This window comes from Macaca nemestrina, chromosome 1 (assembly GCF_043159975.1).
Source record: "Macaca nemestrina isolate mMacNem1 chromosome 1, mMacNem.hap1, whole genome shotgun sequence".
NCBI lineage: Eukaryota > Metazoa > Chordata > Mammalia > Primates > Cercopithecidae > Macaca > Macaca nemestrina.
Window position 1 is genome coordinate 15,610,106 of NC_092125.1, and position 144,179 is coordinate 15,754,284.

Sequence of the window (144,179 nt, forward strand, 5' to 3'; positions counted from 1 at the left end):
TGAAAAGTCTGAGTGTCAGAGGAGATGTGGGTTCATATTTCTTCACTTTGAAGGACCTGAGCTCAAGATCATCCTGTTGTTTCATCTGAAGTCAGATAAACCTAGGTTTCAATTCTATTCCTTTCACTAATAGACTTTGAAGAGTCACTTGAATAGTCACTGAGCCCAGGGACGAGTAATGCCCACCCTGCAGATATACTATGATGACTGACACATTCAGAGAGATGTGACAGCAACCAATAAATGTCCAATCTGAATGTCTGATTCATTATCGGGCAAGTAAGGGATACTAATAACAAAGGCAAAATAGTAGCCAATGATGATGGCCAACAACTCCAACACAGGAGCTGGCTTAAGGCCTCATGATCTGCTCAATAATTTGCAACTAAAAGTCTCAGCTGGCCACAGAGCAGGGCTTTGCTACATGGTTGGACTTCTACGTTTTCCCTGCCTCCCTACTTGGCCAATGCTTGGTAAGAAACAAATGAATCAATAAAATAATGTCATAAACTACGGCAAGAAAACTGTGCTGTGCTTCTTTTAGTTGGGTAGATACAGGGTTTGGTTTCTTTCAAGGGTGATGGAATGGAAGCAAATGTCAAGAACCTGAAAGGAAATAGCAGAGTTAGAAAGTGAGTCTATCCACAGAAGCTAGAATAAGGACTTTCAACAGCAATTTGCAAAGACATTTTCCCCTGTTTAGATTTGCCAGGAAGCAGATTAATAGAAAAAGCTCTCAAGTAATGGATCAACAGTTAATTCATTATTTGAATGTTATCCACACAGGCAAAAAGCTATAATATAACTTTAATCACTAACTACCCTGTGGTTTCTTTAAAGAAAGTTCTTGTTTTGCTGGTTCCACAGCCGCCTGGGAAAAAGGACTGTGAGTGTAGGAGGTGACTATTTCACCATACACTTAATTCTGTGCGGATACAGAAAGTGGGTAGGCTGGAAATGAAAATTCTGTCATTGTCATCTTCTTAAAGACTAAGCTAAGTGGAGGGGGTAGAAGTCATTTGGATGGCTGCTGATACAGAAAATGCAATCTCTAAAATAATATAACATTAAACACGTTAAATAAACAATGCACTTTCTTCAACACATTTTATTTCATCTTTGATTATTTGCATTCCAGTTTATTCTGCATGATATACCTTTATTTCTCAGTTTTTTTTTTCTTGTAGGCAATTTATACTTGACTCTGCTAGTTATTGCACTGGCAGTTATTCATCCTGGAAACCAGCACCCTGGAGGTGCTATTAACATTTTTGTCTTAAATATATCCATTTCAAAAACATGGGATGAGTTTGTATCGTGTTCAGAAGACTATGCCATAATGAAAGCAGTAGAGATGGCTGAGACACAGTTTATATCCACTAGGATATCAAGCATCATTCCAGGGGAAGATAAGATTACTCACAATGGTGCAGGGAGAGGGTGTCTGGAATGGTTCTTGAAGAAATGGTGCTTGCATTGAAGTTTGGAGGATGGATAAAGCTGAGTGAGTCGTTCTAGACAGAAGAAGCAGATTGAACAAAAACTAAGAAGTGAGAAGGGCTGATAGATGAAACAATTTAAGCCATCTTGCTAATGAATCAGCATCACCTTTTGAGATCTTCGGTGAAACTGCTGTAATAAGACAATCAACAAGAAAAAAACAAACAAGTTATTAACATGTATATCTCATATGTATATAGGAGACAGGGAATGAGTGGTTCTCAAACAGGTGGCTTAGAACCCTGGCTTATATAACATCTTCACAAAGAACAATACATTTTTGAAGAAATTAGAGGACAAAAGAAAAGGATCTTGAAACTTTTAAGGCAGCAAATTGTGCAAAGGCAAATATGGTGGATAAAGGTTAGTTAGTAAAGTTTGTTTTGTAAATTCCTCTGGTACTGGTTTTCAGGCTAAGAACCTAAGTCATCTCCATTGAGAAACCTTTGTCCTTCTTGGTAAAGGGAAAGGAGGATACCTTTACAAATTTAAGTCCTGTTTTTTTAGGCAAATAAGAGCAGAGCAGAGAGCTTTTCTTGTATCTACTTCTCAATTGCCTTCAGCTCAAAATAATCCTCACACCAAAGTGGCATATTCTGCTTTCAAGTGCTATCATATTATTTTGATTAAAACACACACACACACACACACACACACACACACACACCTTAAACAACCATATACAAAATATAACAAAAACTTCAGCTGGGGTGAGTGACTGCCCATACTGGTCAAATAACTACATGCAGTCAACATGATATATACAATTACAAGGTCATATGCAAATGTAAAGCATTTTCATTATCTTTAATCTGTTCTCACATAGGGCTACTCCTGACATCCTTTTTTTTTTCTTGAGATGGAGTCTCGCTCTGTCGCCCAGGCTAGAGTGTAGTGGCGTGATCTTGGCTCACTGCAACCTCCACCTCCCGGGTTCAAGCAATTCTCTGTCTCAGCCTCCCAAGTAGCTGGGATTACAGGTGCCCACCATCACACCTGGCTAATTTTTTGTATTTTTTATAGAGACAGGGTTTCATGATCTTGGCTAGGCTGGTCTTGAACTCCCAAACTCGTGATCCACCCGCCTGACATCTTTTAGAGAGATTTCTACACTGGGCTGGCTCTGAAACAAACTACATACAAAAAATGTTGACACTGCCTACTTCCGGTTTTAGGTTTCTGGAATTCCTCCTCACTTACAAAGTTTTACCCTTTTAGACCTCTGGGATTTCTCCCCACTTTTACAAGGATGGTGTATGTAAGAGTTAGCAAAATGTTCCCTATTCAAGTTCCAAAGGTAAAGGCTCTTTTGCCCCAGGACAGAAGCGAGAGAATTCGAAGAGTATCCTGGGGGTACTGGCTGGAAAACAGCTAGTTTAGCCAGTGGAATGGGATAGGGAAGAAGAGGAAAGACATACTATTAGACTTGTTCTTGTAGAACCAAAATCTTCACCATTCTACATAACATAGGAATTATGTATTTTTCTAGCCTATAATTCTCAAACATAAATTTGATATGTTACTTTCACTAAGAACCAGCTTATTTCCTGGTGATTGTCAGCTATATTTACATACATATGAGAAGAATTAGAAAAATATAAAATAATCTGAGACTCAACTAAGAATAAGATAGCCCATTTTCTCTTATTTGGTCTATAGACAATATACACTATTACCATTTTCTTTTTATTGCCTTAAATTCAGCTGTAACAGGCCAATAGATCAATAAATGTCATTTTCTTATTTGGCTAAAATCACAAAGTGAATACAAATTTCAGCCTTCCAGGCACAGAAGTGTACTAAATATCAAAGCATTAGGCATCCCATAGTATTAACAGCCAGATAAGATAGTATTACATTCCATTACAAGAAATGATGCTCATTTTTCTTTTCTTATGAACAATTTTCTTTAGAATTTTTTTTACTTTAAAATTTTAATGTAAGTGAAAATTACTATAAATGAAGCAATGAGATTAACAGCAGAAACAACTCTTACCATGTTCATCTGTCTTAGACACAACTGAAAGGGGCATTAAAGATTGTCGGTCCAGGGCAGGGCGTGGTGGCTCACACCCATAATCCCAGCACTTTGGGAGGCAGAGGCTGGCAGATTATCTGAGGTCAGGAGTTCGAGACAAGCCTGGTCAACATGGTGAAACCCGTCTCTACTAAAAATACAAAAATTATCCAGGTGTGGCCATCCATGCCTGTAATTCCAGCGACTTGGGAGGCTGAGGCTAGAGAATCACTTGAATCCAGGAGGCAGAGGTTGCAGTGAGCTGAGATTATGCCACTGCACTCCAGCCTGGGTGACAGAGCAAAAGCTTGTCTCAAAAAAAATAAATAAATAAAAGAATTTTGGTCCAATCCCTTCCCCATCATCTGTCAGAGTATCTGATATCCAAAGACAGGGGTATGTCACAAGGTTACACAGGATATTTTTTAGTGGAGCCCAACTAGAGGTGGGCAAGTGTGAGCTGAGTGTGAAAGGAAAGGCAACCAGAGAGACACAGGTTCAGACAAGTATTTTCAGTGTGTTGCCAATGAAGGGGATGAGTGGTAAGGGAGAGTCAGAGAAGATGTGTTATTATTTTTCATCTATGGGAGACATTGGTCTACTTAATCGCTGAGAAAAGATGACACAGGGAGGAACTGAAGATTCCAAGCAGTGGCACAGGGAGAAGGAACCAGGAAAACTTGGAGGATGTGAATCAGGAGCAGAGGGAAGGAGTTTGCACCAAAAGTCAGACAGAAGTACCTCTTCCCTAGAACAAAGAGACAAGTACCTTGCTGAGCAGACTAGAACAAAAGTGAAACCTGAGGGCGCACGAAGTCAATACTAAAAATAAAAAATCAGCAGCCAGGTCTACGGCTGTGGTCCAAAATCAGAGTCACAAGGTATCAGGAGGAGGGTGGGAGCTGCTAGGTGATGCCAAGAGCCCAAAGTACTCGAAGTCACAGTTTGCATAAGGACATAAATGAGAGAAAGTCAAAGGTATTGAGGAGTTAGGGACTGGGAAGATAGAAACTTGAACACGGCAAAAGATGAAAGAATGGTCTAACCAACACTGCCAAATAGTGTGTTCCTTGCATGGGACTAGAGTTTGTTGGGGGAGGACCACATTTATGGAGCACTTGTCATATGCCAGAGCAAACCTGTGAAGTAAGGACTATGATTATCCCATTTGTACAAATGAGGAAAGTTAAGCACAGGGGGTGTTAAGGCGCTTGTCCCAGCTGATGTTGATAGGCAATGCTGGAAATGAGATCCAAACCTGGTCTGACTCCAGAGTCTCAACTGTGCCAGGATACTGCCTCCCTGGTTCCACTAAGGTCAACTAAGGGGCAGAAGATACCACCTGGCACATGAGAAAAAAAAGTCTCTGTGGTATACATATAGTGCCAAGCAGATAGGTGATCAAATCAGGGTTATTTAATGGAAAGGATTTGCAACAGGAAGACAGTACTAGGGATGACTAGAGCAACATATGAGTCATCCTTGCTTCCAGAGGCTGAACAAGCCAGGGTGTGGAGAGTCAAGGACTGTCAAGCCTGATCGCAGAGAATGTTAATGGGAGGGATGTGTCATCCCTACTCCCACGTGGATGGAGCTCCATCAGCAAAACACTCCCAGCCTCACCCAGGGAAAGTGAGAGTCTTCCCTGATTGAGAGTTTGGAAGAAAAGTAAGGCATTATTTCCATCCTTGTATTCTTTCCTTTTTGAAAAGGAACCTGACTGCAGAGAGAACGTATTGTTGATTACTGTCAGCCCTGCAGAAGTTTACACACAGAAGCCTTGCCTGGTGGTGGAGGGCAGAGTGACCCAGCACTGCCTTGCAGGGGCCCAGGCCCTTGGCCTCCTGAAGGTTCACTGAAAAATCAACTCACAAAAGGCTGATTAAGAAGATAAAAGGTATACACATTTATCTAATGTATATACACGGGAAGCTTCAGAATGAAGATCCAGCCCCGCAGTGGGTACAGAAGCTTATATAGCATCTTGAGGTGACAAAAGAATGGGGGCTTGGATCCTGACAAAATAAGGACGGGAAAGGGGGAGGAGAGGAACCCTGTTGAGGGGCAATATGTGATTACTAGGGAGAATGAAGGGAGGGGGAACTGAGATTAGCTGGTAAATAGTTCTCTTTGGAATTTGAGTCAGAGAGACAGACATTGTCTTATAAAGAATCTGTTCAGGTGTGGTCACATCTGGGTCTGCTTTCCTGCAGTAGATAATGAGATAACAGGAAAGAGGAGAAAAATCAGTTGTTCTCCTTGGTGGTTCTGGAGTTTGGGCAGATAAAGGAACTTCAGAGAACAGCTTTATCCTATGTTTTGGGAGAAACTGTGGAGGCTGGGGGAGGTCTGAGGGACCTTGAGGCTGCTTTAGTTCAGCTTGTCAAAATGCCGTATCTTGGAGTATTGGTTTCTGAGCCCCAACAGCCTCTAACTGGATCAGGAAATACATCCAATTTTGCAGCTAAGTATTTGGAAGCCTACTTGCCTGCAGATCTAAGCTGCATTCACTAATGCCACTTACTCAATAAAAATTCACCTGATATTTTATGCCATTTCTCTGTTGGCTCATAATACTGGTGAAGAATAGAAGTATGATATTATTGTGCCTTCCTCAAGACCTTAAAAGGATAACAAGAGAAAACAGTAGGGAAATAGTGTTTGACCCCGAATACCCTGTAAAATGGCTGAGACCCTAAGGATCCTTCTCACCAGGCAAAGAAAACTGAATGGCTCAGAGAATCTTGGCTGTCATTTAGCTTTGTCTACTGAAGTTTTCTTGTAGTGCTTTTTCTTTATGAACACATGATGTGTCTCCCTGGGGATACAGAGCATCACATTCCAAAACTGCTCTTTTTGTCACTTGTCAGTTAATTTTGACAGAATTCCATTTTCTTGTGCATTAAGGTAAACACACAATAGATTGAGTTTCTTAGTCATCCAAGACAGCAATTACCTGGATCTTCTAACATTCAAGAATCTCAATCCAGTGACCAATGTGTATCCTGGGGTCTTGTATATTCCCTCCAGGAAGGCTATTGTGTCTTCTGAAGTTGAACTGAAGTTGGCGTTCCCCGATATGCCAGAGCTGCCAAGATGGTAGATTTCTTAACTCAGGTGAAAAAGATAAAAGGTAGAAGAGAGGGGAATGGCAGTTAGCCGGTGTGTTCATGACATTTTGTTTGCCATAAGGCAACAAATTAACCCAGCGTTTGAATCATGATTTACATACAATAAAATACAAATCTAAGGCTGGGTGCAGTGGCTCACGTTTGTAACCCCAGCACTTTGGGAGGCCGAGTTGGATGGATCACTTGAGGTCAGGAGTTCGAGACAAGCCTGGACAACATGGTGAAACCCTGCCTCAACTAAAAACACAAAAGGTAGTGGGCATGGTGGCAGGCACCTGTAATCCCAACTACTTGGGAGGCTGACTCAGGAGAATCACTTGAACTCAGGAGGCGGAGGTTGCAGTGAGCTGAGATTGCACCATTCCACTCCAGTCTGGGCAACAAGAGAAAAACTCCGTCTCAAAAACAAAACAAAACAAAAACCAAACAAATCTAAGTGTACATTTTGATGAACACAAATTTAACCACATACAAAACAAGATATAGAATATGTCATCATCCTTTACAGTCAATTTCCACTCCTATTCCCACACACAGAGACCACTACTATACTGATTTCTGTGTTTTAATTTTTCTATCACGTCAAGCATTTATCATTTCTTCACTAGAAACATTCCAGTTCTACTCTTTTTGTTATTTGAAAATATACAATAAATTATTGTTGACTATAGTCACCCTTTTGTGCTATCAGCTACTAGGTCATATTTACTCTAGCTAACTATATTTTTGCACTCACTAACCATCCTTACTTTTTCCTCTCTCCCCAATACCCTTCCCAGCCTCTGGTAATCATCATTCTACTGTCCATTTCTATGAGTTCAATTGTTTCAGTTTTTACGTCCCACACATGAATGAGAACATGTGAAATTTGTCTTTCTGCCACCATAGTTTAGTTTTGCTTGTTCTAGAACTTCAGAGAAATAAAACAAAATAGTACGTACTCCTGTAAAGGAAAATAGAATCTTGGGACTCCAAACTTACTACGCCAACTGGAAAGTTAAGCTTGGAAACAGACTGAAGCAAAAATTGCCTTCCTTTTGTTCCCAAATAGATAGCTGTAATTTCACAACCGTATGTCACAGTCTCGCATATATAAACCAGGTTCTCACAACAGTATAAGGTTGCATATCTCCCTAGATGTTCTCCCTTACAAATTGCTCACGAGGGAATTTCTTGTGGGGCCCCAAATCTTTCAAAATACATAATCCCCCTATAAACTAGCCCGGAAACAGAGTTCTGTTAAATCTCACCCTGACAATTTCAATTACCAGCTTATCTTCACAGTCATGGAACAAGGACCAGGGTAAAAATCATCCCTCTGCCCACCCCCAGATGAATACACGTCTCAGCTTATCATGTGTTTACTTTATCTCATGTAAAATGTAGATTTACAGAGCAGGAGATGAATGCACAATTGACTTTTTACTCCCACTTTTCACAAGTAAAATGTAGATTTACTGATTGTTAATCAAAGCCTCTCAAGACTGTAACCACTTGCCTCATTGCCTACTGATTTCGTTTGGATGTTTGTCCCCTCCAAGTCTCGTGTTGAAATGTGATCCTCAGTGTTGGAGGTGGGGCCAGATGGGAGGGTTTTGGGTCATGGGGATAGATCCCTCATGAATGGCTTGGTGCCCTCCCCAGGGTAATGAGGGAGTGCTCGCTGTATTAGTTACCATGAGATCTGATTGATAAAATATCTAGTGTCTTTCTCACTCCCTTTCTCACCATGTGACATACCTGCTCTCTCTTCACCTTCAGCCATGAGTAAAAGCTTCCTGAGGTCTTACTGGAAGCAGCTGCAAGTGCCATGCTTGTATGGCCTGCAGAACCTTGAGCCAAATAAACCGCTTTTCCTTATAAATTAACCAGGTATTCCTCATAGCAATGCAAGACAGACTAATACATCTAACCCTCCTTCCTTTTGTTTTTTTCTCCCTCCCCTCCTGCTTGCCCTTTTCCCTTTATGTACTGAAGTTCTCAAAACCCTCTGAAAAAAGCATGGATCACAGATGCTCTTGTGATTTGTGGTTTTTCCAGGCATGTCTTCAACTTTGGCAAATTAACATCTCTAATGGATTAAGACTCACCTCAGACATTTGTTGGTTTACACTTTTTTGTGTGACACATCTTCGTACATTGTTTAGATTGATTTATGTTGTGTATATCAGTAATGCATTCTTTTTTATTGCTAATTTTCATTTCATTGTATGGCTATGTCATAATTGTTTATCCATCTTCCTGTTGAGGAACATGTGAGTGCTGTCCCCTTTTGACTATTATGAATAAAATTACTATGACTATTCATGTACAATATTTTTGTGGGCATAATATTAATTTCTCTTGGGAAAGGAGTCAAATTGATGTGTCATAGGGCAGATGTATGTTAACTTTATAAGTCTTTGTCAAAGTATTTTAAAAAGTGGTTGTAATATTTTATACACCTGTTAGTAACCTAGGATCCTTCCAGTTACTCCGTATTTTAGCCAAAATTTGGTTTTGTCAGTCTTTTAAATTTTGGTCATTTTAATTGTACAAAGTGACATGTACTGATATTAATTTGCATTTTCCAGAAAAGTAATGATGTTAGTTTAGAACATCATATTAGAACATAGTTAGAACATATTTTCCTATGCTTATTAGATATTTTTATATCATCCTTTTAAAGTTGCCTGATCAAGTTTTCTGCTTATTTTTAAAACATTTGTTTCTTGCCTTTTTTATTATTGAAGTATATGAGTCATTTATATGTTCTCCATATGAGTCCTTTGTTAGACATATGTATTAATAATATTTTATTCTAGTCCCTAATTTGCCTTTCTACTTTCTTAACAGTGTTTTAAAAAGAGTTTAAGTCCTTGTTTTATCATGAGGTAGAAATAAAGTAGAATTTTTTGTGTGATTAGTGTTATTTGTGTACTGAGAGTTTGTCTACTTTAAGCTCACAATATTTTTCTATGTTTCCTTCTAGGAGCTTTATAATTCTAGCTTTTATATTTAGAGCTGTGATTTCTCTTTCTGTGTGTAGAATGAGCTAGGACTCATTCTTTTGCCCTCTGAATATCCAACTAATATAGCACAATTGACATGATTGGGAACCTTGGTTGAAAACAATCTCTCTATATATATGTATGTATTTCTGGGTTCTATAGGTGTTTTCAAACAATCAGTTTGTCTATTTTTACCAATATTATAAAATCTTGATATCTGTGACCTTATAGTAATAAAATAATAGCTTTTAATGATACCTTTTGTTTTTAAGATTTTTTTGCCTAGTCTCAATATTTTTTGTGATTCCATATAAATTTTAGAATCAGCTTGTCAATTTCTACCAAAAAGCCTGCTGAGTTTTTGATTGAGTAGTGTCAAATTTATAAATTAATTCATGAAATATTTATATCTTAATATTAGAGTCTTCTAATTTGTGAAATATAACACATTTTCTTCTATGTGTGTTGTAAACCCTTAATATATTTGTATTACTTTTACTTTAAATAGCCAATTAACTTTTAATTTAAAAGAAAACTATAAATAACATACTATATTTACCCACACGTTCACAGTTTGCAATAAATTCAATTTTTCATCGGTATCATTTCCCTTCAGCTTTAAGAACTTGGCTTTAACATTTCTTTGAGTGCATGTCTGTTTGTGACACATTATCTCAGCTTTTGTTTATCTGAAAATATGTCATTTTGCCAGACATGTATAAATCTAGGTTAAACTTTTTTCCTATCACTTCAATATACCATTCCAACAACATCCAGTTTCCACTATTTCCCATGAGAAGTTAACCACATTCTTACTGTTGTTCCTCTTTAGGTAATGTGTCTTTTTTACTCTGATGCTTTTAAGGTTTGCTTTTGTATCTTTGGCTTTCAGGAGTATGATTATGATGAATCTAGCTGTGGTGCTCTTTGTCCTTATTCTGCCTAGGATTCCTTAATCTATGGGTCAGCATTTCTGCCAAATTTGGAAAAAAGAAAAGCATTTAGCCAATAACTCTTGAAATATTTTTTCTGTCTTATTCTCTCTCTCATTGTCTTAGTTTGTTTGGGATATTATTACAAAAATACCATGGACTGGACAACTTATAAATAACAGAAACTTACTTCTCACTGTTCTAGAGACCAAAAGTCAAACACAAAAGTGCCAGGAGATTTGGTGGCTGGTGAGGATCCAATTTCTGATTTATACACAACCATCCTCTTGCTGTGACCTCACATGGCAGAGGAGACAAGAGAACTTTCTGGGTCTCCTTTATGAAGGCACTGATCCCGTTGCTAGTCACCGAATCACCTCCAAATGGCCCCAGTTCTAAATACCATCACAGTATGCATTAGGATTCAACATATGACCTTGGGGGGTATATAAACATTCTGTTTAGCCCTTGTTTCCTTTTGGGACTACCCATACTCATAAATTAGACTTCTTAATATTGTTCCACTAGTCGCTAACGCTCTATTCAACTTTCCCCGATCTTTCTCTCTCTGTGCTTCACTTTAAATTATTCTATTGACCTGTCTTCAAGTTCACTAGTCCTTTCCTCTGTTTTGTTTAATCTGCCAATGAATTACTGATTTCAGATGTGTTTTCCAATTATAATTTTTGTTATCTTTGTCACTGTTCAAACATCTCCTGCCGTTCTCAGCTTTTCACTCACTCTGTCAATATTTTCCTATAGACTTTTACATATATTTAGCATAAAGTCCTTAGCTGCTGATTGCAAAATCTGAGGCATTTATGGGTCTGTTTATTTTGTCTTTTTTTTTTTTCTTTTGCCCATTGGACACATTTTCCTGTTCCTTTATGTTGGTAGTATTTTTTTTATTGTGTGATAGAATTTCTGAATCATGTGTTGTAGAGACTCTGGATTCTTTTACTTTCTTATGAAAAGCGTTGAATTTTGTTTTAGCAGGCATTTAAATTACTCATGGATCATCCTAAACTTGCAGAGGTTTTGTTGGGGCAAATTAACTTCGGTTCTGCCCCTAGTCCTAGGACATATTCCCTAGCCCTTGGATGCTGTCTTCACTATTAAGGCATGGTTTAATGGTAAATTAAAAGTGATACCAAGTCCCTTTACCCTAGCCCTCCCAAACTGTATCTCCCCTATGATAGGCATCAGCTGAAATCTCTTAGATACTTTCAGACTTCTGGCTCTTGATTCTCCCATGGCTCCTTGGGTTATTGCATATGGACTCAGCCAAGTGGGCTGTCTTTGGCCCCTTGTCTTGAGCCCTCTGTCTTGAGCCCGCTGTCCTGAGCCCCCTTTCCTGAAACCCCTGTCTTGAGCTCCCTGTCTTTAGACCCCTTGTCTTAAGCCTTCTGTCTTGAGCCCGCTGTCCTGAGCCCCCTTTCCTGAATCTCCTGTCTTGAGCCCCCTTTCCTGAACCCCCTGTCTTGAGCCCCCTTTCCTGAACCTCTTGTCTTGAGCTCCCTGTCTTGAGTCCTGTGCTTCAAGTGACCATGCACCTCAGAGTGCTTTCCTTGAAATGTTCGAAATCTCCCTTCAGTGCCTGGGACTGGCTGGGACCAGCAGTGCTGTCTTGGAGAACTATCACAAGCTTGGACTGAGACCTGCATGGAACCAGGTTTTAATTTCTCTTTTGGAGGAATTCTGTAACTCCCTGTCATACAATGGGATTGACCAGATGGCAGAAGAAAGTTTGGGGCTTGTACCTATGGGGACATGCTGGTCCCTGTGGCCAGCCTTAGTTCTCTGACAACATCCTAGAGAGTAGATCACGTCCACTAACTGGTGCAGTATTTCTTTTATGAGACTGCATGAGATCGAGCTGTCAGAATGGTGCTGACACACCTGGAGTCACGTGCACCATGGGGAAGCCCTTAAATTCTTGCCCATGTAATTTCATTGTACATCCTTGAGAAAATAAGTGGCCTTGCTCTGCATCAGTGTCATCAGCATCATCAGTGAAGAGAACACTACTTCTGCTCCCTCCATCTTTCAGGGTGCGTCTGTAAGCTCCTGTACTTTCGTCTTTCTCTACACTCTTTTTTTGGCTGACCCCACCCCCACCCCACTTCAAACACATTCACCACAAGAGAAGGAATTTCTATTCTGATTGTCTAGTGTCTAAGGCATTCCGTGAGCAGCACTTTACTATGCACAAAGTTATAGGACCTTAGAAAGACTAATGAGAGGTACAGTCCCTCTGGTGCTTCTAAAGTAAGCAGAGCCTCAGCAGACCTGGCCAAAGCCCCTTTCCCTACCCTAACTCTGATACAAGTCCTCTAAATCTACAATTAAGAGGGTAAGGCAATGGTCATCTTAGATTATGGAGTGGGCGAGGAAGAAAGTGACTTCACCTTGGTTTCAAACGTAAGCCAGAACTTTCAACTTAGAAGATAAAAAAACTTGATTGATAAACTTACTGATATTGATCAAGTGACACTTCATTTCTCATTTGGCAGTTATTTCCTGTTCATGTGTTCTCTCTGGCAAAAAGTGCAGAAGAAAAAGGGATAAATATACATAGGATTCTGGTCCCCATAATCTCTGTATCCCTAACAATAATACAGGAGTTAATAAGAAATCATTTAGGCAGACAGTAACGTAGGTATGGGAGTCCTCAGTAAGGCTTTTCTCTTGAATAAAAAGCAGCCTCAATATTTTTATTTATTTATTTTTTTTTTTTGAGATGGCGTCTCGTTCTGTCACCCAGGCTGGAGTGCAAGTGGCATGATCTCAGCTCACTGCAAACTCCACCTCCTGGATTCAAGCAATTCTCTGCCTCAACCTCCCAAGTAGCTGGGACTACAGGTGGCCACCACCATGCCCAGCTAATTTTTGTATTTTTAGTAGAGACGGGGTTTCACCATCTTGGCCAGGCTGGTCTTGAACTTGTGACCTTGTGATCCACCTTCAGCCTCCCAAAGTGCTGGGATTATAGGTGTGAGCCACCGCACCTGGCCCCCAAATCATTTTCTAACAAAAAGTATCCTGTAAAGTTGAGCTGCAGTCAAAGACAAGCAAACTGAGAGCTTGCACGGGGGAATGCTGGCAGGAACTAGGGCCTAGGCATGTTCAGGAAGGCCGCTCTATCTTCCCTTCTCTTTGTGAGCCATGTGTACGGTAAAGAAGAGCAGACAAGATGGCAGGGATCAACCGGAAAGCCTATTTGCATAATAAGATTAGTGTGGGGCCACCAGCCTTCCCAATCCCATGTAAATATCATACCTGATCAAACCAATCTATGAGCCCTATGTAAATCAGACATTGCCTCCTCAAACCTGACTATAAAGCTGAGCCCATCCACCACCCACCGGTCCTTTACGCTCAGAGACCCCTTTCTCTATAGAGAAAGCTGTTTCTCTTTCTCTTCTGTTCTGCCTATTAAACGTCTGCTCCTAAATTCCTCACGTGTGTCTGCGTCCTCAATTTTCCTGGTGTGTGATGAAGAACCCCAGGGTATATACCCCAGACAACATAGGCACTTCAACAATTGTTATCATTCAATATTCAGTAATATCCATTTATTTTAGTTATTTGAAAAAGTTAAATAAACAGTTCTTAACTGTGGCTGATTTTGTTCCTCAAGGGACATTTGGTAATATCTGGAGACATGTTCAATTGTCATGCCTGGAGGCTGCTACTAGTAAGCATCTAGTGAATAGGAGCCAGGGATGCTGCTAAACATCCTATAATCAATGGGACAGTCCCCCACAGCAAGTACTAGGCTCAAAATGTCAGTAATGCTGACACTGAGAAACTCAAGAGTTAAATGAATCAAAACAAGGCTGTCATTTTGAATGTGTTTTCCCTTCTGTATTTTACAAAAGAAAAATTTTAAATTATTTTATTCTAAAACATTTGCAAAGAGAATTTCAGTGGCAATGAAATAAAGTTTTAAAAAGATGGAAAAAAATAAGATAAAATCTACAATGTGTTTAGTACATAAAATATATGCTGGACCCTTTGGTATACTTTCTATGATTAGGTTACCTAATCGTCTTTTATTTTTGTAGCATTATTTATGACAGTAACATCATTCTCACAGCCCAATCTCAAATCAGGTAACTTAAATCAGGGAATATTATGACATTTTATGACATCATATAAACAACAGTGAACACTACTTTTGGAGGTTCTAATTTGTAAAACAAATTAATTTAGGTATGCAAAACAAAATTATTGAAATTATTGAAATTCAGCACAGATCGTTAATTTATCAAAAGATCATTTATTCCATTTGAAATTTCAAAATATCAACTGGAGAGTAAGTAATAAAATAGTGGAGTTTCTTCACTCTTTTATTACTGTTCTCACCACTGTTATATTAAATAATGAATTTTACCTTTGATTGTTTAACTAGTACTCTAAAGCATCATACTTTGTATGTACTATTTGGTTAAATTGTCTTCAGCATAAGAAGAAACCATGAAAGGTTCCTTTTACCATTCTGTGTTTAAAGTGAACTTAAATTGGCAACCCCCTTAACACATTCAATAGCTTTCTTTAAATTGTATTTCTTAGGTTTGAGAGAAAGATGTGGAGGAGGGAATCAATAGAAACTACACTGGAAACATTAGTAATTCCACAATAAATCTCCAGTTGTTCAGCAGCCTACTAATTACAGGGCCAGAAATAAACCAACCTCTGAAAATATTCATGAACATCTAAAAGTCCAAGGTTCTGTGTCTTTCCATTGTACCCCATGTATTGCTTTGTCAGTAAAGCTCTGCATAAACTATGCAGTGAGTTACTCCCTGAGGCTCTGCTGTGGGGTCAGGGCTGGGCCTGAGAAGAGTGTGGTGGCTGGCTGGCTGTCTTGGGGGCTCCCATCATCTTCAGCTGCTTCCCCTGACCATGCAGTTCATACTCCATGGGATTCCAACTGAGTTCTTTGGACAGAATTTTAAATCCTTATTCCCCTTCCCCCATAGGAAAAGCATTAAAAAACAACAAAAATAGTGCATCTGACTTTTTTACCTAGGGAATGCCTAGAGGAGAGAATGATTTAATGAATCAAAACTCTGGTTACCAGTGGGGCAGGATCCAGAACAATGAGGTCATCCATGTTTGCCTTTGGGGCTCCCACTTTCTCCTCCTCCTCCTGTGTTTGTGCACCCCTGTGCTCTCTAGAATCGTACCCCACTGCTCTCAGAGCACCCCACCTCACAGTCTAAACATCCTCTTCCTCTTCCCTCCTGACTACAGGTGATGGTTATGAGGGCCACGTTCATTGTGCTGCATATAAAATAATCAGGTAACCAGTTTTAGAAGACTGAATTTTAACAGGTGTTCTCCTCTGGAATGACAGACACCTAACTCATAGAAATGACTTGTAATCATGGCCGGGGTTAGGAACAAGGATTTGGAGAAAGAAAGTGCCTTCAAGTCACCCTACAAATAGTGTTGTCTACCCAACCACAGGAAGAGAAGCCCTGGGGATACATTCAGCAGGCAGCAGGTCCTGCGGGTTCTACAGCTTCAAATTACTCGAAGCAAATGAGGTTTTTTAGGTAACACTATACTGAGTTCTAAAACATAATTAAAATGGATTTTGTACCAAATTCTATAAAATGTCAAAATATCTTGCCTAAGTAGCTTTACCAAATCACTCATAATAAGTGTCCCCAGGAATGGGACCCAAATTTGCAGAGAACAAGTTCTAAGAAGGTGTGGTAGATACAGTCATGGCCTTGAAAACTGTACACGTCCTAATTCCCAGAACCTGGGAATTTATCACATTACATGGCAAAGAGGAGTTAAGGTTGCTGATGCAATTAACGTTGCTAATTGGCTGGTCTTAACATAGATTTATTATAGGTTATCCAGGTGAGGCGAACATAATGATAAGGATCCCTATAACTGGAAAAAGGAGGCAGAAGAGGTTGGAGTGATGTACTATGAGAAAGACTCAGTTTACCATTGCTGGCTGTGAAGACGGCAAAAGGGGATCATGGCTCAAGAAATATGAGAAGACCTGAGAGAAGAGGCTCATGTCTCTCATCCCAACATTTTTGGAGGCCGAGACAGGTGGATCACTTAACTTCAGGAGTTGGGGACCAGCCTGGGTAACATGGAGAAACCTGTCCACCAAAAAATACAAAACTTAGCCAGGCATCATTGCTCATACATGTAATCCCAACTACTTGGGTGGCTGAGGCAGGAGGATTGCTTGAGCCCAGGAGCTTGCGACCAGTCTGGGCAACATGGCAAGACCTCATCTCTACAAAAATAAATGAAAAGTTAACTGGGCATGGTGCACACCTGAAGCCCCACTTACTCAGGAGGTTGAGGCAGAAGGATCACTTGAGACCAAAGAGGTCAAAGCTGTAATGCACCATGATAGCACCACCACACATCAGCCTGGGTGACAGAGTGAGACCATTTCTGAAACAAAACAAAACAAAAGAAATATGAGAAGCTTCTAGGAACTGGAAAAGGCAAAAAAAAAAAAAAAAAAAAAGGATTTTCCCATAGAACCTAGAAAGGAATGTAGCTTTGCCAACACCTTAATGTTAGCTCAGCAAGACCTATGTGAGACTTCTGGCCTCCAGAACTACAAGATAATAAGTTTATGTTGTTTTAAGTAATTAAAATCACAAGAATTTAGTGAGAATCACTAAATTCCTACAGCAGCCCTGGGAAACTGAAACAGATAGATATTGGAGCAAACAGTTCTGCATAGGAACCATTGTGTCTGAAACACAGGCCTTGAGAAAGACACCCACCAGCAACTTGTTGCTATGGTCTGCAAGCTTAGCCCTTGGTGCCTACCTATGGGATAGAGGAAACACCTTTTCTACCACTCCTAAAGAGTCCTGCAGATTCTGCCTCTCCATTTCCACTGTCACCATCTCAGTTTAAGTCTTCATCATCTTTGGTGTAAATTTGTGGGGGTTCAGTCAGGCTGGTGGGAAAAATTTTAGTTATAGAGAATATACACAAATCCTATTGGAAAGCCTAGAGGTTTTTACATATAGTACTTGCCTGAAGGCAGCCTTGTCCCCTTAGTTAAATAAATTAGAGTAGAAACAAAGGAATGTGGGGAGTTTATCAACTAGCTTGTTTATTCATATTGGCCTAAGACTAACCTTTGATTTACCACAGGTGATTAATTACTTTTTACGCAGGAAGTCCGCAATGTCAATTACACTCTAGTGGTGTTGACTCAAGCCTTTGTCAATTAATCTTTACTGAATAAATGCGAGTCTCGCTGGCTAGCTGAGGCCTTGGTCACAACTCTTTACAGCACTCCCCTGGGAGTCTGTAAGTGGCCTAGACACTCAGTCGAACTGGCAAAGCAGAATATCTGTGTCAGTGTACTTTATTCATCCATCATTGGGTCAGGGTCTGTGGGACAGACCCCTGCATAAATTATTTCAACAGCTCCTTGATTGGCTTCCCTTTTTCCAGCTTTGCCTGCTCAATGCCAAGCTCCATACTTTAGAAGGGGTTCCTTGTGTACCTGACTTACCACCTGAAGGAAATGTCTTCAGAGATGTTCACTGCCCCAGGTAGGGCCCATGCTCCATGTAAGGCCATTATCTCCAGGTGTAATCATGCCAGGCTCCATTGCCCAATATGTGGCAAGTCAATACATGGAGACATTGAGAATTGCAGCAGAGAAAGAAGTTCAATCATCAGGGATTCAAACAAGGAGATAGAGGAAACCTCACATCTGTCTTCCCAAGGAGTTTGGGGATAGGGATCTTAAGGGGTTTAGGATGGGTTGTGGACCTGGGATCATGGATTAATCGAAGAGTAAAAGGTGAAGTCAAGGGACAGGGAGATGAAGAAACTGTATTTTTGTGTTGACTTAGTTTTGGGTTCTTCAGACTATTTGGCGTCAGCCATTTTGCTGGTACTCAGGATCTGAAAAACATCTTAAGTAATTTTTAAGCAAAAAGGTCCTAAGATTTTAATGTTAGAGATTCTATCTATAGAAACAATGGGGAAGCAAATGGTCAGTATCTAATGCTAGAATGGCTATAGGGAGATAGGCCAGAAGGCTACCTGATTAATGCTTAACTGTACTTTTGCCTGAAGTCTGGCATATAATTTTCCTTACCCTATGGGGACTGTTTCATGGGCTCACCTTAAAGAATAGTAGGGCCAAGAATGAAATTAAGGCCCACATAAAATGTGTTATAAATCACATTAACAAACTGAGAAATAAAATATGTTATATTCTCCTACCTTAGAAATCCACATCCAAATTTAGAATTCACAGACTTGTCAGAGTTTCAGGCCAGAACATTCCTACATGAGGAAAGCTGGTACCCAGGCCCTCCATGTTCATGTACCAAGTCCTAAGTCCCTGATCTGCATCTGATCCCCTTCTCTCTTTATCCCTGACCTGTTTCATATCATAAGGGATCATGCCTACCCCAACTTCAAACTCCATTCCAACCCATCACCAATAGCCACCCCTTGGCTACTCACCATGTCTACAAATACATGTTGGTAGAATGTCCTGACCTTGGAGGATGAACCCAGGGAATAGGCTGCCCAAGACACAGGTGCAGATGCAGGGCCATTGTGGAAGGAATTCTGAGGACACAGGGACCCAGAGCATGACCTAGAAGGTAGGATAATGGGTTCCAGGTGGACACGTGTTCTTGGTCCTGCAGAGCATACTCCCCATGGGGAAGAACAACAAGAAGAGCACATCCTAATACATGAGCACCAGGGCACGAGCTCTTTGTCAATGGTACTGCTTCTCCACCTATCCGGCCTTACCACTGATCACCTCATAGCTGTGCTTAGTAAGAACAAAGAGCATCTCACATCCTGGATGCCTTTCACCTCTGTGCTCTTGCTGGGGCAACACCCAGGTATGTGCTGTAAAGCAATTGATTGTTCATCTTTTTAAACTGTATATTCTATTTTCTTCTGCCCCTAAACTTTTGAGCACAGCAAGCTGTTAATTAATTACTGGTAATTGATTAACTGACCTGATTTTGTGACATGAACATGGAGAGCATTAATTAAATTAAAGAATTGAAAGACATCATGTTGTATTCATTAACAATAGGTAGAAAATATCAGACAGTCATGAGGAATATAATTCACTCAAGGATCAGCTGTTTTCCCATCAGGTATGAGGGCATTACAAAGTGACAATAATAAAGACGTGTCATTCTGGAACTAGAAGAGATATTCAGATCAGTGAAGTAAAATTACATGGAACAAAAAGGTGTTATGGGAAGTCAGGGACCCCAAACGGAGGGACCAGCTGAAGCCATGGCAGAAGAACATACATTGTGAAGATTTCATGGACATTTATTAGTTCCCCAAAGTAATACATTTATGATTTCTTACGCCTGTCTTTACTGCAATCTCTGAACATAAATTGTGAAGATTTCATGGACATTTATCACTTCCCCAATCAATATTCTTGTGATTTCATATGCCTGTCTTTAATCTTTTAATCCCATCATCTTCATAAGCTGAGGATGTATGTTGCCTCAGGACCCTGTGATGATTGCGTTAACTGCACAAATTGTTCAAACAATATGAAATCTGGATACCTTGAAAAAAGAACAGGAAAACAGAGATCTTCAGGGAACAAGGGAGATAACCTTTAGGTCTGGCTGCCTGAGAGACGGGTGGAACAGAGTCATATTTCTCTTCTTTCAAAAGCAAATAGGAGAAATATCACTGAATTCTTTTTCTCAGCAAGGAGCAGCCCTGAGAAAGAGAATGCATTCCTAGGGGGAGGTCTCTGAAATGGCCGCTCTGGGAACGTCTGTCTTTTACGGTTGCAGATAAGGGATGAAATAAGCCTTGGTCTCCCATAGGGCTCCCAGGCCTATTAGGACAAGGAAATTCCTGCCTAATAAATTTTGGTCAGACGGGTTGTCTGCTCTCAAACCCTGTCTCCTAATAAGATGTTATCAATGACAATGCATGCCTGAAACTTCATTAGCAATTTTAATTTCACCCCGTCCTGTGATCTAGCCCTGCCTCCATTTGCCTTGTAATATTTTATTACCTTGTGAAGCATGTGATCTCTGTGACCCACACCCTGTTTGTACACTCCCTCCCCTTTTGAAAACCACTAATAAAAACTTGCTGGTTTTGCAGCTTGGGGGGCATCACGGAACCTGCCAACATGTGATGTCTCCCCCTGACACCCAGCTTTAAAATTTCTCTCTTTTGTACTCTTTCCCTTTATTTCTCAGACCAGCCGACACTTAGGGAAAATAGAAAAGGACTCATGTTGAATTATCGGGGGTGGGTTCCCCAGATACAAAGGTCTCTGCTAGCCTCATGATCTCATCACAGTGAGCAGGACAGTGTTAAAGGTGCTCTCACTCTCTGCCTGAGCGCGTCCTGAAAGTGTTAACGATATAATTACTAGACACTGAATCTTGAGGAAGTAGTTGGAGTCTAGATGCCCATTCTGACCAAGGAATCTGTTAACAGTGCTCACCTTGGTTTACCTTCACAAAGGCATCATTTCCTTACTTTCAAGAAGCTTGATGTCTAACCTGGCCTCTTCACCACAGCTAAAACACACACAAAAAGAGAACTCAGTAGAACAGTGGCAACCCTACTGATTTTTAAAGGATGTGGATTTCAACAAAGGATCTACCCCGTTCTTCTGTAGAAGAGCCCAGTGTGTGGAATGATGCCCCTCACTCAAGGTGAGGGCAGAGCTTGTAAGAGAACTGATTATTAAGTCCTGAAAAAGGCAGTGGGAACTTACAAGTGCATAGTATGTTTTGTAAGATCTCACAGAAGACCGGGGTCACTGAAAACTGGAAGATATATTTGCAGTGTAGAAAGCATTTAAGCTGGGTGAAACTGCACTAATTAAGATGCGTCATGGTTAGAGGGGAAATCAAAGAAGCAGAAAAGAAATAACTACTGTTTGAGAGACATGAGTGTCTGGGTTCAAATACCAACTCTACCATGTATCATTTATATTAACTTTGGATGACTTTGAGAATTTTTTTGGTCTCAGGATTCCTATTTTTTAAAATGTAGAGGCTATTTGGTATCAGCATCATAATGGGATGCAAAATGAAACAGAATAATAATTTTTAAAAAGTTTAGGACAATTTATGAAGAATTTGCATGTACTTCTTCTCATGTGAGATGCTGTTGCAGTGTCCATTTTGTTTAAGGTAGATTGATCAATTCAAAGCATAAAATAAACTGATAAAAGTGGATGGTACTGGTGCAACTGTAGATAATCACTAACTTGCAAAAAATAACCAGGAAAGAAGAGGTATTTTGTCCAACTTACACATGTTATAAGTTTCCTCTAATCTGGCAACTTTCTTTTCCCCAACATCTATGGAATAAGTCAAATTCACATATTAAGCAGACTCAGAGAATCTCAAAGGTGAAAGAAAAAAATTTTGGCAAAATTGGCTCATTACTTTTTTGAATTTTCTACTCTCCTCTCTCTCTGCTTTATATTTTTCTTCCTTTGGCAGTAGAATATGGCTTATATAAATGTAAATAATTCCTCATTATACCCCGAGGGCATAGAATGCATCCAAGGCTGCCAATCTAACTCATGCAACCATATGTTGATGATCTGAGAGAGGAAAGCTTATAAGCATTGCAAATTGCTACCAGGCTATTGCAGTTTCAATGACAACGCTGAGAATTATTCTTCCCACATTTGTTCCCTAAAGCAGAGTATATTTCAAACTTTTGAATCTTTCATTTCCATTTCTCTACCACAAGAAGATATAAAGCTGCTGAGACACTGGCTGGCTGAAGTACTTGAGCTCCAGGATAAATACTTAGGAATAGAGTCAGTCAGATTTCTCTCCCAGCTTTCATCTCTTTTCCTCTTCTAGTGAGGAAATTGCACCTCATTAGCTTTGTGACTTTAGAAAGTCACTTCACCTTTCTAAATCTCAGTTTCTTCACTTGTAAAGTAGTAATGATATTTAAAACACATCACTGCTATCAGGGTTGCACGGAAAAACCCTTAGCTTTTAAATAACTTCCATAGTGCCTGGCACATAAATAGAAGCCATAACTATTACTATGCCCTTTGCTCTTCACACTGTATTGTTTAACTTCCTTGTTTTATACATTGTGGCATTGTTTATATAAAAATAAAATGCATAGCTGTTCAAGTTAATGAGTTCTGACAAATGTATAAACCTTTATAACCCCTTCATACAACAAGATACTGTTTGCATCATTCCTGAAAGTTTTCTTGTGTACCTTTCCAGTAAGTTTCCCCACCTCCCAGTGATAATCATTTCTAAACTCTAGCAGATTGGTAGCATAATCTAGCATTGATTACTTTTCCCTGTCATGGGCGTCTATGTAATATGTCAATGTTACTTACTCCACAGATGTTGGGAATAATAAAGTTGCCAGATTAGAGGAAACTTATAACATGTGCAAGGTGGAAAAAATAGTTCTTCTTTCCATTGATACTTACATCAATGAAATTATATGACATCTCATCCTTTGCATCTGCCCTGTTCACTCAATCTCATGTTTTTGAGATTCATCATCCATATTGTTGCATATATTAATGCTAGTAGATTTCTGATTGCTAAGCATGAATATATTACAATGCGTTTAACTATTTTCTTGTTGATTGACCTGTGGGTTATTGCTAATTTCAGGCTATTATTAATAAAACTGCTAACATTCATTTCTTGCACAAGTTGTTTCGTTAACATACATTTCCTATTTTTATTTTTCTTTCTTTCTTTTTTTTTTTTTTTCAGAGAAAGGGTCTCTGTTACCAAGACTGGAGTGCAGTGGTGCAGTCATAGCTCACTGCAACCTCAACGTCCTGGCCTCAAGTGATCCTCCAGCCTTAGGCTTCTGAGTAGCTTGGATTATAGGTACTCACCACCCCACCTGGCTAATTTTAAAAAATTTTTTGCACAGACAGAATCTCACTGTCTTGCCCAAGCTGGTCTCAAACATCCGGCCTCAAGTGATCATCTGTCTTGGCCTCCAAACTGCTGGGATTATAGGTATGAGCCACTGTGTCCAGCCTGAATATATGTTTTTATTATTATTCAGGGTAAATATTATTATTAAATTAAATTAAATATTATTCAGGGTAAATGCCTAAGTATTGAATTTCTGTATCATAGAGTAGATACGTATTTAACATTATATATGCTAAACCGTTCTCTGAGGTATTATTTTTCACTTTTGACAACAACGTACAGGAAGCTCAGTTGCTGCACATCTTTGCCAGCCTGTGCTATTCCCAGTCTTTCTGTTATAGCTGTCCTAGTGTATGGAGAGTGGTATTTCATTATTGCTTATTTTGGATTTCCCTGACAACCAATGATTTTGAGCGCCTTTTCTTGTGCTTACTGGTCATTGAGCTAGCGCCTTCTCACTAGGGTCTTTTTGAACCTTGTCAATTTTTTTTTCCCCCAAAACTGAGCCGTTCTTTTAATTATTGATTTACAGGAAATTTTTAAAATATGTTATTAAAAGAGTATTGTGTTAGGTATATACATTATGAATATTTTCAGAGTATGATTTACCTTCTTATTATCTTAAAGATATGTTTTTAAGAGAAAAAAATTTTAATTTTGACAAAATTCAATTTATATATATTTTTTCTTTCATAATTAAGGCTTCTTTTGTTCTAAGAAATCTGGCTAAACTAAGTGTATAAAGATATTCCTTTATGTTTCCTTATGGAAGTTTTTTTTTTAATTCTAGCTTTTACATAAATGGCTCTGATCCATCCTGAATTAATTGTTATATATGGAATGAGTAGGGTACATTGTTCGGCTTCTTCCCAACAGAATATTCAGTTGGTCCAATACATTTTGTCTATAAAGCCCCTTTTTGTTTTTGTTCCTTCCTAAAAATTTAAGGGGTATAAATGTAGTTTTGCTGCATGGATATATTGTGTAGTGGTGAAGTCTGGGCTTTGGTGTAACCACCACCTGGATGATGTACATTGTACCCATTAAGTAATTTCTATCCCTTGCCCCTCCTACCTTCCTATCCTTCTGAATCTCCAGTGTCTGTTATTCTACATTCTGTGTCCCCATGCAGGTGTTATTTAGCTTCCACTTGTAAGTGAGAACAGGAGGTATTTGGCTTTCTGTTTCTGAGTTGTTTCATTTAAAACAATGGCCTCTAGTTCTACCCATGTTGCTGCAAAAGACATGATTTAATTTTTTAATAGCTGAATAGTATTCCATTGTATACATTTATCACATTTTCTTTATCTAATCACTTAGATTGATTCCATGATTTTGCTGTTGTGAATAGAGCTGTGATAAGCATATGAGTGCAGGTATCTTTTTTACATGATTTCTTTTCCTTTGGGTAGATATTCAGAAGTGGAATTGCTGGATCAAATGGCAGTTGCAGTTTTAGTTCTCTGAGAAAACTCTATACCATTTTCCAGAGAGGTTGTACTAATTTACATTCCTACCAACAGTGTATAAGCATTCCCTCTTCTCTGCATCCTCACCAGTATCCATTGTGTTTTGACTTTTTAGTAGTAACCATTCTAACTGGTGTAAGATGATATCTCATTATGATTTTGATTCACATTTCCCTGATGATTAGTGATGTTGAATTTTTTTTTCATATGCCTGTTAACTGTTTGTATGGAAAAGACTCCTTGGCAACCTGGACATGAAATAATTATTGGTTAATTTGCAGGTCTATTTCTGGACCCTATTCTTTTTCATTGATTTATTTGGTTTGTCCTTATACAAATACTACATTTCCCTGATTGCAGTAGTTTTGTAGTAAATCTTGTCTAAGATCACTAAAACAGGCCTAGCTCTTCTTTCCAATCGATATGGCTTTCTTTTCTTGCCTTATTGTACTACCCATGACTATCAACATGATGTTGAACAAAAGCAGTGGGAGTTGGTGTCATCGCTGTTTTCTGGTTTCATGTAAAATATATCCAAAGTTTTACCATAAGTTATGATGTTAACTTTTTTCATAGATATTATGATAGATTAAAGAAGTTGCTTTTATTCCTAGTTTTCTGACAGTTTTAAAAAACTATAACTAGGTATCAAGTTTTGTCATATGACTTTTCTGTATCAAGTTACTCATAAGTTTTTTTATTCAGTTAATGTAGTAAAATATGTTGATTTGGATTGTAAGTAAGCCTTACATTCTTGAAATAAGTCTCATGCAAATGATATGTTATCCTTTTTATGTAAGGCTGGATTTGATTTACTAATATTTTGTTAAAGACTTATACATCTATGTTCATGACCGATATGGTCTATAATTTACCTCTTTGATGTCTCAAGTTTGGAGTCAGGGTGTTGCTAGGCTCATAAAATAAATTGGTACATGTTCCCTTTTTTATTAACAATTTGTGTAAGATTGCTATAATTTCTTCTTTAAATGTTTGATACAATTTACTGGTGAAGCCATTTGAGGATGAAGCTTTCATTGCAGGGAGAATTTGATTATGCATTACATTTCTTTAATCAATATCTGGCCATTTAGACTTTCTATTTCTCATTGTATGAATTTGTCATGTTAAGTGCTTTGAAAAATATGTCAATCTCATTTAAGTTTCAAAATTCATTGACATTAAATCTTTCATTAAAAAACCCTTATTCTCCTTTTAACATCTGTAGTGTTTCCTCTCTCGTTTTTGATATTAATATTTTGTGTTTTTTCTTTTTCTTTTTATCTACTTTGCAAGAGGTTTATTAATTTTATTTGTTGCTTTAAAGAATGAACTTTGACTTTGTTAGTTTTCTCTATTATTTAACTCTTCTTATTGATTCTGCTCTTGCTTTTATTATTTCATATTCTTCTCCTTTCTTTTTTTTGGTTTAATTTTCTCTTTCTAGTTTCTTAGGGTGAAAGTTTAGATCACTGATTTTACATTTTACATCTTTTCTGATATGTACATTTAAAGCTAAAAATATTCCTTAAAAGACTGTTTAAGCTGCGTGTCACGCTTCAGTTTGAAAGATTTTGTAATTTCCCTTATGATTTCTTCTTTAACAAATGAGCTTTTAAAAATAATTTGTTAGAAATGTGAAAATACAGTCATTAAATTTTATTTAAAGTACGACTGACTTCAGTTATGGTTGACTTTACCACCAATTTAGCCAAGTTTCTCTTTTTTCAGCCAATGTTCCAGGGATATGAGGAATGAAGGATTTCTTCTCTCCTAATAAGAACCTGACACAAAGAATTAGGTTTCTTTGTGTTCTCAACTTTCTGATGTGTTTTAAAAACTATAATGCTGTAGTTTATTCAGCCTTTTCTTCTTTTTAGGGTATGAACAAATAACATTTGTAACTTTCTGTGTATAACCAGAAGAGGAGGCCCTTGATATTTACATTTTTTAAGCCTATTTAATTAACAGGAATTGGAGATAATTTAGAAACTATAGACAGAAGGTAGGGATGGCATAGTGGAGAGAGTAGCAAATGGCTATGAGCCATGATCTGGAAGCAGATTACCTGGGTTTGAACTCTAGCATCACCATTTAGTACCTGTGAAACCTATGACAATTTACTTAATCCATTTATGCTACAATGTTCACCTGTGTAAAATATAGATAATAGTGATACCTCTTTATTAGCCTGTAGCAAAAATTAACTTTGTTGATATGTGTAAAGCACTGACACAGAGTAAGTGCTCTATGCTAAATAATTTAGTAAGGCATTTTAATAAGCCCCTGACCATATACAAGTATGTTACTTGGAAGAACAGAGATCAAAGTAGGGCCTAGGTGTCTCCGAAAATAAAACCAAATTGTATGGGCTAAGGGACATAATAAGAGAGTTTATGCTCTACTGGAAATGGAAGCTATTCATGTGACAATGTCCTTCAGAAATTTGATCAAGCAGTTTAGGGAATCTAACACAAAAAATGAAGACTTCACTTGCTTTGGAAAAGTGATGGAAATTCAGAATAGCAAGGCCTAAGGTAAAAAACAAAAACAAATAAACAAGCAAGCAAAAGCTTACGTTTATAGTGCTGCTTATTTCACAAATGAGTACAACCATTGTATCTGCAAGTAAAAAAAAAAAAGTTTGAAAAAATATATGGTGAATAAAATATTTCTAGAAATAAAACTTCTTTATTTTAAAAATAGTTTTTTCAACATAAAAGTAGTAAATGTGTCATTTTAACACATTTAACCAGCCATTCTGTAATGACATATCACCTTTGTTGTATTTTAGATAGTCTTATCTTAGAAATTGATGAGTAAGATAAAGATAAGAAAAATTTAGGAGACATGAAACTATCTCAACATTCTACTCTTACGACAAGAATATAAAGTTTGCTTGATTCAAATAATTTCTTTTGAGAAACAATAACCAAAAAAATGAGAAAAAAGAAAGAAGAAAGAAAGAAAAAAGGAAGAAGAAGGAAAGAAAGGAAGGAAAGAAGGAGGAGAAATGGAAGGGAGATTCAAAGAAGTAAGTAATTTATTTTGAGAAATAAATTACTAAATCTCTATACTATGAAAATATAATTTTATTGTAGTGAAATTTTTGGATTCATTATTTGAAAGAATGTAAAAAGGTAGAAACAATCTTCCTCTGATTTCTTGAAAAAGTACAATTAAATAAAAATAAATTTTATTACTTGTATCTTGAGTTCCATTTCCTTCATTCTAAAGTCATTGATGATTTTAAAGTTGGTGTGAGGAGTTTGGAAACATTCTCTACACTTCTTCACTTCTGCTGCTTATCCTCTCTTACCAAGTTTTTATGAGAAAAGTAAAATAGGAGATTGAGAAAAAGGTCTAGATAATCCAGAGAAGAATAATGATATAACACTGATAGGTGGATTGATGAAGAAGCAATAAGCTTTGTTTTCATTTCATTTGAGCTCATATGGGGGAAAATGATTAGTTTGGTTTTAAGCAGACAGAAAGTAGACAGTGTTTTAAACTGTAGTTTTTTAGAAGACTAGAATTAGGAAAATATAAAATGCCGTAAGTAAAGATGCTTTGAAATGTGTAAAGGGGAACTCTTAGCTAGAGCAATCAGGCAAGAGGAAAAAAAATAAAGGGCACCCAAGTCAGAAAGAAATAAGTCAAATTATCTTTGTTTTGCAGATGATGTAACCTTATATCTGGAAAAAACTAAAGACTCCACCAAAAAACTATTAGAATTGATGAATTCAGTAAAGTTGCAGGATACAAAGTCAACATACAAAAATCAGTGTCATTTGTATATGCCAAAAGAGAACAATCTGAAAAAGAAGTCAAGAAAGCAATTCCATTTGTAATAGCTACAAATAAAACAGCTAGGAATGAACCAAAGAAGTGGAAAATTTATACAATAAAAACTATAAAACATTGATGAAAGAAGTTGAAGACGAAAAGGGCACCAAAAAAAATGGAAAGATAATTCTACATTCATCGATTGGAAGAATCAATATTGTTAAAATGTCCATCAATCCAGTCTAGAGAATCAATGCAATTCCTATCAAAATACCAATGATATTCTTCACAGAAATAGACAAAACAATACTAAAATGTATATGGAACCACAAGAGACCTAGAATAGCCAAAGCTATTCTGAGCAAAAAAAAAAAACAAAACTGGAGAAATCACATAACCTGACTTCAAATTATACTACAGAGCTATAGAAACCAAAATAGCATGGAACTGGCATAAAAACAGAGAACCCAGAAACAAATCCATACATCTACAGTGAATTCCTATTTGACAAAGGTGCCAAGAACATACATTGGGGAGGTGACAATCTCTTCAACAAATGGTACTAATAAGAGTGGGTGCTCATACGCAGAAGAATGAAACTAGACTCCCATCTCTCATTTTATACAAAAATCAAGTCAAAGTGGATTAAAGGCTAAAATCTAAAACCTCAAACTATGATGCTACTAAAAGAAAATATTGGGGAAACTCTCCAGAACATTTGACTGGACAAAGATTTCTTGAGTAATACTCTCACAAGCACAGGCAACCAAAGCAAAAATGCACAAATGGAATCACACCAGGTTAAAAAGCTTCTGCACAGCAAAGGAAACATTCAACAAAATGAATAGACAACTCACAGAACAGGAGACAATATCTGCAAACTACTCGTCTGACAAGGGATTAACCAGAACATATAACGAGCTCAAACAACTCTATAGGAAAGAAATCTAATAATCTGATATTAAAATGGGCAAAATATTTGAATGGATGTATCTCAAAAGAAGACATACAAATGGCAAACAGGTATATGAAAAGGTGCTCAACATCATGGATCATCAGAGAAATGCAAATCAAAACTACAATGAGATACAATCTCACCCTAGTCAAAATGGCTTTTATACAAAAGACAGGCAATAACAAATGCTGGCGAGAGATTGGAAAAAAGGAAATGCTTGTACACTGTTGGTGGGAATGTAAATTAGTACAATCACTATGGAGAACAGTTTGGAGGTTCTAAAAAAAGTAAAAATAGAGCTACCACATGATCCAGTGATCTCACTCCTAGGTATATACCCAAAATAAGGAAATCAGTATATTGAAGAGCTATCTCCACTTCCATGTTTACTGAAGCACTATTCACAATAGTCAAGATTTGGAAGCATACTAAATGTCATCAACAGATGATTAAATAAGTAAAATGTGGCCAGACTTGTTGATTCACACCTGTGATCCCAGCACTTTGGGAGGCTGAAGCAGGCAGATCACTTGAGCCCAGGAATTTGAAACCAACGTGGGTGACATCGTGAAACCCTGTCTATACCAAAAAATCTAAAAATTAGCTGGGCATGGTGGTGCATGGCTGTGATCCCAGCTACTCCGATAGCTGAGGTGGTAAGATCCCTTGAGCCTCAGGAGGCAGAAGTTGCAGTGAGCCGAGATTGCACTTCACTCCAGCCTATGTGACAGAGTGAGATGCTGTCTCAAAAAAAAAAAAAAAAAGTGGTATATACACACACATGGAGTATAATTCAACCATATAAAAGAATGAGATTGTGTCACTTGCAACAAAATGGATGGAACTGGCGGTCATTATATAAGGTGAAATAAGCCATGCACAGAAAGACACACTTTGCATGTTTTCACTTAATTGTGGGAGTTTAAAATTAACACAATTTAACTCAAGGAGATAGAGAGTAGAAAGATGATTACCGGAAACTGGGAAGAGTAGTAGGGGGATGAAGGAGATGTGGAGATGATTAATGGATACAAAAAATAGAAACAATGAATGAGATCTAGTATTTGCTGGTACAACAAAGTGATGATAATAAAAAATAAACATACTTTTAAAAATAACTAAAAGAGTATAATTGGATTGTTTATAACACAAAGGATAAATGCTCGAGGTGATTAATACCTCATTTATCCTTATGTGATTATTATGCATTGCATGCCTGTATCAAAATATCCCATGTAACACATAAATATATATGCTTACTACGTACCCACAAAAATAAAAAATAAATAAAAGAATAAGAACTCACCTCAGACTAGGTGACTTTTTGGTTTCCAGATAAATCATACTTCTTATACCAGCTAACCCAGCAGGAAATTATACAAAACTTGGCAACTGTTTTTCCTTGTGCAAAACTCTAAAGCTTCAGGGTAGAACAAATGGTTCTCATTAAAAGCCACAGTGGTGACTATGTCAACATACTGATCTGAGTTGTGCCCTGCCGTCCAGGAGGGATACACGCAGGAGGCCCAGGAGGCACAGTCTTTTCATTTTATTTTCTTCATTCTCAAAGGAGGTGAAGGAGGCACAGTTTTAACATGCACAGCTTACACCCAGTGAAGGGGATGCTGGCTGTCACTTTGACAGTTCTGGGTAACAAAACCAAGAGAGCGACATCACCAATCATTCAGCTTTCAGGCCTACTTGAAACCACCTTTGCAAGAATTGTGTCGCTGAGAAAGTTACGGCCATGGTACTTTCTGATCTGATCTAGCCAACTCCTCTCTTGCCTTTAGCCTTTGATATGGTTCGGATTTGTTTCCCCACTCAAATCACATGTTGAATTGTAATCCCAAATGTTGGAGATTTGATGGGAGGTGATTGGATCATGGAGGCAGACTTCCCCTGTGCTGTTCTCATGACAGTAAGTTCTCATAAGATCTGGTTGTTTAAAAGTGTGTGGCACCTCTCCACTCTCCCTTCCTTCTGCTCTGGCCATATAAGATGTTCCTGCTTCCTCTTCACATTCCACCATAATTATAACTTTCCTGAACCATGCTTCCTGTACAGCCTGTGGAATCATGAGCCAATTAAGCCTCTTTTCTTTTTCTGAGACAAGGTCTCACTTTGTCACCCAGGCTGGAGTGCAGTGGCTCAATCTCAGCTCAACTTCTGCCTCCTGGGTTCAAGCAATTCTCCTGCCTCAACCTCCCAAGTAGCTGGGATCACCGGCAATGTGTCATCATGCCCAGCTAATTTTTGTATTTTTAGTAGAGACAGGGTTTCGACATATTGGCCAGGTTGGTCTTGAACTCCTGACCTCAGGTGATCCACTAGCTTTGGCCTCCCAAAATGCTGGGATTACAGGCATGACCCACCATGCCCGGCCCAATTAAACCTCCTTTCTTTATAAATTACTCAGTTTCAGGTATTTCTTTATAGCTGTTTGAGAACGAACTAATACACCCTTCAAGCTATGTTTAATTATTCCTGGACTTAAGCCAAGACAATTTAGGAAAACACTTAGTTTATAGTTTAAATGATAATAGTCTTTCTCCAAAACTCAACCACCTTTGTAAAACTAATGAGGGACCACCAGGATGGGAGGATAGAGGAGCCTTAATTCTGCTAAGGTTTAGACATACACAATTCCCAGCCATGATTATGGAGGTTACTAGATATGCAACTTCCCCAATCACTCCTGCAGATAACATCACTATTGTAAACCTAAGATTGGCCTTCTGGAATATTTTTCAGGTTTTTTACATGTCTGACCACTGATGGCTTCACCTGGATTCACCAAGGCTCCTGTGGCCCTACCGGGAAGTGACTCAGTGAAAGAGGACAACTTCAACTTCCTATGATTGTATTTCCTACTCAACAAATCAGCACTTCCCATACCCTAGGCCCTTCTTGCCCACCAAGCTACCTTTGAAGAACCCCTAACCTATGGGACTTTGATAAGATTGATTTGAGTAGTAACTCTGTCTCCCACGTGGTGTGGCCTGCCTCATGTTGGTTAAACTCTTTCTTTGCTGCAATGCTATGCTCTCCATGCATTGATTTTGTTTGTGCAGTGGGCAGGAAGAACCTGTTGGGTGGTTATATACTTGTTTGACAGCTTCCACAGGAGCTAACTAGTTTTAACCACATTGGAGAAATTACATGATAGAACATGAAGAAGAGAATGATAATGGACTGTGGGTGGAAGATATTCAGCATTTGCCATGTGTCAGGCACTGCACTCAAGTTCTAACATGGGATTTAATACTCATAGCAATCTTACAAGGTGTTAGTATTGGTAATAGTCATATCCCCATTTTAAAGAGAAATAAACTAAGGTTCAGAGAGGTTTAGTGACTTTTTGAAAGTCACACAGTTAATGAGTAGAGGAAGTAGAATTAGGATCCAGGTTTATCTGAATCCAAAGCTCTTATGGTATTCATTGTTACCTCCACTGCCTCCCATATTTAGTTCAAGATCACCCCAACCTCATTCATTACTTTGTCAACTAATCTGAAACCCAATAGTCTCCAAAAAGGGACTATCCTCTTTAATATGCAAGGGATCGCATGAAAACTGAGTCCCTGGACACAGAAGTGGAATTCTAGAATTATACTGAATGAGGTGGTAATGGCACAATAGAATAAAATAATGTCTCTAAAGCACTTCTAATGCTCAGAGGCTGTGATATGCAACTATGCAAGTCCCTGGTAAAAAGAGTCCTTTCATCACCTTTATGGGCTTTCAGAAACTCAGGGTTTGATTTTTCTTCCTTTAAAGAACATATTATGAATTATGATAAGTTTGCTCAGATAGGTTTAACAAGTTGAGTGTTTTCCTAAGCAAATGTAATGTCTGGGAAAATGTTAAATGTAGAAACACTATTACTAAAGTTTCCAATGACAACACTCTTCATGATAGTAACCAGCTAGTACTGACCACATTTGCCATGAGTAAGTACTGAGGAGTCAGATGATTTCCCTCTTCCTGTCTTATATGGTTTGGCTCTGTGTCCCCACCCAAATCTCACCTTGTAGCTCCCATAATTCCCACGTGTTATGGGAGGGACCCAATGGGAGATGAATTATGGGGGCAGGTCTTTCCCATGCGGTTCTTGTGATAGTGAATGCGTCTCATGAGATCTGATAGTTTTTAAAACAGGAGTTTCGCTGCACAAGCTCTCTTTTTGCCTGCTGCCATTTATGTAAGATGTGGCTTGCTCCTCCTTGCCTTTGCCTTCCACCATGATCGTGAGGTCTCCCCAGCCACGTGGAACTGTAAGTCCAATTAAGCCTCTTTCTTTTGTAAATTTCCCAGTCTTGGGTATGTCTTTATCAGCAGTGTGAAAACAGACTAATACACTGTCCAACCTCAGTGAGGATGGATGATAAGTACTTGCATCTAAAGTTACCAAAGGAGATAGGACAGTTTAGTAGGGAACTTTAGGCTCACATGGAGGTGGATTTGAGCTCTGCCATTTACTAACTATATTAACTTTGAGCAAATTTTTTAACTTCTCCAAATCTCAGTTTCTTCATCTGTGAAATATAGATAATCATACTTCATGGGGTTGTTAGAATGAAATAATTGATTGTAGGTAAAGTGGATGGTGTATTTAAAAGTGTTCAATAAACATTAACAACAATACCAGAAAAAAAGAAGTTTGTAAAGGTAAAACCAAGTTTTAATATTATCAAAGAGTATTGATTGAGTTGAAGCCACATCGTTGTCTAGGGTAAATACCCGGGGTTTGTCATCTCCAGCCAAGAAAATTTAGGACAAGGACACACACAAGGAGTTTAGGAGCAGAGGTTTAATAGGCAGAAGAAAGAAAAAAGAGAACATCTCTCTCTTTAGTGAGAGAGAGGGGCTTCGGAGGCGAAAAGGCTGGCTGGCAGTGGAGTTTGCCGCGTTTTATAGTCCGGTTTGAGGAGGTGGTGTCTGATATATGTAGGGCCCACAGATGTGTTCTATCAGTTGTGACGTTTATATAGCGTGCGGGAAGGTTGGTCACTCCACCCTAATCTTATTATGCAAATGGGCTTTACCCTTAGTGGGCGCCATCTTGTCTGCTCCTTACTGTACATGTGGCTGACAAAGAGAAGGGGAGATGGAGCTGCCATTTTGAACATGATTGGCACAACTGCCGGCTATGCATGCAGCTCCATTTTACAGGCTGCTCTTTGTCAGAAAGGAAAATGATTTGGGGTTGCTTTCCATTAACAGGAAAGCCTTACCGAGGACTTCTGTACCTTCACTATCTGCTTAAGTAATTTATCTTTAACTCCTATATCTGAATGGCTATTATATTTGCAGCATTAGTACAGACTATAAAAGGTATTACATTTGCCCATAACTCAGGCTAAACCTTGACTAACATATTTAAGTTGAGACTAGTATAAGAAGGGAATATACAAGTAGATTCATATAACTTATGGCAAGGACTCTAAGAATTGAAAGAATGAAAATACATTGACATAATCAAGCAGAAACCTAAGTATCTGAATGTAGATAGTATAAACCAAAAAGTACCTGAGACAGGTCTCAATCAATTTAGAAGTTTATTTTGCCAAGGTTAAGGACATGCCTGTGACACAGGCTCAAGAGGGCTTGACAACATGTGCCCAAGGTGATCAGGCTATAGCTTGATTTTATATATTTTAGGGAAAAATAAGACATCAATACATGTAAGATGTACACTGGTTTAGTCCAGAAAGGTGGGACAACTTGAAATGGGAGGCTCATAGGTCAAAGGGGGATTCAACGACTTTCTAATTGGCAGTTAGTTGAAAGTGTTTAAAGACCTGGAATCAATAGAAAGAAATGTCTGAGTTAAGGCATTGTAGAAACCAAAAATCTTATTATACCAATGAAGCATCCAGGTTACAGGCTTCAGAAAGAATAGCTCATAAATATTTCTTATTAGACTTAAAAGAGTCTGTTCTGTCAGTCGTAGGTCTCTGTTTTAATGTTAATACTGGTCAGCTGTGCCTGAATTCCAAAGGGAGGAAGGTATAATGAGGCATGTCTGACCACCCATTCCCTTGATGACCTGAACTAGTGTTTCAGGGTTACTTTAGAATGCCCTTGACTGAGAAGAGGGGTACATTCAGTTGGTTACAGGACTTAAACATTTATCTTTGGTTGACAACAACAATAGCATTCACTGTTTGTAATTTTGTGAAATACATATTTGGTCCTTGCCCCTGGTTTTCCCGGAATACAACTACTAAAATCCTTGGAATCCCCAAAGTGCTGTCTTTTTGAATGCTAATGTTGACTTTTATCTTCAAGATGGAGATGGTCACAGAAAGACTAAGGCATGATTAGAGAGTTGAGACTTTCAGTCCTACCCACCAACCTCCAGGGAGGGGAGAGGGGTTAAAGGTTACATTAATCACCAATGGCCAGTGGTTTCATCAATCATGCCTATGTAATGAAGCCTCCATAAAAACCCAAGAAGACAGGGTTCAGACAGCTTCTGGATAGCTGAACACGTGGAGGTTCCTAGAAGGTGGCATACTCATGGGAGGGCACCGAAGCTCCACACGCCTTTCCTCATACCATTCCCTACACATTCTTCATCTGTATCCTTAGTAATACCCTTTATAATAAACTAGTAAATGTGTTTCTGTTAGTTCTGTGAGCCACTCTAGCAAATTAATGGAACCCAAGGCAGGGATCATGGGAATCCCAATTGAAGTCAGTAGGTGAGAAGTTCTGGAGGCCTAGATTTGTGACTAGTGTCTGTGAAGGTGGGGAATGCAGTCTTGGAGACTGAGCTCTTAACCTGTGAGATCTGAGACTAACTCCAGGTAGATAGTGTAGGAACAGAATTGCAGGGCACCCAACTGGTGTCTGCTGCAGACTTGATTGCTTGTTTGCAGAAAGGGAGAAATCACATATTTTGGGGTCACAGAAGTCTTCTGTGTCGATTGTTGTGTTGGCATGAAGGCAAAGGAAAAACATGGTTTGAGAGTATTTTTCAAACACTGATATCTTGAGAAGAATTGTTATTTCTCGTTTGTATTCTGTTTTGTGTGAGATTTTATTTTAAGGCATTGACTTGACAAGAGAAGAGCTTTAATTTTGGTTCTTCATTTTTTGTTGTTCTTGAGGAAAGTATATGAAATATTTACTATAACCTTTGGATTTCACGCATGATTTGTGTAATAAGACCTGCACACTGAGAACTGTGAACCACCTCCTATATATTTCTATTTGAATTTTATTAGGTATTAATCTAGTAATATGGGAAAAATATCAACAAGGGAATCTAACAGGCTAAGACTTGCTCTTTCTGTATGAGAATAAATTACTGTGTCTCCTGACTCCCCCCTTTCCCTCATCAGGCCAGGAATTATAATCCATGGACTTTCCCTTAAGTTATGATAAGGGTTTCAAAGTCCTTTATATGTGCAAAAATTAAACATCATGGCCCCAATATTTGATTGATGAGAGTCCTCCACATGTATGTGGGTCACAATTGCATAGCCAGCATAATTTTGCATGGTTGTGATAAAAATATTCTGTTGACTTATTGCTTCAAATCCCATTTTACAGATAATTTTTGTTTATCCTGAACCAAGAATTGCTTGTGAGACAGTCAAGTATAAAGGGCTCCCGGAGAACCTCTGACCGGCATGCACAACTGGGAGAACAGAGTGGAGCCACAGAAGTTCTCCCCATTTGCAGTGGGAGGAGCCCAGCTTCTTGAGTTCCTGTGTGGTGGGGTGGGAGCCGGTTAACAGGCTTCCCTCTCATTGTGCTGAAAGTTTTTCCCTTTTTCCTTTTTTGCCCAATAAATTTCATTTTTCTTCACTCTTCTATGGGTCCATGAGCCTCATCTTTCATGGTCGCGTGACAGGAACAGAGTTTTTTGCTGAACTGAAGAGAAAGTCCTACAACAATTGCGATTAAATATATTCAGCATACCTTCACTTAGGACTTCCTTTGGGTAAAGCTCTGTCCTAAGTGCTATGTTGACTGAAAGATCAATACATCATGTACACTGGCCTCTAAGAACTCTAGCTTGGCACAGGTAGAAACCCTATTATTTCTGCTTAGCCTGTGATTGAAGAATTATGTCAGGTTCATTTTTACAAATTAAACCTTTTATTTTAAAATAATTATAGGTTCATAGGCAATTGTAAAAAATAATCCAAGGAGATCTCATGTACTAACCTTTAACCAATTCCTCCTAAGGCAACATCTTGCAAAACTGTGGTACGATATCACAACCAGGATATTGACACGGATATAGCCAAAATAGAGAACAGTTCCGTGACTACAAGAATGCCTAACATTGCACTTTTATGGCCACACCTACTACAACCCCCTCCTCAGCCCCTGGCCATCACTGATGTGTTCTCTGATTCTATAACGTTGTCATTTCAGGAATGTAAAATATATATATATATATATATATATATATATATATATATTAAATCACATACAATATATAACCTTCTGAGGATTTTTTCCCCTCAGTATAATTCTCTGGATTCATCCAGGTTGTTTTATGCATAAATAAGTTTTTCCTTTTTATTACTGAGTAGTTTTCCATGTTACAGAAACTGTTTACGCATTCACCTATGGAGGGACTTTTTTTATTCCAGCTTTTGACTGTTGAACATAAAGTTACCATAAATATTTGCATTCCGATTTTTATGTGAACATAAGTTCTCTGAAATAAATATCCAGAAGTGCAACTGCTGGGATGTATGGTAGTTGCCTGTTTAGTATTGTAGGAGTGGAGAGGTTTGATACCTTGCCTTACCCATCAGAAGGTCATGGCTGACAGCCTTATAACAAAAGACAGGTTAGCAAGAGAAAAGCATAACAAATTTATTTAATTAGTGTTTTATATGACATGGAAGCTTCCAGAAATGAAAACTGAAAGACCCAGGAAAAACTGTCTATTTTTAAGCTCAGGTTGGATGAAGAATAGACAGTCATGTAGAAATGTGATTGGACAAAAGGAGTAGGATCTAATGGTAATGTGGGGTTGGGAGTGGTGCGGCAGGGACCCTGCAGGGTCTGTCTGTTCACATTCTTCTTTGCCTCTCGGTGTAGCATTCCTTCCAGGACAGGACTCCTCTGAAGTGAGGATCTTCCAGGTAGAAGTGGAAGAGATAGAGTGAACTTCCTAAGTTTTGTAATTTGCTTTGGGGCACAGGAGTCCTAATTTCTTTCTTTCTTTCTTTCTTTCTTTCTTTCTTTCTTTCTTTCTTTCTTTCTTTCTTTCCTTCCTTCCTTCCTTCCTTCCTTCCTTCCTTCCTTCCTTCCTTCCTTCCTTCCTTCCTTCTTTCTTTCTTTCTTTCTTTCTTTCTTTCTTTCTTTCTTTCTTTCTTTCTTTCTTTCTTTCTTTCTTTCTTTCTTTCTTTCTTTCTTTTGGGGGGGGGGTTGTCTTTGTTTTGTTTTGAGATAGAGTCTTACTCTGTCACCCAGTCTAGAGTGCAGTGGTGCAATCTCGGCTTACTGCAACCTCCACCTCCCAGGTTCAAGTGATTCACCTGCCTCAGCCTCCCAAGTACCTGGGATTACAGGCACCTGCCACCACACCAGATTAATTTTTGTATTTTTGTAGAGACAGGGTTTCACCATGTTAGCCAGGCTGGTCTTGAACTCCTGACCTCAGGTGATCTGCCCGCCTCGGCCTCCCAAAGTGCTGGGATTACAGGCATGAGCCACCATGCCTGGCTGAGTCCTAATTTCAATGACTTGCCTAATTTCAATGACTTGCCTTGGGGAAGAGGAATTCTGGTTTCTGTGACTTCCTTTGGGGGAGAAACAAGGGAAGGAGAGAGGAGGGCAAAAGAAGGTCAGAGAGACTTGTTTCTGAGGCCTTCCAATCCCTTTCAGTTCAAGGCACTCAGTACACCAAAGGACCATACTTTGAGGTATCGTGTTCTGAGACCCAATAGTACAGTGGTTTCCTGTTTGCAATTTAGAAACTGCACAACTATTTTCCAGATTGGCCATACACTGGAAAGATGTAAGTGATCTGTTTCTCCCCTTTCTCACCAGCATTTAGTGTTGTCCCTATTTTTTTTATTTTAGTCATTCTGATAGGTGTATAGTGCTATCCCATTTTGGGTTGAATTTGCATTTTCTTACTGGCTAATGATATTGAACATCTTTTTATTAGTTTATTTGCCATCTGTAAATTATCTTCAGTGAAATATTTGTTCATGTCTTTTCTCCATTTTCTTTCTTTTTTTTTAAACTATTGGGTTTTAAGAGACGTTCATACATTCTAGATAGTAGTCCTGTGGCTTGCAAACATTTTCTCCATGTCCATAGCACATTATTTCATCATTGTGTAAGGGTCATTTTTAGAGTAAAAGTTATTAGTTTTGGTGAAGTCAAATTTATCAGATTTTCCTTTCATGGATCACGTTTTTTGTGTCAAGTCTTAGAATTCTTTGTCTAGCTCTAGATCTTCAAAATATTCTTCTGGGTTTTTTTTTTTTTAAAGTAAAAGTTTTAGAGTTTTTTATTTTACATTTAAATCAATTATTCATTTCGAATTGGCTTTTGCAAAAGTTGTGAGACTCAAGTCAAGCTTTGTTGGTTCGTTTCTTGTGAATGTCCAATTACTCCACCATCATTTGTTGCAAAAGCAAACTTTCCTCCAACGAGTTTCTTTTGAGTTGCGTTCATCCACTGGGTTTTAATTTTAATTATTGCATTTTTTTCAGTTCTAAAATATTCATTTGGTTCTTCATATTTTCTGTTTCTTTGCAAAGACTTTTGCTTGTTTGTTTTTAAGCATGTTTTTAAATTGCTTCTTTTTAATTTGAAAAAAAATTGAGACAGAGTCTTCGCTCCGTCACCCAGGGTGGAGTGCAGTGGCACGATCTTGGCCTACTGTGATCTCCACCTCCTGGGTTGAAGCAATTCTCATGCCTCAGCCTCATGAGTAGCTGGGACTACAGGCATGCATCACCACACCCAGTTAAATTTTGTATTTTTAGCAGAGATGGGGTTTTGCCAGGTTGGCCAGTCTGGTCTCGAACTCCTGGCCTCAAGCAATCCACCCGCCTTGGCCTCCCAAAGTGCTGGGATTACAGATGTGAGCCACTGCTCTCGACCTGTAACTGCTTATTGAATTCTTTTTATGATGGATTCATTAAAATCTTTGTCAGGTAATTCTAACAACTCTTGTCATCTTGGTGTTGGTACAGACTCTATTGATTGTCTTTTTCAATCAATTTGAGATCTTTCTGGTTCTTGGTATGACAAATTATTTTCAATTGAAAATGTGACATTTTGGGCATTATAAGACTGGATTTTATGTATACCTTCTGTTTTAGCTCGCTTCCCCTATCACTGCTCTGGTAAGAGAAGAGGGTAGGGTGCTGCTCATTACTGTGAGATTGGGTAGAAGTCCAGGTTCCCACTCCTTCGTTCCATTGGCTCTTGGTAGGGGAATACTCCTTGATACTGTTGGGCGGGGGTGAAAGAGCAGGCTCCCAGGCTCCCCATGTGGTCTCTATCAATGCTGCGGGGGAGGGGCGCTTCCTTACCACCCAGACGGGATGAAAGTTCCAGCTCCCTACTTGGCCTTCCATGACACCAGTTCAGCATGGCTTTGCAGTGACTTGTTACAGCCTGGCAATGGGTGGAAGTCTACATACCCCACTCGACTTTTGCTGGCATGTGTGGGGATGGGGCCACAGATTTGTGTGTGTGTTATTGGGGGAGGGGAGATTGTTGCAGGAGTGTGGCTATTTCTAAAAGGTTTTTCTCTTCCAAGGCTGCTTCTTTCCTTGTCCTTTAGTTACAGGCATCAGTCATTTGGGGGGGCTTTGAAAAAAATCTGTACCTGTTGGTGTTTCTGTGTTGCTGGCTTCACCACTCTGAGATATGTGAGGCAAAACCCAGAAAACGCATCATCATCAGCTTGTTCTTCATGCCCCAAAGTCTCTAGACAGTCTGCCTCCTCTCCACCTTTCAGAGTCTACTTCTGTTTATTTATCTATAATATCCAAGTTTTAAAATAGTAATTATTGGAATAAATATGGGAAAGTATATCTATTCCATCTTCTTAGGAGCAGAAGCCAATTTTTTAAAATTATTTTTCTCTTTCCAGTACATTACCACAATGATGCCCTCTTTAAAATTTATTGATATACTGTCATGCTGAAATGTTCAACCCATCTAAGAGGTGTTAACGTAACCCCAGTCTGCTTTTACTTCACCTGGTGGAGCAGGGTAGGAAATGGTCGGGGGCAGGGTCATAAATTTGCATTAGAATCTCTAGAGCTCTTAAAAATCGATTTCAATTTTGAAGGAGAAAGGAAAAGAAAATAAATCACTTCCTCTCTGCAGTGGATTCATGCTGACATGCCGTGTGATACTGCAATAGTTCTGGGAAAGGAGGCCTCTGCCGGGCAGCCAGGGTCACAGTCAGCCATGTTGAAGCTCTCCTCCAAAGTCCTGCTTGCCTCAGGTGTGTCCCTTATGGGGTAGATTACACTGATGCAAGGCGTTCTTACATTTTCTCCATCTTTGTATTAGGCACATCACTCTAGGGATCTGGGAATCTCTCGCTGAAATCATCGCCTTCCTGTCTCCTCTCCTGTACCTATCCTGAAGGGACCAGCTCCATCCCAACCCTCAGTGCCCACTTGAAGATTGGCTATTTCAAAAATTTTTATTGGCTTTTTCTGTAAAAACCCATCCTGACTTTTTCTTCTCGAATTCCTTTTGCAATGTATTGTCCATCCTGCACTGTTAACTGCTGTCACATCCCCCCTTTTCCTTCTCGCTAAATGGCAGCATAGCAACAACAAAGTGTGGACTACCAGGGTTGCACTTCCAGCTGGGCCACTTTCTGGCTGTGTGACTGTGGCCCATTTATTCAACCCCTATGTGCCTCAGTTTTATCATCTGTGAAAATGAAGCTAATAATAGTACTTCTTCAAAAGGTCATTGTGATGATTGAATGAATTCATGTATTGTTCATGCCCACCAGACAAAAACCATGAGGATCACATCAGAGTGGGTTTATGACTTGCTGCAGAAGAGGAGACGAAACCTTAGAGAGCATGGGGACACAGGGAGGCATCTCAGGAGTATGTGACAAGAGGTTTGGTAACGGTAAGGCTACCATGAGTGGAGGAACACCAGAGTTCTTCATCTCACGCTGAATTGCCTAAAACGACATGGACACACGTGGAGTGGTTTTAAGGAGCAGAGAGTTTAATAGGCAAAAAAGAAGAAAGAAGCTCCCCCAGTACAGAGACAGAAGGAGGGGGGCTCCAAAGCCGAGAGAGGAAACCCCGCATGGGGCAAAAAAGTGGCTCTTATGTGAGGGGGCTGGAGGAGGTGATGTCTGATTTGCACAGGACTTAGGGGATTGGTTTGAACAGGCATGTCACTCACGCAGCTGTGAAAAAACTGGCCCTCCCAACCTAGTCTTTTAATATGCAAATGCAGGGCGCCATGATGTTCTACCCACCATGGGGATATGTGGGGACCGCCATGCTGCCACGCACATGTCCCGGGAAGGAAGAAGAGGGTAGGAATCGCCATGTTTGGGTGGACCTAGTTTCTAATGGCTGGCATTTGCCTATCAAAGCTTGTGCGCCCGGCTCTAAGAGCTAGGTCTTTCCTGCTAGACAAGAAGTTTCTGCAGCTGCTTTAAAAGAAATAAGACTTCCCAAGGACTCCTTTTCCTGTCTGTCTGCCTAAAATAATTTCTTAATAACTCCTATAACACTAAGGGATTCAGTTTAGTTGTGTTGGGTGATTTGGGGAGGGCTTAAGGGAGTGGGTGATTGCTCAGGACTGGATGCTGTCAGAAAGCAGGAACAATTTTGAGTGGGTAGCTTGCATGTTTTATCTAGAAGGTAGGTTGAACAAGACTCAACTGGAGACGAAAGAGGTTAAAAAGCAGGAGTCACTCCTCTCAGTTGGGAGGAAAGAATGTTCGGTCATTTTCACCGTTTGCATTGTGTTCTTGTTTCTGTCTTTGCGGGGGTATAATTATGCAGGACTCTTGTCTCACAGCATCATGGCCATGGAGTGACTTTGATGTTAGTTAGTGCTCTGTGAAATTGTTTATATTATTAACAGGAGAACACCAGGGTCTAGCTGTGATTACCAGGCCAGCTACCAGCTATCAGAACTGCTTTCTTTTTATTTCTTAAAATGTAAGTTTTTAGCATAGGATTTGGCTTGCTATGGCTAGTGCTCTAGCTCTCCACATAGTTTGGCATGTATATGCTTTATCTTCCCAGACGCATTATAGGTGCCTGGTAGACAGAGAAGCATCCATGTCCACCATTACACTTGGTCTTACACGCAGCTCATGGTAGAAGCAATCTTTCTTTCCAGAGGAGATAGCATGATTTAGCCTACATCTTAGCTATCCTCAAGCCACTACCTTCTTCATTATCATTTCTACGACAGGTCCTTTATTAAATATCAAATTACAGAGTATTAAGGTAGGCATTGACTAAATATTATTAGACATACCTCATCTTTGCACATCATGGCAAAAATGAGTCAGATATAATCTACTGTGATACAATTTTACCTTTCTCTGTATTTCCTACACTATTTACACAGCATCTGATACATAATTTATACAAGCCCAATAAAAATACTAAATAAAAATAAGATAAAATTATAATTTTAATTATATCCAATAGAATATGGATACCATATATCCAATGAATTCTAAATATCGGGGCAATTTGATATCCTTCAACATACAAAAAATATACATATGTGTGTGTATTTTTTAAAACACTGGTGACCATAGGCTCTAACTTAAAAAAAAAAAATTTCTTCTGGATTCATTTGTATTAATAGTACAATATCAGTCAAAATAATATAATGTACATTTTGATAATTACTAAATAGAAAATATAAATATTAGTGTCAAAAGACAAAATTATAACAAATTTAGTTACATATTGAATTGCTGTTTGTTCATGATTTACAAACGGGGCAGCATCCAGTCTATAAAATGGAATGAGAGCTCCCACTGGGCAAACATGGGGTTTTGTAAGGTGGGATTCCAGAACACTGGATCTTGTAGGGTTAGAACAAGGAAACAGAACAATAGGGAAAAAAAGCTGATGGGGGCTGGGTACGGTGGCTTACGCCTGTAATCCCAGCTCTTTGGCAGGCTGAGGCACACAGATTGCTTGAGCTCAGGAGTTCGAGACCAGCCTGGTCAACATGGTGAAACCCCGTCTCTACTAAAAATACAAAAATTAGCTGGGTGTGGTGGTGGTGACTCTGGAGGCTGAGGTGGGAAGATCGCTTGAACCTGGGAGGCACAGGTTACAGTGAGCCGAGATCATACCACTGTACTCCAACCTGAGCAACAGAGCCAGACCCTGCCTCAAAAAAAAAAAAAAAAAAAAATAGCTGATTGGTTAACATTAGGACACTTTTTTCGTACAGATTAGTCCAGAGAAGACTTCCTTATTATGGTGACTCAAGTAGACTTGAGTCTCCTGTTTTCAGGAAAAAAACAGTCTGTTTGGAGGTCTGCCTATTTCCTTAAAATTTCAGTTTGATTATGTGGCATTTAGCATGAGTGACTCCATTTTGGTTTGGTCTGGTCTGGCGAGAGCTCAGTATAAAACAATGGTCTTCCATAATTTTGGTTTAACATTAGAAATCCCTTTTTAAATGAAATGAGTGGTGCAACTGGGATGGAGATGGAGGCCATTATTCTAAGTGAAGTAACACAGGAGTAGAAAACCAGAAGCCATACGTTCTCACTTGTAAGTGGGAGCTAAGCTGTGAGTACGCAAAGGCATACGGAAGAATATAATGGACTTTAGAGACTCCAAAAGGGGGGAATGGGAGGGGAGCTTGGTATAGAATACTACACATTAGGTACGATGTACACTACTAAGGTGATAGGTGCACTAAAATCTCAGAATTCTCCACTATATAATTAATCCATGTAACAAAAAAAAAACACTTGTACCTCAAAAGCTATTGAAATAAAAATAAATAAATGAGATGAGTGGGGCTTTTTAAAGAGTAGTTTATATTTCCAGGGGAGAATATTATCTATTGTTAGTGTGAAACAGCATTCACCATCAGTTCTATTCCAATTTTTAATGCTTCTTATGCAAATACTAAGAAACACAGATATAAGTAGATGGGAATAGAAGGAGCTTTCTAAAATACAACAATATCAGTCTTTTTAAAAAATACATCCTTCTGATTTGAATACCAGAAGTAACAAAGTGATCAACCTTTTTATTTATTCTTTTAAGGATTAGCTGTCATGTTAATTCATTGCACCTATAATTTTCTTGTAAACCAAGTACTAGAAATCACCAGACTCATGAAAGCGTTTAACTGTAGTCTTTGGAGTCATTCACTTTCTTACTCTTTGGTACTACAGCAAATAGGACTTACCTTGCCTTATCAATTGATTACTAATTGATTAGAAATGTTATTCTTTTACTTAGAGACACTTACTGAACTTACTATATACAGAAAGTTTGGGAAAGTTGAAATTTTGTTCATCTCAAAACATCACTGTAAATATTTTCAAATAAAATATTTACAATGTATTTTTAAAATATTGTCTTTAAAACCCTGGAGCTTCAGACTGACCTAACTGGAAACGTGGAAAATGTTCACTATATAATCTAATTGCCAAATCCAATCCCCATTGTCAAATGAATGAGCAAAAGGCAGAACAACTTTTGTCAGAAAAATATTCCTTTATTTTCAATTCAAATAAACATTATTAATATGCACTCCTTTGATAACCATCTTACTTCTAAATTATATTTCTAAGATAGATAGGTAAATAAATAATTTAGATGAAGACACACACCTTTGTTGCTATAAAAGTCACATACTCTTGCCTTCAATATTCCTTATATTCTCTTTCCTTTACCCTCAAAGACTCATCCTCAATAGCAGTACATTCTTTGACAAAGACCAAAAGAGGGAAGACGTAAGGACACATGCAAATAAAAGTTGTTAAAATTCTGCTATTCCATGCAACAATATAGCTGTACTCCAAGCATTGACAATATTTTAAGCCTAAACCCCTCATTTCTAATACCACAACTTGCTCTTAACAGAAATATGCATAATATGTGGAAAGTCTAGAAGTCCAAACAGGATGATTCAACTTCAAATAAAGAAGGCTACTGAGGCTATTAATATCATTATTTTGTCCTACCTCTTGGACTTTATCCTGGAGGTTTTTATATCCCCTGGGAAATACACCCCAGTAAAATTCAGGGTGATGATAGGCATGCAGTTCCTTTGCAAGGTGGGAAGAGGGCTGCTTAAAAAGTGGGGACGGTAAAATAGGATTGGTATTACACCTTCACCTCAGATGCTTTGGTAGATAGATCACTTTTAGAACACACCATATCCATGGAAGTTGAAAAACTGGAAAATGATTTCCAAGATTTCCTTGGAAAATCTTCACGTGCCCCACAGCTATGCTTACAAGTGGGTGAAACCTTTTGGCTCCCCCCCCAATATCTTTTCTTTTCATTGTTATTAACAGAATACCAGTTTTCTTTGGGGAGTTGTACACAGCTAAAATATTCACCTTGCAAGACTAACTTGTATTATGACCGTTATTGCTGATGAAATCTAAACTGAGTTGCTGGGGAGGGCGTGGAGGGCCTGTCTTTTGAAGCAATTGTTTTTCTGATAAAATGGAACCAATTCAGCTGGCACATCCCCGGTCTTTCACTTTCCCTCCTTTGTCTCCCTGGAATGCAAACAATCTCTGGAGGTGTAACAGTCATCTTCGACTAGCAAAACAAAAACCACATGTTCATAATGGAAGAATAGATAAATCCAAGGAGACTGGGTCTTTGTTGATCACCTTAGGAGCCTGGACTAGCCTCAAGCTGGTACATCCAGATTTTTAATGCATGAGAAAAATAAGCCCCATTGTTTAAGGCTTTGTTGTCAGAGTTTTTATTTATTGGCTCCAAATCCTAACTGAAACAAAGGATGCTTTTCTTATCCATGCCTTGAGGAATACATGATTTATATTTCTGGCCTGAAAGATTTTGCTAAATGCTATAGGGAATGCTAATGAACTGCTATACAATTATATTTACATATTATTCTAGATGATAGTTTCTCTAATATAAATAAGACAAATTTATAAAATAAATGTTCTGAACATCAACTGAAATATTACAAGGTTTTTGTAGGCATCACACTCTTATCATTTTTGTTCTTGGAAATAGTAAGCAGTCAGTAAATATTTTCCCAGCAACTGACACTAAGGAGTAAAAAGGCCAATTTGAACATTATTTTTTTACTTAATAATAAGCACTATTATTAATGTTTGAGAGTAACTTGGGAAAAAAACTATAAATTCAATTCTACTGTTCATACAGTAGTTATAAATCACAATATCTGGGGGACTGGAAATAAGATACAATATAATTTAATACTTGAGTAATGAGGAAAACATCACCTGAAATGAGAATGATGATTTAAAAGTTGCAGCGTAATACATTTGTGAAAATTTATTAGTGAATTTCATCTAGTGCGATCCAAGATGTTAGATTGCCTGAAAATTTGAAATGAATCACAATTATTATTCATTGAGGAAACAGCTAAATGTATTAGGAGAAATCTCAAAAATGGCATAAAAATAACATTCTCAGATATTCAACAATAATTTTCCCAAGCATTTTATATGAATTATGCATATAATTCTTCCCATAACCCTAAATATGGATAATATTTTTTTCCATTTTATAAATAAGGAAACTAAGACATGGCCAAATTAAGTAAATTGGCTAAGTTCACACAGGTAATAAGTGATACAGCATAATTAAAACCAAAGCAGTCAGCTCCACTGATGGTCTGGAAGTTACTTCCTATGCTTAAAGATGGCAATTATCAACACCAGATGCAACATAAAAATAACAACTGGCCAGGCGCAGTGACTCAGGTCTGTAATCCCAGCACTTTGGGAAGCCAAGGAGGGTGGATCACGAGGTCAGGCATTCGAGACCAGCTTGGTCAATATGGTGAAACCCCATCTCTAATAAAAATACAAAAATTAGCTGGGCATGGTGGCAGGTGCCTGTAGTTCCAGCTACTCAGGAGGCTGAGGCAGGAGAATTGCTTGAACCTGGGAGGTGGAGGTTGCAGAGCTGAGATTGCACCACTGCACTCCAGCCTGGGTGACAGAGCGAGACTCCATCTCAAAAAAAAAAACAATAAAATAACGACCTGAGTACTTTGGAGAGTAAATAAAATCAGGCAGCTTCTGAAGAGAAGCCAATAGTTGAAAGAAGGAAATGGCATGGGGTCAGTTTCTCATTTTGAAATGGCTCTTAGCCTAATGTCAGGCTACAGCTGGTGCTGCATAGGGCAACTAACACCCAGAAAAAAGCCCACAGTCTTTGTGGCTTAAGAAACCAGGGACCACAGTTTAGGACACTCATATCCACTATAAAGTGAGGAGAAAACTCTGGAGAGCAAAGGGCAGAGAGGGAGACACCAAGTATATGAAATTTTTCTAAGTCTCTGGTTGACTCCTGAATACACATGACAGCAAGAGGCTTCCAGTTCCTTAGTTAAGGACTAAAGAGTTGAACTAAGAGTTGAGCTGCTACCTAATTTACAACTTGAGTCCAACACAGTTAGTTGTCTATTCAAACAACAACAATGACAACAACAACATTCTTTAAAGGAATGTAACAGAATACAGGCCTTCACAACACAGCATTCATTACATCTAGGATACAATTGAAAAGTACTCCAGGCTGGGTGCAGTGGCTCATGCCTATAACCTCAACACTTTGGGAGGTCAATGAAGGAGGATCACTTAAGGTCAGAAGTTAAAGACCAGCCTGGCCAACATAGGGAGAGCCTATCTCTACAAAAACTAAGGAAAAATTTAGTCAAGTATAGTGGTACACACTTGTAGTCACAGCTACGTGGGTAGCTGAGGTGGGAGGATCACTTACGCCCAGGAATTTGAGCCTGTGGTAAGCCATGACTGTGACACTGTACTCCAGCCTTGGCAACAGAGTGAGATTCCATCTCTTAATTTAAAAAAGAAGAAGAAGAAAAAAAGCACTCCATATAAAAGTCTCAATGAACTGGAAGCTGAGAATGCCATCTCAATAAAAGTTCTTAATATCTTAATATGACTAAGAGAATCAGAAAAAAAAATGTTACTGGTTTGATGGGATGTTGGCCTTTGACTATCAGTCATTAAAGTCAGCATTGGAGATGAAGCCACACTGGGAAGTATAGTTGAAACTTGAAGTGGGCTGGACTCAGTGGCTCATGCCTACAATCCCAGCACTTTGATTTGCCTAGGTGGGAGGATTGCTTGAGCCATGAGTTCAAGACCAGTCTGGGCAACATGGCAATTCCCTTTCACTACAAAATTTAAGAGGTGGGAGGATTGCTTGAGTCCAGGAGTTGAAGGATCATAACTGCAGTGAGCTATGATCAACCCACTGCACTCCACCCTGGGTGACAGAGTGAGATTCTGTCCCTAAAAACAAAAAATAAAGAAACTTGAAGTGATCCTTGTATTTCATGTCACGTTAGTAGAAAACCACTCTACACACACAGGCAGAATCATCAAATGCTCAGATATCTTGGGTGTAAAGTTTTGTGTTAATTCCATTGGCAGAAAAGGCTGACTAATTAGATACGAGTTAAGTTGAAGCCCACTAAGGTTAGAACTATCCATAGGAAGCTCTTTTATGAATATAAGTGGAAAACTCACAGGCCTCTGCTTTGGAGCAGATAAGGGGAGAATGTCCTAGTGTTATATATTTACATCATATGATATTTTATTTCACATTGAACTAAAAATCACTTTGGTTGCTGATATATGACCACGAGTATAAAGGCATTGAGCTTACCATCTAACATGGCTAACTTTCCTTCTATATTCACCATCTAGACCGCCAAATTTCAGTGAGACCTCCATGAGAGTAATAAAGAGGCAAAGGAGAGCCTTGATTTCCCACTTAATTCCTCATCTCATGCATATTCTTGCATTGCATTAGGAGTAAATCAAAGGAAAAGTAAATGTGAACCTAGTCCAAGTTGTTGTTCTGTCAATCCTTGATTCTGGATCAGAGGTATTGGCAACATGGACCAGAGAGTAGAGGAGGGAAATTGTAAACACCTGCTATGACCTCATGGCCCATTGAAGAAATGACTGCTTGGCCGGGCGCGGTGCCTCACACCTGTAATCCCAGCACTTTGGGAGGCTGAGGTGGGGGGACCACAAGGTCAGGAGATCAAGACCATCCTGGCTAACACGGTGAAACCCCGTCTCTACTAAAAATACAAAAAATTCGCCGGGGGTGGTGGCAGGCACCTGTAGTCCCAGCTACTCGGGAGGCTGAGGCAGGAGAATGGCATGAACCCGGGAGGCAGAGCTTGCAGTGAGTGGAGGTGGTGCCACAGCACGCCAACCTGGGCAACAGAGCAAGACTCTATCTCAAAAAAAAAAAAAAAAAAAAAGAAATGACTGCTTTCTGGCCTCCCCTACTATTCCTTTGCTTGTTCATGCAGTCTCTGAGGCATGCACAATTACTACCTCCATTGTATTTTATTTTTAAAATTAATTATTTATTTTTTGAGACAGGGTCTCCCTCTGTTGCCCAGGCTGGAGTGCAGTGGCATGATCTCTGCTCACTGCGACCTCCACCTCCCAGGGTCAAGCAATTCTCTTGCCTCAGCCTCCCAGGTTGGGATTACAGGCGCTCACCACCATGCCCAGCTAATTTTTGTAATTTTAGTTGAGATGGGGTTTTGCCATGTTGGTCAGGCTGGTCTTAAACTCCTGACCTCAAGTGATCCATCAGCCTTGACCTCCCAAAGTGCTGGGATTACAGGCGTGAGCCACCACGCCCAGCCACTACCTCCATTATATTAAGCAGAAATTATCATGATTTTTTTTCTTTCATCTTCATCTCTTTCTCTCGTTTACTGTTAAATGTACTCTTTATTCCAGAGTTATAGTGATTTTAAACAGAATCATAATGGAACTAGCAGAGTTCATATCCAATTGAGATCCTGGCCTAGGAGCACAGGAGTCTAGTGACATTGATGCACCTGGAGGCAACAGCTGGTTGTGACTTTGAGTTGTCTCAGGTTGAGGAAATGATGTGCAACTTGTGATTTTATGTGCAATAACTAGATTATGTTAGGCAAAGACATCTTTGGATATACGAGAAGAAAGGTTTATGTGGAGTCGGTGGCCCGACTGTTTGATTATGGTCTGAATCAAACCATAAGTTGGTATGATTTCAGAGAGGCATTTTGAAATAATTCTCCCTATTGGAAACTTCTCCTGGCATTCATGAGTGGCCCTGCATGAGCCATGGCTTCTGTATCAGTCAAAGTTCTCCAGAGAGGCAGAATATGTATATATATGAAAGGGAGTGTATTAGGGAGAATTGGCTCACATGATTACAAGGGCAAAGTCCCATGATAGGCCACCTGCAAGCTGGAGAATGAGAGAAGTTGGTAGTTTCACTCCCAGGTAAGGCAGTAGGTAGTTCAGCCCCAATTTGAAAGCCTCAAAACCAGGGAAGCCAGCAGTGCAGGCCCCAGTCTGAGGCCAAAAGCCTGAGCCCCCAGGAGGCTTCCAGAGGTTGTTAATGCAAGTCTCAGGTCCAAAGGCTGAAGAATGGAGAGTCTGATGTCCAAGGGCAGGAGGAGAAAAGTTGTCTTGCTCCAGAAGGGAGAGAGAGAGAGAGAGAGGAAGCTAAGCAAACTGCTTGTCCTCCTTCTGCTTGCTTTTTTTTAACCAAGCTCCCATTCAATTGAACAACATGGGCAGATCTTCTTCTCCCTTTCCACTGACTTGCATGCCAGTCTCCTCTGGAAACGCCCTCACAGACACATCCAGAAACAATGCTTCACCAGCCATCCAGGCATCCCTCAATCCAGTCAAGCTGACACTTAATATTAACCATCACAGCTTCCTATGTCACTTTGGATCTCTGGTCCTAGTGAAACAGGTTCTATCAGATTCTCTCTCCTAGAAAATTGGAAATTCATGAAAAAGCACATAAAGATTGGGGTCTCTGGGGTTGAATCATGCAAATAGCAATGCTACAGAGGAAAAGTCCACAAACTGGCTGACTTCCTGGGAAGAACCTGCTTTTACTCTTCCCAACACGGTTGAGTTGCTCACTTCTTTCCTGAATTCAGTGAATATGCCACTATTCTGTCAAAGAATATATGTATACATTTTGTCCCTTAGACTACTAGTAGTCAGCTTCTGTTACTTGTAATCAAATGAGCCACACTTTGATTATTTAGAGCCCAGAACTAATGAGGAATAGCCCTCAATGCTATGAATTTGAGAGTGTTCAAATGGTCACAACCATTGACATTCATCACCATGGTACTGCTGGAAGTCTTTTATTTCCACCATTAGAATAACTTTGGGGATTAAAAGTATTATCTCTAAAATGTCTTTTTTAAAGAATTAATATTAATAATAATGTTGCAAGCAGAACCCACTAATGTATACGTGATACAACTCAAACTCATTTATCAGGGCGAGTGTTCTGAGACAGGAAAGTTTTGCCCCTGAAGGGCAGGAAAAATGCAGCACAAGAAGCAGAGAGGCCAGCATACAGAGGGGGCAACCGAGGGAGGGGGGGCTTTGGAAGTCAACTCTCTCAGCCTTACCTAGGAGGCAGCATAATGACTCTGCTATAAAGCCATTATGTGATGTCCAGAAGATGAGGTCAGAGAGAGTGTCAGGGCCAGATCACTTAAGACCTTGCAGGCCTGGGCAGAGAGTTTGGATTTTTTTTTAAGTGTAATGGTAAGTCATTGAGAGCTGAGTTTAGAAGAGTAACATCATCAGATTTAAGTATTCAACAGATCACTCCCTCTGACACATACACAATCAGGGGTAAGGGCAGATTCAGAAAATCAGGTAGGGGCTACAACAATAATCCAGGTAAGGAATAATGGCATCTTAGATAAAGGTGGTAGAAAAGGAGGTGACAAGAAGTGCTCAAGTGCAAGATGTACTCCGGAGGTAGATCTTTAAGGATTTGCTAGTGGATTGACAGTGTGGTATAAGAGAAAGAGAAATCAAAGATGATTTCTAAATATTTGGCATGAGCAAATGGGTGGATGATGGTTTGTTTCACCAAGATGGGGACTGTATCAGTCAGGATTCAGTTAGGAGGAAGAAACCATACCTGTTACTTTAACAGAGATTATTTAATATAAAATTTAGTATTAAAAAATAACTTAGGCAAAGTGAACACCATGGTATCACTGAGGTAGCAACTGCAGGAAGCAACCACCACTCCCAGGGATGGGAAAACAAACAGAAGGGGTTGGAATTATGAATACTCAGAAGCGTGGAAGTGGGTCCAATGTAGCTGAAAGTAAGATGAGAAGGGGGCACTGCTCAGCTGGTGCTATTGTCTCTCAGCTTAGAAGAAAAGCCTTGCAGAGCCGGGACCAAGACCTCTGAGAAGGGGGTGCCAGGTGACTGGTGATGTTGGCTTCTCCAAGAAGGCATAATAAAAGCTGGGAAAAGCTGTGATCACTACTGGTATCAGGATGAACCACTACTGCCAGGTGGAAAAGCATTGCCAGGGTCAGATTGACAGGAACAGGAAGTTAAAACAAGAAGAGAAAGTAAACCAGGAAGAAACTCAAAAGGAAGGAGGAGCAAGTTCCTTCTGTCTTCTCCAGAGTTAAAGTTTTTTCTCTAGCGCCCCCTCCTGGCAAAGCCTAACAGGGACCCGCTGGCTAAACAAATGTGAGGAGATAGAGTTCAAACTGAGAGATAGCTTAACAGGTGATAGAATTTGGATTCTTGGGCATGTTTTGGTAGGAAGAATCAAGACTTCTATTTGTGGGATCTATTGTGATGCCGAATGGAGATGCTGGGGAGAGAACAGGTTATACAACCAAGAGATGAAGGAGAGGTTGAAAGTGGGGTAGAAATTTGAGATTCAATAATTGCCATGCTTGATTTGTTTCCATAAACAAAGGAAACCAAAATAAGAATTAAAAACTAAATTATCAACACTGAGTACTTTCCTTACTGAGCTGTGTAAAAGCATGCTATGATTGTGTTTTTACATAGGCTATGTACAGATAATTTTTCTTTTTGCTCAAAATTTTGATAATGAAAGATTTAGAAAGAAATGGGACGATCCAGATAAAATGTTTCAATGTGGCAAGATAAATTTAGGGTTTGGTATAATGAGGGGAAGAATCTCTAAATGTCCTCTGTCCCATGTGTTTTCTTTCAGTAAGCACTATATAGAAATAATCCCGGAAATATAATAGTTCTCTTTATTCCTCTTGATTTAAAAAGAGAATGTTTGTTTTCATGGCATTTTAATAAAATGTGACATTATACAAAATATTGAGACATTCACAAATTTCTTTAACGGGACAAAAATAATATGATATATAGTAATTAGATATTTCCTACTTACATCATCCCCATTTGAAATAACCTTGAAACACTTTACAAAAGCTCTGAGCAATTAATAGTAACAAGAACCCTAGACATTGATAGATATTATAATTCTTCCCATTATAATTATGGAAAAAGCAAGATATTACACATCTTCCACCGTCCTAAGAAGTACTCATTTTAGGATTTAGACACACTGAGCATGTTTGTTTATAGGGCTGGTGTTGGGATGGCTACCATGGGTTTACGGGGTGGAAGATGAAAGAATCTCCTGAGAAAGAATACATCCAGAAAAAGAGTTGGTACACAGCAATGTCTAATATTAGAGTCTTGGTCACAGTACGGGACTGGAGACTCAGTAGAGTCAGCTACCAAACTGTTCTTTTGACCTACCTCCATGGATTCATCTTTGAGTTTTAGAGAGAGATGAGCAGCAAATAAAAACTTACAATTTTTCTCACCAAAAGCTCTGTAAGACATTTATTTTTTTTTAACTGAGCATTTATTGCTTTTTTTCTGCCTGGCATCCCTTACTTTCATCTTCTGATAGCAGTACCTGTCCTTCTTTGTGGAATTTTTCTTACCCTCTCTTTTGTGAGGGTTTAATGGTGCTTTCCATTTCAATATCTTATCCTTGGGCCACTATGATTGATGCAAGCAAAAGCACCTGACCCAAACTGTATCAAACAGTATCTTTGATGAGATTTTACATATTGTTACAGGTTCTTTGGGGTGTGGCTTTTCTGGCCGCAAACCTCTGTGGCTGGTGGCACCTTTGCCTGAGTTTTGCTCGGGCCCACTGAGCTCATTTGACCCACTTGGCCTGGCAGGCCACACTCAGCTCAGGCCACCAGCCTGGACCCCACGACTCCAAGCGGGAGTCAGGCATGGAACAGCGAGGGGTGTGTGAGCGAGTGTGGGATCCAGCCACTGCACACAGTCAGACATGCCAGCTGCTGCCACGGGGCAGGCAGCTCCAGGTGCTGGGATGGGTGCCCACCCTCTGTGAGACTGCAGCTGGACCAGGCGCACCACAAGCAGCTTCCCTGGCTAGCACCAGGGAATGCAGTGGTGCCCGGAAACTTGGAGACAACAGGAACCACAGGGCCCCAAAGAGGGAGTTACAGACCTGGCTTTGGGAGCTCCCAGGGCTGGGATCCCTGAAGGGCTGCATCATTTCTCTCCTTCTCTTCACCTGCAACAGAGCAAGCAAGGGGCATGTTTCAGCCCTGTTTGTGTTACAGCTGTTTTAGCCTCACCATTTGGCAATTCCCAAGTTCTTGTCCCTTGACCAGAAAGAATAAGGTATGCAAACAAGTGGAGAGTGGGCAAAATGAAGAGGAGCTATATTGAGCAATAGAACAGCTCAGAGGAGACTGATAGTGGGCAGCTTCTCCCCCTAGCCAGGGTGTCCCAACAAGTGTTCAACTCTCAGGAGAAAGGGGAGCTCCTCTCTGCAGCTGGTCTGCCAGTCATCTCCCTGTTGTCTCTCCATCCTCTGCTTGAGTCTGGCTGAGTCTGGGGGATTTTATGGGCCTCAGAGGGGAGGAAGTGCATGCTGATTTGTCCATGGGCAGCCATGAGTGGGCACAGGGAAAAGCACCATAAGATCCCCCTCTGGTCCACCAGACTGGTGGCCTGGCTCCCAGGCTTCAGGTCCTCCCTGCTTGAAGGTGGGGCCTCTCTGGAGACCAGCCCATTCTGCCCAGGAGCCTGTCTGCCTCCTGCTGCGGTTCATGGCACCCAGGCTGTTGATGCCAACGGGTGCCTGAAGGCCAGTGTGGGGCTGTCCCCAGGGCCCCCTTGGCCTCCCTCCCATGCTTGTCAGTGCCTGAAGTCCATAGGGGCTGAGGTGGCAGGGGACTGGCATGGCAGCACTGCCCCGAGTGTGTGAACCCAGCTGGGCTGCAATAGTGCACAGGCTCAGCTCCCAACTTTGCTCGGAGATCACGGCAGGCACCAAGAACTGGGCCAGGCAGTGGGAGCAGCCACTTCTGAGCCCGTTGAAGGCAAGGGGGCCTTCCCAAGCCCCCAAGAGCACAGAGATGCCCGGGTCTGGAGCCATGGCAGGGTGGCTGTAGCAGCACCCAGGGAGTTCCCACCCCACCAACTGGAAAGGGACAGGGCTCCCACTTGTCCCCCGCTCTGCCAGCTCCCTGGAGCGTGCAGACCTGGCCACACCTTTATGCAGCCTGGGGTGGGAGCTCGAGGTCATCCCTGGGCCTGAGCTGGCATCTGGGGGAGGGGTGATGTCACTGTGAGTTCTTCCTGTGTCCTGGGCTTAGAGGAGGCCTGGGGATCCCCCTCACCCGGCTCGCAACTCTGCCTGGGGGGTGCCTCTGGGAGCCCATCGTGGGCACCAGTCCGGCCTTTGGAAGCTTCAGGCTTGGTAGTCACCCCAATGTGGGGCAGACCCTGAGGACTTGGCCCTGGGTTGCCCCGCCAGAGCTTTCTCCCAAGGCTCAGAACCGTTTGTGGGTGCGGTAGCTGGCGGCTCCCTGGTTCCCGAAGTGGGAGCCCCTCCCACTTCCAACTCCTAGCCCCTGAAACGCGGCCCCAGCTCCACCTCCTGCCGGCCCCCACGCTCCGTGTGCAAGGGTGGCACCACTCCGGGCCCAGCTCTGCCTCAGGGCCCCTCTCTGCCTGCCCCTTCCATACCCGACTGCTCTGCTCCCCCACCAGCAGGAGACTCAGCCCGGCCCCATCACAGTGGCCCGCAGGGTGCAGGGCTCCAGGGACTGTCCGCCTCCTCCCCATGCTCTCCCTGCAGAAGCAGCGGGTGACAGCAGTGACGAGGGGCCAGAGTCTGGAGCGGTGGAGGCTCCAGACCTGGAAGTGGTCCTGCCTGGTTGCGTGAGGGTGAGGGTGGCACAGTCGGCTGCCCCGGAACTCGAGGCACAGGGGACCCGGGGCACAGGGATCCCACCCACAATATGGCGGCACCCACATTGCTTTGAAAGACAAAAAGCGGTATCCCGCCTCTGAGGTTGCCAGGCTACGATGATGATGTAAGCCTGGGTCAATAGCAGGCCATTTCTCAACAAACTCCTCACATTCCCCATGAAGGAAATACCTTCATAGCAAGTGGGAATGAAAGCAATAGAAAGAGAGAGATGTGGGGCTTTGAAATGGGTGGAAATAAATATTGACACCAAGGAGGGAGGGAGGGAGGGAGGAAAAAAGAAAATGAAAACGCAAGAGTGAGTCTAACATTGTTGAGTCTCTGAAGATTCTAAACCCATAGTGTAGATTTTCTGATTGTACGTGATTCAAGAACTTCCCAGTTTCTGAAGTCCAGAGAGTTAACAGAGATCAGCATAAAAGTGGAGGAAAGGCCAGGTGTGCACTGGCTCACACCTATAATTCCAGCACTTTGGGAGGCCGAGGCAGGCGGATCATTTGAGGTCAGGAGTTGGAGACCAGCTTGACCAATATGGTGAAACCCCGTCTTCATTAAAAATACAAAAAAATTAGCCAGGCGTGGTGACTCATGCCTGTAGTCCCAGCTACCCGGGAGGCTGAGGCAGGACAATTGCTTGAACCCGGAAGGCAGAGGTTGCAGTGAGCCTAGATGGCACCACTGCACTCCAGCCTGGGCAACAGAGCAAGACTCCATCTCAAAAAAAAAAAAAAAAAAAAAAAAAGGAGGAAGAAGATTTTCCTGTTATACCAGAAAATAGCTGGCCCCATGGAGCCTTTATAGGATACGGCCACTAGCACCTCGAGTGCCTCAGCACATTGAAAGCAGCATCCCTGCAGGGACATATCCACAGCACACGACTGTCATAGGTCAGAGCCTGCAAACAGGAATCTGGAAAAACAGCTTCAGTAGTAGTAAGACGCAGCAAATGTAGTTAAAATTGCTATGGTCTGAATGTTTGTGTCACCCCCAAGTTCATATATTGAAGCCTAATCCCCAATACAATAGTTTTAAGAGATGGGGACTTTTAAATCATGTGGATAGAGTGCTCATTAATAGGATAAATGCCCTCATCAAAGAGGCCTGAGAGAGCTTATTTGCCCCTTCTTCCACATGAGGACACAGAGAGAAAGCACCATCTATGAATCAGGAAATGAACCCTCACTAGACACCAAATCTGCTATAACTTTGATCTTGGACTTCCTAGCCTCCAGAACTGTGAGAAACAAACTTCATTGCTTGTCATTACTCAATCTTACCCAATCTAAAGCATGTTGAAATAGCAGCTGAGCATTCTAAGACAGAAGTGGTAAAAAGAAGCTTTGAAAGAAGTTGGGGTGGTGGTGAGAGTGTCTTTGACATATATAATAGCACCCTTGATGTTGACCAGACATGGCCATTCTCACAAAGTATATAATCTTTGATATACCCAGCTGTAGACATATTAAAACAGGGGCAGGCAGAGTATAGAAAAGGAGAGGAAAAAAATTAACAGATGTCATATGGAAGCTTAAGTGAGACACCCTCTGAGGCCTCCTACAAATAGATCCAAATAGGAGCAGGTCTTTGCAAGGAAGGCAGTCTTTTTGGTGGTTACAACTGTAATTGGGACTCTGTTTTGACTCTCAGACTGAAAAGATCTGAGAAAAATGAATTACACAAAGCTTCATATTCCCAACTGGCAAAAAACAAAAAAGTAAATATGCCCATGATAAAAGGAAGAGTAAGGTGCTTTTTTTGAGTCATGTAGAGAAGCAAAAATCACTGAGCAATAAGATTGACACAGGAATGTCAATAGTACTAAAAACAGGTACTGACTAAGATTGCATCCTTGGGAGGATCATCTAAAACTGAGCTGAGGCCAAGGTCAGGATCAGAGCCAACACCTAGAGGAAGCAAGGCAATCAGACTGTGAGGACTGATCCAAGGATAGAGCTCACAGGGGCTGGCAGAAGAAGCAAAGACAAATTTACTGCAGCAGGAAATTGAAAGGAAATGTCTTTCAATTCCTTGAATGGAAGATGGAATTCTTCCATTCAAGAATGTAAGGGCAAGTGTAAGGGCAAGATTCTCAAGATTCTTAATCCAGAATCTGAGACACATGTTTATTTCCAAGGCCTCTTACAGAGGAAGAAGGTATTTGACTTGAGAATTAAAAGACACCTTTATAATCTCACCTTTCCAGTCTACTACTTAATCTATAAAGTAAGAATATTGCTATATTTGACTTAAAGGATAAAATGAGATAGGATGAAAGCACCATGAAGAGCTAAACGCATCAAAAATATGGAAATCATTGTAATGAACAAAGAGTGGCAATGCCCTGTAGCCTGTGCAGCTCCAGACTTGGCTGGACGCCATCTCCCTCACCTTTTCATCTCTTTCCTCTCTCCTCTTGGCCTATGCTAACTCCATTTAACATAGAAAGGAATCTCATTCCTTTCTGAAATCACACAGACAATAGATGTTGGCACACACACGCACCCTGGTATGTCATGGATGATACTTGTCTTAACAAATGGGAGTAGCTGCTGGTGGCTGATGTCTGTTCTGATTGACAATGTCTTGCAGTACCCATCATGAAAGATTTTTAAGGTCATCCCTGTTTGCATGCATAGTGGTTTCTTTTCGCACTATTTTATATATTTTTTAAATTTTACTTGGAAAAGAGATGGACTATTGAATTTGCCCCTATTTCCAATATACTCCCTGCCCTCCCACAATGCCTTTTTGATTGGAGTTGAGGGGCATTTTACTGCTCAACTTGTACTAGGATATTCTAAAGAGAACAAATCTCTAAATAAATAACGGGGCTGCAAATAGACATGGTATGATTTTACATTTTACTAACTGTAGACAGGAGGCCGGGCACAGTGGCTCACACCTGTAATCCCAGCACTATAGGAGGACGAGGTGGGCAGATCATCTGAAGTCACGAGTTTGAGACCAGCCTGGCCAACATGGTGAAACCCCATCTCTACTGAAAACGCAAAAATTAGCCAGGCATGGTGGCATACACCTGTAATCCCAACTACTTAGGAGGCTGAGGCAGGAGAACTGCTTGAACCCAAGAGGTGGAGGTTGCAGTGAGCCAAGATAGCACCAGTGCACTCCAGCCTGGGTGACAGAATGAGACTCTGTCTCAAAAAAAAAAAAAAAAAAAAAAAATTTGTAAGCAAGCATTTAGGCAGTCGACAGCAGTGCATATAGAGAGTCTGGTCACTAGTGGGCAATATTTTCACCCCCTCCTCCTGCGCCTTGGCTGTCCTTTATGTGGAAGTGAAAGTTCCTGGGAAATTTATTATTTAACATTTATAGGAAATTGCTCTTTTGGTGTTACTATAACAACTTTAGTGAGAGGTAAGAATGAGAATTTTGTATCTCTGCCAACAGTTAATGTTGATAAAGGTTTTAATTTGAGGAGTTTTGCTAATTAAATCATTAGCTGATGTGAGAAAACCCTTAATGAGTCAAATATTTTGGATCAGGGAATTCCACGGCATTTTACAATGCTTTTAATTAGAGCAGAAGTGGGAAACGTGTTTCCGTTTACAACCACCATCACATTCAATACAATAAAATAGATGCAGGTCACAAGAGCAAGTGCCCCCATGTTGTTGTGAAAAAGACGCTGGTGCCAAAGAGCCCATTAGTTGCAGCACTTACTCTTTAAATAACCACCAGTCATCATTTTCCTTCTGAAACCTCCTTTTTCTGAAATATAAATGAGTAACTGATGAGCCAGTGAAGGAGAGAGATTTCCATCATTCCAGAAATTCAGGTGTAAATGAATGGGGCTTCTGCTGGTGAAACGTACTCACAGGGAAAACATTAACATGTTAACAAAAGTGTAGGTAACTTTCTTTTATTTTGGAGAGAAATGGAGTTAACAGTGAGGCATGTTGGATTTGAAAAACTGGTGATAATAGAAAGAAAAATATAATACATTAATACAGAATTTCTGCCTGCAAGAAGACTGAAAAAAAAAGAGAAAAAGCTCTTTCCCTTCTCCCAACATCTGCCTCTAGGCTAAGAACAAATTATCTGTAACCATCAGAAAAGGGGCGGCCTTCTCTCTAGTGTCAGTCAAGATGTAAGGATGAAAGAGCACATCCACGGGGCATCACTGAGGAGAGTTTTAATGAAGGGGCTGCTTCAAAACTATGTGAAGGTCGATGAAAACCAACAGGGGGTTTATTGTACCTTGTAGGGCTATTGCCACCCCTAGACCCAAGGGACAAGCAGAGGGAGGCCACAGAGGAGCTCAGAGGACACCTGAGGTTGGAGAAAGGGTCAGTTGATGGGATTATGACCTTTGATGAAGGTGTGTACTCGCTCAGGGTATCCTGGCAGAGAGGGATCCAGAAAATGCACGTGACCTTGCCTTTCTACCACTCTGACCTCTTGTCAGTGCTTCCAATGGTCCAACTCTAAAAGAAACCAGAGAGCAAGGAAGCTATTGATGCAGCGCAAATGAATCAGCCTCCCAGTAACAAAGCAAACTCGAGAAATGCACAGAGCGCACGCAGGGAGGTAAGCTGTAAACCTCCAGCACGAGTCTGCGGGGTGCTTGATGCTTTCTAAGGTTGCAGTAATGTATGCAAGAGATGCACGTTCTCCCTCTCACTCTCTTGCTCTCTCTCTCTCTACACACACACACACACACGCTGACTTTTACCCTCTCCCCTAATTCTGCTATCCGTGCCCCTATTTATTCTGAAACTAATACTGCCTCCCAAACAGCTAAGGAAAAGAAAGGCAGAGGGAGAGTTCTTTAATCACAATGAAATTAAGTTGAAAATCACTGTGTGTGTGTGTGTGTGTGTGTATGTATTCATATGGAAAATCACTCAATCAGTAATCAATACACACATACATTTAAGCTAAATGAAAATAAAAATACAAATATCAAAATTTCTGGAATGTAAGTAACCCAGTGCTTACAGGGAAATTTGTAGCATAAAATACATATATTAAGGAAGAAGAAAACTCAAATATCTAAGCTTCCTCCTTAAGGATTGAGATGAAAAGAGCAAATCAAGCTTTAGAAAAGTGGAAAGAAATAGAATAACAAAGATAAGAGAAATAATCAGTGAAATAAAAAGCACATGATAGATAAAACAAATACAAACAACAGCTGGTTCTTTGTTCTAATTAAACAAAATTAATAAAATTCTATTTAGACTGATAAAAAAGAAGGGAGACATGTTTTCCAATATCAGAAATTTAAAGTGATGAGAGGACATCACCATAGATAGTACGGCTATTAAAGAGAATGGAATAGTACAAATAACTTTGTATCAATAAATTCAATAGCTTAGATGAAATGGAACAATGCATTAACAGACACAAATTTCTAAAACTGACTCAACCAGCAAAAGAAAATTTGAATAGCCTTATGTCTATTTTTAAAAATTGTATTCGTAATCTAAAACTTTTCAAAAAAAGAAAATTCCAGATCTCTACAGCATCACTGATGAATGCTCTCTAACATTAAAAAAAAAAAAGAGAGGGGGGGCCAGGCGCGATGGCTCACACCTGTAATCCCAGCACTTTGGGAGGTCGAGGAGGGCAGATCATGAGGTTAAGAGTTCAAGACCAGCCTGGCCAACATGGTGAACCCCGTCTGTACTAAGAAAACAAAAATCAGCCATGCATAGTTGGTGCATGTCTGTAATCCCAGCTACTCGGGAGGCTGAGACAGGAGAATCGTTTGAACCTGGGAGGCGGAGCTTGCAGTGAACCGAGATTGCACCACTGCACTCCAGCCTGGGCTACAGAGCAAGACTGTCTCGAAAAAAATAAAAAGAGAGAGAGAGAATTCATCCTACACAAACTCTTTCAAAAAATAGAGGAGGCAATGCTTTCTCGATTTATTTAATGTTACCAAGGCTACCATGGTTATAAAATCAGAGAAAGACATTATTAAAAAAAAAAAAAAAAAAAAAAAAAAAAAAAAAAAGGAAGACAACCATAACTCACTCTCCCTCTTGAACATAGACACAAAATTCCCTAGCAAAATATCAACCAATTGAAACCAGCAATTTATAAAAACAACAGCACTGACATTAGAGGCTCTGGAACTCTCAGTGAAGCCAAGGTAATGGGAGAAGGCACAAGAGGAAGCATCATCCCCACGGCACCTATGCAGGTCTGGGGCTCAGCTCCTGAGGCCCAGCGAGGATGACAGTGTTGAGTCTCCACTCTGGTTTCTTGCCTCCCACTTCCCCACTCTGCCTATAGATTTCTGTGGCAGCAACCGTGTTGATGCACTCAGAGGAGGATTCTACCTCTGTAAAAACATTTACTTTGAGGACATGGCCATGTATTTCTCCCAAGAGGAGGGAGGGTTCCTTGGTGATGCTCAGAGACTCCTACACCGTGATGTGATGCTAGAGAAATTTGCACCATGGCCTCACTGGGACTTGCACCTTCTAAGTCTCATGTAGTTGCCCAAGTTGAATATGAGGAAGAGCTCATCCTCCAGCCTCAGAGAAAGGGTCTGGGACAGGACCCACTCCTGTGCTCTCAAACACTGGCCTACACTGAATGTCTCTGGAGGTATGCACATATGCCTTTAACAGTCCTTAGACACCAGCTTCTCAGTTGCAGTCAGATTTTCCTGAGTCTAGGCACCTCCTCTGCACTGTGTTCAGCACCCCCAGCACTGGTAAAACCCATTTGCAGAGGACTCTGTTGGAGATCAGCCTTTCCCTCTGTGCTATAGCTCAGCCGTGTGTACGCTCTCTGGTTGTTGGTATGAAACGGAGGCTGAGGAGACACCTTCAGCAGAGGAATTCTGTGGAAGGAGAGTCACAATGAGCCCCAAGGCCAGCTCATCCACCCAGAAGGCCCGCTGTGTGAAATGTGGGGCGTGGTCTTGAAAGATATTTGGCCGTGTGCCAGGGAAGGCATCCCAGAAATGGTACACCTATGGGGCATGAGGAAGATGGTTATGAGTCACTGCAAGCCTTCACCAGCATCAGGAGTGGTACAGTGGGGAGAAACCCTCGAGAAATTTTAAAAACATCTGCTCTTCTAAAGATACCATTGAGATAAAAAGCAAGCTACATATTGGGAAAATTATTCTTAATGCAGATATCTGATCCTAAACGTGGATCCAGAATATATAAAGAGCTCATAAAACTCAATAGCAAAAAACCAAACAATTTATTTAATGAAGGGCAAAATATTAGAAGACACTTCCCAGAAAGGTATGTAGAAATAAACAACAGGCCCATGAAAATATGCTGAACATCGTTCGTCATGAGGGGAATACCATTTTTCTCATCATGGGTTCTTTCACTCAAGAAACATTCATAAGGCATCTATTATGTTCCAAACACTCTAGGCACTGAGAAGTGATGAAAAAGATAAATGACTCCTCTCATAACATACACAAAAATTAACTTAAAATAAATAATAGGTTTAAATGAAAAGGCTACAACTACAAAACTTAGAAAAAAGTATAAGAGTAAATCGTCATGCCCTCGGGTTAACCAAGCCTTCTTATATATAACACCAAAAGCACAAGTGACCAAATAAAATGTAGATAAATTTAACTTCATCAAAATTAAAAATTGTTGTGCTTCAAAGAACATCATCAAGAAAGAGAAAACAACCTACAGGATGGGAGAACATTTCCATAATCTGTCCATCTGACAAAGGTCTAGTATCCAGAGTTGACAAAGAACCTAAACAAATTTACAAGTAAAAAACAAACAAACCCATTAAAAAGTAGGCAAAACACATGAACAGACACTTCTCAAAAGAAGACATTCATTCAGCCAAAAAACATATGAAAAAAAAGAGCTCAACAACACTGATCATTAGAGAATTGCAAATTGAAACCCCAATGAGATACCATCTTACACCAGTCAGAATAGCAATTATTAAGAAGTCAAGAAGCAACAGATGCTGGTGAGGTTGCAGAGAAAAAGGAACATTTGTACACTGTTGGTGGGAGTGTAAATTAATTCAACTGTTGTGGAAGATCTAGAGGTAGAAATAACATTTGACCCAGCAATCCCATTACTGGGTATATGCCCAAAGGAATATAAATTACTCTATTATAAAGATACATGCATGCATATGTTCATTGCAGCATTAGTCACAACAGCAAAGACACAGAATCAACCCAAATGCCCATCAATGATAGAAAAGAAAATGTGGTAAATATACACCATGGAATACTATGCAGCTATAAAAAGGAATGAGATCATGTCCTTTGCAGAGACATGGATGGAGCTGGAAGTCATGATCCTCAGCAAACTAACGTGGGAAGAGAAAACTAGACACCACACATTCTCACTTATAAGTGGGGACTGAACAATAAGAACACATGAACATGTGACAGGGAACAACACACACTGGGACCCGTCAGGGGGCAGGGGGAGGCTGAGCATCAGGAAGAATAGCTAATGAATGCTGGGCTTAATACAGATGGGTTGATCTGTGTAGCAAATCACCATGGCACATGTTTACCTGTGTAACAAACCTGCACATCCTGCACATGTACCCAAGAACTTAAAATAAAAGTTGAAGAAAAAAAAAAAAAAGAAAAGAAACTTCACAAAATGGGAGAACATATTTCCAAATTATAAGTCTGGCAAAGGACTTATATCTTGATATATAAAGAATTCTTATAACATATAAATTGGACTGTTACAAGGTAAATAATCTAATTTTAAAATGTCCAAAGGATCTGACAGATAGTTCTGCAAAGAAAACATAAAAATGGCCAATAAACACATGATGAAATACTCAATCTCATTAACCATCAGAGAAATGCAAGTTAAAACTACAATAGGATACTCCTTCACATACTTGAGGATGGCTATAATGAAAAAGACAGATAATAATAAGTGTTGGTAAGGAGGCAGGGAAATTGAAACATGGTGCAGCCACTTTCTAAAGCAATTGCAGTTCCTTAAAGGGTTAAATATGGAGTTGCTATATAACCCAGCAGTTTCATTCTTAGGTGTATACCCAAGAGAAATGAAAGCATATGTCAACACAAAAATTGTACATGAAAGTTCATAGCACATTATTCATAACAGCCAAAAAGTGGATATAATCCAAGTGTCATTGACTGATCACTGAATAAATAAAGTAGGATACAGTCATGCAGTGGAATGAAGTATGATCAGCTCTCCCTTTCTGTGGGTTCCACATCGCAGATTCAACCAACTGCAGATTGAAAATATTTTTTAGAAACAATAAAAAAAAATAGCAAACAACAATAAAAATAATACAAATTTTAAAAATATGATATAACTACTTACATAGCATTTACATTGTATTAGGCATTATAAGTAATCTAGAGATGACTTAAAGTATATAGGAGAATAGGAGGATGTGCATAGGTTATATGCAAATATTATACCATTTTATATAACAGACTTGAGCATCTGTGGATTTTGGTACTCACAAGGTGTCCAAGAACTAATCCCCCATGGATACCTAGGGACCAGGGATGACTGTACTGATATCATGTTAGGATGTTGAAACACTGTACTAAATAAAAGAAGCCAGACACAGAAGACCCCATATTGTGGACTCCATTTATGTGAGATATCCAGAATAGGTCAATCTAAAGAGACCGTAAGTAGATGAGGAGTTGGCTAGAAATTAGGGGGAGGAGTTGGAAGACTGAGGAGAGAGAGCTGATGTGTGAGTTTTCTTTTCGAATGATGAAAATGTTCTAAAATTGATTGTGGTGACGATTGCATAACTCTGAATATACCAAAGACCATCCAAGTGTCCACTTTAAATGGATGAATTGTATGATATGTGAATTATTTCTCAATAAAGCTGTTACATTTTTTAAAAGATACATAAGTTCTCTCTTCATACTAGGGACTTCATAGCTAAAATGTCTGAATGTAGTGGGATTGTAATGGAGAAAACAAAAAGCAAACAAATAAGTATTCCATGAAATTTTGGATAGTGATAAATACCACTGAGACAACAGAGCAGGGTGATGCCATAGCATGGACTGCAGAATGGTGTAATTTAAAGTGGATGGTCAGGAAGTACCTCTTAAGGCAGGAGTGGTGTGATAAAAGGGGCAAGCCGTACAAATGTCTAGACTGAATGAGTGCAGATTCACAAAGCCCACTTCATTATAACTCTTCAGAAAAATATGAAGTCCCTATTGACACAATGTACATCATTGAAACTCAATGTGGGTAAGAGAAATAAAGATCTGGGACTTTGATTACTAATTCCCTGAGCCTCTTACATACTCAGTTAGTGGATGAGAGATGGTATAACTAATTCTAAACAGTAGATAATCTCAGACTTTGGAAAGAAGCAGAAATGCACCCCCTCCCAACATCCACACAAAAAGCACCTGCCATTCTCACACAGAAGTCACTTTCCTTTTGGTTCTGTCTCTGTGGCAGGCTGCCAAAGCCCCCATTGAATGATGATGGTGGTGGGAAACGTTATAAATATTTCATGAAATAAAATTCATGTCATGGCTGCCACCATGGTGTAAGGTCCAGAGAGCCTATGTGTCAAGCTTAGTCACAGGCAGCTCTGCCAGTGCTGGGAATATGGTATTTACAGAGATTAGTGATGTGGGTGCCAAAATGATGAAATTTATTTATACATTTGGTCAAAATGTAATTAGAAAGAATTGAGCTATTTCAGCAAAGCCCAGTTTCAAGCGGATCTGCCCCCGCTTGGAATCTCAGCATCACGTGCTGCTCACACAGCCCTTGACCTGGAGCGGCGCTGAGCACAGATGGCTCCAGAATGCAGAAGCCATGGAAAGTCAGGGAAATCGCTCTGGGAAGTCCAACCTGCATGCAGAAAGCCAGGTTCTCATAGAGGAGTTTTATCTTTAATTTGTACTTCATGTCCTAGTTCTGACTTCATGGACCAGGACACAATGTTATTAGAGACAGAGTAATACATTATGCTTTCTTTGAAGCTCAATTTGTCTGTGAATTGGCTAAAATAATTTATTCACTGACATGCTATCAAAAAACTTTTTAAAAATAGTTTACAAACAGAAGTTAAAAGATAGGAGATTGTGTTAAAACAGAGAACCACAGGATTTTATGCCAAGCTTCAAAGATTCCTTTGAAGAAAGGCGTTTAATGTGCTATGCTTCATTACTTTCAAATTACCCCTTGTCACAGGCATAGAAAACAATTCACCTGGGTGCCCTACTACATTCATGAAGATAAAGAGGTACCGTTCAAAGAAATGTTTAGAATGAAAATGTGTGGGCCGGGCACAGTGGCTCATGCCTGTACTCCCAGCACTTTGGGAGGCCGAGGCAGGTGGATCGCCTGAGGTCAAGAGTTCAAGACTAGCTTGGCCAACATAGTGAAACCCCATCTCTACTAAAAATACAAAAAAAAAAAAAAAAAAAAAATTAGCCGGGTGTGGTGGTACGCACTTGTAATCCCAGCTACTTGGGAGGCTGAGGCAGGACGACCGCTTGAACCTGGGAGGTGGAGGTTGCAGTGAGCCTTGCACTCCAGCCTGGGCTACATGAGCAAAACTCCATCTCAAAAAAAAGAAAAAAAAAGAAAGAAAGAATAAAATGTGTGTATGCTGCTTTTATTGAACTGGGTGCTGCTTTCAGCAAGATCTAACATAAGAGTCTACATTTTCAAAATATGTGTATTGAGGATGATTATTATTGCAGGACAAGAGTGGGACCTAGAGGAGAAATAGAAATGAAGGCATGTTGCATACCTAAATATTTGAAAATGATTAGTGAAACCCTTAAACCATTAAGTGAAATGTGTTCTACCTTGACATAGTGTCCTGGAAAGCTAGATTTAAATGTAAAATTCTTGGGCTGATGGAGTCTTGCACCAGGATGTGAAGGCACGAGGCCCCTGGCCCACCTCCCTTCTGTGCTGTCCAGAATCAGAGGGCCCTTGCACCCTTGTGTGGTAGCACAGCTCATTTGTCCAAGTTCTGGTTCCATCAAAAGCTGCCTCTCGGCTACTCTTCAAACACTTGGATAGAAGGGCCTAGAAAGAGTCCTGTGTAGGTTGAAGAAGTGCACCTGGATTGGTGGCAGGGAATTCCAGTATTCTGATTCTTGGAGTGTGACCTCGAGGGGGACAGCAGCCATTGGGGTTGTGTCCTTGGCTCTGCTGACTCCTGGAACCATGGAGAGGAGTTGTCGCTGGAGGATAGCAGGAGTGGGTCCCTTTTAAGCATAAGTACAGAGGCGGGAGCCTCTCATAGCCAGGTCTAAAGGCAGGACTGTTCACTCGCAAAGGATCAACTTTTTAAGGAAATTTCCCAATGTTTTCTTAAAAATATAAAAGTTTTGGCTGGGAGACATGTTTCATGCCTGTAATCCCAACACTTTCGGAGATCGAGGCAAGGAGAATCGCTTTAGCCCAGGAATTCTAAATCAGCCTGGGCAACACAGGGAGATAGGTCTCCACAAAAAAAAAAAAAATATATATATATATATATACATATATATATATACACACACACACACACACACACACACATATATATATATATATATACACACACACACATAAAATTCGCCAGATGCAGTGGCACATGCTTGTATTCTCATCTACTAAGGGAGGCTGAGGCAGGAGGATCCCTTGAGCCCAGAAAGTTGAGTCTACAGTGAACTGTGATCATGCCAATGCACTCCAGCCTGGGCAACACAGTGAGATCCTGCCTTAAAAACAAAACCCAAAAATAACAGGAAGAGTTTTGTATTGAATTTAAAAGACCTCAATTTTTTAAAAAAGAGAAAAGACAGATAATACGTTTCATCAGTATGCCCAGTGCATAAAGGAATTTTCACATAGTGTAGATTTTTATATTTATAAGCTAATGCTTGAAGACTTTATTTGGACAATTTAGTCTAAAGCACTGTTACACTGATCAGGCAGAAATCAGGTTTGAGTATGAATTATAAAGATAACTGATCTTGTTTTCTTTGCTTTGGAAGACCTGGCCAATTAGTGTTGAAATTAGAATTCTGAAGAAATGTTGCTGTCTGAAAAGCCATCTGTTGGTGTTTGTTAAATTTATTCCCATATAACTAAAAGAGAAGTTATTTCTAATTGCTATGCAGAAACAGCCACTGTCTAAAAGCTGACTAAGTCTCTTAAGAATGTATAGTCCTTACCTCGCTGGGCTGTAAGCCTGGAGAATATAGCAAATGTTGTATGGAAAACAATTTTTCATTCAAGATGTTCACTCAAAGCATTAACTATCTCCTTTAGTCAATGAGCTCCAATGAGATTGCAAAACGTTACTCTTCATTAAGGTGGCTCACTAGAACTGGGCTGTCCTGGATGACCCATAATCCTCTTAGCCTCGTCCAAGGGCAATTACTCAGTGTCCTTAACCCTTGCTTTGCTTTCAGTTGGCTGTGACTTGCGTGTGTACTTGTGTCTCTTGCAATTCAGATCAGTGATGTCACAGAAAAGGACAATCTACAAAAGAAATAGTACTGTTTACAGTCGTCAAAACAACTCAACTTAGAGCAACTTTATTTGGCTAGAAAATTTGTATTGCACTTCTCCTTCCCTTCTATTTTTCCTTGAAAGCCTTTCTATCTTCTTCAACTGAGACTTTCCTAGGATAAAGAGAATACAATTCTCCTACGTGGCAGATATCCTGGCTGGCAATCCAATTTCCACATACTTTCTAAGAGAAAAGAGAACCATATTTCACTGGGAGTGTCAGTGCGCTGAAATAAAAATACTATTTGCTCAAATCTCCTTCCAGCTAGGGGTTGCCATGTCGCACAGTTTGGGTCCATAAGGTATGGGCAGATTTACCGGGAGGGCGTGCTCTTTCCTGAGTAATATTTGATTTGGAGAAAGCACGTTGGCCTTTAACTTTCACCTTTATTTCTGCGAGGAATCTGAATGTAAAGCATTTATCTTGCAATTAGGACAAATGCCACATATTAGGAAGAGCAGAGTAGAAGCTGGAAAGAACCTATGCCTTTGATGACAACCTTGAGGAGCTGCTGTAGTAGCCTAAACTTCCCACACCCAGACTTTGAACCAAAACAATCTAACGCTGATAGACTTTCTGTTAATCTCAGCCAAGTGCATTCCTAAGTCATACATCCTTCCTGAATCAAAAGCCTATTTGGCTCCAAATAAACACAGAGTCCTGCCAAAAGAACAAAACAGAAGAGGAAATTCTACTATAGACCTGGTGTATTATTCAAGAGTTGAAATGGTGTACAGGGAGGTTTTGTTTTGTTTTGTTTTTTGAGATGGAGTCTTGCTCTGTCGCCCAAGCTGGAGTGCAGTGGTGCGATCTTGGCTCACTGCAACCTCTGCCTCCCGGGTTCAAACAATTCTCCTGTCTCAGCCTCCCGCATAGCTGGGACTCCAGTCACATGCCACCATGCCCAGCTAATTTAGGGGAGCTTTTTATGGTCAATGTACTTTACTGTTTTTTAAGTCTTCGAAAATGGGTAATTAAAGAACAAAACAAATGACAACTCTTAGTTAAACAGAATGCAACCAAAATGGGGTATCCTTCTCATGTTAAAAAGCAGAATTTATACTGAAGAAAAATATACCCTCACAATGATACATTTGAAGGAATAGTTACATCTCTATGTGAATCATAGAAAGTATCTGGACTTTTGGAAATGAACTGTGTTATACTTTTCTTCTTTTTTTCTTTTTAATTTTGCCACACCTCACCTGGATGCTTTATAATTTTCTATAGCTCAGAAATTGTTAGCAAACAACTTGGCTTATGAGGTTGAATCTGCTCACCACAATACAAATAACATTCAGGGTTTGCAGAGAGTTTGTACCTTTAATAAAGAAAATGAATATATCTTTTTAAATTGGTCTTAATTGCTACTGGCAGACAATGGGGGAAAAGGCAGCTAACACAAGAAGGCTAAAATTCCTTCCACACAAAAGAAGTCTACGGCAGGAGATACAGGGAGGGTATGAAGATTCAGAGCTTTGGGGACCCAGGTTCCTTCTACCTTTCTGTTTCATTCTTCTTAGCTTATCTTCTGTTCTCAGTATCCTTCAGAAACGTGGGAGGGAGCATTGCAGTCAGGTCAGTATTCCACATAGGAGGTAAGAGAAATGAAGAAGCACACACAAAAAAGAGCCCAACTAGTTTTCTGCAGCTCTTTTTTTTTTTTTTTTTTTTTTTTTTTTGAGACGGAGTCTGGCTCTGTAGCCCAGGCTGGAGTGCAGTGGCGCGATCTCGGTTCACTGCAAGCTCTGCCTCCCAGGTTCACGCCATTCTCCTGCCTCAGCCTCCCGAGTAGCTGGGACTACAGGCACCCGCCACCATGTCCGGCTAATTTTTTGTATTTTTTTTAAGTAGAGACAGGGTTTCACGGTGTTAGCCAGGATGGTCTCGATCTCCTGACCTCATGATCCACCCGTCTCGGCCTCCCAAAGTGCTGGGATTACAGGCTTGAGCCACCACGCCCTGCCCTGCAACTCTTTTAAGAGCGCTCATTTCAAAAAAAATTTCACCCAACAGTTTCTATGTATGTGTTATCGGCCATTCCTGTGTTCCAGACCACACTCATGATAAAGGAAGATGGAATACATAGCCCTTTGCCTGGATGCATTGTTGCCCTGAATAAGTTAGGGTTTTCAAAGGAAGAGGGAAATAGGTATATTGGGTAGACCAGCCAGAGTCTCTTCACTTCTTGGATTTTTAGTACCTTTGAGCATCGTTCTCTGCAGCTTCTCATTTCCCTCTGTGTGGTCCTTCCTCAGCATAACCCTCTTCCATCTTCCTCCATGTCTGTATCCAAGGCAGGCGCTGGAGAGTCCTCTCTTCTCAAGGCTTCAAGATTTGCAGCACATTTTGTGCCAGGGGAGGAGAGGGAGGGGCAGGGCAAATTCATTGCTGTGATTATCAACAGACTATTAATGCATTAATAGTTAAGAGAAACCCAAAGAAAAGTGTTTTTTCTTTTTTTATACACACTCCTGACACCAAATATAGGCTAGAGGAAAAATTGAACTATATTTTTCTACTCTATACTCTCACATAGTCACTTAATACAACACTTTTGAAACAGATGTATGGGGGGTTTTCCCTACACACAAGAAAAAAAAAAAAGTCCTGCAGATTCTGTAGTGGATTCTGCAGTAGACACAAGCTGGGTGTCCTCTAATTCAATTCAATTCTGACACGATCTACCTGGAGATGGCATCAGATCCCATAGGTCAGAGGCTCAGTCCCATAAGAATGCTCCCTACTTAGACTCAGTCACAGGTAGTAGGTTGTCAACTGCTCTTCTGACTGGCTATGAATCAGGGTCCCAACAACTCCTTCCTGGAATTGGATGCATTTGCTAGCGTATTATATTATGTGACGTATTATATAATCATATATGTAATACGTAATATATATAATACGTATATATGCGTATATAATACATATATAAGCGTACTATAATACACTTATCAGCTTATTATAAAGAATGTTATAAAGGATACAGATGACAAGATGCACAAGGTAAGGTATGGAGAAAGGGGCCCAGAGCTTCCGTGCTCTCCCTGGGTGCACCACCTTCCAAAACTCTCCCCGTGTTCTGCTACCTAGGAGCTCCTGAACCTTGTCTTTTGGGGTTTTTATAGAGACTTCATTACACAGATGAGACAGAGTAGATATGAGACTCGCCTCCCACCCACTACACCCCACCAAGGACGTCTAATGTAAGCTGGTGGGGAGGGGAGCCATGGTCAGCAAGGACCATCCAAATCTTGTACCATTAATCTTGCTCGACGTGCCGTGCCCGCTGATCGAGGAGCCTTAAGGAGACTAAGATAAGCAATGGCCCACTGTAAATCTTACTCAAGGTGCCTTACTCACTGACTGTGGGACCTTGAGGGAACCTAAACAAGCAGCTCCCACTTTAAAACTTATTCAAGGGTGTTAACCCTATCTCCGGCATGCGTACAAGACCAGAAGAATGACCAATCCTTTACCTTAGCTTCATTATAACACTAAAAAGTCACATCCGGGGGGTGGAGATTTAACTTGTGAATGAGATCTGCAATGCATGAAGAAGCATATCATCAAACTGTGCAGGTACCAGAAGTTTCCAGCCTCTATATGCTTAAACATCACTCCCAGCCCACTTTAGCTTCTTTAAAATTACTCTCCTTACTCCCTTCAGGGAGCCGGTCAGATAATTATCTCGCTTGTGCTGCCTCCCTTGTGTTCAAACATAAGACCAAATAAAAGCCTTGTCTGGGAAACTTGCTAGATCTCATGTCAATTTCTGTAACACAAGAGCCAAGTACCTGTCGTCAGTTACATAGGCATGAATGATTAATGACCAGTGATAATCATTGGTGATCAGTGATCAACTCAATCTTCAGCCCCTCTTCCTGCTGTGGAGGTTAGAGGTGAGAATGAAAGTCTCAACCTTCTAATCCTGAAGTTGTCTAGGGGCACCTAATCATTTCATTAGCATTCAAAAGACATTCTTATTACTCCTGAGATTCCAAGGGTTTTAGGAGCTATACATCAAGAAACTGGGATGAAGAACAAATATATACAGTCATGCGTCTCATATAAGAAGGTGGTCCCATAAGATTATAATACCATATTTTGACTGTACCTTTTCTATGCCTAGATACACAAATACTTACCATTGTGTTGCAGTTGCCTACAGTATTCAGTACAGTAACATGCTGTGCAGGTTTGTAGCCTGGGAGCCGTAGACTGTCTACCATAGAGCCTGGTATGTAGTAGGCTATGCGATCCAGGTTTGAGTAAGTACTCTGTGATGTTCACACAATGATAAAATCACTTAATGATGCATTTCTCAGAATGTATCCCTGTCATTAAGCAACACTTGAATGTGTTTCACAGTGTCACAAGACAGACCTGGGTTTCTCTGGAAATACTGTTTCCTCAAAAACTGAATCAGCTTCCAGTAATTTTGCTTTCAGTCGAGTTTTTTGCCTAAGTCGTCACAGTGAAAAACTTTGCCTAGAAACATTTTAAATAATAGAGCTGATTATTTTAATACATACCAAACTTTTCTGATTCGCTATTTATTTTTCTTTCCATTTTGTTAAGGTATGTCTTTTGAGAATCTATGCTGCCTCCCACCCCCCAAATATAACAAGCATGCCTCAGGCTCCAAGGAGAATTTAAATTCTGCTTGCCAAAAAAGGTTTAAGCAACCATCACCAAAGTCAGTAGAGAAGGCTGGCAGGGAGATTCCAGAGGAAAAAAAATAATAATCCAAAAGTGCTCAGAAAAACAATACAATGGAGTAAAAGCATTATAGACCACAGAAATTTAAGCCAGTTTTCTTCAGAACACGGAGAACTGCAAAACCTTCTAAAAAGGTTGCTTGTGAGTGACAGAATAAGAGACCCCCCAAAGAGATCCATGTCTTAATCCCGAGAACCTGTGAATATGTATGTTGCATGGAAAAGAGGAGTTCAGGTTGCAGGTGGAACTACATTTGCTAATCAACTGGCCTTGGACTGGAGAGATGATTTTGTACTATGCTGCTGGGCTCAATGTAATTTCAAAGTCCTTAAATGGTAAAGAGAGAGGCAGAAATGTCAGAAACAGAGATGGCAACATGAAAATCACCTTATGGGCCATTGTTTGCTTTGAAGATGAGAGAAAGAACATGAGCCAAGAAATGCAGACAGACACTAGAAGCTGGAAGAGTCAAGAGAACAGATTCTACCCCAAGAGCCCCCAGAAAGAAACCTAGAACTGCCTATACCAGCAAGGCATGATGACTGTCTCTTGTAATCCCAGCACTTTGGAAGTCTGAAGCAGGAGGATCACCTGAGCCCAGCAGTCTGAGACCAGTCTGGGCAACATAGTGAGACTGTGTCTCTACAAAAAATGAAAAAAATTAGCCAGGCATGGTGGTGCACACCTGTAATCCCAGCTACTTGGAAGGCTGAGGCAGGAGGATCACCTGACCTGGGGAGGCCAACGCTGCAGTGAGCTGTGATAGCACCACTGCACTCCAGCCTGGGCAGCAGAGCCAGACTCTGTCTCAAAATAAAAAAGAAAAAGAGAAAGAAAAAGACAGAGAGATCTGCCTACACCTTGATTTTTAGCCCAGTGAGACCCATCCTGAACTTCTGACTTCCAGAACCATAGATAATAAATTTCTGTTGCTTTAAGCCACATTTTGTGACTATTTGTTACAGTGGCAAATGGAAACTAATACATTGATCTGTAAAGATCAGTTGGGATAATTTTTGACTATTTGCCGATTTAAGGCAAGAAGCAGACTTCCCAGCAGAGAAAGAGTGGAATAAAGTAGTGTAGCATGCATCAACAGAAATAAATGTAAGGCTGGGCATGGTGGCTCATGCCTGTAATCTTGGCACTTTGGGAGGTTGAGGTGGTAGAATCACTTGGCTGAGGAGTTCAAGACCAGCCCAGGCAACATAGTGAGACCACCATCTCTACAAAACATAAAAATAAAAAACAAAAATTAGCCAGGTGTGGTGGTGCCTGCCTACAGTCCCAGCTATTCAGGAGGATGAGGTGGAAGGATCACTTGAACCCAGGAGGAAGAGGTTGCAGTGAGTTGAAATTGCACCACTGCCCTTCAACTTGGGTGACAGAGTGAGACTCTGTCTAAAAACCAACCAAACAAACAAATATATATATGTGTGTAAGACCAGAGCAGAGGGCACTCTATAATCCTCATATGTATAGTAGGGTTGCTATCAGATTCTTAGGGGAGTTTGGTGACTTGCATCCTTTAAGGTTTTTAATATGCATGCATAATGTTGATAGTTTTTACATTTTAAATTACATAATTAATGAACCAATACTGATATATTATTAGGAACTAGTAATCATATTTCTTTGGCTTCTACCTAATGTCATTTTTTGTTGTTGTTCAACAGTCCCATGCAGATGCCACCTTCTATTTAGCTGGCATGACTTTTTCGGACCTTCTTTGTGACAGTTTCTAAGAATGTGCATGTTTTCAATGACCTGACAGTGTGAAGAAGTACTGGCCAGGTATACTGTAGAATGCCCTGTAGTAGAATGTATCTGATGTTTTTGTCATGATTAGTATGGACTCATAGGTGCTTATTTCATACTTTGGGTTATAATCAAGTACTACTTTAAGCAGGAGATAAACTTTAATTGCAAAGAGTTAGTGAAGCACGTTCCTTGGAGTGAAAAAGTGTTTCATTTATTTTTGGCTCCATGTTGTAAATCACTTCCTCTTTTTCTAGTGGAGAAGCCAAAGATACTGCATATTAACCACCCAGAAAACCAAACAAAAAACAAGGCTTCTAAGTAATTGGGTTGAAACACATTTCCAATAAGGGTAAAATTCAACTCTGATTATAGGAGGCAGATTTTCTGTGTTGTTTTTCGTCTCCTTCAATGCAAAACACAAATCAGATTGCTGTTACTGTTGAATTGCTTTATTATTCATCCAAAATGTGAACATGGTTAGACAATTGTGAGATGTAATAAAATATGGCAGGGACAGAAGGCAATGATCGTTCTTACTATTAACTATTTTCCAATGTAGCTAAACTTTAATAAACATAATGGGGTGTTAAAAAAATAATTTCTCACTTAATATCTTGTCATTTTCCCCCGACACTATAAAAATCTCAGTATGATTTTTAATATTCAATGCAGCAACTTGACAGTTGCCTCCCTATAGCAACGTTAAAAGTAAGTTTAAATATTTTTCTAATATATTTAGAACCAAAGCATAATGAATAATATTGTTTATACAAATTAAGTGTATGGCAAATTACAGACAAGTTAATGAGGAACTAGTAAAGAAGATGGTGGTAAATAAGGAGAAAAGATACACATGAAAGAAATTCAGAGAAACAGACAGACAAATGTGATTCTTATTTTCTAAATGGGGAGAATGACCAGATTTCAGGTACTAAAGGCTTTTGAGATTGACATTCATCTTTGGGAAAAATTTAGAATAAATTATTAAATAAACAGATTGTGATCCATTTTTTAAAAAAATGGGTTGTTCCTGGAGTCCAATATGGATTTACTAAGAACAAGATATTTAAAATAATGATTTGTTTGTCATTAGGCTTAGGAGAGATTAGAGGTATACCAAGGCTACTATATGACTTGAGTTCAACATACCGTTCAACTGAAAGCCCTGTGATATCCCTTTGGTTAAGGAGTTGCTAGGAGGTTAGGAGGACAGCAGTTTTCATTAGTTGCATCATGTTAAAGAAAGCTACTGGCAGAGACATTATCTGATGGCTTTTTTTCAACCTGTAAAAGGTCTCTAGCAAAGCATCTCCAGACTCATTTTTTTTTTTTTTTTTTTTTTTTTTTTTTGAGACAGAGTCTTACTCTGTCGCCCAGGCTGGAGTACAGTGGCAAGATCTCAGCTCACTGCAACCTCTGCCTCCCAGGTCCAAGCGATTCTCCTGCCTTAGCCTCCCTAGTAGCTGGGATTACAGGTATCCTCCACCATGCCTGGCTAATTTTTTTGTATTTTTAGTAGAGATGGGGTTTCACCATGTTGGTCAAGCTGGTCTCAAACTCCTGACCTCAGGTGATCCGCCTGCCTCGGCTTCCCAAAGTTCTGGGATTACAGGCATGAGCCACCGCGCCTGACCTAGACTTAATTCTTGGACCTAGACCCTTTGCCATTTTTATTTTTGATTGACGACAAAGCAAAGTCGATAAATGTAGATGTGCGTCATCATTTGGATGGATATCTCCTGCGGTAAACTCTGAATACAAAAGTCAAAATCATCATACTGAACAGATTGAAACCAATGAAAGGATACTCAATGGAAATGAAAACATAATCTGGCATTTAATATAAAAAAATTAGAATCACAAATACAAAATGAGAAAGATCTGACTTTGTGGCAATACATTTCAAAAGAAATCTGAATTTTTGGGGCCACAATTTAAAAATGGGTCAATTGTATGAGGTAATTAATTCACCCCCACCTCCCTATTCCCTGCCCCTCCCCACAAAAAAAGCCAACATTGTCATCATCTGTGTCCAAGGGATAGAAAGTAAGATTATAGACCAAAATTCTATGTCCATCGATCTTAACTATAATATTACCTGTTCCATTTTAATGTCTGTGTTTTAAGAGAAACATTGCTCACTATAATATGCTCAGAGAAGGGGTATTTAGAGATCTAGGAAGCAGAAGTAGCTTGTTTACCCCCAACAAGAGACAACTAAAGGCATATAGGATCATTGTCTTCTAACGTTTGGAGAGTTGTCTGGTAGAAACAACAGATTTGTCTGCTGTTAGAGACAGCATTTGCTTTAGAAAGCTAAGAGAAGTGAGATTTTGTTTCAACATGTGGTAGTAATTAGAATTGCAGTGTGGGGATGGGGATGCCAGAGAGGGTATTGCCACGCCAAATGGGAAGCAGGTCTGGGGTTTGATTTCTGAATTTTCTCCCATAAAGATATTCAGTATAGCTAAAGTAATCTGCTTCTTTCCACACCTGCCTCACTCCTGTCCCACAAAAGAAGGATTGTAAGGCTGAATGATTTCAAAAAGAGAAAACAGGTGATCTCTTGCCGGGTCAACATTCCACAGATGGTTACCAGATGCGTACAGGTGCCATGTCCCGTGTGAGCTGCTGGTTACCTGAGCACAGGGAACTTAGGCTCTTACGGGGTGAGCTCGGGGTAGAATCCTTTCCCCTAAAAGCAGCTATGTTACTAATGGGAGTAATGTCAAAGTCAACTCACTCTGAGCTCAGAAGACTTTATCAGTGGTTCTCTTAAGACTTCAACTGCAAAGCTTCCTTTCTCTCTGTTTTTAATTGATAAATAATATTGTTACATATTTATGGGGTAATGTGGTATTTTGATACATGCATACAATGTGTAATGATCAAATCAGAGTAATTAGTATTATATAATCCATCACTTCAAATATTTGTCATTTCTTTGTGTTGGGAACATTTTAATTTTTCTCCTTTAGTTATTTTGAAATATATAATATATTGTTGTTAACTATAAAATCAAACAATAGAACTTATTCCTTCTAACTCTATGTTTATACTCATTAGCCAACCTTTCTTCATCCCCACTTCTAGGAACTGACAAATTGTATTAATCAATTGTATTTTGTATCCTGTCTAGGATACAAAAATCAACATACCAAAATCAGTAGTGTTCCTATACACCAATAACGAAGTAGCTGAAAAAGAAACCAAGAAAACAATTTCATTTGCAATAGCTACAAAAAAAAAAACATGGCCAGGCACAGTGGCTCATGCCTGTAATCCTAGCACTTTGAGAGGCCCAGGCAGGAGGATTGCTTGAGCTCAGGAGTTCAAGACAAGCCTGGGCAACATAGCAAGACCTCTTCTCTATTAAAAATTAAAATAATTAACCAGGCAAGGTGGTATATGCCTGTAGTCCCAACTACTCGGGAGGCTGAGGTGGGAGTATAGCTTGAACCTGGAAGATCAAGGCTATGTGAGCCATGATCGCTGTTGGGGTGTGAAGCAGCTTCCTAAATTTAGCAGTACTAAATGCTGGATACATATGCCTTTCCTGCCCTTGATTTATTCTCTCCTCAAAGAGCACTTATCCTCTTCACCATGATTTTTATTCTTAACAATCCATCTTAATTATTATATCTTCATGGAAATTATATTTGAAAAGGCTGAAGGGGCATTCCATTTAAAAGTGTTTTGTGTTTGTTGTGTGTGTAAAGGATAAGAAACATACACCCTGGAAAATCAATCTCTTTTTCTTCCCCCTTACTTCTGGGCATCTTGGGATTTAAAGATGCACAGTGAGAGGCTGTATCGGTCTTTCTAGCCTGCCCATCATGTTAATGTTCAGCTCAATACTTTTGTCTCTGTCCAAAAAGTCATATTGCTTTGGTATAGAGAGCTTAATCTTTTCAGCTTTATCCTAAAACCTCTTTTTCATTTAGATTCATTTTTGCAACTGGCTGGCAAACCCCACAGGCTCTGTCCTTGAGAAGCACATGGCCATCTGCTGCTTATCTGCTCCTGGGAAGGGGGTGTGGGCTGCCACCCTCTGTGCCTGGTGCAGTGGCCGAGAAAAAACCACCTGGTCTATGCAGGAAAAGCCCTGTCTCCATGGGAACAGACCCAAGCACTGACTATCTGATCTCCCTTAGCTTCAGGCACCTTGCTGAGCACACCCCAGGGCTACAGTGGTACAGAGGGGAGGAAGAGCAAAGGAGAGGACAACCATTCCTCTCCACTGCTACTTTCAAACAAATGGATGTGAGTCCAGAGAGGGTGCCCCATGTCGGCTCATTATTATTACTGCAAGTGTAGCTAAAAGCAGACGCCATGTCCTCCAGCCAGCAGCTCAGGGCCATAAGTACCAAACGAACTAGTAACTGTTGAGTTATTCTTTAAAAGCATTATTCCTTTTCTAAATATCCTCCATACCTGTTCCTATACCTCCAGAGTTTAAAATCTCTATGAAACCAGGAAACTTCAACACAGAGTTCAGGGAAGAAACCTAGTAACTGCCTAGTTGGGAGTCCTCCTCAGAACAAAGGTCTTCTGAATTCTTGCATTTGCATGTGAACCTCATTATTTTATTCTCTCTGCAATGGCACCCTCTACTCTCAAATGAGGCCACAAGTTTCTGCATTCCTCTGATTTCTGAAATGCAGTCACCACTGATTTGTAAGGGATGCTTTCGTAATCTTAAAATAAAGTAAAGAAATATACAAACAATTGCTTTTTTAAGTCATATGTTTTTCTCACCCTAAATATTGAAAGTATGTTTATTGAATACCTCGCATGGACTAGTTTCTGGCTAAATAGTTGTTTCTAATAACACTCTGTAATCACCCAATGGGTTCTTCTTGCCTGCTGCACAGGCAAAATCAATCCACTGAGACCACAGCATTGCAGCGGAGAAAGAGTTTAACTGACACAAGGCCAGCCCACACAGAACTGGAGTTACCACACAAATCAGTCTCCCTAAAGACTCAGAGACTAGAGTCTTTATGGAAAATTTGGTGGGCAGGGGGCTAGGGAATAAGCGTTGCTAATTAGTTGGAGATAAAATCATGGGGGTGTGGAAAACAATACTTCTCTGCTAAGTCCACTTCTGAATGGAGGTCACAGGTGCAGTGGAGAGGTGAGTCATGAGTCTGGGTGGGGTCAGTCTGAAAGATACCTCAAAAAACCAATCCTAGGTTCTAAAATAGTGGTGTTATCTGTAGGAGTAATTGAGGAAGTTATAAATCTTGTGACCTCTGGCCACACGATTCCTGAGCAGTAAAGGATTATAGAAACTATGCCTACATCTTAGCAGAGTTCAGGCTTTTCCCATGATCCTATTCTTGTGGCCTTTCATTAATCTTACAAAGCTAGTTTCAGTCCCCAAGCAAGGAGGGGGTTCATTTTAGGGAGAGACTATTATCATCTTTACCTTCAAATTAAACTATAAACTAAATTCCTCCCAAATTTAGTAGCTTGGTCTACACCCAGGAATAACCAAGGACAGCTTGGAGGTCAGAAGCAAGATGGAGTCAACGATGTCATATTTCTCTTACTGTCATAATTTTGCAAAGGTGTTTTCAAATCCCATCTTGTGCTTCAGCACACCTCAATCCAGAGATGTGAGCTATGGAGATGAGAAAAGGCCAAAAATGTCTCTAACTTCTTCCTGTTGACAGAAGGCCAGGTTGGGGTATGGGTCACCCCCAGGGTAAGAGGAGTGAAACCGTCTTGCAGTTGTCTGTATGTATTCACGGGTGGCTGGTTGGAGTCCCAAGTTCTGCATGACAAAATCATTGGTGCTCTTAGGACAGCACTCACATGAACAGTAGGCTATAAGACAAATAATGAGCCCTAACATAAAGACTGAAAACCCTAGCTTCAGGAATTCCTATAGAACTGGCATGAAGCCTTAAGGGATCCAGGTGAATGACCCCAAGAACCAGCCAGGCATGGGGTCATCAGCAGAGACTCAAAAACAGGACAAAGCTGGAATTTAATAATGGGTATACTATAGTTTTTCTTGAAACAGAATTTTTCTCTCTCCAGTCACCCATTTTTATCAAGGACAAATCACAGTAGGACAAATCAATTTGCAAAATAAGTTCCAATCCCATTGTATGTGGCCTGATTACTTGCATAAAGTACAATAAAAATAATTATTTGCTGTGTAGGATCTTTTCTTTTTTTAGAGAAATGGCTTTTTTTTGGAATTGTTTTAATAAAGAATCTCAAATTAGGCCTTTTAAAAGCCTGTTGATCCCAGACAAGGATTTATTTGTGCCTCCAAATACCTATATGAATTGGGTGAGTTTCTCTCTTCTTGAGGTCTCAAAATAGCGTGGGGTTTCTGAGTCTGTCAAAAAGTGACATGCTACAGTTGTCACAGGTCAGGAACTCTGTACAGGATAAGGTATGAGGCCAGTTTTTTCAAAGGGCTTTTGCTGGCTCTATAGGTCAACCTCAATTCCTCAAAGCAATCTGAAGACATATCATTCCAGTCAGAGCCTTGGTAAAATAACCAGTCTCTCCAATTGTGTCCTGCTACAGAAGAAAACTGATTCTTATTGAACTTCTGTAAGTCACTATATTGCCATAAGTTAAGAATATTTACATATAGTTTCCAAATTCTGGAGAAGTTTTTAATGGCTGATGTGATACCTCAGTTCTTGTCTTCTTGGTTTAAAAGAATTTAAGCAAGAGACACACAACAAAAGAAATTTATTGCCAAAGAAAAGGAATATTCTGAAAGTTAGGTGCAGAATAGACAGTACACCCTTCAGAACCCTTCTGAAGATCGCTTTGCTTGAATGAGCTCGATTGCAACACGGATGATGAGGCTTATTGTGTTAATTGTATGGTCACCATGGTTGCTGTGTCCTGAGGACATGGTCACTTCTTTGACTACCTATCCTGCCTCAAAATCAGGTAGAGAGAAAAAAATATGCTTCAAATTTTGCTCACGGGAGTATTTACTCAATTGTCAAAAACTGTAAATCACTCAAAAGAAGCTTGCTTGACGCTGAAAAAAACAAAACAAAACAAAAGAATCAGCAACATTTGGTTTTTTTGTTTTTTGTTTGATTTTTTTTTTTTTTAAGACGGGGTCTCACTCTGTCGCCCAGGCTGGAGAGAAGCGGTATGATCTTGGCTGGCTCACTGCAACCTCTGCCTCCCAGGTTCAAGTGATTCTCATGCCTCAGCCTCCCAAGTAGCTGGGACTACAGGTGCATGCCACCATGCCCGGCTAATTTTTTGTATTTTTAGTAGAGAGGGGGTTTCGTCATGTTGGCCAGGCTAGTCTCAAACTCCTGAGCTCAGGCAATCCACCTGCCTCTCCCTCCCAAAGTGCTAAGATTACAGACATGAGCCAAGAATCAGCAATGTTTTAAGCAAAAAGTTATAAAAAGATTATTTCAGTATTCTATTAGTTCAGGTCATGCAATTAATTCCTGTTCTGCTAGATATTGGGACAGTAATCCTTATGGATGCATCATCTCTCTGTGGAAGTTTTTCCTCTATTCTAACGACACAATTTCCAAAGATACCAGGAACCTGCATTCAAGTGTATCCCTCCTCTTCCCATAATCTTGTGACCTCTCATTAGTTTTACAAAGGTGTTTTCAGTCCCTGAACAAGGAGGACATTAGTTTTAGGGAGGACCTATTATCATCCTTGCTTTTGAGTTAAACTATAAACTAAATTCCTCCCAAAGTTAGGTTGGATCAAGGACAACTTGAAAATCAGAAGCAAGATGGAATCAACTATGTCATCTTTCTCTTACTGCCATGATTTTGCAGAGGCAGTTTCAACTTTATCCCCACAACTGTTGTAATATATCATGAAAGGCCAACATGAGATAGTTTGAGCTACTTTTTTCGTTTTCCTCTTTGGAATATCAGAGTTATTGCTGTGAGAAGCAAGAGAAAAAACTCAGCAATTTGGAGAACAAAAATGCCTCCTAAGGATGTCATCATTTAAATTTTTTTCTAATGAGGTCCCTTTTGATTGCTGGTAATGTTTTAATATACCACTGTTAAAAGAATCAATGAAGTTTCCTTATCCTTCTGGGCCTAAACGATATTGAGATTTTTCAAAAGTCAGAGCACACCATGGGGTCTTAAAAGTAAGTCATTAGACTTGCACCAGCTCACTTAATCACACCACCTACTCCTAAATTATAGTCGTCAATTGAGTAGAAAACGAAACTTGGCAACTTCAACAAAAAAGGACAGGATCAATATACTCATTTGTGGATTAGGCACTGAAATCAATATTTGCTTGCTAGAGTTTTCAGTGCACTGAAAATCATACCTATTTGCCCTATGGTTTCTTCTTTCTCTTTCAAGTTGATCCAAGGTTTCACAAGAATTAGCATACCTAGTTTTCTTACAGGCCCTACTGTGTCATCACTAAAGAAAAACTGGACCATGTGCCCATAGCTCAATCATGACATTGTAGGACAACTCAAAGTCATGTCAATCTCTAATCTCAGCAAACAGAATGCACATTTGCTTTAGTTACGTATCATCTTCTTTACCCTTGCAGGAAATTTTTAATTAAATAATAAAAGGGTTATCTAGAAAACATACTCTACTGTCCAACACTCTAAAGAGACTGTTGAAAACTATCAACCAAAGAATCAACCAAAGAAAGTCTTTATCTCTTTAACCACCAGCCCCAAGCATAGGACAATTTGGAAAGAAACACCCATGTATGTGCACACAAATACACACACACATACACATGTATGTTTTCAGGCAATATGGAGGGTTGATGGTAGGCTGAGCTATCCTACTATAAATAACCTCCCCTCTAATTGCCGGTTTCTGTGGTAGCATCCACTAATATGCAATGGGATTTGTTTAAATCTGGAGAAGTGAAAGAGTTTAGTGATGGGTAAGTCTCCGGAGGAGAAGAGGAATGAAGACAGCAGAGGAGACAAGAACCATGGCATCTGCTCTCTCCCTTTGGACTGCATTTCAGCAACTATAATTAAGAAGATGAGCCACAGAGGTAAGCAACCTGTTTTCATAAGAGATTTTTTGGAAACTCTACATAAGGGCTGAGACAGATGGAACTGTTCTCATATACATGACTTAAGACTCTAGGCATAAGCAGTGATGACTTGAAGTCTATATAACATAAAATAGGGGCGGGTCACGGTGGCTCATGCCTGTAATTCCAGCACTTTGGGAGGCCAAGGCAGGCGGATCATGAGGTCAGGAGTTTGAGGCCAGCTTGACCAACATGGTGAAATGCTGTCTCTATCAAAAATACAAAAACTAGCTGGGCATGGTGGCGTGCGCCTGTAATCCCCGCTACTCAGGAGACTGACACAGGAGAATCACTTGAACCTGGGAGTCAGAGGTTGCAGTGAGCTGAGATTGTGCCACTGCACTTCAGCCTCAGCGACAGAGGAGACTCCGTCTCAAAAGACAAACAAACAAACAAAACAACAACAATAACAACAAAACCATAAAATAGGACATGGAGATGGAAAGAGGGCATTTCTGTACATACCTGCATAGAACCCAGAAGTGGTCCAGCACCCCAGTGGCTGACAGCACCCCAGTGGCTGACAATTTGGCAAACATCAAGAGATCACTTCCTTGGCTTCTCTTAATTGGAACACAGGGGCCGTGGTGAACAGCAGACAGGGCACACTTAACTAAAATGATGGAATATTTAACATTTAAAATGATGGAACATTTAACATATCATACTTAACTAAAATGATGGAAACAAATAACCAGGAGTCAGTTTGAAAATGCTCTTCCATTACTGAACATATGGAAGTTTGCAGCTATTGCAATTTTTCCATAAATGTATATGGCCTGATGAGCCTAGGCACTACTTAGAGGAGATATAGTTCCACACATACATGCATACACACAGCCACACAAACCTATAGGGCTATATTCATGTTTTCATACCTATGTTTGTTGACAAGTTTATTCTGAGTGGTTATTTTACATACATTGTTGTACTAGGAATTTCAGAGAGTATGTGCAGAGTTGTAAATTGACTTCTGGTTCAATATGGCAAATGGACCACGGATGTTTAGGTCCTTTCTTTGCCAAAGCCCTGCTAGAAGGAAATGAAAAAGAATTTTCAAAATTACTATCCCAAAAGAGCAAAAATAATAAGAGAGGAGACAAAAGCATATCAAAGAGTCAAACTTACTTTTGGAATTTGGAAAAAGGTTGGATGATTGGAGACAGAGTGAGCTACATGCCAGTCCTTTCATTAGGGAGGTCCCATGGGAGTGAGGCTGTGGGTTCCCCAGAAGACCCCACAGGCTCATTAGCTAGAGGTAGCATGTGGGGCACAAGAGGATGGAAACAGGGAACTTGGGTTATACCCAGGGCTGTTGGCCCTCCCCAAACCTCTGCTATTTGAAACTTTCCTTCTTCTTCCCTGCAAGGGAACAGAGACTCATTTTCTAGAAAAACTTAACTGGAGAAATCTAGAACTCTGTGACACTGGGTGGAGAGGGATGTGGGGTGAGACTGTGAGACTGCAGGTGGGACAGTGAGTTTCTTTATATTGAACCCAGAAAATGTCAACTTGCTTCCGCTAACTCCGCTCCATGATGACACACGGGCCAGAACATACTCTCTCAGGCAAGATGTTGAAAACTCCTCTCTGGAGAAACTGAATGGCCTGCTGTGGAGAAAAAGTCTCCACCTGCTGTCATTTAATGGTCCCCCAGTGAAAAGTTCAGCTCACTGACCCAACATCCCAGGTGATCCCCAGGAAGAAAGTCCGTTAGTCAATCAGTCCTATCAAACGCATAGAGCTTCCAGTCAGCCTTTTAGTGCCTCACTCTTATACAGGAGTGGACAGTTAAGGACCACAGCATTTGAAGAAAACCTGAAACAAAAAGGAGAAAAACCAACACAGCAGCCTTAAAAAAGTAACTTGGAGAAAGCAGAGACAGCACAGACAAAAGAAGAAAACGAAAACGACAAAACAAATGATAATGAATACCAAGAGAAACAAGAAAGATATTGCACCCATAAAATAAGAACAGGTTGCTTAGAAAAAAGGAAAAATGAGAGAAATAAGAAAAAAGCCTGCAGAAATCAAAACTATGATTAAGGAAAAGTCCTACCAGCACAGTTGCAATTAGGGCTTCTCAACCATGCCTTCAAAGAGGTAGCCAGTCACCAAAGCGGGTGGAACCTACAACTTAGTGTTAAGTGCTAACACTTTTTGTCTTTTGTTAATATCTGGGTTGGCACTTCCATTGTCTGCACCAAATACCATCTGGCTGCATGTGCCGGGAGAGAAACGCCATGGAGGAAGAGCACATGCAAAGGTCATCTTAATTACATCAGGTTGGGATAATTTGTGTTCATGTTTCTGATCCGAAACCGATTTTAGTGATACAGATGCATGTCTTCTTTTTTTTTTTTTTTTTTTTTTTTTTTTTTTTTTTTGAGACGGAGTCTCGCTGTGTCTCCCAGGCTGGAGTGCAGTGGCGTGATCTCGGCTCACTGCAAGCTCCGCCTCCCAGGTTCACGCCATTCTCCCGCCTCAGCCTCCCAAGTAGCTGAGACTACAGGCGACCGCCACCACGCCCGGCTAGTTTTTTTTTTGTATTTTTAGTAGAGACGGGGTTTCACCATGTTAGCCAGGATAGTCTCGATCTCCTGACCTCGTGATCCACCCGCCTCGGCCTCCCAAAGTGCTGGGATTACAGGCTTGAGCCACCGCGCCCGGCCCTGCATGTCTTCTTTTGATAGTAATTCCCAAACATAGAAATTCCGGATACTTATGAAAGCTTCTAGACCAAGCTTGTTCAACCCATGGCCCACAGGCCACATGTGGCCCAACACAAAGACGTTCTTAAAACATTATGAGATTGTTTTGCCGTGTGTGTGTGTGTGTGTGTGTGTGTGTGCATCAGCTATCGTTAGTGTAAGTGTATTTTATGTGTGGCCCAAGACAATTCTTCTCTTTCCATGTGAATCAGGGAAGCCAAAAGATTGGGCACTCCGGCTACCATAGTTTGGAAGTGTGGTGCTTCTGTAATAATGCTAGTCATGCTGAAATTAAAGCATTAGTCTAAAAAACAGCTTTGATATAGTACCCCAATGTCACTTGTATTATTAAGCTATTATTGCAGCAATGTTGGATAACAAAACCCCCAAAACTCAGTGACTTAAAAAATTCTCATTTCTTCCCATAATCAAAGGTCAGCAGGTTGAGATAGGCTGGACTCCTGCCTTGGAGCTCTCAGTTCTGAGCACCAAGCTTCTAGTGCACTCAGGTTCTCTCCATCCATGTCTCATACCTCTAAAACCAGCAGATCCCTGGTGCATATAATCTGCTCCATAGGTTTCAGTCCTGGGCCCAGTCTAAGGGAGCAGCTAAAGTGTTCACTTTGGGAATGTTTTTCACTGGAGCACATGAGTAAAAGTCTAACCAGAGGAACAAATGCCTGCTCACATTCTTTCAATGACCATCTCACTGGCCAAGGCAAGCCACATGACAAAGACTAAAGTCAAGATGCAGGGAAGTGTATCCACCCTCTCAGAGGCCACGGTGATGGCAAGTGTGTGGATATAAGACATTGCCACCATGGAGTGAAGAACTGGGACCTGCAATTAGTTTATCACAGTCTGCCCTATAAGTCCCAATGATTAACGTAAACCCCCACGTTCAAAATGCACTCACTTCCATCATTAGACCCACAGAAGTCTCATCCAATCACAGCATTTGACACCAAACCTGATCCTCATCAGGTCCAGATTTTATATACAAATATATATGTGTAATATATATTTAAGATATACTATGTATAATATATAAGTATATAGTTTATATTTATATAACATATAAAACATTCATATTTATACATATTTATTTATATATAAATATATAAATAAGTATATATTATAGATATGTTTTACATATAAAGCCATTTATATTTATAAATACATATATTGTATAATATATGTATAATGTATTATATTGTATAAATACAATATATATGTATATAAATATATGTATAAAATAAATATAAAATATAAATAAAAATATTTAAAAATATAAAATAAATATATATACAAAATATATATAAGTGTGTATATATATAAGTATCTATATGTGTATATATACTTATGTGTGTGTGTATATATATACATATGCCCTTCTTGGCAATAAGCAGATTTCCATATAGGGTTTCTGACCATGGAAAGTTGGAGGGCATTTTGTAAAAATAAACAAATGACAAAATTTTCACTAACCTGATGCTTTTGTAAAATAAATAAATAAATTTTAAAAAGAAAGAAAACTGGAGGGCAAAGTTCTTTATTTTTTAGACATGGTCTCGTCCTGTTGCCCAAGCTACAGTGCAGTGACACAATCATAGCTCACTTTTACCTGGAGCTCCTAGGCTCAAATGATACTCCCATCTCAGCCTCCCAAGTGTCTGGGACTACATGTGTGTGCCACCATGCTTGGCTAATTAAAAAAAATTGTAGAGATAGGGTCTCACTGTGTTGCTCAGGCTGGTCTCCAACTCCTGGCTTCAAGCAGTTCTCCTGCCTCAGCTTCCCAAAGCACTGGGATTAGAGGTGTGAGCCACTGCACCTGCCCAAGAGGTCTTTTTACGTCTCTAACAGTCTTCATGTCTTTTCATCAGGCTAGCAGGAGTTTTGCCAATAGAGTTCTCTCACAAATGTGGATTTTCTGTGAAAGTGATTTTAGTCAACTCCATTTGGGAAAGGGGACAGCCACAATGCCTTTCAAGCTACGCTGTCTCTAACCTTAATTATGGGTACTTTTGAGACATCAGACTTCTATGGGAACAAGTCTTATAACCTTTCTAAGAGCCTCTTTGCCCACTTGCCTACTAGATGCCATCTTAAGCCTTTCAGATGTCTTAACAAAGGATGTTACCCTTGACGCACTGTTCACTCCAAGGCTGTGTCATATTAGCAGCACCTTGGGTTTGGTCTGCACCCTGAGGCTCTGTTATAATGGCCACATCTTTTATTTTGTAAGAAACAATTTCATTGTGTAACTCTGCCTTGCAATTTCTGAACTCCCTAATGTCCTTCTCAGTTCTGTTTGCAAACTGACTGGTTCATTTCTGAGTTTCTCTCTTCTTACCTGCAGTACCTTACAAATCGCATCTAGTAGCAACCAGTTTCTGCTTTCAACATCCTTCCTATTTCCTCACCCAAAACTAAAAGTTTCTAAGGTACGTTTTCTTTTTCCAGAGCCCCAAAGGCAAGCAGTTTTACCAAAAGCTTTTCCACTACATGGTGTGTGGGTTACCATTGTTTAACCTTCCATGGCAGTTGGCTTGATTTCTGCCTCTTATTGTCAAAACCAATTCCAGAAATTTTGGTTCTTGTTATGGCAGTACCCCATTTTCAGTATTAGTCAGCAAGTTCCACAATAATTATGCATAAAAACGCTCAACACTCATTGGCAGAAAAAGCCAACATGTATTTGTATAGTTTCAGGTCTGTGGGTTGACTGCAATCTAGCTGAGCTTGGCTGGACTCCAGGCTCATAAGGGTTTAGTGTGGCACCACATGCCTCTCATGCCTCTTAATTTAGGAACCGCCCAGGACACGTGGTTGGCTCCATGTGCCTCCCTCTCAGACACGAACTGAGGGCAGGGAAGAACATGGAACATGTTCTGCTCGTGGCAGGCCACCACACTGAGTGGATACAAGCCCAAAGGCACAAACATATCTGAATGTCTCTGTCTGAACCATGTTCACCAACATCTTACTGGCCAAAGGAAGTCAAATGGTGAGATTCAAAGTTAAGGGGTAGGGAAGAACACTCTCCCTACCTTGAAACCACAGTGAGGTTGTAAACCTACACTCGTACTGTAGGTGTGGAAAGTTGGGGCTCAAATTCCATATACCTCAGTGCTCCATTTTGGTAAGATTACAAACTTAAATGTCCAAATCATTAAATCAAAATTCAGTTGCCAGGGTTCCTGAAAAATTCTTCTTGTTTTGTTGAAAGTGTGATCACACTAGACCAACTTAACTACTTCCTGCCTCTTCCTCTCATCAGAGACTAGATCATGTCTCTCTGTCCCTTCCCAGCCGCCTGGAATTTTTGCCACAGGCAGACAAACTTAAAGAATCAAAATTGATATCGACCTGTATGTCTAATATTTGATTCAACAGTTTTCTGAGCTCTTTTTGAAATTCACCAGACCCACCCTACCCTCTCCCTTCTGGGTGGCCAGACTTCATTTCTGCCCATTTCTCTTTGACAGCCCTACCTAGATCTCATTTGTCACATTCAGTAGGTCCAAAGTTGTTGACTCACAGCTCAGTGAAGTTTGTTATTTACCTAGGGAAGGTCTTGTTTCTGTTTTTAATACTTGATGCCAATGTTCAGAAACTTATTAAATTTCCTAGGTTTTTCTAGCTAAATAGATTTTGGATTATCCTAAAGAGAAGAGTTTTGAAGTCTTTTCCCCTGGAGAAATAGCTATTTTTGGCCCTATGGCACTCAGGAACAATCTTGCAAACATAGTGTGTGTCACCGAAGTAAACAGTGGTACTATCATTACAGGAATGGCGACAGCCTTCAGTGGCAAATGTGGACCCCTGGTGGAAATGAAATGGTGGCATGAGGGAGGAGAGGAGCAGGGTATTCCTTGAATGGAAATAAAATGTTGTTTTGTGTCTGGAGGGCAAGTGCAGCAGGTGTAAAGTTAATGAAGCACAGGGCTCCTGCAGTTTGGGTTTTTGATTAGTAGGAGGAGAACAAACAAATTAGTCAAATAGGTTTTCACTACCAAGTTCAGCACAGCAATGGATCTAGGTATCGTGAGGCCTGAAGCTAGTATCATTCGGGACATCTCTTTAAGAAAAAAATTACAAAATTGAGTTCAAAAGTGATTTTTTTAAGAATGTATAAAGAATTCATAACAAATTACTGGAATTTAGAAATTCCAGGCCTTATTCTCCTCAGATCTCTTTAGATTTGTCAGAAATCTACAGAGAGATGCCTCCTCATTTCACCCTGGCTTTTCCTTTCCACCCAGAACATTCTATGGCTCCCATCAGCTCCCTGCTGGTGAACCCCGCGGCAGATGAGAGTCTCTGAAGCTTAAGGTTTGCTAGCTTCACAGTAAACTTGCTTTTAGTCCAAGCAAACACATGATCAAGACAGGCCTGGCCAGTATCCATGCATTAACATCACGACTGGCTTCATCAGCATGTGGCCTGTACGGTTGTCCAGTGCTCATGTTCAGAGGAGCCCTGATATGGGGTGGCTGTGTCACCACCCAAATGTCATCTTGAATTGTAGTTCCCATAATCCCCATGTGTCGTGGGACGGACCAGGTAGAGATAATTCCATCATAGGGGTGGTTCCCCCAACCGTTGTCGTGATAGTAAGTTATCACAAGAGCTGAAGGCTTTCTTTTTTTCTTTTTTTTTTTTGAGACGGAGTCTGGCTCTGTCGCCCAGGCTAGAGTGCAGTGGCGCGATCTCGGCTCACTGCAAGCTCCGCCTCCCGGGTTCACGCCATTCTCCTGCCTCAGCCTCCCGAGTAGCTGGGACTACAGGTGCCCGCCACCTCGCCCGGCTAGTTTTTTGTATTTTTTTAGTAGATACGGTGTTTCACCGTGTTAGCCAGGATGGTCTCGAACTCCTGACCTCATGATCCACCCATCTCGGCCTCCCAAAGTGCTGGGATTACAGGCTTGAGCCACCACGCCCAGCCTGAGCTGAAGGTTTCCTAAGAGGCTTCCCCCTTCACTCGGCTCTCATGCCTCTCTTTCCTGCCATCTTCAAGAAGGACATATTTGCTTCCCCTTCTGCCATGATTGTAAATTTCCTGAGGTCTCCCCAGCCATGCTGAACCGTGAGCCAATTAAACCTCTTTCCTTTATAAATTACCTAGTCTTGGGTATGTCTTTATTAGCAGCATAAGAATGGACTGATACAAGCCCCCGGCTTGGCTTACTGCTCTACTGTTAGCCCTCATCTAGAAACTCCTAACAATTTTGTCTTTCAACTGGTGTCTGGAAGTGAAGTGGATGGGTTAATGCAGCATGTGTATGAGCAGAAGATATTCATGTCCACTCCCATTTCTTGCCACCCCATTCACATACAGCATTCTCAAGGTCCCATGAGTACAGAATTCTAGTGGAGCCAGAATTCGTGGGAATCAGGCAGACTCAAAGCAGTAAATATGTTATGTCCATGCCTGAGTAAGTAAAGACTATGACAGCCATGAGAAGCCACACTTTCTGTTCAAATCAGAGCTTGCTTTGAATATAGAAAGAAGACAATGGAGTTCTAAGAAACCCAAATGACCAAGAAATCCTTTTATAATCTTTCTTACTTGTGCAATAACTTCCCTATATTAGCCAACCACTTATGTTGAAAATGACGTAGAAGGAAAAAGAAAGATAGGGCAACTATAGTCTCTTTTTCTTTCTGTCCTTCCTTGCTCATCAGTAAGCCAAAAGTGAAGAGTGCTGATAGCAATTGTACTTATTCAGAAGTGACACAGAAACAGTTGAGTAAGTTTTGTGCAGTTTTCACTGTTCTGCTAAGAACAAAATACTGTTTGCAAAGGGCAAACACCCTATGAAAATTGGCCGAAAATTCAACAAAAAAAGGCAGATTAATAGGAGGAAAGGTAATTAACACGCAGAAGAGCCCTACAAAATGATAGAACTCAAGGAAATGGGCAGATAGTTGATGCTTTCATGCCATCTCGAGGTTACAGGAAAAAATAGGGGCTTGGAGCTTAGTAAATCAGGTTATGGTGGTGAAACAGGTTGTGAGAGGGAGAGAGGTTGAGATGTGGCTGGCAAAGGTGCTCTTGTTATGTGGATAACAGGCAGCTCTCAGAGAGAAGAGATGCCAAATGTTTCTTTCAGACCTTTTAAAGTGTCAGACTCCCAGATAATCTTTGCTAGCCTGTTGGCATCAATGCAGAGTCTCTAAAGAGCTAATCTCCCCCACAGAAAACAGTTTTTCAAGGTTACTTCTGTAACCACCTGACGGGTTCATTTTGCTCACTGCCCAGATAGAACTGATTTATCAAGACAGAGGAATTGCTATAGAGAAAGAGTTTAGTTCATGCAGAACAGGCTGAATTGGGAGACTGGAGTTTTATTACTCGAATCAGTCTCTGAAAATTTGAAGGCTAGGGTTTTTCAGGCATAGTTTGCGGGGAGGTGGTGCCTAGGGAATGGGTGCTGCTGATTGGATGGAGCGTAATCACAGCGGTATGGGAAATGGTCCTTGTGTGCACCGAGTCCACTTCTCGGTGGGACCACAGGACAGGTTAATGGGTCTGGGTGGACCCATCAGTAGTCAGAAATGCTAAAACCTGAAAAGACATCTCAAAAGGCCAATCTTTGGTTCTATACTAGTGACGTTATCTGCAGAAGTAATTGGGGAAGTTTCAAATCTTGTGGCTAATTTGTTAGCCCTACAAAGGCAGTCCAGTCCCCAGGAAAGGAGATTTGTTGCAGGCAAGGGATGTCCTCTTTGTTTCAAAGTTAAACTATAAGTTTCTCCAAAATGTAGTTCCGCCTATGCCTGGGAATGAACAAGGGCAGCTTGGAGATTAGAACACGATGGAGTTGGTTAGGTCAGATCTCTTTCACTGTCCTAATTTTTTCACTGCCATAATTTTTTCACTATCACAATTTTTGCAAAGACGATTTTATTTCTTTTTTGCAGTCTCTGTGAATAGTCACCTCAAAATATGTCAAAAAAGTATTTTTGGGGGTGAAGTATTTTTATTTCCCTCAATACATATGCATATATGAGCTAAGAAATAAGAATTGTGTAATCTTGGTGATTTGGCATATCAGTTAAATGCTGTTACATTTGCATTTAAAACTAGCATTCAATAACATAAATATGAATGGCAAAATTAATGCTAATAACATAATTTTTATTACTTAGAACACCATTAAATGACAAATTTTAAAATACCAGAACAACTTGAGAGACAGAAACTGTGGAAGAAAGAAAAGAAATGTGCATTTTAGTACCTTTACTGGTACTTTCTTTCTTTCATTTTTTTTCTTTGCCCTGGACCCTACAAATTCTATAACCAGCCCTGCTTAATATGGACGGGTACTGTGCAGACAAGGACTGGTGGAGGTATACACTTTGCATTTTTACTTCCCAAATTCTTTGTCTACATCAGTCAACAGGAAAACAGAAAGATTATGACCAGCCAATAAATTTAAAGAATTTATCTTTTACTTTAAAGAAAAGATATGTAAACCAAAAATAACATTCTAAGCCCTCCAACCAACTGCATGGATCCCCTCTTAGCTAAGGGGATCCCAGAGAAACATGGAAAACTGAATTTCTGGTCATGATAGGAAGGAGAGGTTAGACATGCCTTGTTATACTCTCGCCTTCTTGGAGTTTAGGCACATCTGACCAACATTAAAACAGAGATCATAAGACTGGCAAAACAGACTCTTTACAGCAACAAGATACAGATATCCTACCTGACTCTGCTGTAGCATCACTTAACAGACAGCAGACCCTGAAAAAAAATCAAAGTAGTTTACCCTAACAGATATTTCTTTGACATATTTTTAAATGGCCTTGCAAAGTCATCTTTGCATCTGTAGGGAATCTCCATTAATGCAGCCAGGACTTTCCCTGACCTAAGAGAGGTTAACTGAAAGTCTGATACCTTTCAGGGTCTGAAAAGAGATAGTTACCATCTATTCTCTCTGAAGCTTGCCACCTATGAGGCTTCATCTACATAACAAGAACCTTGGCCTCCACAACCTCCCTTATCTTAATTCAAGCATTTATTTTTACCGACTTCAAGTCTTTAGATGAAGCCTCTTTCAACCAGTTGCCAATCAGAAAATCTTTGAATTCACCTATGACCTGGAAGTATCCCCCACTTAAAGATGTCCTTCCTTTTCAGGCCAAACCAATGTATACCTTCCATGTATTGATTTATTATTTTTACCTACAAGTTCTGTCTCCCTAAAATGCATGAAACCAAGCTGTAATCCAGCTGCCTTGGGCACACTTTCTCAGGACCTCTTGGGGCTGTTCCCCAGACCATGGTCACTCATATTGGCTCAGAATAAACCTTCTTTAAATATTTTACAGAATTTGTGTATTGTTTTGGTCAAAAAATAATAGGAAAAATGTGAATAAATATTAGCATAAAGTGTAGGGCCAATATTTACTGGTCGACCAGCTGATTCTCTACTTCAATTTTCTAATTCTTACTTTCTATGGAGTATTAGAGCATAAGCTCCTCATGTTGAATTTAAGTAGATATTATGTATTTCATTAAGATCATGCTTACTCAATAAATTATGATGCATCTGCATGATGCACAATTATCCAGAAATTAAAATGACATTTCCAAAAATAGTTAATAACAAGGAGGGGAAAATGGGATAGAAATTTCTAAGTATAATGTCATCTTATCTTATTAGAAAAAATGCATGTGCATAAAAAACACAGAAAGAAAAATATCCAGTTTCTTTTTTTGAGAACTGAGATTTCGGATGATTTCTGTTTTTTACATTGTAACTTTCCATATTTTAAATGATCTTCAATGATCATGAATTGCTTTTGTAACCAGAAAATATTTCAGCAACATCTTATGCATCTTCACCTTTTTAGTGTTTAGCATTCTGCTTAAAAAATAGAGGGTAGTCAGTAATTACTTGATGAACTTGAATCACCTCTAATTTACAAGTGAAGCAGTTGAAGCTCCTCACATATATGTGGAATCCTAACTAGGGAAAAAGAGTTAGTTTGGTATGACTAAGGGAAAGCAGAAAGAAAGGCACATAAGCTATAAGCCTCCTTTTCTTCATGGTTCAGGATGCATAGCCCACCTGTGCAAATAACTCACTATCTTCCTGCACCCAGATATCACCATTGCAAGTTAGCTCACTGCAACCTTGGTGTTTGTTGGTGTTCAATTAGGCTGGTGGGAAAAATATTAGAGATAGTTATACAAATAGACCCAAAACTATCTTGGAAGGCCTGAGAGTTTGCGTAGCTTCAGATTGCTGGGCTGAAGGCAGCCAGGGTCTCTTTACAAGAGCCAGAAAGATTAGGGTGCAAGTACAAAGGAATGTGGGAAGTTTATCTTACTAACCTGTTTACTTATATGGGCTTAAGGCTAACCTTTGTCCTACTGCAGGTACTTTACTGCCTCCTACTCCGGGGTTGGCAGAAGTTTATTACCTGAAAATGGCGTTTGCTTTAGGCCTGGGAACCTGACCTTTAATCTTTACCCTCTAGTGGTGTTTACTCACAACTTTGGTTAATTAGTCTTAGTGAGTAAATGCGAGTCTCACTTTCTGATGGGGCAAGTCGCAACTGTTTACAGAACTCAGCTTGGAGCCTATAAGCTGCTGGCACCCTCAGCTGGCCTGGCAAAGCAGAATACCTGTGTGTCAGTGTACTTTATTCATCCATCGCCAACAGGGGTCTGCAGGAACAGAGCCCCTGCAGCTAGTGCCCCCGTGAAAGAAGCACTACCTCAGGTGTTACCAGTACTGTACATAGCACTCTGCACCCTAAGAACCATTCTATAAAATTCCCTGCAAGCCTTTGTGTCCTTGCAGTCAGCTCCTCTTCTGCTGGTCTGCCCGTTGCCTTCTCGCAATATATTTTCATGCTTTCTCTAATAAATCTGCCTTTCTTTACTTACAACTGTCTTGGTAAATTCTTTTACCTCTGTGCCAGCAGTCCAATAGTCATCACTCACCCATGATAATATACTTTTATATACCTGTAATGTCTTAACAGTGAATCTTCATGTAAATATTGAAATTCTATCTCCTCCGTTGTACAGTTTTTTGGTGGAAAATCTTGCCTGGCTTTACTTCACAAACTTTCCACTCCATACCCTTACAAACCTAATGCCACTGACCCTGTCCTTCCTTTCTTTGCTCTCTTGTCAGAGGAGGCTGCCCCTTCTTGTCAGTCTCCCCAGGCCCATAGGGTTCATGCACGACCCTATTTTGCCAGTTAACCCCCTCTTTCCCATACCCACTTTATCAGGCCTCTGAGCCCAAGCTAAGCCATCATATCCCTGTGACCTGCACGTATACATCCAGATGGCCTGAAGCAAGTGAAGAACCACAAAAGAAGTGAAAATGGCCGGTTCCTGCCTTAACTGATGACATTCCACCATTGTGATTTGTTCCTGCCCCACCTTAACTGAGGGATTAACCTTGCGAAATTCCTTCTCCTGGCTCAGAACCTCCCCAACGGAGCACCTTGTGACCCCCACCCCTACCTGTAAGAGAAGAAACCCCGTTGACTGTAATTTTCCACTATCTACCCAAATCCTATAAAATGGCCCCACCTCTGTCTCCCTTTGCTGACTCTCTTTTTGGACTCAGCCCGCCTGCACCCAGGTGATTAAAAAGCTTTATTGCTCACACAAATCCCGTTTGGTGGTCTCTTCACATGGACTAACATGACACACTTTTCCACTGGCTCCTTCTCCTCAGGGCATTCAACTTTCAGAATCTTTGCAAAACAGAGCCTCTTCTCCAACTGCTCCCTGCTGAGTGAAAGTTTGAGAAATGTAGTCTATATTTGCTATCTGTACTTCCTTACTTCAATTTCCTCTCTTCAACTCCCTCCAATGTGACTTATGTTATATTAACAGGAAAACCAAACTCTGTAAAATACTATAAAGAGATTTATTCTGAGCAATATGACAGACCACGGCCCAGGGAACAGTCTCAACAGGTTCTGAGGAAGTGTGTCTGAGGTGGTGAAATTACAGGAAAGCAGTCTGGATCCAGACCCCAAGAGAGAGTTATTGGATCTCATGCAAGAAAGAATTCAGGGCAAGTCTCATAAAGTGAAAGCAAGTTTTTTAGAAAAGTAAAGGAATAAAAGAATGGCTGCTGCCATGTGCATCCATGTGAAGAGACCACCAAACAGGCTTTGTCTGGGCAATAAAGTTTCTTAATCAACTGGGTGCAGGTAGGCTGAGTCCAAAAAGGGAGTCAACAAAGGGAGATGGGGTGGGGCAGTTTTATAGGATTTGGGTAGGTAGTGGAAAATTACAGTCAAAGGGGGTTGTCCTCTGGCGGGCGGGGGCAGGGGTCACAAGGTGCCCGGTGGGGGAGTTTCTGAGACTCGTTGTCCAGGAAAAGGAATTTCACAAGGTAATGTCATCGGTTAAGGCAAGAAGTGGCCATTTTCACTTATTTTATGGTTCTTCAGTTGCCTCGGGCTATCTGGATGTATAAGTGCAGGCTTGGGCTCAGAGGCCTGACAGCTACTTCATAGACAGAGCAGTCCCAAGGGCTACTGGTTGCCCATTTTGATGGTTATTTCTTGATGATATGCTAAACAAGGGGTGGATTATTCATGCCTCCCCTTTTTAGACCATGTAGGGTAACTTCCTGACATTGTCATGGTATTTGTAAACTGTCACGAAGTTGGTGGGAGTGTAGCAGTGAGGGTAACCAGAGGTCACACTCTTCACTATCTTGGTTTTGGTGGGTTTTAGCCACTTACTTACTGCAACCCGTTTTATCAGCAAGGTCTTTATGACCTGTATTTTATGCCAACCTCGTATCTCATCCTGTTGTTACCAGGGGATCTTTGCTCCCAGAGCTCCCAAGATGGTGGCAGGCCACTTCCAAAATGGCAGTGGGCCACTTCCAACATGGTGGCAAGCCTTGTGTTCTCTGACCTGGGGTTCTTGGCCTCACAGATTCCAAGGAATGGAATCTTGGGCCATGAGGTGAGTGTTATAGCTCTATGAGAAGCCATGGGTCACAGAAGAAAACTGTGGAACCCAGTGACTAGTGTTCAGCTCGATTAGGACAAACCCAGGTACTTAGCCATGCAGGAACAATGGCAAGCCTTTAGCCTGATCGGGAGTGGCAATGGGCGCCTCACTAGATCAGGAGAACAGTGGACACCCTGCTGGATCCAGAGGGATGGAAGTCAGCGGTGGGTCTGTGACAGCGGCAAACAGCAGTGGTGAACAGCGAGTGAAAGCTCAGCTCGAGCCGTAACAAAACACTGACCAGAAGAGTGCAGTTGCAAGATTTAATAGAGTGAAATAGAGTGAAGACAGAGCTCCCATATAACGGGAGGGGACCCAAAGGGGGTTGCTGTAGCCGGCTCGAATGCCTGGGTTTATGTCCTGATCCTTGTCCCTCCCACTGTGCTCTCAGGCAATAGATGATTGCCTATTTCTTTACCTCCTATTTTGCCTAATTAGCATTTTAGTGAACTCTCTGATTGGTCGGGTGTGGGCTAAGTTGCAAGCCCGGTGTTTAAAGGTGGATGCGGTCACCTTCCCAGCTAGGCTTAGGGATTCTTAGTCGGCCTAGGAAATTTCAGCTAGTCCTGTCTCTCACTGTGACTTAGAATGCCTTCACTGACTGGGAATGCAGCCCAGTAGGTCTCAGCCTCATTTTACCCAACCCCTATTCAAGATAGAGTTGCTCTGGTTCAAACGCTTCTCACGGTCAGGATACAGTTTGGTTGTACCCATTTTAGGGAGACACAAATTGTGGGTAAAACTACAAATCAATACATGAAAGGTGTACAGTGGTTTAGCCTAAAGAGGTGGAATATCTTGAAGTGGGGGCTTATAGGCCACAGGTGGATTCAGAGATTTTTCTGATTGGCAATTGGTTGAAAGTTAGGCTTCATCTAAAGACTTGAAGTCAGTAGAAAGAAATGCTTGAATTAAGATAAGAGGGATCATGGAGGCCAAGGTTTTTGTTATGTAGATGAAGCCTCATAGGTGGCAAGCTTCAGAGAGAATAGATGGTAACTGTCTCTTTTCAGACCCTGAAAGGCATTAGACTTTCAGTTAATCTCTCCTAGGTCAGGGAAAGGCCTGGCTGCATTAATGGAGATTCCCTACAGATGCAAAATGTTCCCCGCCAAAGACGACTTTGCAGGGCCATTTAAAAATATGTCAAAGAAATATCTGTTAGGGTAAACTACTTTGATTTTTTTTCAGGGTCTGCTGTCTGTCAAGTGATGCTACAGCAGAGTCAGGTTGAATATGATGGATCTTATTGCCACAAAGAGTCATTTTGCCTGTCCTATGATCACTGTTTTTGTTTGTTTGTTTTCTGTTTTGTTTCTTTATTTTTTGAGATGGAGTCTCACTCTGTTGCCCAGGCTGGAGTGCAGTGGCATGATCTTGGCTCACTGCAAGCTCCGCCTCCTGGGTTCACACTATCCTCCTGCCTCCACAGCATCCTCCTGCCTCAGCCTCCCGAGTAGCTGGGACTACAGGCGCCTGCCACCACACCTGGCTATTTTTTTGTATTTTTAGTAGAGATGAGGTTTCACCATGTTAGCCAAGATGGTCTCGATCTCCTGACCTCGTGATCTGCCAGCCTCAGCCTCCCAAAGTGCTGGGGTTACAGGCGTGAGCCACCATGCCCAGCCGATCACTGTTTTAATGTTAATGCTGGTCCATTGTGCCTAAACTCCAAAAAGGAGGGGTATAACGAGGCATGCCTAACCTCACTTCCTGTCATGACCCATGGGAATTCAGTTCTTCTGAATTGTCCCAGGTTTCTCTGGGATACCCTTGGCCCAGAGGGAGTTTGTTTATTTGATTGGGGGAACTTAGGACTTTATTTATGGTTTGCATTCTTTATATTCCATGGAAATAATTCCTACTAAAGTCTCCAGTGAGCACACAGCTGCCAGAACTGAGGATCACTTTGAGTCCCCTCACCTGGCCCTCCCTGCCAGCAGCACTTGCTGGTTCCCTTCTCTTTCTTGAAGCTCTACTACAGCACTCATCCTCCCATCGTCCCCATCTGTTTCTGCTCTGTCTCCTTCACATGCTGCCTTTTCTCTACCCACATGTTAAGTGATGAATTTTAAATTATATAATTAATACATTTCTATAAGTGTACAAGTTAAACATTGCAGATAAGGGTAAAGTTCTCCTTAACAAGCCATTTCAATTGCCCAGGTCCCTCCCCAGAGACAACCACTGGTATCAGCTGAAAAAGTAATTTTCATTTGAGGAATGTGAGTCCTTTTAAATGATCAGGACCAGCAATGATACAGAATCAAACTGTGTCCTCAACAAATGGTTGGATAAAGAAAATGTGGTATATATACACAATGGAATACTATTCAGCAATAAAGTCGTATGACTTTTTTTTTTTTTTTTTTTTTTTGGCAACAACATGGATGGAACTGGAAGCCATTTATTTATTTATTTATTATTTTATGTATTTGTTTTTTTGAGATGGAGTCTCGCTCTGTTGCCCAGGTTGGAGTGCAGTGGTACAATCTCTGCTCACTGCAACCTCCACTTCCCAGGTTCAAGTGATTCTCTACCTCAGCCTCCCCAGTAGCTGAGATTACAGGCACCTGCCATCATGCCCGGCTAATTTTGTATTTTTGTAGAGATGGGGTTTCACCATGTTGGCCAGGCTGGTCTCGAACTCCTGACCTCAGGTGATCTGCCCACCTCGGCCTCCCAAAGCGCTGAGATTACAGGAGTGAGCCACTGGGCCCGGCCGAGGCCATTTATTTTTAAGTGAAACAACTTACAAACAGAAAGCCAAATAACGCATGTTCTCACTTATATGTGGTAGCTATTAATAAATAATGTGCACACACGGATGTAGAGTGTGGAGTAATAGGCCCTGGAGTCTCAGAAGAGTGGGAGAGTGGGTGAGGGGTGAGAAATTACTCAATTAGTATCATGGACATGATTCAGGTGATGGCTACACTAAAAGTCTAGACTTCACCACTGTACAATATATTCATGTAGCAAAACTGCACTTGTACTCCTTAAATTTATACAATTAAAACAAAATATCAGGCCCAGAGAGACATTAAAATGAGACAGCAACTATGTCCCACTCTGCCCTTGGAGCTATGTATTCTTCTGTTGAAACTGCTTGCTGTTGCCACAAATGACTATAAATTAACCTAATAATGCTGCACTGGACAGTATAACCCATACCATAACCCAGCAGTGTATCACTAATCATTGTTATTTCTGAAAACCAATGAAAATTCCTGACAAACAACTTTGTATTAGCCCACTCTGTGTTTCCCCTTTTTGCCATTTAAAAGCCTGCTTGTAACAAAGGCAGAAAGGAGCTCATATCCAAGGTTAATTGGGGCTAAGCCTTCTAGGCAGCTGTCCTCTCTTAGGCTCAAGTAAACTCTCTAAATAACATGACATGCCTCAGCCTCTTCCTTTTAAGTCGGTAATCGGTAATGCTTTATTTGTTTCCTTCCAGACATTTCTCCTGCCTTCACATACAGAGATGTAAGGGAGGAGACCACCCCTCATATTGTCTTATGCCCAATTTCTGCCTCCAAAGAAAGAAAAAGTAAAATCTAAAAGGCAGAAATGAAATCCACAAGCAGACAGCCCGGCACCACTGGGATACCCTTGGCCCAGAGGGAATTTGTTTATTTGATTGGGGAGACTTAGGACTTTATTTATGGTTTACATTCTTTATATTCCATGGAAATAATTCCTGCTAAAGTCTCCAGTGAGCACACAGCTGCCAGAACTGAGGATCACTTTGAGTCCCTGGGCCTGGTAGTTGAAGATCGACCCCTGACCTAATCGGTTATGTCATCTATAGATTACAGACATTGCATGGAAATGCACTGTGAAAATCCCTGTCCTGTTTTGTTCTGATCTAATTACCGGTGCATGCAGCCCCCAGTCACGTACCCCCTGCTTGCTCAATCAATCACGACCCTCTCACATGCACCTCCTTAGAGTTTTGAGCCCTTAAAAGGGACAGGAATTGCTCACTTGGGGAGCTCGGCTCTTGAGACAGGAGTCTTGCCAATGCCCCCGGCCGAATAAACCCCTTCCTTCTTTAACTCGGTGTCTGAGGAGTTTTGTCTGCGGCTGGTCCTGCCACAGATGAAATGCATATTTCTATAGGAATATATAGTGCTTTGGGTCCTGTTTTTTCTAAGTGGAATTATACTGTACATTTTTTTCTAGGTAATAATTTTTTATTTAAAGATTGTTTAATGCCAGTTAATATAAACTAAGCTCTTTTTTTTTCCTGTTCTTACCTGCTACATGGCATCTATGTTCCACTGTCAGTTTTAAAATTCTCATATGATGACCATGTAAGATATTTCTAATATTTCATGATCATATATAAAGCTGCATTGAGCTCTCTGTATGTGTATACTTTTTGTGCACATTTGTGTTTCTCTAGGGTGGGTATTTACATTTTAATAGATATTCCAAAATGGTTTTCAGATAGACATACAAATTTACACTACAATTTGTGAGCATGCTTATTTATAACACCTACTTGCCAATGTGAAATAGCATAAAATTTGTTAATATTTGCCATTCTGATGACTGTAAAATAGCATCCCGTTGTTTTCATTTGCATTTCTCTGTGTGCCAATTGTTGAGTTCATTTTCATTTGCTTTTAAGCCATTTGTGATCTCGCTTCTGTGAATTATCTGTTCTGTCCTTTGCTTATTTATCTTTTTTGCTATTTGCATTGCCCTCGTTATTTTTAGGCATTTTTAAGACAGCCTTCATCTAGACATGTGTTCTTTATTATGGATATTACAAATGTTTCTCCCTGTCCATGAGTTTTAACTATTACATATTTTGCCGTTAAGATTTTTTTATTGTACTTCAAACAATATGGCTTTCCTTTCTGATTTTTGCATTTGTGCCTTGTCTAATAAAGAACTTCCTCCAACTAAGGTTACCAGTATATATCTTCTGATTTTTTTCCTACAGTGCTTTCAAGGCCTTTATTTATTATTTATTTTATGTATAGGTCTTTATACCATCTGCAATTTGGTTTTGTGTGAATGGTTCAAAGCAGTGATTGCATGTAAATTGTTTACACAAATAAAACATTTTCCTAATGCTACATTCCCTTGGATGTATTCATGTATGTCTGGGCCCTATGCTCATTTGTGTAATCCCCCACTATGCCACCCTCCTAGTCACTCTGGCTTTGTAACACCTTCACACCTAGTGGGCTATGGTCCCCCCATCCCTTCCCCACACACAATTCTCACACAAACACACTCTGGATTTTTTTTTGTTTGTTTTGAAAATTGTCTTAGCCTCTCTTACATACTTACTGTTTTACACGGATTTTAGAATGACTTCACCAAATTCCATGAAAAAGTCTTGTTATAATTTGTATTGCGTTTGCATTGATTTTATACATCAATTTAGGAGAATCGATCTCTTTGCAATCTTGATACCCCAATTTACAAACATGATAAATGTCTCTATTTAAGATTTGTATGTCTCAAATTTATGTGAATTTTTTGGGTCTTTTGTCACATGAGCCTTTACAGGCTAATGTCTAGGTATTTTAAGGCTCTCCCCTCTTAGAATGTTGATTTTCCTTCATAGTCAGCCGTTGGTCTGCTTCTGGCCCACTACGTCTTCCTGGATGCTCCAGTTGTTACCGTTATCATCTATGTGTCGTTACCTCATCAACACGTGGGTTTCAGCTCAGACCCCATTGTCCTGACCTCCACACATAAATGTTCACCTGCAAACCAGAGTTTTCCATATAGATTTTCCACTGACGCCTCAACCTCAACCACATCATGACTTCCCTTTTCCCACTCCCTGACTGCTTCTGTTCCTTGTCTCCCGCCCTCCTTGATAGACTTCCTTCCTTAGTGAATGATATCACCAATGACCCATGCAAAACCTTAGAGCCATCATCACCTTTTCCTTCTCCTTCACCGTCTGCATGGAGTCACTTAATCAGTCTCATGGATTCAGCCATCTCACTCAAACTGTCACCATATCCTCTATCAGTCTCATCCCTGCCAACCAATTCTTACTACCATTTTACCACCATTTTATCATCAACAACACTTTAAATAGCTTTCTACATTATCTAGAGTAGACCAAGATGCTAGAACTAATAGGCTACATGACGTACCAGGCTGCGAATACAACAGATGCTTGTTTCTTGCTCCCACAACAGTTCAAGATATGTGTTCTGGTTGGCAGATAGCTCCTACAGTCTTGTCATCCCACTATCCCCTAGGGTCTTGGCATTCTCTGCACCTAGCTGGGAAAAAAAGGAAGAGTAATTAAGGATGAATCATACCCACTGCTTAAAATCCTTGGTGCAGAAAAGTTAAGTATCTTCTGTGCACAACCTATTGAAAACCAGTCACTGACACACCTAATTGCAAAGGACACTGAGAAAGGGAATCTAGCCATACACTGGGATACAATGTAAATATTTCTGTTGAAGGAGATAATGAATTTTAGGTGACAAAATATGGTTTCTTGACCTTGACATTGTCTTGCATAGCCTCCATGGCATTTTTTTTTTTTTTAAGAGATGGGATCTCACTCAGTCACCCTGGCTGGAGTGCAGTGGCATAATCATAGCTCCATGCAGCCCAGAGTTTCTGGGCTCAAGAGATCTTCCTGCCTCAGCCTCCTGAGTAGTTAAGACTACAGGCATGTGCCACCATGCCCAGCTAATTGTTTTAATTTTATTTTTAGAGATGGGACTTTCCTTATGTTGCCCAAGCTGGTCCTGAACTCCTGGGCTCAAGTGATCTTCCCACCTCAGTCTCCCATTCATGAGGGATTCATTCCCTACCCTCCATGACCTAAACATCACCCACTAGGCTCCACTTCCCAAGGTCACCATATTGGAGATCAAATGTTGATGGGGATAAAAAAAATCTCATCCAAACAGCAAAGAGGAACAAGAGGCACAGAAGCTGAGAGAATAAGGAGGTTCCCAGCAGAGAAAACATGGAGCAAGATCAAAGTGTGGCACTTTTGAAAATGATTTGTCGTAATTGGAGTAAGAGATACAGTTGGCAGACTAGCGAGGAAGGCAGAGGCCACACCAAGTACAATGTCATGTGCTAGTCTCAAGAATTTTGTTTTAATCCTGAAGGAAGTTTCAAAGCATATTTAGCAGAGATGTGATGGAATCCAGAAGTTTAGAGGGAAACACTAGAATGCAGTATGGGAGGAGCCTCTCCCAACCCCGGAAGACTGGAGTCCAACCAGCATGTGCCAGGTTGTCTCTTCTCTCTGCTACAGTTCCTTATTCATTGCTACAGTTCCTTATTCACATGTAACTGGTAGGCTCCCTTCATCAGTTTAGGAAAACGAATGAGGTCACATATCTTTCAAACTAGCTTCTTGAGCCACCATACAGTCATTTTAACTGGAACCCTAGGGTCTCCTTCTTAGGATCGTTTTCCAATTGTAAAAGAATCTTAGTGTTTGCTCGGCTTAGTGAGGTGAATCCAAACAGTGTGAAGGAAAAAAAAAAATGTATAAAGAATGTCCCGAGCCTATGATAAGACCTTGGCTTTTATGTGCCATTTCTCCTATAGCTATTGGTCTGATCCATGCCTTCTCCAATATCATTCCAGGACCCCAAGGAAAACAGAGCTACATAGGAAGGAACTCCAATAAAGTGGCAACAGTGATCAGATTTGAGATTCAAAAGGTTGCTCTGATGTCAGAGTACACAGGGTTGGACTAAAAGGGAACACAGCTAGAGGCAGGGAGATCAATGAAGTTGCCCATGTGGCGTTTTAGGTGGGAAGTAATAGAAGCCTAAGGAAGGGAAGTGGGGATGGAGAAGGGGACAGAAGCATGATATAGGTCAAAAGCATAAAATTGATTGCATCTATTGACTGTTTGGATGTAAGGAGTAAAAGGAAAATAAAGTTGATAGTTTATATAGACCTGCCTTGGAAACGGGGTAGATGGCAGTGAGATTCCACAAGATTAGGGATGCAAGATTCAAGATAGGTTTGGGAAATGGTGAAGGCAGTTGATGATCTCAGGTTTAAGCGTGTGAAGTTTGGGGTGCATGGGGAAAACCATAGGAATGTGTCTCAAGGTAGTCAGCTATATAAGCATGGAACTCATGAGAAATGTCTGGAGATAGCGATTTCAACTCACTAGTTTGTAGGTAATAGTCGAATTGGTGTGGACAAGAGCTGCAGGATGAATTGTTGAATGGGATGAGGGCAGAATACCAGGGAACCCAAACTCTAAGGATTGAGTAAAGAGATCTGAGAAGGAACACTAGAGAGGTTGGAAAAGAAAGACTTCAAAAAGACAGCAGTTAGCATCCAACACTGCAAGAAGGCAGGTCAAATGACAAGGACCTGAAGTGCTTCATTAATGATCTTGGTGAGAGTGAGGAGTGGGCACAGAAGCTTGACAAAAGTGAACGAGGAGAAACAATAAGGCCAGGGTTATTTTTCAGAAAACCGGGTGATGAGGGACAGCATGGAATAAAATAACAACTGGAGAAGGAGGTAGGGTCAAGAAATGGTGTGTGGGGTGTGTGTGTCTGTGTGTGTATGTGTGTGTGTGTATGTGAATTTCACTGCCACTTTTTTATCCCATAGAGAGTCACCTTGGTTTGATCTTTACAAGTCTTAGAAGGGCCAGTGACTCCCCAACTGCTCCTCCTTCTCCCCTTACCTTAGGGTCATAACTGGGCATTCACTCTTCTCAGAGTCCCTCCCTTTTTTACATAGGGTTTTGGGGACATCACAGAGGATTCTAGGCCTTGATGGGTTTGACATATCATAACAATCTGCTTATTCAGTCTCTTTTTCTTTTTTAACTAAAGCTCTGCCCATGTCTTCTATAGTTATGGGAAACTACTCTCATCAGCCAGCCATGGCATAGCACCACACCCAGGGCTATCCATGCTTGTGTGGTCCATATAAATAATCATTCAACTGTGAAATTTTGAGAATAAAAGGAGTGTTGTTAGCAATGACAGGCTGATAATACATGCAAATGGAAACTGTCCCAGTCAAATGGAGACATAGTCAAATAGACATAGTCACAGACATAGTCAAATGAGCCCTACTCATTCTTCATATTTGCATTGTCACAGCTCAAAACACACGAAGGGATTTTGTATACATTGTATTATTTGAGGCTTTTTAAGTAGCACACATTATTTTATTATGAGATGGAATCTCACTCTATTACCCAGGCTAGAGTGCAATGGCACGATCTCAGCCCACTGCAACCTCCGCCTCCTGGGTTCAAGTGATTCTCCTGCTTCAGCCTCCTGAGTCGCTGGGACTACAGGCACATGCCACCACACCTGATTAGATTTTGTATTTTTAGTAGAGACAGAGTTTCACCATGTTTGCCAGCCTGGTCTTGAACTCCTGACCTCAAGTGATCCTCCTGCTTGGTCTCCCAAAGAGCTGGGATTACAGGCGTGAGCCATCGTGCTCACATTACTTTAGAAATAAATAGGTAAAGGGAATCATGTTTGCAGAATCTGAGCTGGCAGGGACTGCCTGGTGCAAATCCCTCATTTTATAAATGAAGATCCCAAGGCCCAGCTCTCTGGAAGCTCCAGTAAGACCTGAATAACTATCAGATTTGAGACCCTCCTGCTTTAGATCCATTCCCCCCAGCCTCCACCAATTGGGAGGGGAGCTAGAGGAGAGGGTGTCCATGGATTTGCCTTGGGATGAAGAGCTATGAGGAAGTCTTCATGAATTTGTCCCTGAATGGCAGCCAAAGCAGGAAGCCTCCTAAGTTTGGAATGGGGGCCAGTGGCGCTCAGGATCTATATCTCGCAGAGCATATGGGGGCCCGGATCACTGTCTCCCCCTCTGGCTCAGGGTTTCCCCATTTCATTCTGCACCTGCATCTTACATCCCACAATCAAGTGGAGCCTCTGCAGCAGTGGCAGACTACAGGACTGTATTTACATGGGTCTGCATTTCATCTGCATCATGACACCAACCTCTACCACTTTCTCTGCCACCCAGTTCTGGGAGGGAAGAGATTTCATGGCTTTGATGGACTCTCCTAGAGCTATTTATATGCAAGAAACAATTAGGAAAACAAAAATAAGTGAGTGTGATGATTAAGTTTTGATGTTAACTTGACTGGAATAAGAAATACCTGGAAATCTGGTAAAGCATTTTTTTTCTGAGTGTGTCTGTGAGGGTGTTTCCAAAGGAGATTGGCATGTGAGTCTGAGAGGACTAAGTGGGGAAGATCCACCCTCAGTGTGGGCAGATACCGTCTAGTCTCTGGGTACCTGCAGAAAACAAAAATAGAAAGGGCAAACGGGTTGATCTATCTCCTGGAGTTGGGATATACTGTCTCTCTCCTGTCCTTGGACAATTTCAGGCTCCCCGACCTTTGGACTCCACGAGTTACACCAATGACCCCCGGGTTCTCAGGCCTTTGGCCTTGGACTGAGTTACACCATCACCTCCTGGTTCTGATGCCTTTGGACTTGTACTGAGCTGTGCTACCAGAATTCCTAAGTCTCCAGCTTGCAGACAGTCTGTCCTGGGACTTCTCAGCCTCGATAATCATTTGAGCCAATTCCCCTGATAAATCGTCTCTCATCTATCTATCTATCTATATCTACAGCCATATCTAATCTATGTCTATATCCATCTCCTATTTGTTCTGTCTCTCTGGAGAATCCTGACTAATACAGAGAGTAACAAAGCGTTTTTCTCATGTTTTATCTTTCATCTCAGAATCTAACTAATCACTGCCTTAATTACTTGAATGAGCCACTGGAGGTTTGGGGTCATGATTCCTGCTCTATTTCTATCAACTTATTTTTGATGAGATGACCCTGCCTCTGAATACTGAGTCTAAACATACCAATAAAAAGATGAGAGATGGCTAGGTGCGATGGCTCACGCCTGTAATCCCAACACTTTGGGAGGCTGAGGCAGGTGGATCACTGGAGGTCAGGAATTCAAAATTAGCCTGGCCAACATGGGGAAACCTCGTCTCTACTAAAAATACAAAACTTAGCCGGGCATGGTGGCAGGCGCCTGTAATCCCAGCTACTTGGGAGGCTGAGGCAGGAGAACCACTTGAACCCAGGATGCGGAGGTTGCAGTGAGCCGAGATTTTTGCACCACTACACTCGAACCTGGGTAACAGAGCGAGGTTTCATCTCAAAAAAAAAAAAAAAAAAAAAAAAAAGGGTGAGAGACCTGTTCCAGTAGTTTTCACATTCTCTCTGAATTCGTTATTCTCAAAACGTCTATTATCCACCCCTAGTCAATTAAAAATAAATAAAAATCAAAAAGAAAACAAGGAACAGGCTTCTCTTGTAATTGGAAGAGAGCTGTGAGCAAGGTGAATGATCTGTGGGGACCTCTACTACAAATTACAGCAGAAGGCTTGCAATTACTTAGAGAAAGAAGCTGCATGTTTATAATGTTTGAGTCGAAAGAAGCATCTCAGTACCATTCACACTCAGTATTCAGCACAGTGATATTGCAGTGCTGGGCCAGCAGGGCAAAGGCCAGGCTCTCTGGAATTGTAGCACTCTAAAGTGTCTCTGCACACTGTGAGACACGACCAGGCTCATCAGTCTGGGATCCCCAGGACCCCCAAGCAGAACAGACCTGGCAGCAAGTCTCAGGGGCAGAGGTCCAGGATGCACTAGACAAGAAGCAGCTTCTGGCTGCAAAGTCTGTGTTCTGAGCAGAGAGAAGGTACAGAAGGAGAGGCTCTGGGTAGAGAGGTGTGATGCTGCACAAGCCCCCCTGCCTGCCCCATCTCCATGCCCCTCTCCACTTCTCAGGTTTCGCTGAGGCTTCTCCCTCCTACTAATCTCCACAACAAAAACCATATTCCAGCCCCGGTGACTGACTAACAATAATGGGATCTATATTACTATGATCATGACTCTTCTTCTTGCTAGTTAACTGCTTAAGCAAACATGCTTTACTAGAAGGAAATCTAATACTCCTCTTGAGTCTTTCTCCCCTCTTCCCTCAAATTGCCCAAGCACCCTGGAGGTTTGGTCCAAGCAAAGTTGACCAAAGTGGAAGGAGAAGTGGTGTCTTTGGGGCCATTGGTGGCCTCTCATCACCACCACATAGTGTTGCTGACGAATACTGGCCCCGAGCCACGAGACCTACACTTGTCTGCTCTGAGCACAGCCTTGCTGGTCCAGGTTCCTGCAGGGGACTATGAAATAGCGCAACAGGGCATCAAGTTATGCTCTCTCAGTTCACGTGTCTACATGTAGCCACAGAAACATAACCACTGATCCCAGGGACAGGTTCCAAAAGATCATTAACACCTCCCGAGTGCTATTCTGTACACAAGCCTACCCTTTTCATGATTGCTGAAGCCCTTGTCTTCAACCTGGGCCACAAGTGTGTGTTTTAAAATACAGTGTATTCGTTAAAAATTCCAAGTAGAGTAAGGCCAACAGATCACAAGATGAGTATTGTTGAAAAGAAAATTTGTTACTCAAGGTTCCCAGGAGGAGAGGCCACCTGGGGAAGTACCAGGGCTGGTCAGAGGCAGAGGGGGCAGGGGACTGTGGGCAAGAGACTTTATTGTGGTTTCTGCAGGAAGGAACAGGTAAGGCAGGGCACACAGGCTTAGGATTGGCTCGTTTGAACAATTTCAGAGGGCTGTGGGCTGTAGCGGCTGTCCCTAGTTGTCTGAAGTGACTATGGCAGGTGGAGAGCGTCCCAGAGTATGAGAACCTATGAGAAAAAAAATGTGGCTAGGAGTATGAGCTCTGGTTTGGTTGATTTGCGTTTGAAAAGCATGCTCATGGGAAAATGATTGACACTCTCTAGAAATCAGCAAACCCTGGGACAGCAGTCTCCCCAAGGTCAGCAAGGCCCCAGATGTCAAAGCACCAGCACACAGACCATAAAATGCATGGTTACCATACCATGTTCATGTTTTCTTTACTTAAGGTTGTTTTACACCTGGGGCCTTATTTTCTCTTCCTGTCACTGGACACAGTTCAGGCCTTCCCTGTCCACTATCTCCCTGACATTGAGACTCAAAAATCAGGACTTGGCCAGGCACAGTGACTCATGCCTGTAATCCCAGCACTTTGGGAGGCCAAGGCTGGTGGATCACAAGTTCAAGAGCTCAAGACCATCCTGACCAACATGGTGAAGCCCTGTCTCTACTAAAAATACAAAAATTCGCTGGGCATAGTGGTGCATGCCTGTAGTCCTAGCTACTCAGGAGGCTGAGGCAGGAGAATCACTTGAACCTGGGAGGTGGAGGTTGCAGTGAGCCGAGATTGTGCCACTGCACTCCAGCCTGGTGACAGAGCAAGACTCTGTCTCAAAAAAAAATAAATAAATAAACAGGGCTTGAGTCTATTCCATTTTGCAAAGGTCTTGGGTTCCTTGATCTCTTAAATGGTCATCTCTCATACTAAAAGGTAAACTAGATTTTGCTAATGTCCTTGAGAAATTAAAGCTCCTATATATACCTTTACTGCAGTCCAAATTTTAAAAAAGATTTTTTTTTAATTTTTTGATCACCTGTCAAGCACTGCTCCAGCACATTCATTTCTCTTTACAGTATTGGGCCAGACATAGATCTAAATTGTTCCTTTCACACAGCTATGCCAGACCAGCATTTAAAAAATAAACTTTGCTGAATACCAAGGGAAAATATTTAGTTAATTTTACTTCTACTTTAAAAAGCATCATTTTATGATACATCATCTAATTTTAACTATCTTTACAAAAACCATGAGATATGCAATATCATTATCCAAACTTTACAGAAAAAAAACAAAAAAACAAAAAAAAACTGAGCTTAGAGAGGTAAAGTTACTGACCAAAAGTCACCTAGCAGTTGGTTAGTATAACAATCAGGTCAAAGACCCAAGTTTTTATCCAACCAGCCTTCTTTTCATTAATCCACTGCTCAGAAAACACAAATAGGGCAAAACAGTTGTTTGCAGGGAACATATTTCTGATACACTCTCATTTACCTCAAAGGATTAAAAAGGCATAATAATTAGAACAACTCATTGGAGCATTGTGCACAATGCCAAAGATTTGGAATCAACCTAAGTGTCCATCAATGGATAAAATGTATAAAGAAAATATGATATATACATACAGTGTAATATTATTCAGCCCTTTAGAAGAAGAAATCCTGTCATTCATGACAACATGGATGAACCTGAAGGACAGAATGTTAAGTGAAATAAGCCAGGCACAGAAAGACAGATACTGCATGATCTCACTTATATGAAGAATCTAACAGTAGAACTCATAGAAGTAGAGAGGAAAATGGTGATTGCCAGGGGCCAGCATGGGGTGCAGGAGAGAGCTGTGATTAGAGAGACACTGGTCAAAGGGTGCAGAGTTTTACTTATGCAGGTTAAATACATTTTGGGCATCTAATGTACAACATGGTGACTGTAGTTAGTTAACAATACTGTATTGCATACTCAAAACTTGCTAAAAGAGTAGATCTTAAGTGTCCTCACCCCTACAAATACACATAAAAAAATAGCAACTATGTGAGAGGTGAATATGTTAATTAGCTTGCTTGTGGTGATCATTTCACAATGTATGCATGTATCCAAACCTCATGTTGTACACCATAGGTATATGCAATTTATTCATCTATTATACCTCAATAAATCTGGAAACTTAATTAATTAGCAAATTAATTGATTATAAAATTAGGTGAAAGAATTTTGAAGCCAGAGAGATCTGGGTTCCAATACCAGCTCTGCCACTTGCTCGTTACATGACTTTGAGTTGCTTTCTCTGAGCCTCCTTTTCCTTACCTATAAAACGAAGCTGATAATAATGATGTCTTCCTATTAGCACTGCTGGGAAGATACATCACGAAAGGCTCTGGCACACAGTGGACATGCCACAATAATGTAATATTATTATTATATACACAAGGTGGATATAACTTCACAGAAGTTCATTTCATTCATTCAACAAATATTTATTGAACATCAATTATGTGTGAGGAACAAGGAAAGAATTTCTAAATTAAAGATACACAGTTTAGAAGGTGGGGACTGACAAATAAATGCAGTAAAGTGTCCTCGGTTGCAGGCCAGAGTGGTGGCTACAGGGGAGAGCCCATTTGTCCCTGAGGGTGTCAGGAAACGCTCCACAGAGGAAGTATGCAGCTTCCAACAGGAGGGCAGGAAGGCAGGAATTAGGTAATAAAATGCCTCCCTTAAATTAATATCTCATTGTTTAAAAGGTAAAGTTCATAACTAAACTGTATTTTTAGATGATAAAACTAGATTGAACGCAGACAAATTCACCAGGTGTACACAAAACCACCTAAGGTCCACATGAGTTATCACTGCTTCAACTCGTGGTAGGAAACACGCATTTTCAACCAATTTATTTTTTTTTACCTTGCTCCAAAGACGACATTAAAACTCAAACTGGTAAGACCACAGACAGCAAAAAAATAAATAAATAAATAAAAATAAAAAATAAAAATTCATGAAAATGTTGCCAAAGGCACATCAAGAAATATCTGAAAACAAGACAATGCCAAAAGGAAGAAAACTACTCTGTGGGAATCTCACCAAAGTTAGCAACAAGCTACTGGAAAATTCCAAAATGTAGACAAAATTTATTACAAGCATAAATTATTTGACGAAAACAGCCTCCACAATCCATAAGAGTTATCAAAGAATGAAAAAATGACTGAAAATATTTATTTTTACCAATTAATTATTTTGGCCTGTTTTTTGTTTGCTTTTACTAAATTAGTCTTTCTGTCCATTGCATGCTGAGGGGAATCAGAAGAAATAGAATTTGGACAGAGATACCAAGAGTCAGTGGGGAAGGACGATGGTGAGAGGAGAAGCAGAGGAAAAGAAAAAAGAAATAGACACATGTTTACAATGTTAAAAGTGAAGCAAAACTTAGAATACATTCCATACAAACCCACATACACACATAGACTAACTTATTTTGTGATAGAAGCCAGGTCTCTCATTCTGTACTTTCCTCTTGGAGTGCTGTGTGGTCTGCAGTACACTTTTCTTTCCATTTTCACCTGACATTTAAGTGGAGACAACTCTCCCATGTCTGCTGCTAAGAGACAATCCACCTCTCATAAGAGGTTGTCTAGGCACACACTGTTCGAACACAACCAAGGGTCCGAGGCAGTCAGGGCGCTGCGTGCAAACTCACCAGCATGTCAGCCCACAAAATTGAACACCCAGAGAAGCTCAGGGCTGACTCCAAAAGAGCCAAAAAGACTTCCTCCCCAAAATGCCTTCTTGCCCCCACCCTGCTTTTTTTTTTTTTTTTTTTTTTTTTTTTTAAAGACAGATTCTCATTCTGTTGCCCAGGCTGGGATGCAGTAGAGTGATTATAGCTCACTGCAGCTTTGAACTCCAGGGCTCAAGGGATCCTCCTGACTCAGCCTCTCACATACCTGGGAGTACAAGTGAACCCTTCCACACACAGCAGATTTTTTACATTTTTTGTAGAGATGGTGTCTCACTATGTTGCTCAGGCTGGTCTCAAAGTCCTGGCCTCCAGCAATCTTCCCATCTCCCACATGCTGAAATTACAGGCTTGAGCCACTGCACCCTGCCCTGCTCCATTTATATATGGCAACTCCCACTGTTAAAAATATGCTAACAAAGAACAAGCGAAATGTGGCAAGATCGCATTTTCACTTCCTTGCGTTTCACAAATCGACTACAACCAGCTAAGTGGGACCTCAGAAAAAAACATGGGTATCACTGTCTGTCCTGCAGCAAGGGCCAACCTTAGCCCATTCATTTGTCCAACAAGTGTGTGTTGAGCACCTACTGCATGCCAAGCCCTGGGTCAAGAGCACCGAAGACTATGAGCCTTTGAACAAAAGAGACTGGGTCCATGGGGAAGGCAGGTGACAGCTGACCTCATGGGAAGGTGCTGCTGAGAGCCAGCCCAGGGGAGATTCCAGTGCACAGATGGGCTCTACCCCACATGGGGGTGAGGAGAGTCGTTTTAAAGAGGGGGGGGTCAGGAAGCAGGGGACAAACGGCAGCTTGTTCCCCAAGACTGGAGCCAAAAGCCTGTTGTGAGGCCGTTGCAGTGACGCAGTTGGGAGACAGACCATCAGAGCCCCAGCTGCAGCAATGGCTCTGGGAAGAGATTTAAAACACATTATGGGCGGGGAGAAGTAGCAGAGCTTGTGGCAGCCCCCAGGCCACAAACGGAAAAGACCATTCCAAATATTTAGGGTATCAAAGATTTAACCAACTCAGAATTTAGGGACAATTATCGATTTGCGGCTTGATTTGAACCAGGTTCATCTGCACATCTGGGGCCTCTGCTGAGACAGGCTGCTGTCTGCACACGGTTTCTCTTCCTCAAGGAGGCCAGCCTGGAGATAATCTCAATGGAGATTATTGACAGATAACAATTTTCTCTACCTTGTTCAGGAGGCAACAGCATTGCAAGAGGGGAAGAAGGAAGCTGCAATGCCTCTTGAAACCCCAGCTCAAGACACAAAACACACCATTCCTGTGCTGTATTCTGTCAGTCTCAGTGGTCACAGGGCCAGCCCAGATGGAGAGGTGGACCAAGAGGCTCCATCTGTTCATAGGAGGAATGGCAAAGAATTTATGATCATTTTTAATCATCAGTCAGGATTCAGTAAGGATCTGCAGGTCCTGAGCCACCCACTCTGCAGCTGACTTTCCCTCAAAGATACTCAGCTTCCCCCGTGTTTTCACCACTCAGGTGTGCTGTGACCAGGTTGCCTGTATCCCTAATGCCTGCCCCAGTTCAGAACTCCCCCAGACCTCGAAATGCCAGTTTGCCAGTGAGCCCGTGACTCTAGACCCCTCCTAAGGCTAGTTGAATAGGAGAGCAAAACCTTTGCATTCTGTCTGGCCACCAATCCAAGCCCTAATCTGCGTTATTGCTTGGTAGCCTCTTGATTCATTCCCTCTGTTACCCCAAAAAACCAGGGTTCATTTGTCTGGCAAGTAACAAATGCCTCCTTAAGAGAATGCAGGGTTTTTTTTTTTTTTAATCAATTGTTCGTTTGTTTGTTTATTTGAAAGGAGGTCTCATTCTGTCACCCAGGTTAGAGTGCAGTGGTGCAAACTGGTTCACTGCAGCCTTGACCTCCTAGACTCAAGTAATTCTCTCACCTTGGCCTCCAAAAGTGCTGGAATAACAGGCATGAGCCACTGCCCCTGGCCCCATAAGAAAATCATTACTTGGTACAAGTAAGGAGTATAAACCAAAAAGCGTCTGAGACAGGTCTCAATCCATTTGGAAGTTTATTTTGCCAAGGTTAAGGACACACCCATGACACAGCCTCGGGAGGTTCTCAGAACATGTACTCTAGGTGGTCTGGCTGCAGCTTGATTTTAGGGAGACATAAGATATCAGTCAAGACTTGGTTTGGTCAGGAAAGGTGGAACAACTCTAAGCAGAGGCTTTCAGGTCATAGGTGGACTCAAAGATTTTCTGATGGACAGTTGGTTAAAAGAGTGTGTCAAAAGACCTAGAATCAACAGAAGGGAGTGTCTGGATTAAGATAAGGGGTTGTGGAGACCAAAGTTCTTATTTTGCAGATGGGGCTTCTAGGTAGCAGGCCTCAGAAAGAATAGATGGTAAATGTTCCTTATCAGACTTAAAAAGGTACCAGACTCTTCATTTTGCTTCTGGGTCAGGAAAAAGACCTGGAAAGGGAAGGGCATTCTTTGCAGAATATAGATTTTCCCCCACAAAAGATAGTTTTGCAGGGGCATTTCAAAATATATCAAAAAATATATTTTGGGGTAAGATACTTTGATTTCTTTCAGGGACTACTATTTGTCATGTTGGTTTCTAATTGCTATAGAGTCTCCTTTGTCAGTCTGAAAGTCTCTGTTTTAATGTTAATGCTGGACAGTTGGACCTAAATTCCAAAGAGGAGAGTATAATGAGGCAAGTCCAATCACGCATCCCCATCACAGCCTCAACTAGTGTTTCAGGTTAACTTTGGAATACCCTTGACCAAGAGGGGTCCATCCAGTTGGTTGGGGGTGCTTAGAATTTTATTTTTGGTTCACAGGAGGATGCTGGGGTATGCTCCAAGGCAATGTCTCCCAGAGGGAAAGTGACAGGAGGGTCTCATGGGGAGATGGAGATGGGGGAGGGTGTGTCACTGCATGTGGAGGAGGTGTCCCACTGGCACAGCACAGAGAGTCATTGCACCACCACATGTTTCATGTTATGATAATGAAGCTATAGCTCCTCCCTGGAGTGGAGACTTTAGCATGGTGATGAGGAAACTTCACTTAGGTTTGTCTGTAAATTGCTGGACTCTGTCAGGAGCTGGTTTTCACTAAGTAGGTGACTGCATTCCACACTGGGCTTAGAAAGAAACAGACTGCGGGGCAGGAAGCTATGAAACAGGCTGATTGCTCAAATTGATTAAATTTCTATAATTGCTGGAGACCCTCCCTGTCTGCTTATACCTCCTCTACTTTTGATGATGGAAAAAAACAAATTCTGCCAAAGTGTATTTAAAGAGGTTTATTCTGAGCCAGTATGAGTGACAGAGGCCTGGACTACACAATCTCAAGAAGTTCTGAGAAAGTGTCCCCAAGGTGGTCAGGTTATGGCCTGGTTTTATACATTACAGGGAGATGGGAATTACAGGTAAAATCATAAATCATTATGTGGAAGACACACTTTGGGTTGGTCCAAAAAGGCAGTACATCTCTAAGCAGAAATTTACAAGTCATAAGTGGGTTTTAGGAAATCTTTAGTTGACAATTGGTTGAAAGAGTTAAGCTATTGTTTAAAGGCTTGAAATTAGGAGAAAGGAATGCCTGAGTTAAGGTAAGGAGGCTGTGGGGGCCAAGGTTCTTATTATGTAGAAGGTTCTTATTATGAAGCCTCATAGGTGGCGGCCCTCAGAAAGAATGGATGGTAGATGTTTCTTTTCAGACTTTTAAAGGTATCAGACTCAATCTCTCTGAGATCTGGGAAAGACATAGAAAAGGGAAAGATGGCTGCATTAATGGAGATTATTGACAGATAATAATTTTCCCACATTCATCCTCAACCCATTCTATACCATTCCCCATGTCTGCTAGTACCACCCCAGCTCCATCCCCTGACCTTGAGCTTCCCGCTGTACCTGACTTTTTTCTGTGAACTCCTCTCTTAGTCTCAGACTTCATCATAATGTTCCTAGTGTGGATACTTGCAATGATTTTTAACATAACAACGAGGACACCTTGAAGATAAAGGTACTTGTTGACTTGATACAGATACTATAAAGAGAGTCCATTTTTAAAACTCCCCCAAATAATGAGCCATTTTGTAGCTCTTGTAGCCTTATATCCTTTAAGATTTTATCCTTTGGTTGTTGCTGTTTTTTTTTTCTTTTTTAATGTATGCAGCCCTTTCTTCTGTGAGGATGAAATTTAAAGGAACATAAGAAGATTTTGAAAATTTTGTACACTTTGAAGACAAAAAAAATCTAAATATGAGTTCAAAGCTAAGATATTTTAGATTGGAGTCAAGGAAAAAGAGAATTTTCCCTTGCGTTTATTTGGCATCATAGCAAATAAGCCATTTCACTGAAGTGAATTTTGCAGTCAATGAAAACATAATCCTTTAAGTACTTATTTAAATCATTTCTAATCAGTTAAGGAAAAAATATATTACCTTTTTTTTCTTAACTGATGTCCTTGAGCCATAGGAAAAATGTATTTTAAATGTAGCCTTTGAATATTTAGGTGAGGTATAGTAATGTTAATTTAATATCTATCCTCCCTGAGTCAGGATCCCGAGAGTGATGGTCAGTAGCCCCCAGATTGTGACAGAGGGATTGATATGGGTGGGCTGTGTCCCCACCCAAATCTTATCTTGAATTGTAGCTCTCATAATCCCCATGTGTCATGGGAGGGACATGGCAGGAGGTAATTGAATCATGCGGGCGAATCTTTCCTGTGCTGTTCTTATGATAGTGAATAAGTCTCACAAAATCTCATGATTTTATAAAGGGCAGTTCCCCTGCACACACTCTTTTTCCTGCCACCATATAAGATGTGACTTTTCTCCTCCGATGCCTGCCGCCATGATTGTGAGGCCTCCCCAGTCATGTGGAACTGTGAGTCCACTAAATTTCTTTCCTTTATAAATTACCCAGTCTCAGGTATGTCTTTGTCAGCATCATGAGAACAGACTAATACTGGGATAATCTGGGGCCAGGAAGGAGCAGCATGCTCCGCAGAAAACAGCACCAGGCTACAATCTCAGTTCATGTGCCTAATTGCATAGTTTCAACTTATCCTTTTTTGTGTGTATGTTTTTGAAGCCATAAGAGCAAGAATTGATTACTGTTTTCTCTTTTAATCAAATACCATTTGTGCCAGCAATCTAATCAATTAAATGTGTGTATTAGGTAAATGGGCGATTAGAGACTCATTTTAATGAGTCCCTAACAGTCTCTCTTGCTGAATAAGTGCATGGGCTTTTTTTGTTTTTCTTGATGGTGATTATTTTATCACTCAGGTTTCTCCCCTACTTGCTCTCTTTATTTATTTATTTTTTTTTTTTCTTTTGGGCTTCAGAGAGCATTGGTTGCCTAAAGACTGAGATGTACCTACAATGCTTGTACTTGGCCTTAATCTCAGAGAAAGGATAGATGTACATCTTCCTGTTCTTGGTGCCCTTCTATCCTTTCTCTGAGATTAAGGTAAATTGCAAATATTGTTATCAGTGGTGAATCTCTAAGTGCCTGCAGCAACCTCAATTCTCACCTCCTCAGAAGAAAGAATTCAACTGAGGGAAATAAGGCAGTAAAAGAGACAGAGGCAAGTTTCAGAGCAGGAACGGAAGTTTATTAAAAAGTCTTACGAGAATAGGACCAGCTCTAGTCTGTAGCTCCCAGTGTGAGCAATGCAGAAGACAGGTGATTTCTGCATTTCCCTGAGTTCATCTCACAGGGGCTTGTCAGACAGTGGGTGCAGCACATGGAGCAGGGTGGGGCATCACCTCACCCAGGAAGCACAAGGGGTCGGGAAATTCCCTTTCCTAGCAAAGGGAAGCCATGACAGAGGGCACCTGGAAAATTGAGACACTCCCACCCCAATACTGCACTTTTCCAATGGTCTTGGCAAATGGCACACCAGGAGATTATATACTGTGACTGGATCAGAGGGTCCCATGCCCACACAACCTTGCTAACTGCTAGCACAGCAGTCTGAGATCAAACTGTGAGGTGGCAATGAGGCTGGGGGAGGGGCGTCCACCATTGCTGAGGATTGAGTAGGTAAACAAAGCAGCCAGGAAGCTCGAACTGGGTGGAGCCCACTACAGCTCAGGGAGGCCTGCCTGTCTCTGTAGACTCCACCTCTGAGGGCAGGGCATAGTTGAACAAAAGGCAGCAGAAACTTCTGCAGACTTACACGTCCCTGTCCGACAGCTTTGAAGAGAGTAGTGGTTCTCCCAGCATGGAGTTTGGGATCTGAGAATGGTCAGACTGCCTCTTCAAGTGAGTCCCTGACCCCAAGCAACCTAACTGTGAGACACCTCCCAGTAGGGGGCGACTGACCCCTCATACGGCCGGGGTGCCCCTCTCAGATGAAGTTTCCAGAGGAAGGATCAGGCAACAACATCTGCCATTCTGCAGCCTCTGCTGGTGATACCCAGGCAAACGGGTCTGGAGTGGACCCCAACAAACTCCAACAGACCTTCAGCTGAAGGTCCTGACTGTTAGAGGGAAAACTAACAAACAGAAAGGATATCCACACCACAACCCCATTGGTACATCACCATCATCAAAGACCAAAGGTGGATAAAACCACAAAGATGGGGAGAAACCAGAGCAGAAAAGCTGAAAATTTTAAAAATCAGAGAACTTTTCTCCTCCAAAGGAACACAGCTCCTCACCAGCAATGGAACAAAGCTGGACAGAGAATGACTTTGACAAGTTGAGAGAAGAAGGCTTCAGACGATCAGTAATAACAAACCTCTGAGCTAAAGGAGGATGTTCGAATATATCTCAAAGAAGCTAAAAACCTTGAAAAAAGATTAGACAAATGGCTAACTAGAATAACCAGTGTAGAGAAGTCCTTAAATGACCTGATGGAGTTGAAAACCATGGCATAAGAACCACGTGATGCATGCACAAGTTTCAGTAGCCGATTTGATCAAGTGGAAGAAAGGGTATCAGTGATTGAAGATCAAATGAATGAAATGAAGCAAGAAGACAAGCTTAGAGAAAAAAGAGTAAAAAGAAATGAACAAAGCCTCCAAGAAATATGGGACTATGTGAAAAGACTAAATCTATGTCTGATTGGTGTACCCGAAAGTGATGAGGAGAAAGGAACCAAGTTGGAAAACACTCTTCAGCATATTATCCAGGAGAACTTCCCCAACCTAGCAAGGCATTCAAATTCAAAAGCCAACATTCAAGTTCAGGAAATACAGAGAACACCACAAAGATACTCCTCGAGAAGAGCAACTCCAAGACACATAATTGTCAGATTCACCAAAGTTGAAATGAAGGAAAAAATGTTAAGGGCAGCCAAAGAGAAAGGTCGGGTTACCCACAAAGGGAAGCCCATCAGACTAACAGCAGATCTCTTGGCAGAAACTCTACAAGCCAGAGGAGAGTAGGGGCCAATATTCAACATTCTTAAAGAAAAGAATTTTCAACCCAGAATTTCATATCCAGCCAAACTAAGCTTCATAAGTGAAGGAGAAATAAAATCCTTTACAGACAAACAAATGCTGAGAGATGTTGTCACCACCAGGTCTGCCTTACAAGAGCTCCTGAAGGAAGCACTAAACATGGAAAGGAATAACCAGTACCAGCTACTGCAAAAACATCCCAAATTGTAAAGACCATCAATGCTAGGAAGAAACTGCAACAACTAACAAGCAAAATAACCAGCTAATATCATAATGACAGGATAAAATTCATACAGAACAATATTAACCTTAAGTGGAAATGGGCTAAATGATCCAATTAGAAGACACAGACTGGCAAATTGGATAAAGAGTCAAGACCCATCAGTGTGCTGTATTCAGGAGATCCATCTCACATGCAGAGACACACATAGGCTCAAAATAAAGGGATGGAGGGAGATCTACCAAGCAAATGGAAAGCAAAACAAAACAAAAAAAGCAGGAGTTGCAATCTTAGTCTCTGATAAAACAGACTTTAAATGAACAAAGATCAGAAGAAACAAAGAAGGCCATTACATAATAGTAAAGGGATCAATTAAACAAGAAGAGCTAACTATCCTAAAACATATGCACCCAATACAGGAGCACCCAGATTCATGAAGCAGGTCCTTAGAGACCTACAATGAGACTTAGACTCCCACACAATAATAATGGGAGACTTTAACACACCAGTGTCAACATTATACAGATTCATGAGACAGAAGGTTAACAAGGATATCCAGGAATTGAACTCAGCTCTGCACCAAGCAGACCTAATAGACATCTACAGAACTCTCCACCCCAAATCAACAGAATATACATTCTTCTCAGCACCACATCACACTTATTCCAAAATTGACCACATAGTTGGAAGTAAAGCACTCCTCAGCAAATGTAAAAGAACAGAAATGATAACAAACTGTCTCTCAGACCACAGTGCAATCAAATTAGAACTCAAGATTAAGAAACTAACTCAAAACTGCTCAACTACATGGAAACTGAACAACCTGCTACTGAATGACTACTGGGTACATAACGAAATGAAGGCAGAAATAAAGATGTTCTTTGAAATGAATGAGAACAAAGACACAACACACCAGACTCTCTGGGACACATTTAAAGCAGTGTGTAGAGGGAAATTTATAGCACTAAATGCCCACAAGAGAAAGCAGGAAAGATCTAAAATTGATACCCTAACAACACAATTAAAAGAACTAGAGAAGCAAGAGCAAACACATTCAAAAGCTAGCAGAATGCAAAAAATAACTAAGATCACAACAGAACTGAAGGGGATAGAGACATAGAAAACCCTTCAAAAAAAATCAATGAATCCAGGAGCTGGTGTTTTGAAAAGATCAACAAAAGTGATAGACTGCTAGCAAGACTAATAAAGAAGAAAAGAGAGAAGAATCAAATAGATGCAATAAAAAAATGATAAAGGGAATATCACCACCGATCCCACAGAAATACAAACTACCATCAGAGAATACTATAAACACCTCTATGCAAATAAACTAGAAAATCTAGAAGAAATGGATAAATTCCTGTACACATACACCATCCCAAGACTAAACCAGGAAGAAATTGAATCCCTGAATAGACAATAACAGGTTCCGAAATTGAGGCAATAATTAATAGCCTACCAACCAAAAAAAAGTCCAGGACCAGACAGCTTCACAGCCGAATTCTACCAGAGGTACAAAGAGGAGGTGCTACCATTCCTTCTGAAAGTATTCCAATCAATAGAAAAAGAGGGAATCCTCCGTAATTCATTTTATGAGGCCAACATCATCCTGATACCAAAGCCTGGCAGAGACACAACAAAAAAAGAATTTTAGACCAAAATCACTGATGAACATCAATGCAAAAATCCTCAATAAAATACTGGCAAATGGAATCCAGCAGCACATCAAAAAGCTTATCCACCATGATCAAGTTGGCTTCATCCCTGGGATGCAAGGCTGGTTCAACATACACAAATCAATAAACATAATCCATCATATAAACAGAACCAAAGACAAAAACCACAATGATCTCAATAGATGCAGAAAAGGCCTTCGACAAAATTCAACAGCCCTTCATGGTAAAAACTCTCAATAAACTAGGTATTTATGGGACATATCTCAAAATAATAAGAGCTATTTATGATAAACCCACAGCTAATATCATACTGAATGGGCAAAAACCGGAAGCATTCCCTTTGAAAACTGGCACAAGACAAGGATGCCCTCTCTCACCACTCATATTCAACATAGTGTTGGAAGTTCTGGCCAGGGCAATCAGTCAAGAGAAAGAAATAAAGGGTATTCAGTTAGGAAAAGAGGAAGTCAAATTGTCCCTGTTTGCAGATGACATGATTGTATATTTAGAATACCCCATCGTCTCAGCCCAAAATCTCCTTAAGCTGATAAGCAAATTCAGCAAAGTCTCAGGATACAAAATCAATGTGCAAAAATCACAAGCATTCCTATACACCAATAACAGACAAACAGAGAGCCAAATCATGAGTGAACTCCCATTCACAATTGCTTCAAAGAAAATAAAATGCCTAGGAATCCCACTTACAAGGGATGTGAAGGACCTCTTCAAGGAGAACTACAAACCACTGCTCAACGAAATAAAAGAGGATACACAGAAATGGAAGAACATTCCACGCTCATGGATAGGAAGAATCAATATTGTGAAAATGGCCATACTGCCCAAGGTAATTTATAGATTCAATGCCATCCCCATTAAGCTACTAATGACTTTCTTCACAGAATTGGAAAAAACTACTTTAAAGTTCATGTGGAACCAAAAAAGAGCCCACATTGCCAAGGCAATCCTAAGTCAAAAGAACAAAGCTGGAGGCATCATGCTACCTGACTTCAAACTATAGTACAAGGCTACAGTAACCAAAACAGCATGGTACGGTACCAAAACAGAGATAGAGACCAATGGAACAGAATAGAGCCCTCAGAAGTAATACCACACATCTACAACTATCTGATCTTTGACAAACCTGACAAAAACAAGAAATGGGGAAAGGATTCCCTATTTAATAAATGGTGCTGGGAAAACTGACTAGCCATATGTAGAAAGCTGAAAATGGATCCCTTCCTTACAACTTATATAAAAATTAATTTGAGATGGATTAAAGACTTAAATATTAGACCTAAACCCATAAAAACCCTAGAAGAAAACCTAGGCAATAACATTCAGGACATAGGCATGGGCAAGGACTTCATGACTAAAACACCAAAAGCAATGGCAACAAAAGCCAAAATAGACAAATGGGATCTAGTTAAACTAAAAAGTTTCTGCACAGCAAAAGAAACTACCATCAGAGTAAACAGGCAACCTACAGAATGGGAGAAAATTTTTACAATCTACCCATCTGACAAAGGGCTGATATCCAGAATCTACAAAGAACTTATACAAATTTACAAGAAAAAAATCAAACCACCCCATCAAAAAGTGGGCAAAGGATATGAACAGACACTTCTCAAAAGAAGACATTTATGCAGCCAACAAACACATGATAAAATGCTCATCATCACTGGTCATCAGAGAAATGCAAATCAAAACCACAGTGAGATACCATCTCACACCAGTTAGAATGGCCATCATTAAAAAGTCAGGAAACAACAGATGCTGGAGAGGATGTGGAGAAATGGGATTGCTTTTACACTGTTGGTGGGACTGTAAGCTAGTTCAACCATTGTGGAAGACAGTGTGGTGATTCCTCAAGGATCTAGAACTAGAAATACTATTTGACCCAGCCATCCCATTACTGGGCATATACTCAAAGGACTATAAATCATGCTGCTATAAAGACACATGTACACGTATGTTTATTGCAGCACTATTCACAATAGCAAAGACTTGGAACCAACCCAAATGTCCATCAATGATAGACTGGATTAAGAAAATGTGGCACATATACACCATGGAATACTATGCAGCCATATAAAAGGATGAGTTAATGTCCTTTGTAGGGACATGGATGAGACTGGAAACCATCATTCTGAGCAAACTATTGCAAAGACAGAAAACCAAACACCGAATGTTCTCACTTATAGGTGGGAATTGAACAGTGAGAACACTTGGACACAGGGTGGGGATCATCACACACCGGGGCCTGTTGTGGGGTGGGGAGAGGGGGTGGGATAGCATTAGGAGATATACCTAATGTAAATGACAAGTTAATGGGTGCAGCACACCAACATGACACATGTGTACATATGTAACAGACCTGCACATTGCGCCCATGTACCATAGAACTTAAAGTATAATAATAATTTTTTTAAAAAATCAGAAAGGATTTAGGGCATGGGTGAAAGAGATTAAACCAAAATTTACTCTTTGACTCTTCCTGGGGCCCTATTACACACCCTTGATTGTGTGCCATGGAATATTTGAATTGCATTTCTCTTTCCTCCTCTGAACATGTAACATTCATTAGCGGCATCTAAGGTAGCAGAGAATTCAACCTGACACTTGAAATCCAAACAAAATCCCCATACTTAAACCAAGAAGCTGCTCTGAGAAATGTTCTATGAATGATTGTTGCGGATGACACTACAGCAAGTCACTTGCTTAATGTACAGTCATGATAAAATCTTGGGATGATTGGTTTTAAAAAAATAAATAAATAAAAAGCCTTACCGACATAGTGAAACCCTGTCTGTACTAAAAATACAAAAATTAGCCGGCTGTGGTGGCGCATGCCTGTAGTCCCAGCTACTCAGGAGACTGAGGCAGCAGAATCTCTTGAACCTGGGAGGTGAAGGTTGCAGTGAGCCAAGATCATGCCACTGCACTCCAGCCTGGGCAACAGAGTGAGAATTTGTCTCAAAAAAAAAAAAAAAAAAAAAGTTGGCGGGGGAACAAAAGAAAGGAAAATGCACATGGAAGAGGCTCAAGCAGGCATCTCGGAGGTCAAGTGTTCCATTTGACCTTGAGCCCAGGATTTTATAAGCTGGTCCACTTCCAGCATCTTGCGCCCCTTTCCCTTGGTTCTTCCCTTAGGGTGAGCCACTCACATGCATGGTTTCCTGTTTGCATTTGGGAGGTGAGCATGCTCAGTGTGTTCACTGGAGTTGTATGCATGCTTACCTGAGGCTTTCTTCCCTTTTCCAGTGGAATGCCCCGGGAAGGTCATGCTCTCCCGTTTTGCCTCTTAATGAGCACGCTCAAGCCCACTCGCCCAGTTCCTGAGATCTTATTGGAAGTTACCGAGTACCAATTTCAGGTGTTTTTATCTATGGGGAAACTGCCTTTCCCTGGCACCGGCTGCCACCAACTATCATTTTAGAGAGGCAAGTGTGACAACTGCTGGACCATCACCTGATGGTCGCCTGACATTCCTGGTGGGTGGGGGGGAGCCCTCTCCTGCCCTACTCATGCCTAACTAGCTACCTACTGTAATAGTATAAGCAACTCCTCTTTGTACCTTACACTCCTGAGCAAGCAGAAGAGGAAAGGTAATATATAGATCTCATTCCTAGATGGAGAAACTAAGGCATCAACACGTGAGGGGATTTACCATTGACATGATTATTAGCCAGCAATATCAGGAATAGAATTCAGCCCAACATTTGAAAGAAGGTTATAAAAACAATTTCTCTTTCTTCCACCAATAGCTATTTCCCCTTGAGGCCAGTCACCTTTGTATGTTTTCCTTTTGGACCCCATAATAATAAGGACCTACTTCACCAATGCAGTTCAGTATGTGTCTCATCTCCACGGGGCACTCCTCCGTGGGCATTTTGGTCTCAAAGTGAGTTCTTGGCCATCCCCAACAGGAGATGGATGCTCAGGGGAGCTCAGCGGGATGCCATCAAATCCTTGTCTGATCAATTTCCATTGTTCTGATTTTACCCACCTCAACAGCCTTCACATCCTGAGCAGGCTGGCAGCTTTGTGAAGTGGCAGTATCATGGCCAGTGAGGTTTATCCAAGGCATGATTATTGCTAACTGAGCAGGCCTGCTTCTTAAGTCCCTCAGTAGTCAGAAAATCCACTGGTCATACAAATGTGAGTCTTCTGTTTCCTTAATAATTTCTCAAATGAATAAGTAAGTTGGTGTTCAGCCTTTTACTATCAGTTCTTTGAGCTTATTTAATATAAGCCTGCCTCTAAGGGACAGGGGCAAAATTAAATTTCCAAGCTTGTGGGCTGAGCTGGGCCTGGCAAAGTTGCCAAGGGATGACGGGCCACCATGTGAGGCCTCTGGGGAAACATCACGCAATCTCTCCTCTCTGGTGACAATGGACAGCTGCCAGCGGGCAGTTTAAATTTTTTCAGATACCTATGTTCCCTATTTATACTTACATGCTTTCTCTTTCACAGTGCAAATTTCCAAAAGGCAGCAATTATCCCTGATGGATCTTGTAAATCTCACACAATGCTGAGTGCAAAATGTGGGCTTAAATTCTAACGAATGGGCAATTGGTTTTCACTAGAGACCACATTTTGTCTTTCTAGCTGTACTGGCCCAAGAAATAAAATGTTCACATGGCCTCATAAATACAAATAACCTCAAACAGCTGCAGTAATTTGTGTATCAGTATGGAGCTGAGGTCCACAAATCCCACCAGCATTTATAGAGTAGTTTTGGTGCGCACAGATGACAGTTGGGCTCTTTGAAATGGCATAAAATAGAAAAGGGGTAGAGATGAGATATTGATGAGCTACTCTTGGGAGTTGACCTCATAAGGCAGCACTCACTGCCCAATTCTGCAGAATTCAGACAGAAGTATCTGTACAGTCAAGTGTAATACCTGAAGAAAGGCCCATGGCTTTTTTTTTTTTTTTTTTCTCTCTTAGTTTGGGAAACTCCAACTATGTGTGTACTTATTTTATTTTATTTTATTTTTTAAACAGCCTTTGCAAAATATGTGTGTATTTTTAAGGAGTTAAACAACATACGATTATTGTGAATACATTAAATAATAGGGAATCTTTCAAATATGGTTGCTGCTCTCAACAGTCTCTTAGGAATAGCCTTCCTTGTCAGGACGCAGACTTATTTATTCTTTTTCTCAGCTGCAGGGTATCTCATGGGAGTGAGTGGGTCCTTGGTTACAATACATAGGGTAATCTCCTGTCCAAAAGTCTGGTCCCCCTGTGTTGTATGACAGAATTAGATACCCTGATAGTTCTGCATGGCTTTGGCTGGAGGTTATAAGTTTAAAGTGGCCCTGGTCAGTAGCAGTTCTGCCTGCTCAGGAGCCTGGCTGCTGTGTCCCTGATACAAGAGTGGGGCAGGGAAGTGATGGGTAGAGAAAGGCGGGTCCCTGGCTAGGTCTCCACCCCCACGGACCTAGGTGAGGACAGGCACTCCTGCTTTCGCGCCCAAATGTTGCATTTTCCAAGACCACCCTTGCCTACCACACCCCCATCCTGGGACTATAAAAACCCAAGTCCCAGCGGGCAGACACGCAGGCTTCCAAATGTTGAAAGGAGCACAAGGGCAGAAGAAGACACAAGCGGCTGGATGGTGAGAGTAGGTTTAGGGAGCACGCCAGTGGAAGAGCACACTGACAGACGCCGGCATGCTAAGGCCATCCGTCAATGGGACGAGGTGGAGCTTGGCTGGGGCAGCTGGAGGACAGCCAGGGCCGCTGAGCGGCCCAGCTCCAGGGGAAACTATCTCCCTTCTGGCTCCCCTGTTGGCGGAGAGCTGCTTCCACTCAATAAAACTTTTCACTCATTCTCCAAGCCTTTGATCTGATTCTTCTGGTAAACCAAGGCAAGAACCCAGGATATGGAAGGTCCTCTGTCCTTGCAACAAGGTAGAGCGTCGAATTGAGCTGATTAACACAAGCTCCCTATAGACAGCAAACTAAAAAAGCACCCTGCAACACTCACCCACGGGGCCCTCAGGCTCAGGAGCTGTAAACATTCACCTCTAGACACAGTGGTGGGGTTGGAGCCCCACAGCCTGCCCATCTGTATGCCCCCCTAGAGGTTTGAGCAGTGGGACACTGAAGAACTAAGCCACTCCCCCATCACAGGCCCTGTGAGGGGGACAGTGGAATCTTTCCTGTTTCATTACCATCATCTGTCCCTTTCTACAGTGGTGACTTCATGTGGCAGAATGATAAAGATGAGGGACTCACACATAAAACAGACCCTCTGGCTGAAGCAGGAAATCTCCTGCCCCCAGTGACTGCTGACTTTGAGATCTGGAGCTCTTATTTTTCCTTTCAGTCTCTCGTTTTTCTATACTTTCTGTACTTTCGTGACCAGTGGCAAATCCATGTGAGTCTGCAGCACACTTGATCATTGCTTCCTCAGAGGAGAGAATTCGGCTAAGGGGCAGAAGTAGGTTCAAGGCAGAGGGAGACACTAAGGCAAGTTTGGAAGCAGGAGTGAGAGTTTATTAAAACGTTTTAGAGCAAAAGGAAGTAAATACATTTGGAAGAGGGCCAAGCAGGCGACTTGAGATCCAAGCACCCTATTCAACCCTTGGCTCATGGTTTGGTACATTGGCATGGTTGCATGGTTTTCTTTTTTCCTCCTGTCATTCTTCCCTTCAGGTGGGCTGTCACTCAACTGCCACATGCACAGTGTCAGTCAGCACTCGGGATGGTGACTGCACGCATACTGCATTTACTGAGGTTGTATGTATGCTTTCTAGGGGTGATTTTCCTTTACGGGTGGAACGCCCCCAGAGGAAGGTCATACATCCACCATTTTGCCTCTTAGTGTGCATGGACGGGCCTGCTCACCCAACTCTTGAGATATTATCAAGAAGCTGTTGATCACCATCTTGAGGTGTTTGCTGTCTATTGGGAGACCATCTTCCCCTGGAGCTGGCTGTGACCGATTATCATTTCAGACAGACAGTTTAACAACCAGCTGACCATCTCTTGATGGTTGCCTGACATTCCTTGGGCGGGGTTGGGGGCTCTCCTGTCTTGCAAATGTCTGCCTAACTACCTAGTCTAACACTTTCATTTATAAACTAACCCTTTGTTATAATTTTCTACCAAGTTCAATAGTAGTAGCTGAAACCTTCTTAGAATTAAATTCTTTTCCATTTCCACCTGTTTTTGTTTTTGATTTGATTTTGGCCCCTGCTTCCTGCAGACTCTGTATTCGAACTCTCCCTGAGGCCAAAGGACTGATGGCAGAGGGTTCTGCTCTTGCCTCTGTTGCCCTAGAGGGAGGGAAATGGGTGGTCCAGCTCCTGTCTAAAACTAATTTTGAAATCTTCCAACAGTTGGGAATATAATCAATCAAAACACAATGGGAAACAAAAGCTTTTATCCTCATCCATTTTCAGCAAATGCCTTATTTAAAAAACATTCGGTTTCCAGAGTTTCAGACAGAAATCCGTGTAGTTTGGGCAAGCACAATGATAAGCGATTTTCAGATGTTAATTGTAATTATGTTTCCTTTTCACCCAAACCTTCACAAGCAAATTCTGTGAGATCAGATGAAATTTTCAGTAGACTTTTCCAGACTTTTTTTTTCCATGTTGAAAGATGTAATATTTTTCAGCTGTGTTACAGCTCCAGTGAAATAATTACCTCCAACTGACAAGGTTAATGGAGAACTCAGAATCTGTATATTTAATTCTAAGAAAATTTCAGCTGCTAATCCTGAGCTCCATAGGAAATTATAACAAAGACATATCATTTCTAAGTAAAAGGATAGAATCTTTTCTTCTTCTACTTATAATTTAGGTTCCAGGGGTATATGTGCAGATGTGTTACATGGGCAAATTGTGTGTCACTGAGGCTTAGTGTATGAATGATTCCATCCCCCAGGTAGTGGGCATAGTACCCAACAGTTTTTCAGTGCTTACAGGCCTCCCACCCTCTTCTCTCAAGCAGTCCCCAGTGATATTTTTGCCATCTTTATTTCCATGTCTATTCAATGTTTATCTTCCAGTTATAAGTGAGAACATGCAGTACATTTGGTTTTGTGTTCCTGCGTTAATTTGCTTAGGATAATGGCCTCCAGTTGGATCCATGTTACTACAGAGGACATGATTTTATTCCTTTTTATGGCTGCATAGTATTCCATGGTGTATATGCACCACGTTTTCTTTATCCAGTCTTTATCCAGCACTGATGGGCTTCTGGTTAACTCCATGTCTTTGCTATTGTAAATAGTGCTGCAATAAACAAATGAGTGCTTGTGTCTTTTTGGCAGAACAATTTATTTTCCTTTGAATATATATCCAGTAATGGCATTACCAGGTTGAATTGTAGTTCTGAATTATTTGAGAAATCTCCACACTGCTTTCCACAGTGGCTGAGCTAATGTATATTCCCACCATCAGTGTATAAGTCTTCCCTTTTCTCTGCCACCTCACCAACATCTGTTGTTGTTTGACTTTTTAATAGTACCCACAGAACTTTTCGAAAGTGTGATTAAGGCCAGATGCAGTGGCTCATGCCTGTAATCCCAGTATTCTGGAAGGCCGAGGCTGGCAGATTGCTTGAGTCCAAGAGTCCAAGACTAACCTGGGTAACATAGCAAAACCCTGTCTCTACTACAAATACAAAAAATGAGCCAGGCATGGTGGCACGTGAATGTAGTCCCAGCTACTCAGGAGGCTGAGATGGGAGAATCACCTGAGCCCAGGGCGTTGAGGCTGCACTGAGCCAAGACAGTGCCACTGTACTCCAGCCCGGATGACAGAGTGAGACCTCATCTCAAAAAAAGTGTGATTAAGTCTCCGCCGCTCCTAGTCTCATCTCCAAATCCTTAAACTCATCTTGTATACTAAAGACAAGTGACAATTGGGAGTAGCTGTTTGTCACATTTTGTTATCCTTGTCGTTGGAAGAAAAGGAAGGCTGTACAGACAGAGCTGCTGTGGACTTGGTCTTAGCTAGAGCAGGTGCTCTGGTCTATCCCGGGAGAGCTGCTTAGGCTCCAGAGAAGCAGGTGTGTGTTAAGGCTCACCAGACCCATGGTAGTGACATTTATCAGCCCCTGCCCTTGCAGCCTGGAGGAGCTAGTTTCTCTCAATCCACCCTGGCTGACTAGGGAAGAAAGGACAGGTTGAGATCATGTGTCATGAGCATGGCATTTGCTCCTCATTGGCTCCCAGAGGCTTTCTGGAGGCTGCCTCTCATGGCCTTTCACTAGGCCAAAGGCATGGGAGGAAGACAACAGAACCAGAGTCAGCATGTGTGCCATTAAGACCTGACTGGCCACTTACTATCTGTGAGATTTGGGGTTAAATACCTGAAATCTCTGAGTCTCAAATTCTTCATTCTTAAAATGATGAAAATGTATGCTGTTTTGAAAGATCAGGTGAAGTAATACAAATGCAACTACTTTACACATTTTTGAATTCCCTTGTAAATGTCAGATTTGTATAATTGTTGCTAATGAAAGTCTCCTCTGGCAATAGTTCAAAGGCTGCCAACAACTGAGTAATGTTTTTGAGTTTAATCCAGGATCCTCCTGGCTGGAAGGCTGATTCTGAAGGAAAGCGAGTTTCCTCTGAGGAACTTGGAATAAAAAATTAAATTTATTGAATCAGTCATGTAATGCAGAGTGTACCAACACCCAGGAAGCACTTAACATGCTAGAGCAACCATCTCAAGTTTTCTTCTGATTATTTTAGCCTTAAAATGCTTAGTAGTGAATCAGGGTTGGGGATAGGGAGAGTTAATATTAAAACAATTTTTGTGACTGCACCTGTAGTATTTATCTAAAGCATTCTTGCACATGCACATGCACACACACACAGTACTGGGATGAATACACACAGCATGGAGGAAGAAATGAACACATAGACTTGTGTGAAGAGGCAGAGGTTGAGGGATGTGATGAATCAGGACCTCTTTATAGCCATGGATGTTTTTCTCTTGGGGAGTTTTCATGTTCTTTCACCCGTTTGGTTTTGGTGGTGAGATACTGCTTTGACGGAATGGGTAGTGAGTGTGTTACCATTCTGAAACTTGGGGCTCGGGGTGACCTACTGTCTTAGAGAAGGGGGGCTTATCAAGGGAGAGCAAGGGAAGCAAAACATGGGAAAGCAAACACACTTTTGAAATGACTGCTTCTGGCAAGTCCCTGATACATCCCCCAAAACTCCAGACTTTTTTTTAAGGAAATCCAGGCTTTAGTAAGAAACCAGGAATGTTCTGGAAGCATTAAGGGAGGATAAAACCTCTGCTCCCACTTAACCTCCTTTCACAGCCCTGAGGGAAGAATTGGCTGAGCTAGGCAGAGAGATGGGAGAAAGCCAAGAACTCAGATAAGCCAGCCAGCTTCCTGGGTACCACATTCAACCATATTTACAACTTAAAATAGTGGTAATAAGTAGCTGTCTCCTTTTCAAGTGAACGTGATTTAACCTTCCAGCTTCTGTACGGTACTTGTGGAAAGGGTTATTATTTTAAAGAACTACCTCTATTCTATCTCAGAAACCTGAGTCCAGCTTTAACACATTAGGAAGACAGACAGTGCAATATTCAAAACTGCATAAAACATGAAAAATTCTGACCCTATACTAAATAAATTACCTGAATTTAAAATATTGAAAATGTATTCATCCACCCATTCAGCAGGTAATTGACCCATGATGCAAAGATGCTTATAAACTCCTTGGGGAAAACAGATAGTTACCAACACTGCGTGCCAGGTGTTTTGAGGAGGGTGCAAACACAGTCAGGGTGGAAGGGTGGAGGGAGGACTGGGTGAGGTCTCCCAGAGGAGAGTGTCTCAGCCCTTTACCAAGGCAGACTCACTGAAAGCGCCAGGCTGTGACAAAATCTTGTGTCAAAACGTGAATCAGTACACTGCTTCCTTCGTCAAGAGAGTCTCACTAAAAAAGAGAATGAACTGAAATCAATGGTCTGCTTAGACATTTAGTTCACTTAGGATCTGACCCGAGCTCATTTTGTCATAAACCAGTAACAAAGGATCCTGGCCAGCAGCTGGTGTGTGCACCATACTTTAAGCACTTGTGCTAAAAGACAATCAAGAGTCATCCAGGGGAAAGGAAGGAGGGGTGCCCCACAGAGAGAACAGCAGGGGTGAAGGCCTAGGGGCAAGAGAGGGTCTTCCATATTAGGAGAACTGCACAGTAATTCCTCTAGCCCCAGAGGGTGAGAGGCTAGAAAGTTCAGCAGAGGCCAAGCTTATTTTAAATTAAGGAAGCATGGACTGAAAGAAATGTAATTCTTGTCTTCATCACAAGCTCACGCCATCCTCCCGAGAAAAGTCTTTCCGAAGCAAGCATTCAGCAGAGCCCTTAGCCTTGAGGCCAAAGGCGCCATTCCTTCTAAAACTCTGTTTCAAAGCAGCACAGGAAACCTTGCCTTTAAACAGAGAAACCAGCGAAGATGCATCCAACAGCGACATCTATAGACCACATCTAAGAGTCTTGGTTTCGGAAAAACTCTCTGTTGAGTTATCAGAGCAGTGAGAGAAAAACTCTCTGTTGAGTTATCAGAGCAGTGAGAAAGGTTTAGCTGCTTTACAAAAAAAGAAGGAGAGAGAGAAGAGTTAGAGGGTTAGAGTTGCCTTTGTCCACAGTCTTTATCTCTGAGATCAGACATCCAGTAACCTGTGTGCATATGGAAAAGGATGTAGGGGTTACTGTTAGGACCACTACCTTTTTTTTTTTTTTTTTTTTTGAGACAGGGTCTCACTCTGTCACGCTGACTGAAGTGCGGTGGCGCAATCTCGGCTCACTGCAACCTCCGCCTCCCAGGCTCAAGCAATTCTCCTGCCTCAGCCTCCCCAGTAGCTGGGATTACAGGCACATGCCACTACCGCACGGCTAATTTTTGTATTTTTAGTAGAGAGGATGTCTCACCATCCTGGCCAGGCTGGTCTTGAACTCCCAATCTCAATTGATCCACCTGCCTCAGCCTCCCAAATTACGCCAGCTGGGATTACAGGCGTGAGCCACTGTGCCTGGCAAGACCACGACCATTTAAAGCTTGACTTAGCTTCAAATCCCTAAACAACCGAGACTCATTTATTAGCTTTTTTCTTGTGAGAACAAAGATATTAAGCCAATGTTGGTTTTCAGGTTCTCTGAGACAAAAGTGGAAAGTCAGGAAGTAAAAACATACATAAAACAGGCCAGGTATGGTGGCTCACTCCTGTAATCCCAGTGCTTTGGAGGCTGAGGCAGGAGGATCGCTTGAGGCCAGGAGTTGGAGATCAGCCTGGGCAACATAGTGTGACCCTACCTCTATAAAAAATTAAAAAAAAAACTTGTCAGGTGTGGTGGCACATGCCTGTAGTCCTAGTTACTCAGGAGGCTGAGGCTGGAGAATCGCTTAAGCCCAGGAATTTAAGTTTACAATGAGCTATGATTGCACCACTGCACTCCAGCATGGGCAACAGAGCAAGATTCTGTCCCAAGAAACAAACAAAAAGCACACACAAAAATAAAACAAACCACATATGGCCCACTGTGCCCAGGTCCGATCCCAAGAATTTCCCCTGGGAACACATCCCTATGAAGCATCTATGAAAATTAGATGCTTATTTTCTTTTGCCTTCTGAACAACTTGTACATTCTTTGGATTCACGGAACAGTTTTTCTTCAGATGTTGTGAATATGACTCATGGATGCCCTTTCCAAGAATATTCAGCATTTAGTGGGTTTCCCAGGAATTTTTCTTCAGAATTCCGAAAAATAGGACATCAAGTTTCTTCTCTTTTCCCTCCCCTTTCTGGCAGCTGTGCTCAGAAGGCAAGGACAGGGCTCCGCGATGTTCACAGGCCTGTGAGCTGCCTCCTGAGATGTGTAGCTTCTACTTAGGCATGGCAGGTAACAGATAGAATATACATATTTTTTTAAAAAAAGTTAACTGTAGTAAAATGGGACTGTGCTTAACATACATCCCTGGCCAGGCATGGTGGCTCAAGCCTGTAATCCTAACACTTTGGGAGGCTGAGGTGGGAGGATCACTTGAGCTTAGGAGTTTGAGACCAGCCTGGGCAATATAGTGAGATCCCATCTCTACAAAAAAAAAAAAAAATTAATTAGCCAGGTGTGGTGGCACACGCCTGTAGAACCAGCTACTCGAGAGCTGAGGTGAGAAGATCACTTGAGCTCAGGATGTTAAGGCTACAGTGAGCCATGATTGTACCACTGCACTCCAGCCTGGGCAAGAGAGTGAGACCTTGTCTCAAAAAAAAAAAAAAAATACGGCCATGCTTCCCACCCATGAGGGTAAAGACCACCCCTCATATTGTCTTATGCCCAATTTCTGCCTGCAAAGAAAGAAGAAGTAAAAACTAAAAGGCAGAAATGAAATCCACAGGCAGACAGCCCAGCGCCGCGCCCTGGGCCTGGTAGTTAAAGATCGACCCCTGACCTAATTGGTTCTGTTATCTGTAGATCACAGACATTGTATAGAAATGCACTGTGAAAATCCCCATCTTGTTTTGTTCCGATCTAATTACCGGGTGCATGCAGCCCCCAGTCACATACCCCCTGCTTGCTCAATCGATCACGACCCTCTCACATGCACCCCCTTAGAGTTGTGAGCCCTTAAAAGGGACAGGAATTGCTCACTTGGGGAGCTCGGCTCTTGAGACAGAAGTCTTGCTGATGCCCCCGGCCGAATAAACCCCTTCCTTCTGTAACTCGGTGTCTGAGTTTTGTCTGCCGCTGGTCCTGCTACAAGGGCACTGGAGAACGTGCAGATCCAGAGGTGCTGAGATTCTGAGAGGAAATGATACCTTCTCATCCCTTGTCTGGTAAAGAAGGACTCCTGGAAGATGAGGCTTTTACACATGACACTCTCCAAGGACATTAAAGAGGCAAAGGTAAGGTCAGTAGAGGTCAGTCTAGAAGGTCAAATTAAGGAATTTGAGGTTCATTCTGCTTGTGATAGAGACTAGAGTTTTGTGAAGGAAAAGATAAGAGGAATGCATGACATCGGTAATTGTCCTTAAATCACCTGCTGTGTGTTCAGTGCCAGGTTGAGCCATCTACACACAGAAAGTCAGTTTCCAGGGCTCCTTACCTCCCAGGGGATCATGTATAATTTAGTTCCTGCTGAGTGGAACTTGGCTTGACTGAATAGGTCTTTTCCTAGAAATTTCTATGCATATGGAATGTTTTGCAACTAAAATCTTCAATAATTTATCCTCACTAAATGCCCAGCACTGAAGTGAATACTTCATACAAATTTTTGTTATTATGATATGCACTTAAACATTTTGGAAATTTAAGCTTTGAAAATTTTAAATATTGCCCAAGGTAAAGCAGTAAGTGACACAGAGCTGGAATTCAGACTCCAGTCTTTCCTACTCCAAAAACCTCACTGCAATTAGGACTCTTCTCTGCCTCCAATAAGCATAATTTCAGAAATGCATTATCAGCTTTTGGGGCTAACCCTCCCCTGGCAGTGGCTTACAATCCTTTAAAGATCATTTCCCTACCTACTCCTAAATGAGGTTCTCTGTTCTGAAACAATTCTTATACCTCAGGCTCCCTTGTGGATGTTTGATATGGTTTGACTCTGTCCCCACCCCAATCTCATCTTGAATTGTACCTCCCATAATTCCTACGTGTTATGGGAGGGACCCAGTGGGAGATAATTGAATCGTAGCGGCGGTTTCCCCCATACTGTTCTCATGGTAGTGAAGTCTCACAAGATTTGATGGTTTTATGTGGAGAAACCCTTTCACCTTGCTCTCATTCTCTCTCTTGCCTGCGCCATATGATAAATGATTTTCACCTTCTGCCATGATTGCGAGGCCTCCCCAGCCACATGAAACCGTGACTCCATTAAACCTCTTTTTCTTTATAAATTACCAGTCTTAGGTATGTCTTTATCAACAGAGTGAAAATGGACTGATACAATATTTAAAGAAAAGTACAAATTTTAGTCTCATCAGATAACTAGCACCTCATATGCTGGAGGGAGAGCTTCAAGACCTCTAATTATTAAATGCTTCACTTTTGAGATCATGTTAAAATCTGTAATCATGTGAGATATAAGTTGATCACACAGCTATCTTCCTCTCTCAAATTCCAAAAACAACTCACATTAAAAAAACATTTAGAATAATGTCCTTTTCTCTTGCTTTTAGGGGAAAATATATCTAGATAGGAATCATCTATGTAGGTGATAAGTAGAAGGCCTTTTTCTTTCTACTTGATGTAAGTTAGTATTAGAACAATTTGGTATCATGGGAAGAGCTCCAGATTAGAGGACAGCAGGCCTGCATTTTGTCCCCTGCTCAGCCATCAACGTGAACTTGTGGCTAGTTGCTTCACTCCCAAGGGCCTTCATTTTCTCATGGATTACGTGAGGAGGGATGGATTACATCATCTCCTAGGGTGTTTTCAGCTCTCCCATTCTATCATTGTAAACATCAAATATCAATAAAAATTTTAAGGGTCTTATAAACACAGATCTTTCTCTTAGGTGATAAATGTTCTATTTGTTTGATGGAAGCCATTTCCCTCCAGGAGTCTGCCATATGCTAATAAGAAAGAGTTTTATTTATTTGTTTTTTCCTACCTGGCCACCTTCATTTGCTTTTCAAAGCTGGCAAGAAGAAGAAACACACATGGCGCGTAGCTCTTATGTACCAGGCACTGTGTTAGGCACGTACATTATGTCTTCGTTTCAAAGATGAGGGGTGGAGAAGTCCATGTCTAATACAGGTACTCACTCATCTGTGAAATGTTTCTTGAAAACTTCAGCTGGGCATGGTGGCTTATGCCTGTAATCCCAGCACTTTGAGAGGCCAAGGCAGGCAAATCACCTGAGGTCAGGAGTTCAAGACCAGCCTGACCGACATGGAGAAACCCCATCTCTACTAAAAATACAAAAAATTAGCCGGGCGTGGTGGCACACGCCTGTAATCCCAGCTACTCAGGAGACGGAGGCAGGAGAATTGCTTGAACCCAGGAGGCAGAGGTTGCAGTGAGGTGATATCTTACCATTGCACTTCAGCCTGGGCAACAAGAGTGAAACGCTGTCTCAAAAAAAAAACAAAGAAAGAAATATTTCTTGAGAACTTCAAACCTGCTGATGATGTTTTGGGTGCTAGAAATACAGTAGCAAGTGAGAGAGACAAAACTATAACATGACATCATATAAACACCAATTAATCCCACTGATATTTACTGAATGCCTACCATATGCCAAATACTGTGCTAGTTGCTGGAGGTACCAGAGTGAACAAATTCCAGATCTCATTGTTTTACAGCTCAGCCAACTGAAACAATGGATAATACTTATAGCATAGAGTAATCTGGAAATACCAAAGAGATATGTAATAGAAGGAAACATACCTTTACCTTCACCAAGTCAAATGGTGAGTTAATCAAGCTGCTTGTGATGCTACAAATCTAAAGTGATCTCTTTGCTTAGTTATTCAAGTACAGGACTGCTGCCATTGACCTGGTTGCTTTTAGAATAGAAATTTAGGGGCCGGACGCAGTGGCTTACGGCTTTAATCCCAGCACTTTGGGAGGCCGAGGAGAGTGGATTATGAGGTCAGGAGATCAAGACCATCCTGGCTAACACAGTGAAACCCCGTCTCTACTAAAAATACAAAACTCAGGTGGGTGTGGTGGCAGGCGCCTGTAGTCCCACCCACTCGGGAGGCTGAGGCAGGAGAATCGCTTGAACCTGGGAGGCAAAGGTTGCAGTGAGCTGAGATAGTGCCACTGCACTCCAGCCTGACTACAGAGCAAGACTCCATCTCAAAATAAAATAAAATGAAATAAATATAAATTTAGGCAGGCAATAAGATCTAC

The 144,179-nt window shown here is 41.0% G+C and overlaps 1 long non-coding RNA gene and 1 pseudogene across 1 annotated transcript; both read left to right on the forward strand.

Moving 5' to 3' along the window:
* The first annotated feature begins 5,026 nt into the window (after nt 1-5,026).
* Nucleotides 5,027-76,252, forward strand: LOC139357414 (uncharacterized). Its single transcript, XR_011610445.1, has 3 exons — nt 5,027-5,414; nt 23,335-23,589; nt 76,128-76,252. It is a non-coding gene; the product is annotated as an uncharacterized lncRNA (long non-coding RNA).
* A 55,120-nt stretch (nt 76,253-131,372) lies between these two features.
* Nucleotides 131,373-131,438, forward strand: LOC112423540 (U4 spliceosomal RNA; annotated as a pseudogene).
* The last annotated feature ends 12,741 nt before the right edge of the window (nt 131,439-144,179 follow it).